The sequence below is a fragment of the Lynx canadensis genome, chromosome B3 (assembly GCF_007474595.2).
Source record: "Lynx canadensis isolate LIC74 chromosome B3, mLynCan4.pri.v2, whole genome shotgun sequence".
Taxonomy (NCBI): Eukaryota; Metazoa; Chordata; class Mammalia; order Carnivora; family Felidae; genus Lynx; species Lynx canadensis.
The window spans coordinates 145,394,836-145,531,133 of record NC_044308.2 but is presented as its reverse complement, the minus strand read 5'-3'; the positions used below and the strand labels follow the sequence as shown (position 1 = coordinate 145,531,133).

The window sequence follows — 136,298 nt, the reverse complement described above, 5'->3', positions numbered from 1 at the left end:
AGCCGTAGAGGAGAGGACGGATAAATAGGGCTTCATCAAAATGAAACACTCTTGGGTTTCAAAGGACGCCCTCAACACTGTGAAAAGACAAACCAGAGAATGGGATAAAACAGTTGCAAACCGTATGCTGAGGGGCTCAGACTAGAATATATAAAGAACTCTTGCGATTCAATAATGAAAAGACAAAGCGCGACTGAAAAATGGGCATCTGAGCCGACGTTTCCCCACTGAAGACGCACAGCTGGCGGCAAGCGCGTGACAGGCTCCTCGTCACATCCCTCACCCTCAGGAAATGCAAATCCTGACCACGACGGGACCGGGCTCACACGCATCAGGACGCCTGGGACAGACAGACAGTAAGTGTTGATGAGGAAGTAGACAGGCGGAACCCTACTTCGTCGCTGGAAGGAGCGTGAAATGGAGTAGCCACTTGGGGGAACAGTCCGGCGCCTCTAAGGCTGAACACGGAGATGCCATGTGACCTGGCGGTCCCAACCCTGGGCGTCTACGCAGGAGAGGTAAAAACGTAAGTGCAAACCAAAAGCTTGTCGATAAACGTTTATGGCAGCCCCGTGCGTAATCGCCCGACCCTGAAAACCACCCAAACATCCGTCAGCTGACGATGTGGTCTCGGGACACGGGGGAGCCCCAAAGAGGTGCCCAGTGAAGGAAAGTACAGACAGAAGGCAGCGTGTCCTACGGTTCTCTTCACGTGACGCGTCCACACGAGGCCGGTCCCCAGAGACAGGACGCAGAGCGGGGGGCCTCCGGGGGCCGGGGGAGGGGAAGTGGGGTGTGACTGCGGACGGACGCGGGATTTCTTTTCGGGGTGAAGAAGGTGACACGCTGGTTGTGGAGATGGCCGCACAGCTCTATGTCTACCAAAAACCCATCCGTTGTGCAGTTTATTTATTTATTCGCTGTATTTTTAAATTTTGTTTACATTTTAATTTATTTATTTTGAGAGAGAGGGAGAGAATCGCAAGCCGGCTCCAAACACAACTCGCGAACCGTGAGACCGTGAGCTGGGCCGAAATCAGGAGTCGGAGGCTTAACCGACGGAGCCCCCAGGCGCCCTCACACCGCTCCCTCCCAACCAAGTGTTTCGGTGTGTTTTTCACACAGGAGCCCCTGGGCGCTCTCCTACCGGACGCGCTCGCAGAGGGAAGTGGAAGGCATTGGGATTCCTTGTGGAGACGTCTGGAAGGCTGCGTCTCTCCTGTGCTGAGCGGACTCTTCTGCCTGGATGGCCGGAGGATAGTTGGGATGGTGTCTCGGGCGGGGGGGGAACGCAGGCCCCCGGCCCCTATTGCGGTCCCCTGTGGCACAGGAACTAGAGGCCGCCGTGCAGGCAGGCCCTGGCTGGGCTCTCTCAGTGGCCGCTGCGGTCCCCCCTGGTCGTGTGCACATCCTCCGTATGAAATCCTTCCTGTCTGAAACGCACGGAGCACAGCAGAGGGCTCACAGTGGACGCACCAGGAGTCCTTCCAAGAGAGGACCCCCAGCGCCGGCTCAGCGGTGGGGGCTGAGGATGCACGCACCCCCCGAGGGGTGCGGGGACGGGAGGAGGCAGTGCGGGTCCCGATGGCTTGAGCGAAGGTGGTGTTGGCCGCTTTGCTGATTATTGGGGTTGGGGCAGGGACTGGGGGGGGGGTGCGCAGGCTGGAGCGCGCGGTGGGAAGTGGTTGCTGGCGCCTAGGGATGGAACACGCGGGGTTTGCTCAGATGCAGGGCTGGGGAGGGGGGGGTGGGCGGCCGGAAGCCGCCAAACACCGAAGATGGAGTGAGCGACTCCTGTGAACCCGATCGGTTCTCCCGCCCGCCTGGGGCCTGGGTGCCGCGCTAGGAACGACCTCGTGCCAGGGGCAACTGGGGTGTGACAGGCCTGCCCGCAGCACGGTTACCAGACCCGTCACCTGCGTCTGTTGGCGAGAAAGCGCCGCGAGCAGAGGTCACGGCGGTGTGCGGCCAGCGACGGCGTGTAACCAAGCGCCGCCCACGGTGGCCTCAACCGTCGAGTGTGTGTTACTGCTCGCGAAGGCAGCGGCCACCTGAAGGGCCCCCGAGGGGGGCTGGCTGGGATGGTCCCACACACATCTGGGAGGGGCCGCCCGTCGGCCGAGGCGTTGGGCCCACTGGGCCCGGGTCTGGCCAGCCAGCAGGCGACCTCGGGTGAGTGGGCGGAACAGAGCAGAAATTCTTTCTGGTTCTTCCTGTTTACCAGCTTCGTTGAGGTATGTTTTCTCTGCTGCAAAATCCACTTGCCTGAAGTGTGCGGTTCAATCATCTTTCACGGATTTAGAGGTTTGCAGGGGTCACCCCAGTCTCATTTTTTTTTTATTTATTTTTGAGACAGAGAGAGACAGAGCATGAACGGGGGAGGGGCAGAGAGAGAGGGAGACACAGAATCTGAAACAGACTCCAGGCTCTGAGCCGTCAGCCCAGAGCCCGATGCGGGGCTCGAACTCACGGACCGCGAGACCGTGACCTGAGCCGAAGTCGGCCGCTTAACCGACTGAGCCACCCAGGCGCCCCATCCCAGTCTCATTTTAGAACGCCTCCATCTCCCCAGAAAAAGCAGGGCGGCCGGGGCAGGGCCCAGCCGAGTCCCGGAGGCCATGACCTCCCTCGACGGCAGACCCGCCTCCTCTGCACCACCTGCGGTCTTTTGTGTCTGGTCTCGTCTCCCGCGTGTCGGGACCTTGCTCTTTCTTGTCGCCAAGCTGCATTCCGTGGCCCGGACACGTCACGTCGCGTGTGTCCAGGCACCGTGGGTAGGTGTTTGGGTCGTTTCCAGCCGTGGAGTCAGGCTGCCGTGAACACTCACGCTCGAGGTTCTGTGCGGACACGTTTTCCTTTCTCTTGGCCGGATTCCCGGGAGCGGAATTTCTGGGCCATATGGTAAATTTGAGTTTAATATTTTAAGAAACAGCCAAACTGCACCATTTTACGTCCCTCTAGCAACGTGCAAGGAGCCCGGTTTCCCACGTCCTTGCCCACCCCTCGCCCTTCCCCCTTGCAGGCGCAGAAGTCCCTGAAGCACCAGTCAGAGCCTCGGCCGGTTGCACACGTGCACGCCAGCCTGGGCCGGGGCTGGGGTGGGAGCATTCGCCGGGCTTGAGTGAATCTGACCACCCTGAGCCCGGCCCCCTCCGGGCTCCTGGCCAGGCCACGCGGCCCCCACCCCTGCCCGCGTGGACCCGCCTTCCTTCCCCTGACAGGCGCGTGGTGTAGGACTCTGCGTGGCCCAAGGGGGGGTCTGGCCTCGCCCTCGGCCCCTGGTCTCTAGGTCCTTGGAATGTCCTGCCTGATGAGATGGCCTCTGTTTACCCGGGGGTCTGGGCCACACCAGCTCGTCCCACAGCGGGATCAGGGTGGGGGCCTTGGGTCAGGCGGTACCAGTTTGACCTCCAGAGGCTCGGTCGACCACGGAACGCCAGCAGGGACCCTGGACGCCAGCGCTGGGTGGGCGCCCCCGGCCGGCAGTCCTGTGTGCGGGCGCCCCCACCTCCCAGTCGGGAAAGTCGTGCTTCTCTGACTGCAGGGGAGAGGATGGCAGAGGCCTGGCATGCGGACCCGGGGAGCAGGGGTGGGGGGGGGTGACCGCCCTGCACCTCCTCCCCGGTCCGTTCGCAGGACGAACCACATTCCTGAGTGTATCGGCTCTCGTGAGTTCGGCCAGCGCCCGCGGTGAGGTCCAAACCCTAGCGTGGTCTCGGGGGCCCCCGAGGGGTGTCACCGGGGGTGTCAGAGTGCGCTGGCCCTCTGCCCTCACAGCGGCCCTGTGCTGACCTCTCCTGAGGCCCCCAGCCCCCCACGGTCACCTGGACTCAGAACTAAGACCCGGCGTGCCCGGGGGACACAAGTCCCCTGGAACGCCCAGGGTGGTCATCCAAGAAATGGGGGCACGGGCTGGTCAGGTCGCGGTCATTGACGGAGGTGGGCGGCGGCTGGGAGGACCCGAGGTCGCCGGTGGAGAGGAGGGCTGGGGGACCCCTCCTGCCCCCTGGCTGCCCCCTCAGGGCCTCAGTGCCTCCTCTGGGAAGGGCCGACTCGGAGACCAGCACTCGAGAAGGGCTAACAGGGCCTTGGTCCGAGCCTTCCCAGGGCAACTCGGGTCCTCGTGGCCCGCCCGCACGACGGCCGCGCTGGGGGTACAGTGACCGCTCCCTTCGCGCAGTAAGAAACCAAGGCGGAGAGAGAGGTCATGGAAGCGGCCGAGGGCCCACGGCCAGGGCAGCACTGACAGGCGTCCCCGGCCTCCCGCCTGCCTCACGGGAAGACGGCCCCCGGATGGCGCTTCCGTCCTCAGCATGGGTTTGGTCTCTGAATGCGGTGTGAGCCGGCCGCGGACAACGCGTGCACAGGCTGCCGGGAGCACACGGCGTTCTCAGGGACGCTGTGCCGGCTTGGAAGGACCCCCCCCTTCCCGCTTGGCACCTGTGACCTCTCTTTGACCCCTTCCTGAGGGGAAGAACCTCACGGGCCGGCTTTGGGCAGGAACTCAGCTCCAGCCCCAGGTGGACGCGGGGCCCGATGGCCCTGTCCCCACGGGCTCCAGGTGGCCGTTCACGCTGTCATCCCTCCTAGCCATGCATTTTGCTACTATTTTATTCAAAAATTTCAGCACTTCGGGGCGCCTGGGCGGCTCAGCTGGTTGAGCGTCCAACTTCGGCTCCGGGCATGATCGCGTGGTTTGCGAGTTCGAGCCCCGCATCGTGTCCTGTGCGGACAGCTCAGAGCCTGGAGCTGCTTCGGGTTCTGGGTCCCCCTCTCTCTGCCCCTCCCTGCTCGTGCTCTGTCTCTCTGTCTCTCAAAAACAAATAAACATTAAAAAAAAATGATGGGGCGCCTGGGTGGCGCAGTCGGTTAAGCGTCCGACTTCAGCCAGGTCACGATCTCGCGGTCCGTGAGTTCGAGCCCCGCGTCGGGCTCTGGGCTGATGGCTCAGAGCCTGGAGCCTGTTTCCGATTCTGTGTCTCCCTCTCTCTCTGCCCCTCCCCCGTTCATGCTCTGTCTCTCTCTGTCCCAAAAATAAATAAACGTTGAAAAAAAAAATTTAAAAAAAAAAAAAAAAAATGAAACATGACAGATTAACATATTATAAGACTAAATTTATATATTTAAGTGCTAATCAAAAGCATATACGTGGAATAGTTTTCTTTCCTAACTAAGAAAGGCAATTAAAATATTTGTGGGGGGGGTGGTGCCTGGGAGGCTGGGTCGGTTAAGCGTCTGACTCTTGGTTTCGGCTCAGGTCATGATCTCACGGTTCATGGGTTCGAGCCCCACATCGGACTCTGTGCTGACAGTGTGGAGCCTGCTTGGGATTCTCTCTCTCCCTCTCCCCCGGCCTCTCTGCCCTTCCTAAGCTCACGTGCTCGCTCGCTCTCAGAAATGAATCAACATTAAGAAAACTCATCACTGCTGCGTGCTGGGGCTATAAACAGAACCCCAGCCCTTCTCGCCTGAGTGCACCCAGCGTGGCCAGTCCCCCCGGAGCAGGATGACACGGGCTCAGGCTGTGCCCTCGCGGTGCCCCAGCTCTGCTGCCGCTGAACCGCTTCAGAGGGCGGCTGTGTCGCCCTGGGGGCACCAGGGCAAGAGTGGGCACGTTGGAGACGTGGGCCGGGCGGAGGCCGTGCCCCGGGGAAAGCTGGCCGCGGGGCGGAGAGGTCCCGGCCGCGTGAGTGGGCGGGGCTCCGACGAAGGACAAAGCTTGTGACCTTGTTTGCTCACCGCGGCCCGTGAACTGACCGGCTGTGTCTGTCCGGGAAGCTTTGCTGTGAGGCGTTTCTCACGTGCACATGCTCAGACCTGCCCACTCTCCCACCGTGTGTGTTGCAGACATTTCCGCAAGTTCAGGGTCAACTGCGGCTTCCTCCTCTGAACGGAAGTGTTAGGCGCGTGTGGTCAGACCCGTCGCTCCGCTGTGTGTTGCACGCTGTTTCCCGGCTGGTGCCTGTGGCTCTTGGCTGATCCGAAGTGGTCAGGTCTGTGGCCTCTCTCTGTGGCTCCGGGGGCCATTCACTTCATGATGGTTCCTCCCCCCCCTTCCCCCCCCGCCCCAGCCGGGACCAAACGAGGCCCTCGAGTGAAGTCGGCAGACGGTCCAGTGCGCGTCTGGTCCCTCTCCGGTGGACGGTGGGTGTGGTTGGTACCTGGCCCCCGTGGGCACCCAGGCACTCGACCTTCGCTGGAAAGGGAAGCAAGGTGGGGCGGCCCTCCCGCGGCTGCCACCGTTTCCCGCGCGAGCCCGAGCGGGGACGCTCTTCTGTGGCCGTGGGAACAGGCCCGAGTCTCACCCCGACAGTCCAGGTCGTGGGGCCTCCATCTAGCGGCCTTTGGTCCTGGCTCGGCGGGGTCCCGGAGCTGAACGTGGGGCTGCGTCTTCTGGTTCCCCAAATTCCCAAGTGCGGCAGGAACCGCAGCCTCCTTGAGGGGCCCCAATCACCCCGCGTGTGTAATAGGCCCCCCGGAACCCGTGGGTTAAAACAACAGCCGTTCACGTGTTCGTGTTCTGTGGGGCGACGCTTCTGGCTCCGGGAGCGGTTCTCCCCGAGTTGTGGCCAGGCTGCCCCTGCCTCTGCCATCCGTGTCCCCGAAGGCGTCTGAGGGGACTGGGGGCCCGCCGGGGTCCGGCCCGTTCCTGGCGGCCTCACACACGGGCCCGGCGGCTGACCGGCCTGGGGCTGGAGCACGGCCGTCCTTCCCCAGCCTCCAGACAGGACTTGCACTCCGGGGGCAGCTCCCCAGTAATGGGAGCAACAGTGGCAGTCCCCTCGGACAAGCTCTCCCGTCAAGCGAGCCGCGAGGCTGGTCTCTGTGGGAGCAGCAAGGCCTCGCCTGAGGGGGGCCTCGGGTGTCTGCGGTCACGTGAACTCCAGCACCGTGAACTCCAGCACGGGGCCAAGCCGGCCGTGGGTCCTGAAAGCCACTTCTGAGACTCAGCCGAGGTCCCTCCGAGCTTCCACGGTCTGCACACCCCATGCCAGGAGAGCTCTATCCCCGAGACTGACTCCTGGCCCCGACAGCACGGGTGGCGGAAGGGACTTCGGCCTTGGGTGGCCCCCCTGCTCACCGGGAGCGAAGTACCCAGAAACGTGTGTTTCGGCGGTGCGAGCGGCCCGGGCCTGCACTGCGGTCTAAGACGTAATGTGATGTGATCGGGGGTTTTGGACTCTGAGCTCAAGGACCGGTCAGAGAACAGGAGTCCAGAGGCACCGCAAGGGTCTCTGGTCTCTCGTGGCCGCTGCGCCGATGCACTCCCAAGGGAGACGAGCATCATCGGGGCTGGGGGCTGCCGGTTCCCACACGCGGGATTGACGTCCCTCCCCAGGCCCCTCTGTGAAGGCTGGGGCCCTGGCGGGACAGAGCAGGACCCCAGAACTGGGAGGGAAGAAGATTCGGATCGCCAGGACGGCAGGATAATCGTGCTGAGCGGGAACAGCGCCCCGGGTCCCTCGAAGGGCCTGGTCCCGCCGTGCTGGCCGCGTCCACCCCACCTGGGGGGGGCGGGCTGCTCTGCGGGCCGCCCTCTCCGCTCCCTAGTCTGCAATCCGAACCGATCCCGGCAGGCCCCGGGGGACAAGCACAAACCTAACTGGGGAAAAGACGGCTTACACATCAAAAGATTTGCAAGATCTGTCACCTAACGGTCGGGTGACCAGGGCCGAGGTTTCTGCAAGTCCCAGGCCAGTGAGCATGTGGACCCGACGGCTTCTTTCGAGATGCGTGCGGTTACAAGGGATTTAGAATTCCACGTTTTAGCTCAGAAGCTGGGGGTGCCCTCACCTTCTAGGGTGGTTGACGGACACCTGAGCCCACGGGCACCCGCTGGCTGAGGCCGGGGGACTGGCAGGGCCGGGCACGACTCAGAGGGAGGCAGGAATCCACAGTAAGGGAGGAAGGGGTCCCCGGTCTCCCGATGCTGGTCCCACGAGGACCCCCCGCGGCGTGCCTGCGGTCAGCGAGGCCCCGAGGGCCCTGGCGGGGAAGGCGCAGGGGGCTGGGGACAGCTCCGGGCGTCCTCTCCAGGTGGCGGGTGGAGGGGCGCGCTGACTGCAATGCCGGCGGATGGGGGGCAAACCTTTGGGGAGGGCCAGGCGGTAAAGACAAAAGCAAACATGAATGGCTCTGAAAACCAGAAGAGCTAACCCTTTGGGGGCAAAAATCACAGGCAAGTTAGAAGGCCTAGTCGAGAAAAGGAGAGGGGCGCCTGGGGGGCTCAGTCGGGTGAGCGTCCGACTCCGGCTCAGGCCGTGATCTCCAAGGTCTGTACGTTCGAGCCCCGCGTCGGGCTCTGTGCTGACAGCCCGGAGCCTGGAGCCTGCTTCCGGTTCTGTGTCTCCCTCTCTCTGACCCTCCCCCGTTCATGCTCTGTCTCTCCCTGTCTCAAAAACAAATAAACGTTTAAAAAAATTTAATAAAAAGAAAAGGAGAAAGTTCAAGTGCACAGAAAAGGGAGAAAGAGAAAAAGTGTCACAGGTGTAGAACTTGTTTTCCGTGATAAGGAACCATTTGATGAACAGCAAGCAAACATGTAAAGCCTGGTTGAAACAGCATTTTCTGAGAAAGTATTATCATTCATAATTATAATTATAACAGATCCCCGAGGAGGTTTAGGAATCCAAGTGCACCGGGGCGTCTGGGGGGCTCAGTCGGGTGAGCCTCCGACTCCGGCTCAGGCTGTGATCTCCACGGTCTGTACGTTCGAGCCCCGCGTCGATCTGCCCACTGCAGATCCTCTCCCTCCCTCTCTCTGCCCCTTGGCTGCTCGATCGTTCTCAAAAGTAAACAAACGTTGAAAAAAAATAAAGTTGTGGGCTGCAGAATCTGGTCACCTGAGACTCTGTTTCTATCAACTTTGTCCCCCTTGATCACGGGTCGCCTTCTCACACTTCTTCTCCATCTGGTCGTTGTTTACTGTGTTCCAGACACGGTGATTGTTATGTCGAAAGGTGTCTCGACGATGGGACCATCTTTTAAAAGACGTTGTTTTGCTCTGGACGGCAGTTAAAGTCCCGGAGGACTGTCTGGTCACGTCAGGCTTGGCTGGGTGCTTTGAAGGGTGGGGCTGTCCCGCGTTTGTTCTTGGTCGTATGTCGTGGCCTTTCCTGTGGAGTGTGTTCCTTATTCCTAAACCCTGGCCTTGCTGGGGTCTCACCTGATCTCCCCAGGTGCCCAGCGGGGACGCTTCCCTCTGGCTGGGCAAGCACACAGTGTCGCCCAGCCCTGTGTCCCCGGCTCGGCCCACACCCCTGCGCCGCCCCCCTCCCGCCTCTCAGCCCACGGCCCTGTGTCCCTGCTTCCCTGCACGGTACAGCCTGGAGAACGCCCGCCACGCGCAGGCGCTGCGTGTCGCGATTTACAAGATGACAGATCCGCGTTTGGCTGTGTCCGCATCCCTGACACCTGCTCCAGAAGCCCTAGAAGCCCCGCGAGGGGGACCGGGGAGGCGCCTCCTGTGATGGTAACGGGGTGGCTCTGGAAACCACTTTGGGTGGGGGCTGGTTGCCTGGCGGCGGTCGGCTTCCTCCCGCCCCGGCCTCTGGGGAGGGGACAGCGGCTGGATCTGTCACCCAGTGATCTAACCAGGCCAGCCCACGGAAGGAAAGCTCCGGGAAGCCTAAGGGGACGGGGTTCCGAGAGCTTCCAGGTGGGTGAACCCTGCCCGCCACGCGCCCCGGGTGCCGCGCGCACGGGGCGCCGCTGGGTCCCTACGCGTCTCGTCATCCGGCTGTTGCTCTGCGCGCTTCAACGCCTGTCGCAATAAACTGGTTTCCTGAGTTCTCTGAGCCACTCAGCAAGTTAACCGAACCCAAGGAAGGGCCACGAGAACCTCTGATTTACAGCCAGTGGGTCGGAAGCACGGGTGACAACCCGCACGTGGAACGGCCTCGGAAGCGAGGGCCAGGGGGCGACCCTTGGGGCCTCTCCAGGTGGTCTGAACTGAGCTGGGTGCGGGACATCCAGCTACTGGGGGGGGGGGGGGGCGTGTCGCGGGGTGTGGGGAAAAGCCCCCCCCCCCCGCCCCGCAAGGGACCTGGCATCAGGCTCCCACCACATGCCCTTACGGCGCGAAGCTGCCTCCTGTCCTCCGCCTGCTGCCCCTCCAGCAGCACTGCACTCTGATGTCGCTTCCTCAGCCCGTGAGGCTGCCGGCCTGTGGTTTGGTTCCAACCCTCTGTACCCCGGAAGGAACTCAAGACAAAAAAACAGGGAAGGGGTGCCCGGGTGGCCCAGCGTGTTAAGCGTCCAACTTCAGCTCAGGTCACGATCTCGCAATTCGTGGGGCTGAGCCCCGCGTCGTCGGGCTCTGTGCCGACGGCTCGGAGCCTGGAGCCTGCTTCGGATTCTGTGTCTCCCCCTCTCTCTCTGCCCCTCCCCCACTCATGCTCCCACTCTGTTTCTGTCAAAAATAAATCAACTTTTAAATAAATAAATAAATAAAATAATCTTTAAAAAATAAAATCTTTTTAAAACCTGCAAAGAAGGAAATACAGTATTAGTTTTTGCAGACGATACGATTAAATATCTGGAAAATCCAGGAGGATCGATTTAGATTTTTTTTTTTTTTAGTGTTTATTTATTTTTGAGAGACAGAGAGACAGAGCATGAGCATGGGAGAGGCAGAGAGAGAGGGAGACACAGAATCCAAAGCAGGCTCCGGGCCCCGAGCTGTCAGCCCAGAGCCCGACGTGGGGCTAGAACTCGGGACCAGCGATATCCTGACCCAGGCCGAAGTCGGACGCCCAGCCGACTGAGCCACCCAGGCGCCCCTCGACTTAGATTCTATCACCAACTCTATTTCGGTGCTGTGGCTGCGACAAAAGCAACGTAATTATTGGCCTGGTCTCTACAAAACCAGCTTGTTTGCAGGAAGGGTCCTGAGAGGGAAGGTCCCGGTGGCCAGAGTGCTACCTGGTGACAGTGCCCAGGAATAAGGTTAACAAGAAACTCCTAAGATCCAAAGTAAGAGGACGCATACCGCACTGAGGGACACACACGGGGATGTGGCACGGTCCGGGTCAGGAGACCGGGCGTCCTAAAGATAACAGTCTCCATGCCCGGGAATGTACCTCACGGATGTGACTTCACAGGTGTGGAATGAAGCACGTGTGCGATCCATTCGGTGGAGGCTTGTCTGCAATCGCAGAAGGCCGGACACGTCTCCGAAGGCCAGCGGGCCGGCTCAGCGAACCGTGGCGCACGTATAGCGGCTGACGTCGCCACCGCGAACAAGGCTGCCTTCTAGGGACTGATAGAGGGCCGTCTCCCAGACTGACGGACACGTGAAGGAAACCAGTGTGCTGAAGGTACGATATGCGATCATCTGTGAGGTGTGTGTGTGTGTTGGAAATTTATAAAAGGTTTGGCTTCAAGCAAAAGAAAACCGAACTTAGCGTGATGTCAACAAATAGCGGTTTATTTCCCCCCAAGAGGCCCAGAGGAAGTGGTCTCCCGGCAGCCCGGCGTTTCCCCTCGGCCTCGTTGCCTCGTTGTTACAAGACGGCTGCCTCTTCTCCCCAAGTCGTGGCCGTGCTCAAGGAGGGAAAGGAGAAGGGAAAGGCAGTTTCAGCCGCACCTGTCCCATGCGTGACGGAAAAGCAAATGTTTTCTCTGTCCTGTCCCGGGCCCAGGAGCAGCTCCTGGCTGCAGGGAAGCCTGGGCGGTACAGCCGCCAACCACGGCTGGGGACTGTGTGACAGACGAGGGCAGGGAGACAAGGCAGAGAAAGTGTTGCCGTGTTGGTCGTACCGAGGGTGTCTTCAGAAGACGGCATTAGAGGTTGTGGGGCTGGTCGGCTCCAGGAGGGGACAAGTTGTCTGGAGCAGGGCAGCGGGGGCCGACTCTAACCCGTGGATCCAACACCGGGCGCATTTACTACCTACGCAAGAAACCAAGAACAATATAATTTTCAAAACAAGAGACCAGTAACCAAACCATGGCTTTCAAACTGCCACATTCCAGGGGCGCCCGGGTGGCTCCGTCAGTGAAGTGTCCGACTTCGGCTCAGCCCATGATCTCACGGTTCGTGGGTTCAAGCCCCGCGTCGGGCTCTGTGCTGACAGCTCAGACCCTGGAGCCTGCTTTAGACTCTGCGTCTCCCTCTCTCTCTGCCCCTCCCCTGCTCATGCTCTGTCTCTGAACAATTAATAAACCTTAAAAAAATTTTTAAAAAAGCCACATTCAGAAACTTTTTTTTTAAAGTGCTCGGTAGTGATTGGGTTGAAGAGAAATTCATAAAGTAAATCCCCGAATGCATAGAATTTAAGAATAAAGGAGCTTCAATGTAAAATTTGTGGGACACGTTTAAATAGTATTAGAAACAACTGTATGGGGCACCTGGGTGGCGCAGTCGGTTAAGCGTCCGACTTCAGCCAGGTCACGATCTCGCGGTCCGGGAGTTCGAGCCCCACGTCGGGCTCTGGGCTGATGGCTCAGAGCCTGGAGCCTGTTTCCAATTCTGTGTCTCCCTCTCCCTCTGCCCCTCCCCCGTTCATGCTCTGTCTCTCTCTGTCCCCAAAATAAATAAACGTTGAAAAAAAAAATTAAAAAAAAAAGAAACAACTGTATAGCTTTGTTAGAAATAAAGAAGAAAGGAAACAATAAAGATACAGACTACGATGGAACAAAGACAAAAACAGAAAAGAGATAGTGAGAAAGTCAAAGCTGGCTTCAAGACTGATGGCAAATAACAAAAGAAACAACAAAACGTAGGACAAAAGGGAGAATTAACTATAGCTGTATGAGAGTTATTGCTTTTTATTTTTTTTAACATTTATTTATTCTTTGAGAGACAGAGACAGGGTGTGAGTGGATGAGTGCAGAGAGAGAGGGAGACACAGAACGTGAAGCAGGCTCCAGGCTCTGAGCTGTCCGCACAGAGCCCGACGTGGACACGATCCCATGAACCGTGAGACCATGACCTGTGCCAAAATCAGGAGTCAGTCCCCCAGGCACCCCTGTAAGAAACATTTTGTAAAAAGTACACACCAATAAATCTGAAAACCTGGAGTTATAGAAAATTTAAAATACTGAAATTGGGACCAGAAGAAATAGAAAGCCACAAGAGTCTAATAATCATTTGACAATCACAATAATAGCCAAACCTCCCCACCAGCACACACACGCCTCCCAAAGCCCCCACCCTGCGGGTACCACGGATGAAATCCACCAAATCCTTGGGGACAGATAACCCATATGACATACAAGTGTTCCAAAAAAGAGAAAGAGAGAAAAGTGGTCCAACCCATGTTATGAAGCTAGTACAGAGATAGTCTAGGAAGCACTCGATCAGTGAATTCTACACCAGTTTTAAAAATCCTAAAGTATTGGGGCACCCGGGTGGCTCAGTCGGTCAAGGGTCTGTCTTTGGCCCAAGTCGTGATCTTGCCATTTGTGACTTGGACCCTTGCATTGAACTCTCTGCTGTCAGTGCAGAGCCCACTTTGGATCCTCTGTCTCCTTCCCTTTGTCCCTCCCCTACTCGTGTGTGCTCTCTCTCTCTCAAAGTAAACATTTAAAAAATCTCAAAGAAACCCTTAAAGTACTAGCTAACTAAAATCCAACGGTGTGTTAAGGTCACACAAACTTTATATCAAGAATGTAGGCGTAGTTCAAATTAGAAGATTTAACACAGCAATTCACCAGGTTAAAGAAGGAAAGTCAGATCATTCTTACATTGATGCAGATTAAAGTATTTGACAAAGTTTAATGCATACTCATTATTTAAAAAACAACAACAAAAAACTTAGAAAATAAGAACCAGAGGGAATTTCCCTAATGTGCAAGTGCTGTCACAGCCAAACCTGGCAAATGTAACAGAAACACATTACACATAACATAAGAGCGTTTATTCTTACAATTTCTGTTCAGTGTTATTCTGGATGTCCAACGTGATAAGACAAGAAAAAGAAATCAGCAATCGAGGGACTAGATGGAGGGAGACCAAATTACAACGTCGTGTATTTTCAGATAACGTGATAACTCACACTGAAATGACAAAATAAGCAACAGATTAACTACTAGTACCATTCTGAGTTCAACAGGGCTGCTTTGATAAAAAACAGTAAGCAGGGTTCCCCTAAGTCACTGGACAAAAAGAAACAGGAAAAATGTTACTTAAAAAATATATGTATGGGGTACCTGGCTGGCTCGGTCAGTAGAGCACGAGACTCTTGATCTCGGGGTGATGAGTTCAAGCCCTGAGTTGGATGTGGAGATTACTTGAAATAAAATCTAAAAAAAACCCATATATATATATATATATATAATACATATATATATATATATATATATATATATATATATATATATATATGATATTCCGGAATTAATTGGGAACCCACGAGTCCTTTATGGAGGGAATCCCCCTAAAAGCCCCCAAAACTTGAACCATCCTTCCAGGCCTTAACAGGAGACTGGAATAAACGCCATCTGTCTGCCACGTGTGTGGGTGGGGCCGGGCTGTGAGGCCCGCGCTTGCCAGGTCTAGCACCCTCACTCTTGTGGGTCTGGACGCCTGCGGAGGCTCTGAGCAGTGGAGCAGGTCTCTGCTCTGCTAGCGTCATGGTCCCTCTGGGTCTGTCTTTGATCCCCGCTGGCCCACGGCCGGATTGAGTTGCCCTGGACCCCAGCACCAGCCTCCATGGGTGCTGGGACCTGGCCTTTCCTAAGGATGCCACTCCCATACTGGCCTCTCCAGGAACGAGAGGCCCTGGCCCCTCTACCCCACGTGGCCGGTCACGGGTCAGCGGGCTGTGTTGGCATTCTCTGCTCAGCCCTTCATGGCTTGAACTCCTGAGAGAGACATCCGGGTGGTGACCAGGCCTGCCTGGGTTCTTCTCAGCCTGTGAGGAATGCCAGGGCGTGCTGGAGCATGCCCACCCACGGCCTGGCTCAGCCGAGCTTCTGTGTGTGTGTGTGTGTGTGTGTGTGTGCGTGCGGTGGGTTTGGGGGACCTGGGGCTGACCCTGCAGAAGAACCGGAGTCAGCTCCTCCCTGAGCCTAAAGAGCGGGGGTGGGGTAGGGGCTTGAACTCCCAGGGGCATTTGGAGCAGGCAGGCCAGGGGGTGGTCCCTTCTGCTCAGCTACGTGGACCCTGGAGTTGCCGCATGACACCCAGCCAGTCACGAAAACTCTCTGGGGTGCTGCGCCCAGCCAAGGGCCCGGCCCTGGCCCAGGGTCCCGTTCTGTGGACTTTGGTGAAGACTCTCCCTCTGCCCTGGGCTCAGACATGGGACGTGCGGACGCGGCAGGCCCTGGGGCGGCCAGAGGGTTTCTCAGTGATTCGGAGGCAGCCTGGGCCCGGGGCAGGGAGAAGGTGTGGGGCTGTGGGGGGAGCATGCCAGGGATGTGTGAGCATGGAAGGAGGCAGAGGAGGGCGGCGGCCGGACGGGCTTTGCACAAGAGGCCACGCCTGAGCTCTGGCAGGGGAAGGGAAGGGTGGGCACCGGAGGGGGCGCTGCTGAGCAGGGGCTCCATGGGAACTCGAGTTTGATCTGGGGGCTCTGGGGAGCTACTGCCGGCTTTAAGGCAGACTGTCAGATGTCTCTTGGCGGGCGGCCAAAATAGAGGGGGCTTCGGGGAGCAGCAAGGGGAGGGGGCAGGTGAGGAGGGGGACTGGAGTGTAGGAGGTTGAGGTCAGAGGACGGAGTGAAGGGGGTGCTGAGTGATGGGGCCTGTGGGTAGGATCCTGAGAGCGTCCCGAGGCTGGCTGGTACTCCCATTGGGGGTCAGGAGTCCCCGGCACAAACTGGGGGCTCCACCAGGTCACCCAGGAGGGTGCCGGGTCCCAGAGACAGAAGAGGCTGGGGAGAGGCCAGCGGAAGCTGTGTGCCTCCAGGGGTCCCGTTAGTAGGGTGTCAGGCTGGCACAGCTTTGTCAGCCGCGGCGGAAGAGCACTGAGTCCTTACTCACCTCTAGAAATCTGTCTTGATGACTCAAGATTCAAACAGTGATGGACAGTGATTTTCACTGCAGAATTATCTGCAAGCCACCTTAATACCCAACAGTAGGAGATTTATTCAGTAAAAACTGGTCCAACCTGAAAGATGGATTATTCTACGACCCTGTACACCCCACCCTCTCCATGTCTGTTGGGCTGGTCTTCCTAAAACTCACACTTGACGATGTCAGTCCCCCCTGCTCAAACACCTCTGTGGCTCCCCACTTCCCTCAGGACCGCGTTGGAGCCCAGCCTCCTCCATGCTGACGTCCACAGTTACATTCTGCGCGGGGGGGGGGCACCTTTCCTGCTGATCTGTTTGCTCCTGGGAGCCCTGTCCTGTGCCTTTTAAGACCCACCGGACTCCCCCTGCCCTCAGAGCACTTCCTGCCCAGGTGAGCCGGGCCTAGGAGTGAGGGCCCGCCTGGGGCCGGGAGGACGCTGCCCGCGGCCCAGCCGGCCCTCCAGCCCACCCCCAGGCCCAGCCGTCCCTGGGGGGCCCCTCACTTTCCCCCAGGGCCCCGGGTCCGTCCCGCTCTCCCCAGCCCTCCGCGACCTCCGCGAGAGTCACGGCCCTCGAAAGCAGGAGGGGTGCGCTCCCAGCGGACCCGGGGCGCCGGCAGCTAGGTGTTAAATGAATTAATAGGGGCCCGGAGGCGGGGCTGAGCGGTGAAGGTCAGCCGGTCCGACACAGCGTCGCGAGCCCCCGGCCAGCTCTCACCTCCCGCCCCAGGCCCCGCCGCGCCCCGCGCCAACCTGCTTCCCTGACCACGCGGGGCGCCTCACCCCCGCCTCCGCGCTCGGGCCCTCCCCGCTCACCCCCCCTCCCCCCTCCCCGAGCCCGCCCCCGCAGGTCCCACCCCCCAGCGCGCCGGGGCCACCGCCCTGGGGGGGGTTGTGGCGGAGGGGGGGGTTGTGGCGGGGGGGGGGGGGCGTGCTCCGGGACGGCTTCACCCCTTCCCCGGGGCCGTCCGTCGGCCCGCCCCCGGCCCGCAGACCCCTCCCGCAGCTCCCTGCCCCGCCAGGAATGCAGGAATGCGCGCGGGGCCGGGGCGGGGCGGGGCGCGGGCCGGGGGCGGCCGCCGGGCCCGCAGCGACACGCTCGGGAAGCCGGGCACGGAGGCGCGTTCGGCCGCCCGCCCTGCCCCGGGCGCGTGGAAGGCTCCGGACACCCCGTGGGTCCTGCCACACTCCATTCTTCCACTTGGGCGGAGGCTTTGCCAAGAACGCGCGCCTGCACCCAGGGGACCGTGCCTTGCCCCCTCCTCCAGGAAGCACTCCCCGTTTGTAGACCTGAGGACCTGGCCCGGCTCCGCCCCTCTCCCACATCCCCAGGGGAAGGCACCCCGTTGGGAAAGGACACCCCAGGTCTCTGGCAGGGCCTGGGAGCGAGGCCTGACCAGGTGGGCAGTGGAACAGAGCCTGAGTCCCGCTGAGACACACGCAGGGCCCAGACGTGGGCGGGAAGGTTCCCCAAGGGCCAGGCTCCTTCGGCTCGGGGCGCCTGGGCGCCCCCCTTTCCGCAGGTGGTGCCCTGCTGGGGTCCCTTCTCCGGGCAGCAAGGGGTGGATGGAGCGGGTCTCAGACAGGCCTCTGGGGGAGGGGGGATGCCAGCTGGCGCCGACGTCCATCCGGCAGGTGAGCAGACCTAGGACGGAGCCTGGCCATCCTGCTGGGGCCTCTGCCCCTCAGGAGCCCCTGATGAGACCCGACCTGCTTGGGGCTTTGAGCCTCCGCTCTCTCACCCAGGCTCAGAGGGCGGCCCCTCGTTCCAGAGTCAGGGGTGCTCAGCGGCAGTGACGCGGGGTGCACGGAGTGAATGGGCCGTTGTCACAGGCTCAGGGAGGCTATTCCAGTCAGGAAGCAAGCACAGCAGAGGGGAGGCCTGTGGTCTCCTGCGGGGCTGGCTCCCCTGCCATCAGGGATGAGGCCCCGGACGTCCCGGGGCCCCTCCTGGTACTGGGTGGTCCAAAGCCCTGACCAACACGAGGCGCCCCAGGGGTCTCAAGAGGGGACGTGGAGGTGGGAGGTGATCAGAGGGCGGTCTGGCAGGTAGGGAAGAGTCAAGGCCAGGTCCCCCCCCACCCCGGGGTGGGGGCAGGCTGGGGGAGGGGCAGAGCGCTGTGGCACTGACAGGCTGCGGGTGGGGAACAGACCCGGGCCCACAGGTGAGGGGCCAGGACCGCCACCCAGCTGGGAAGAGGGGAGTCAGGAAAGTCCCGGGGCACCCGCCTGGCCCCCCCCCCCCCGGCTTCCCCTGTGGCCTGGCTGGCAAGGCCCGGCGCGCCCGGCTCCCTGGAGCTGGCAGGGATCAAAGGGCGGAAAGCCGTCCTCCGCCCTCGCCCACTGAGACAGGAATCCGCGGCCCCAGGGGACGGAATCCACAGCCACATGCCGGGTGCCCTGGTGGCCACGAGGCAAGGGCGGGGCAGGGCAGGAGCGCCAAGACTGGCACCACAGAGCGTGGGAACCAGGCCTCCGCCGGCTCCCAGGTAGGCGGCGCCCTCCGCCGCCCGGCTGTGGCCTTTGCCCCTCGCGCCCCCCCTCGAGGGCCTCAGCAGGACCGGCGAGGGGTCCGCCTTGCCGGGAGGTGGGGGTTCCTGGGGAGGGTGGGGACTCTCCGCTGCCGGGCAGCGGGAGGGGCGGGGGGCGGTCGCCGTCGCTACCTGGGGGAGACCCAGCCCTGACCCCCAGCGAGCCCTCTGGGCCCACAGGGGGAGGGGGCCATCCCCGGCAGGCGTCATCACGCGGAGCACAGGATGCTGGCACACTCACACGTGCACACACACGTCCACACACAGCCTGCGGCAACTTGCTCTCTGGCGGGAAGGCGGCCCTGCCTGTCTGGCTGCAGCCCCAGAGCTCCCTGGGGGGGTGGCGAGGGGTCAGCGCGCGTCTGGCCAGAGCTGAAGCGCCTGTGGACCCCACAGGGCAAGGCCACGGCCGCAGAGACACGCTGTGCCCGGTGGGGGTGGAGCCCTGACCCCCAAGGGCGCAGACCAGCCAGGCGTCACCCTCTGCCCGGGGGGTCGGGGGTCGGCCCTTCCCACCTCCCACCCCCACCTCACAGGTGAAGAAATAGGCCCAGAGAGGCCAGGCGACTTTCCCAGAGTCACACAGCAAGGTAGTGGCGACGCGGCAGATCCAAGGCGGGCTCGGTGAAACCTTGAAGACGCAGACCTTAGGCTCCCGAGAGCCAGGTGGGTCGCGCCCCTTCTCTGGCCTCAGTCTCCTCGCCTGGGAAGTAGGCTCGCAGTGACCACCTGGCAGAGCTCTCCAGGAGCCTCTCCTCTGCTCCCAGGCCCAGCCCAGCCCCCAGCTCAGGGGTCCTGATGCGCTCTAACGCTGCACCTGAAGCAAGCGCCCCCTGGTGGCCACTGGTGGTATGAAGCCACCCGTCCTCTGTCCTCGGTGATGATGGCACAGGTTGAGAAGGCACCTGAGGAGGGAGGGGAAGGAGTGGGCCTGGGGGAGAGGGGCTGTGGGGGGGCCACAGGGCACAGGGGCTCCTGGGCTGGAGCGGCGTCCCTGGGGGCTCGCGCATGCTACAGACGGAGGGCCTGGGGACAGTGCCACTCCCCCTGGGGCGTCCGCAGGGCAGGCTGCAAACACCAGGTCAGGAGCTTAGAGCAGATCCTGTGGGCAGCTGAAGGCCTCTGGGCCCGACGGACTCATCCCAGGGTGGTTGCAGGGGAAACAGGGCCCGGGGCAGGGTCCGAACTCGAGAGGAGGGCAGCCCCAGCTATGGGAGCTGGCGAGGCTCCCGGCAGATGACCCAAGGGCCCCAGGGGCGCTCAGATGTGGGGTGTGGTCAGTCTGAGGCCTCCAGGCCACCAGGCTGGGGGAGGTGGAGGCCAGCCCTCGGGGCCTTCAGGAGATCGGGACATTGACCCCTCTTCAGACCTTAGTACCAGGTGGCCTTGGGAGGCCTCCCCCTGCCCCTCCTCCCTCCAAGGCCCACCCTTTCCCGTCCTCCGTGGCACCTACCGAAGCACTGGCCTGGGAGGCCCACGGTCTGTGAGTGTGTGGATGGGACTTTGCTAAATGAATGAATGAATGAATGGGGAGCCTCGTGTGGGGCTCCCAGTCTACCCTTGCGCCCTGCTCGTCCCAGCCTGGGGTCCAGCCACCGGCCCTGCGCTGCCCCTCCTGGTCAGAGCCAGTGGGCCGTGACGGTCGAGCACTGAGGAATCTGGGGCAAGAAGGACGAGGCTAGGGTGGGTGGGAGGCAGGGTCATCGGCCCAGCACCCCCAGCGCAGGGGTAGGGAGGCAGAGGAGCCATGCGGGGTGGAGGTCACACGGGCACAGGGTGGGCGAGGCAAGTCCATGGGGCCTCTCTGGCTCTGGGCAGGGGGCTGAGCTCGGGTTCGGGCTGGGGGAGGGGGCAATTCCTGCCCAGTCTCTGGGCCCAGGGCAAAGGGACAAGTCTTGGCTCGTATCTTGCCTTGTGGCCCTTGCTCCTTAAGCTACGGTCACTGTGAGGGGTGGTGAGGCACCGGCCGGGGTGGGGGCAGGTGTCATGGCAGGGACAGGAGGAGGCTGAGAAGCAACTCTGGGGAGGGGCTCCCGACTTTCCAGCATCCCCTGGGGAAGGGGCTCTGGGCACCCTTCTGGTCTCGGCAGCGAGCGCTCCCCCCCTCCCGTACACCCCCACATCCCCAGCTCCCAAGCGTGGGACTTCCTCCCTGGACCCTCAATCCTGAGTGCCCCCACCTGTCCTGTGGCCAGTAAGCTTCCTGGGGACAATGCGGGGCTGGCCCTCCTTCCTGGGCCCTGTTGTCAGCTGGGACCCCTTGGGTGAACATCTGTGCTTGGGGCTCAAGCCTGCCTCCCCCTGGAACCGGCTGCCTCCTACTTCCCTGGACCCCGGATGAGAATGTGCTCCTGGTGAGGGTGTGTGTGTGGGGAGGCTGGGCAAGCCCGAGGGGCCAGCGCCTCCAGGGGCTGGCGCATGAGAAATGCTTATGCAACTCCCCACCTAAGGAGTGGGCTTGGCAGAAGTGCCCGTGTGCGTGTGCACGCGTACGTACACGCACACACACCCGAGGGCAGACACGTGCACGGAGGTGAGCACGCGTTCACACCAGGACCTTCACACTCACGAGAACGCGCGTGCATGACACACGCGCACCCCACGCACGCGTGTGAGCCTACCCAAGCCTGAACCCGGGGGGGTGGGGGAGGGTTGGGGGGGAGGGGAAGGCAGGCGCGCTCGGTGGCTTTGGACGCTGAGTGCTTCCTTTCTTTCCGTAACTGTAACAAGAACTCGCTTCCTGAGCGGGCACCAGGCACCTCTCCCCAGCTCCAGCGGGGCCCCCCCCCCCCCCGCCCCGCCAGGCTTTGGTGGAAGTAGCGCCCTTTGCACAATGGGGAAACAGAGGCACAGACTTTTCGGCCAGGTGTCTGGGCTGCAGGGCCCTGGGGGGAGGGGGGGGGCCGCCGGCTCCCCCCCCCCCCGGGACTTCCAGGCGCGTGTGTCAGCGCGCTCGGCTTCGCCCCCACGGCCCCAGACGGCGGTTTGGCGCGGAGTGCTGGATTCCGAGGGGGCGGCGTGGCCCCAGGGCTTAGGGCGGGGTTGGAGGCCCGCCCCTGCACCCCCAGAGCGGCCCCGGCAGGAGCGGGTCTCCGCCCGAGCCGGAGCGCTCGCCGTTTCCCGGGAGGGAGGCGCGGGTGTCCGCAGGGGTGCCACGAATTCTCACCACCTTCGGGGCAGGCCCTGCCCTGCGGGTCGCGGGAGGAGACCCTGGGGCTCGGTGGCGATCCCCGGGGTCGCAAACGCCCGCCCGCTTGGGCGAATCCCCGCGTGCGTTGGGGGGCGGCGTCTGGAACGTGAGAGCGAACCCAGTGGTGCCTCGATTTCCGCCTCTGGAAAACGGAACAGCGGCCGCTCTACCCGAGCTACTGTGCCAATAAGATACGTTGGCGGGCGCCGTGCGTGCCCCCAGGGGTGCCGCCTGGGAACCAGGGCGCGGCCAGCCCTCCCGGGCCAGTCCTCGAGCCCCCCCTCCCCCCGCCCGCCCTTCCCCGCCCCGGCAGAGCTCAGCCAGCGGCCACGACAGGCCCCGGCGCGCTCAGGCCGGCTTGGGTGGGGGGAGGGCGGGGGGTGGGCACCAGGAAGCCCCCGGCCAAGCCAGGAGTCTGGGCAGCTTCGGGCAGGAGGGCTGGGGCGGTTGGGGCAGGGGTGTGGGGTGTGGGGGCTGCAGCGAGGGGGAGCAGTCCGGGAGGGGTGAGCGGAGGGAGCGCGGAATCTCTGAATGCGCAGGGCGCGGGGAACTCCGGGACCCCTCCGCTCCCCTAGGGCAGATGCCCCCTCCTGACCACCCCCACTCCCGTACCTCTGGGCACGCTCCTTTCCTGCTGGGGAAACCGAGGCCCCGGGTGTGCAGTGCATCTGGCGGGAGCAGGGGCTGGAGGCGAGGGAGTCGGAGCAGCGCAGGGGTCCCGAGGAGCCCCCCGGAGCCGGTGGGGGGACGCGGGCGGCCCTGGCCGGAGAAGCAAGCCCTGAGCGCGGGCGCCGGGCCGGGGGTCGGGGTGAGCCCGCGCGCGGCCGGGAGCGACCCCGGAGCCTTGCCCGGAGGCGCAGTGCGGGCAGCCGCCAGCAAGCGGCGGGGCAGAGCCGGTTGTGGCTGCAGCTGGGCCCAGGAGGGGGCCGGGGAAGTCCCAGGCGGCTGTTCCTCCCGGTTCCTAGGAGAAAGGGGGTCCCTGCAGCCGGGAGGGCTGAGCCCGGCCGAGCTGGAGGAGGGGGGAGGTGAGCCCTGGGCTTAGCTGGGGAGTGGCTGAGCCAGGAGAGTGTCCTCTGGGACTAGGGGCTCCCGACCTGAGCCTGGGGGTCTTTCGATCGGGGCTGGGCCGCCGCGAGGGCACATCTCCCACCAGGGCCTGGCCACTCACAGATGGGGGTGCCACCGAGCGTGCCCAGACCGGCCGGCCCCAGGCCGGCTGCACGTTGTGTCTCCCTTCCCAGGCACTGTGGCTGGGCAGGAATGTGGGCCAGGCTCCCCATAGACTAAGCACTTAGCCAGGAGGTGGGGTGGAGGGATCTGGGGGTCAGAGGCGCTGCACAGGTCAGAGAGAGCACAGGAGGGGCACTGAGGGCCAGACCTCTGTGCCTCGGCCCGCTGACCCTGACCTCAGCACCCCTCCCTGGTCTATGGTTTGGGGAAATGTCAATCACAGGGGAGAAGGATCTGGTAGACTTTCTATCCCAAGGTAACCGTAAGCGGGGGATTCCCTGAATCACGAAAAAAAACTTTCCAGCTGACTTTCCAGCAGGTGGCAGGGCCTGAGTCATTAGTGGTTCGTCGTCCGTGGGCAGCCTGGGTGGGGGTGAGGGAGCCCGGCTGTCAGCAGTAACCCCCTCACGCCATATCAAAGCTCAGCCACAGAGCCAGCCCGGGGCACTGTGCCCAGGGGGGGCTTCTCCCCCCCTCCGCCCCGCCCCCGGATGTTGCCAGCCTTGTGCCGGGAGACCCCCCCCCCCCCGCCCAGACGCCTGCCCGACCAGGCCAGCTCCGTGGAGGGAGGAGGGGTGGGGTTGGACTCCCCTCTTCCAGCCACGGCACTGCCTGGGCTCCTGCCACCACTCAGAAGGAGTATGAGGTCATGACGGGAGTCAGGGGGCTTTCCAGCTTCAGGCTGCCAGCAGCGTCCCTCCTCTGGACGTGGGGGCAGAATTAGGGGTCAAAGGAGAGGGGAAAGGGGGCTCAGTCGGTTAAGCGTCTGACTTCAGCTCAGGTCATGATCTCGCGGTCCGTGGGTTCGAGCCCTGCGTCGGGCTCTGTGCTGACAGCTCGGAGCCTGGAGCCTGTTTCAGATTCTGTCTCCCTCTCTCTCTGCCCCTCCCCCGCTCATGCTCTGTTTCTCTCTCTCTCTCTCCGTCAAAAATAAATAAGCATAAAAAATTTTTAAAAAAAAGGGAGAAGGGAAAGGCCAGGGGGGTCCTAGATACTAGCCACTGCCGGCCCCTCTTCTCCTCTTCCGCTGGTGTTCTTGGGGGTAGTCAGGGCCAGGTGGGGTGCAGGGATGTGGGCCCTCACTGTCTCACGGCAAAGTGTGGCAGCTGTGGGGATGTGGGGAGCGAGGGACGGGGCAGGTCTGTGTCCCCAGGGAGCCCCAGGCTGCCCCTGGCCCCTCTGTGCCCTGCTTGCCAGCCCAGACTTTGGGCTCAAGTGATTGCTGTGGCCCCTGGAAGCCACACGGTGTGGCTGCCGCTCACGGTTTAACGAGCGTGATCAGGAAGCAGGTGACCCGTCACCCCAAGTCGAGCCACGAGGACCCAGGCCCTGGGCTCACAGGGCAAGGTGCCCACGGTAACATCCTCTCCGTCCTGAGAAATGTACAACTGCTTACATGTACAATGTACAATGTGTATGTACAATGTACATGGCGGGAAATGTACAATGGCGGGAAATGTACAATGGCGGGAAAAGTTGCCAGAGACCCCTGGGTGGGTTGGAATGATACTTACACGGAGCAGCTGAGGCAGGTGTATCCAAACCTGAATCTACACTTTCACAGAACACACACTCCCTTCAGTGGCCAGGACCCGCCCGCCCGCCCCTCTCCTGCCCACCTCACTCGCGCCCCGTGTCCGTCGACACCTCTGTCTTTTTCCTAAGCTCTTCCCTCCACTCACCCCACAGGGCTCGGCTTCGGTGTCCAAGAACCCTTTCCTGAGCCTGTGCAGTGAAGGGTCTGGGTGGTCCGCACCCTGCACGTCCCAAAGAAGGGTCTGGCCCGGCACCTAGAAAGCAACCTCTGAGCCTTTGGAATGTCGGAGACCCCTGTCCCTTTTCTGGTCTGGAATTTGTACCCAAGAAGAGGGAATGCAGGCCCTGGGGGGGGGAGGGGTGCGGGGAGGAGGTGGCCATGGGCAACAGCCATCTGTAGCAACCCCAAGGATCCAACCGCAGGACCTTTCTCTCGGTTTCCCATTCACCGGGGCACCAGAGGTTCTAAGACAGAAGGGAAAAGAGGCATCGACGCCATCTGGAGCTACGTAATGGGACAGGGGCCTGGGTTTCTAAGAGGAGGAGGCCAGTTCCCAGGGTGACAACAAGGAGAGCAGACAGTTGCTAATTAGATGCTTGCCCTGCCACGCGGATGGGTCACGTAAACTTTCTCTCTGATGACCACTCTTATTCTGGGAAGGGCTCCCAATTTAGATTCTTCTAGGTATTTAAGAGAGGGCCAGAAGTTCCTCCTGAGGCCACAGGGTGTTGATTGCCTTCGGCTCAAAACAGTTCTCATACCAAAATGGCGCAGGCTGGGGACGCTTGGCCTGAACGCCCTCAGATCCAACCATCCCTCCCTCCCTCCATCCAACCATCTCCCTTGTATTCCCCCCTCCATCTAACCATCTATCTGTCAACCACCCAGCCATCCCCTCGTCCTTCCACCTGGCCATCTCTATCCGTTCACTCCAGCTCTCCCTTCTCCTGTGACCCCCACTTCTTATCTTATCGTGGGGGACTGGCTTCAACCCAGAGCACCTTCCAGGCCCTGTGCCCTGGTGACTGGGAAACCAAAAGAAAGATCCTGCGGTTGGATCCTTGGGGCTGCTACAGATGGCTGTTGCCCATGGCCACCTCCTCCCCGCACCCCCCCCCCCAGGGCCTGCATTGCCTCTTCTGGGGTACAAATTCCACACCAGAAAAGAGAGGGTGGTTCCTGTACATACAAAATTAATTTGTTTTTCTTCTGTCTTTTTAATCTGTCTCAGGTCAATTTTATTTGTAGACCAGCTGGAAGAAGCTTTGAAGGGTAGAGGACACTTTTTCCTCCCCAACAGGTGGATGGAGGAAGTGTGGACGGAGGGATGTGTGAAGGAACAGGTGTAGAGCAAGGTGCGAACTACAGGGTGTTAAGAGTGAGCATAGGGGCTCTCAGTGTGTGATCCTTTTAACTGCTGAGTGTTTGAAAGTACAGTCCAGCGTTGGAGAAAGTTTTATAGATGTGCACTGTAACACATACACTCGGACTGCTGAATAGCTCACAAGCTAAAGAAGAGATTGTAATGAGAGATTTAAAAGACCCAGAACCGCATGGTAAGGAGACAGTGCGTCTGCGGAGGGGAGAGCGGTAGGGCGGCCCCTCCGGGGAGCCAGCACAAAGCCTACATTGGGGGGGGGGAGGAAGCCTCAGGATTTGCAAGCTGGGCCCCCACCTCGGGAAGCCAAGCAGACGGCCCGGGGGAGGCGGCGGCTGCAAAGGGGCTTGAGGCAATTCGGGGCATGACGGAGACGTTTTAATCTGTGGGGCCAGCACTTACCCAAACGCATGCATTTGTCAAAAGTTGGAACCACATCCTGGACAGGGTGAACCATACTGTGTGTAAGCTATCCCCAATTTTGTAAATGAAATAAAAAAAATGTTGCGGGGAAAAACAGAAGAAGCCCAAAGAGAGTTGAAAACCAGAGATAAAGGCGTGCCTGGGTGGCTCAGTCAGTTGAGCGTCCAACTCTTGATTTTGGCTCAGGTCGTGATCCCGGGGTTGCGGGGTGGGGCCCCCACGTCAGTCTCTGCACTAGTCAGGTTCTGCACTAAGCACGGAGTCTGCTTGGGATTCTCTCTCTCTCTTCCCTCTCCCCAGCTTGTGCAGTCTCTCTCAAAGTGTGTGTGTGTGTGTGTGTGTGTGTGTGTGTGAGAGAGAGAGAGAGAGAACCAGAGATAACAGTAAGATTGGAGGGGTGCCTGGGTGGCTCAGGCGGTTGAGTGTCCGACCTCGGCTCAGGTCACGATCTCGTGGTTCGTGGGTTCGAGTCCCGCATGGGGCTCTGTGCTGACAGCTTGGAGCGTGGAACCTGCTTCGGATTCTGTGTCTCCCTCTCTCTCTGCCCCTCCCCTGCCCTGTCTCTCTTAAAAATAAAAAATAAACATTAAAAACATTATTTAAAAAAAGTAAGACTGGAGGTCCGTGAAATAGCGAACAAAGCTGCAACAGAGGTCAATGAAGACAAAAGTTAGTTATTTGAAAAGTCAAACAACCAACGGAAGAGGCCAGCGACAGAAGCAACCAGAAGGGTCAGAAAAGGCACCAAGGAATGAGATGCAGTATTAAAAGATGATAAGCCACAGACGGGCAGGAAGTGTCTGCAAACGTAAATCAGGTAAAGGACACGTATGCAGAACGTGTGAAGAGCTCTCAGGGCTCAACAGCGAAGAAACGACCCAATTTAAAAATGGGCCGCAGACGTGAGCGCGGTGCCGAGGAAGGTGCGCGGCAGGAAGGAGGCCCGTGAGCACAGGAGCCGTTCCCCATCGCGGGTCATTAGGCAAATGCAAGTGAAAGCCACTGAGCGGTCCCAGGGCCGCCAGCTAGGACCTAGGACGCCCCCGCGCGCAGTGGCCGTCGTGAGGGCTGAAGATGTGCGGGGCTGTGGGTGGTGCAGCCGCCGTGGTCCCCGTGGGACGACTCCGGAACCCCGTGCCCAGCGCTCGCTCGAGAGAAATGAAAACTCACGATCACGCATCCTCTACAGCAGCTTCCTTTATAACCACGAAAGACGGGAAAAGCCACGGGCAAATGGATAACACACTGGTCCGTCCATGAGATAAATGCCATCCAGGCCCGAGAAGGAGGGGGCTCCTCACCTGCAAACCACGGACGGATCTTCACGCGTTTTCGGTGGGAAACATGCCGGATTCACAGGCTGTACATTTCTGTTCGTGATGTTCTGGAAAAGGCAGGAGCAGAGAGAGGGGGAAATAGACCAGCGGTTGCCAGGGATTGGGAGCGGGGCGCAAGCACAGACCCACAAGGGGCTGCAGGCCGAGGGGGGCTGGGGGTGCCCCTGTTCCGTGTGGTTCCCCTGTGGCGGGGACACAGCAGTGTGCCTCTCTTAAGACCCGTGGGACCGAATACCGGTGTGACTTCTACTGTTCGTAAATTAAAAATTTTTTAAATGCAAAAAAAAAAAAAAAAATCAATTCCAAAAAAGGGTGAACAGGAGAATACTGTAAACAGGCGTATGTCAGCGTTTCTGGAAACATAGATGAGACAGACAAATTATTAGAAAAATAGAAAGAAAAAGCTTGACTAGTCCTATGGTCAGCAGGTCCACGGAAGCGATGGTTCAAAGTCGTCCGTGTGGACGCTTGGGTCTGGCAAGTGCGGATGTGGAGGTGGCAGAGAGCGTCACAGCACAGCAGCCCCGAAGCCAGCGCGGGGCCAGCGGTCCTGCCCGCGCGTGACGGGTCACACTCTGCTCCCACAGGCAGAAGAGCCAAGGAGAGCCCCGCCCCCGCTGTGGCCGCAGCCTGGACGGAGGCCTGTTCCCCTGTCCCCACCCCACCCCCACCACACTGACCGCGCTCTGAGGTGCGGCCTGGGGCCGCGGACAACGTGCCATCACCTCCGCTGCCGGAAAACCTCGGGGCTGGACGGCGGGGGGACCCCGAGGCACCCAGGGTGGCGTGCAACCTCCAGCAAGAAAGGGACATTTTCGGTGGCGCTGGGGCGGCCTCTCGCGGGTTGAGGCCGGGATGTTAGTTTGCCGAGCGGGGGTCACACAGGTAAAGCAGGACGGGGGGGCTCTCCGTGCAGACACAAGCCGCGTGGGCGTCCCAGCGAACCGACCCGAGAGGCATCCAACCTGGCAGGAGGAAGGAAGACTGTTTGCCGATGACGGGGTCCCCCGTGTAGCAAACCCTCCAGGTGTCACGAGAAGCCTGTTCCAACAAGCGCAGCCGGCGAAGGAGCCCGACACAAAGGCGGCGCGGGGGTCCCGCTGCGTTTCCGGCGCTCGTGGCGAACTCCCGGAAGGGAAGTTGCGAAATCAATTTCCTCTTCGATAACATCGAAAAGAATGAAATACTTAGGAGTTAAGGTATCCAAGGAGACCACAGATTTGCACAGTGGAAAGAAATTACGGACGACGTGAGTATGTCCCAAGTTCACGGACTGGGAAATGCCCGTGGAGTCTCGAGGGACCCCCAGTGGCGGAGAAAATTGACAGGGGGCGGGGGGGGTGGGGGGGCAGGCCCGGGAGCAGACAGGTGAGGCTGGAGGCCAGCCTCCCAGCTCGCAGCCCCCAGCCCTGCTTCTGGGCTCAGGGGCTCCAGACGTCCCCCTCCCCCGGGGGCTGCTGAGGGCTTCGCAGGTGACCCCTCCCCCCCTCCCCCCGTCTGACCCCCCCCCCAGGAGCCGGTTCCTGCACACGTGATGGTGTGCAGGTGGGTGTGTGGTGTGTTTGTGTGTGCACACGTGTGCAGCCACGCATGCGTGTGAAGGTGAGCAAGGCCTGGTCTCCGGGTGGGTGCTGGCGGGGCTGGGGTGGAAGGCTTAACCGAGGCCTCGTCCCCCTCCCCGCTGGGCGGCAGGTGGGGGGCAGGAAGTGGACACGGCGCCTGCCTCTGGCCTGGATTTTCTATGAGGGGGAGAAGCGGCCCCTGCTGCCCCCGGGGAGCCCGTCAGAGCCTCACGCCTTCCCCCCGCCCCCCCAGCATAACCTCTGCCGTGGGCCAGCCGCACCCCTGCACCCCCGCCCTCTGGCCTGGCCCCACCTCACCACAGGCAGCTGACCTGTAGTGCCCTGAGGCCCCGGGTCTCCTCTGGGCAGCCCTCCGCGCCCCCCGGCCTAGCCGTCCCCTGGGCAATGCCCAACTCCTGCCTCCGCCTCCCCTCCTGCCCGTATCCAGTGGGTCCCGGCCCCTGCTCTTCTGTCTCCTGGTGCTGGGGCCGCAGGCCTGGACGCCGCCCTCTGGCTCTGCCCTCACCCTGACGAGGCAGGGCAGCGTGTGACGGAGCGCTCGGCCCCTCACAGAAAGGATCTACTCGCCACCACCCCCCCCCCCCCGGGAGACCCTGCAGGCCCAGGGGGCACTCACCCCTCCCAGCCTCACTGTCCCTGTCCCTCTGCCCCGACGCCCTTCCAGGCCCCAAGTCCTTCTGCAATGCTTCTGGTCGCACTCCCGCGGTGGCCACAGCGGCCTCTCTCTGGCGCCCGCTGACGCGAGGGGGCCCCCTCCGCGGGCTGTGGGCTCCCGGAGGACCCGCCTGGTCTCCAGAAGCTGCGCAGGGTGGTGCACAGGGCAGGGGCTCTGTAAGCACCCCGGCCTGGCATCCTGGGCCCCCTCCCCGCCATCCCACCCCCTCCAAGCTGGGCGTTACCAGACTGCTGAGACCTGAGGCTGGCTAGAGGCCCTGCAGAGGAAACCAAATTGCTTCCTGTGTGAGTCGTAGTGTCAGATGTCAGCAGTGTGTTTGCAGGGGCTGCTCTCTAGGAGGTGTCAGCCAGCTGCAGGGGCGGGGGGTGGGGGTGGCTAGCCGCAGCCCCCACCCCACCCCACCCCTGGCATTCCCCGTCCGAGGGCACTTCTGCTTTTCTCTGTATGGCAGAGGGTGCAGGCGGGAGGAAGGCTCCGGGTCCCAGATGCCACGGGCCGGGGGGGGGGGGGGGGAGGCAGGAAGGTGGGGGAGGGGGGTGGCTGGGGACAGGGTCTCATCCAGGCTCCCAGGCAGGCCGCCTTGGCTGGGGGGGGTGGGGGGGTGCGTGGTTCGGCGGGGGGCGGCGCTGAGGGCCAGGGGCCTCCTCTCTGCAGCAGGCGGTCTGCGTGCCCGGCCCGCTCTCCTCATGGGGACGGGGGCAGAGCGGTTCCCAGCCCTCCCCTGGTGCCCACAGGCCGGCAGGCTCTCTGGAAGCACCATCACTGCCACCGTTTGGGGCCAGGTAATTCTTTGTGGTGGGGGAGGGGTGTTCTGTGCATTAGGGGACGTGTAGCGTCACCCGTGGCCCCCCAGCCCCAGACGTTAGGAGCGTCCCGCCCCAGTTGTGAAACCAAGAATGTCCCCTTGGGTGAGACATCGTCCTGCCTGGGGACCACCGGGGAGGCCCTGGCCTGGACGTGCTGCAAGGGGGCGATGGTGGCCGGGGGTCTCCAGAGGCAGGAGGAATCCGGTGGGAAGGACCAGGTTTTTGTCTCCCGTCTGGGGCCGACCTCGGCAGTGTGGGGACTGGAGGAACGAGCCGGAAAAGAAGGCGGACGCTGACGCACGGTGCTCCGTGAGACTCACCACCTGGCCGCCTGGACAGCGCTTCCTGAAGTGGCCAGGGGAGGGACAGCAGGCGGGGGCCTCCTGGTGCGTTGGGGGGATTCTTAGGTCCTTTTGTGTCCCGGGGCGGCGCGGCGCCCTCCGGCACAGTCCTCCCTGAACGGCCTGGTTCTGCACCTTCACGCGCAGCTCGCGGGTGCGCCGGTCGCCTCTGTCCCGCCAAGCGGGTGGCCGTCCTGCAGCGAGGGCCCACGGTCCCCTGCCGTGCCCCGCCCCCGACAGCACCCAGGACGTGAAGACCTCCGCTTTCTTCTGACGCTTATTGTTCTGTTTGCCACTTGGTCCGCGACCCCCCGGAACAGGTTTTCTTGGGCGCAAGGGACCCTTTGTCGTGCCCCAAACGCCCCATAATCCGAGGGTGGGCGTCCTCCTCCGCCCACCCGGCAGCGGCTCTGACGTCAGGAGTCTGCACCCACGCGTAATCTTTTGAGACTGGTTCCCACTGACGGGGAGGACGCTCAGGGCACGGTGGGCTCGGGGGCACCAAAGTGGATGGGGTGCCGACCCGCGGCCCGTGGGGCTCGTGGACTGAAGAGACAGGCGGACAGACGGGGCCGACGGCTGGTCACAAGAGCAGGGTCCGGTGTGGCTGTGACCCCCTCTGCGGGGCTCCGGGATCCTCTGCGTCCCCAGCAGGTAGAGGCGACACTGTGTGCACCCCCAAAATATCACCCGAAGCGACACTTGATACTTCCTGCTGAATAGCTGGTGGCCCTCGGAGACTCCGGGCTGCCCAACGAGGCTATTCGGCATCACGACCTCCCCCCGGAAGGGCGGACCTCTGTCAGTGCGCACAGAGGCCAGGAGCCCACGCCCAGCCATCCTTCCGGAGGCTGGACCTCGGAGGGGTCGCGGGGGCCTCCCCTTGTCCATCACGCCCCGGGGGCCTCCCCCGGACACCCCTCTCCCCAGCTCGTCTGGTCCCTAGGCTCCTCCGTGCTTTTCCCAGCTCGACCCCTTCTGGTCCACTTTCATCCCAGGGCCTGCCGAGTGCACACCCCCCGACCTTGCCGGGTCGAAGAGAAGCTGGTGACCGCGTGTGCCCGAGGCAGCGTCTGTCCCCCTCTCTCTTAGGCATCGGCAGACACAGCAGAGATCACGCCTTCCAGTCTCCCCTGCAGCCAGGCGTGGCCACAGCACCGCATTCCCCAGGACGCAGGGCTGGAAGGACTGGGCGGGAAGTCTGGGACGCCTCCTTACAGGCCGGGGGCTCCACCATCCTCCAGTGTCCTCCTTCCTGATGCGTGAAATACAGCTGTGAAGGCCGGAGCTCAAGCAGCCACCTTTGACCACGAGATCAGGCACCAGCTTCCCAAGGCTGTGGACGCTTCCGTGTCAGCTCCGAGAGAGAAGACCCCTGTGTGTTGAGCGTGTTTACCCGTGGGGGTGGGGGCAGCCTGTCCTGGGCTGAAGGAGGGTTTATGGTTCACACTCAGCGTGAGGCCCGGTGGCAACGAGGGTTTCAAAATCACTGAGCTCTTGAGATGGCCCCTCTCGGAAGCCCCGTTGCTCCCCCGCCTCCTCCCTCTCAGGGCCACTCTCTTCAGAGCCGCGTCTGGGGGAACTCCTGTCCTTTTAGGAGGAAGCCCCCGCAGCCCCCTGCCTTCCCCTCCTCCATCACGACGGCCGAAGGCGGCAGAGCCACAGGAGGGTGGGGAGACTCGAGGAGTCAGGGAGGCTGGAAGGACCATTCGGAGCAGCAGAAACTGAGCATCCCAGCAAACAGGACCGACCAGGCGTCCGCGGACAGACCGACGCCCACGACAAGGGAGGGTTTGTGCCAGGCACGTGGCGTGGGCAACCGACGGAGAAAGTGCACCTCGAGGGCAGGTCTAGGGAGACAAACCGTACGATCAACCCCACAGAGGCAGCGTGGGCAACTGCTCAGATTTGGGGCAAGTTTGGCATCTTTCAGAACGATGACCGTGCCTCACGGAGACACTCTGGAGATCCGGAGACCCGTGAGCCTCGTCCCCCAGCCCCGGCAGCCGGCGGGCGACAGCAGCCCGGCGTTTTTCGACACGGGAATGGACACGCGGGGTGCGGTCCACCCGCACGCTGGGCGTCCCGACACCTGCTCCGGCACGGGTGAGCCCTGAGGACGCTACGCCGAGTGACACACACCCGTCACAGGGGGACAAAGCCTGTCTGAGCCACAAATAGAAGGTCCCCAGACTGGCCAGCTTCGCGGACACGGACAGCAGAGTGATGCCGGCCGGGGAAGGGCTGTTTGTGTTTCACGGGGACAGGGCTTCAGCCTGGGACCTTGGACGTGTCCTGGAGGCGGTGGTGGCAGTGGCCGGTGTGGACGTACTTAATGCCACTGAGGCATACGCGGAGAAGCGGTCGGAACTGTAGGTTTTGTGATACCTATGATTTCCCACATTCGAACAGACCGATGAGTCCTTGATGAGAGAGAGAGAGATTCTGAGTGCCCAGCCACCTCTGGAGAGCTTCGCCAGAGGAACATGCTGGGTGACGGTGCCTCCCACACACGCTGGCCAGCGGATACGCGTGGAAGCGTCACGGAAGTGCAAACTCGGCACTTAGCGAAGCAGGTGAAATGTTGCCTTGGCGGGACTCCGAGTGACGCTAAGGCTCCCAGGGTGAGTGAGGAGGGGAGGGGAGGCGGTGAGGAGGGGAGGGCAGGCGGTGAGCCTCTTGTGTTACCACACGCTCTCCAGAGGTGCGGCCGCCAGAAACGCCAAACTGCCCCAAACCAGGCGGGAGAACCCCCCTGCCTAGTTGGGGAAACAGGTGACAGAAGAACACGTTAAATGACACCAGAAGGACCCAAGCGAGCAGATCCAACCGGCCGGGTCACTTTAAACCGTCGACCCTATGGGCGGCGGGGGGTGGAGGGGCCCAGCAGACACGGGCGGGGGTGCTCCACCCTCGCGCGGACCCTGGCTCGAGGGACCCGCTGTCAGACCACGTGGGGCAACCGGGGAGCCACAGAGCGCGGGTGAGAGGCGGGGTGGCCGCGTGCGCTGGCGGGGGGGGGGGGGGCCGGAGGTGGACGCGCCAGTGTCCCGGGGGCTGAGTCGGGGGCCTGCGTTCCACTCAGACGCGTGGATGTTTCTAGACGAAGCCGGTCCGAGGTCCTCACATCTGTTGAATCCAGGTGGTGGTTCCTCGAGGGCTCGTCAGCCTGCCTCCTTTTCGTTATAAAGACTTTAGGACCCGGGAGGAGAATAGACACCCTTGAGTCCCTCGGCTGGGGGTGCAGACCGCCCTGGGCAGACACCCCGAGAGCCGGAGCAGGTGGGAGAGAGTCGTCCCGCCCACCTTCCCTACCTTCTGAGATTCAATCTGAGACAGTAGGACCTACTCGAAATGGTGAATGACTTCCGCTTCTGGTGAGACGGTGTGAACGAGGTGGCCCCGGTGCGATGCGTGCAGAGTCCTTCCGGGTTCCGTGGGGGACCTTCCCAGCAGGAGTCAGGAGCCAGTGACCCCCGGGGGCACTGTCAGGTGGCTACGGCCCCCTTCCCCCCACCTGGAAGGCAGTCGGCCCTCGGGAATAGGCCCCCGGCCCCTCGGCCAGGTGAGCTCACCCCTGCCTCTCGGCAGCCCCGTCCTCCGCTGAGACCTTCGTCCCACACACGCACGCCCTTCGCTGGGCCGGAGTCCGTGCCCCGGAAGAGGCCCTACCAGCGGTGGGGGTGGAGGGCTCAGCGGACCTAACTCGAACCGGCCGCCGTCCCTGACCCGGCCACCAGGGCACAGAGCCGATGGTGGTGCAGGTTGGAGCTGTGTCAGACCTGGACCCGTCAGCGGGGCCGCAGGGGAGCCCCAGAAGACACGGACCCCTCCGCGGAGGCCCGGCCCGGACCCCGCCATCCCCGGCACACCCGGCCCGGTGGGGGCCGTGGCCCTGCTGAGGCCCGACCTCCCAGGCCACCCCGAGCCGCGGCCCCACCCGCCGGGGGCCGAGACCCGGGAGGCGCGTGGTGCTCGTGGGCAGTGGCCAGGCCCCAGGCGGGTGTTCCCGGGAGGCCGAGGTGCGCCCTGCGCCCAGACCCGTGCGGACTCCAGGCCCAGCGTTCTAGATACTCGGCAGCCACTCACGCCGAATCGCTGTTCGGGCCGGGTCTGAGCGGACCCCTGCCCGGACCACGAGAGCCTGCAGGGTGGCAGGCTGAGCCCCGAGAGTCCCTTAGAGAAAGGGCGGCGTGGGGGGCACCCCCACAGGGGCCCTCCCGGCCCCGAACACGCCTGGGGGTGCGACTGCCTTAGATCCGCCCCCACGTACTGTCCCTGCTGCAGGGCTGGGCACGGCCACCCGAGAAGTGCGGGGGGCCCATCCCTGCACCCCCTGGACTGACAGAGTCGGGACCGGGTCAGGCCTTGGCAGTGGGCGTTTCCCGAGGAAAGCGGGGTGGGGGTTTGGATTGCGGGTGCCTCAGCCTGGGGTCCCGTAAGCCGGACGGGGGACCGGCAGCTGGGCCCGCCAGGGCGGGGCAGCGCCTTGGTGCAGGACGCTGCGTCCCAGGGAACCCGTGCGGCCCCTCACAGAGAATCCCGCCGGCGAAGTCCGCTGCGCCCAGCCAGGATGAGCTCTGGGGCCAGACGCAGAGCCGAGGACAGGGCGCGCAGGCCCCTTCCCTCCAGCGGGAGCCCCGCCCCGGGCAAGGGAAGTGAGGAGGGAGGTCACCCTGTGAACCACCGCCAGGGGAGGGCGCACCGGGGGCCAGGGCAGGAGCCGTGTGTCTGGGTCGGCCGCGCACCAGCGGTCGCTCCAGCTGCTCCCGCCCGTGGGCCGAGCCAGCTGGGAAGGTCCTGAGCGAATGCGGAGCGTGTGGCCTGTGTCTGAGGCTGTCACCGCCACGAGCCACAAGGAGAAGTAGGTCTGGGCTGCTTCCCTGCATCTGCCTCCAGGAGAGTTCAAGGCGCCAGGCGGATGACGGACGCCCCAGCCCCGCCGGCCATCCTGGGCCCGCCCGTTTGCAGTTAGGAGAGTTTGAGAGAGATCTCTGGACCCCTGCTGCTTCCTGAGAGTTCACAGCTGAGCATGAGGTCTGCCTCCCTGAGTAAGTCGTGGGCTCCATGTGCTGGGGAGCGGTCGGCGGGGGGGGCGCCCGGACAGGCGGGGGGCTGGGGTGATTTGTCGGCACAAAGGTGGGGGCTTGGTCGAGGGTCTTAACCCGGGGTCCTTCGCTCGGCCTCCTCCGAGTTCTCGCGGTGGTCGCTGTTCCAGGGGGCCGGCGAGTCGGAGCTCGGAGGCAGGTTCCTCTCCGGGGCGGGGAGTGGCACTTCCTGGCCGCTGTGGGACCGCGGCTGATTCTCAGGGTGTTTGGTGGGTGGTATACAAAGCGCCTGGCTCCCTGGCCTCCAGGGCTGCTGGGGCCACGTGGGCGTGAGGAGGACAGGCGGGACAGCGGGGTCTCTGCTGGGGCGACGGTCAGCCTGGCCGCAGGGCCCGGTCCCGGGGCCCCTCAGGACGCCGTCCGGTGTGGGGCCAAGGCCAGCGGGGTGTTCCGTATCTGCCGAGAGCCGGGACGGGGAGTGAGACCCCACAGTCTCCCAGGTACGTGTGTGCCCAGGAAGGTGACAGGATGGTTTCAGGGGACCTGCCAGGAGGCGGGGGGGGGGGGGGGGGAGGCAGCCACCTGGGGCGGAGGGGGACACGACCATACAGATGGATGGGCTGGGGGCGGGCATCAAGCTTGTTGCCAAAGACATGAAATGAATTAAGACAATTCTTTTTAAGGACACTCGAACCCCAAGGTCGGGAGACCTGTGCTGTACTCACTGAGCCAGCCGCGCGCCCTCGCAAATGAATTTTTAAGACTTGCACTTAAAATCTATGCGAGGAGGGGGTGCCTGGCCGGCTCAGTCGGCGGAGTACGTGACCCCTGATCTCGGGGTCGTGAGTTCGAGCCCCACGCTGGGCTGTAAAGCCTACTCAAAAAGAGTCTATCAAAAGGGGAAGAGTAGTGGCCTGGCCACCGGGCGTGGGAAACACACGTGGTCTGTGTGCCATGAGGGCCGGGGGCGCAGAAACTCCCAGCTGGGACACAGAAACGAAGTCAGGGCTGGGTGTGAGAATGTGGGGAACGTGGAAGAACCCGAAATGTCCAGCAGTGTTCGTGAAACGGCCCCAGAAACCACAGACGATCCCCGGGGCTTTCAGCAACGTGTCGGGACGGGGGCGACGGTCAGGGCGGGGTAAGGACGGTGTGTGTCCCGTGGCTGTGCCTTGGGGTCTGTTTGAAAGTCCTGTCTGTCGTCAGAGCCGAGGAATATATTTGAGAAGCTGGGGGGACGGGCTGCCGGTGCAGCACGTGGTGGGAGATGCGCTCGTTCAGCGGGTTGTGTTTGAACAGCGGCCGGTGAGGGCGCTCGCTGGGAGCGGAGCCGGGGGACCAGAAGGAGCCGCGAGGGGACTGGAGCCGGCTGTCACCGGAGCCCCGGTCGGGCTGGGGGGAGGTGGGGCCCGTGGGCCCCTGGGGATGTGGAGGCGCAGGGTCATGCCCGGGGCTGTGTGGCTGTCGTAGCTCCCCGAGAGAATAGACCGAGGACAGAGACCCCCCCCACCCCAGGCCACCAGGCCCGGGCTGGCATTCCAGGCATGGCGGGCTTGTCCCTTCCCTGCGTCCCTGGGCTGGGAGCAGCCAACTGGGTGAGGCCTGGCACCTGCAGCGGGCCGTCCCGCGGGATCTGTCACTCCGCCTGCCCCACAGCTGACACCCGCCTCTGTGGGTCCCCACGGCCGCCCGCACACGCGGCGGCTCTCGGAAAGAACTGGCCACCGTGCGTGACCACGAGCTGCTGTGGAGGGACACGGGGAGCCACCCCCCCACCTAACATCCAGCCCCGCGGGACGGCCAGGGTGCTCTGCGGCGGGTGGGGTGGGGACGCCGAGAGGGCACGGCCACTGCCACCCCGGCCGTGCTGGGTGCTGCGGCCAGTGTCCCCAACCCCCACGCAGGCCTGGGCTGCCCCGTGTCCCGGCCACCGGGGTGATGCAGGGACCCGCCGAGGTTGGGCGGGAGCAAGGCGCTGGCCGGCTCTGGGGCTTGCTCGCCTTCAGGGACGGGGGGAGCACAGGAAAGCAGCAGAAAGTAGTGGCAGTAAGGGTGGAGGGCGGGGGACGACGGAAAACGGGAGGCCCTGGGACGCCCGTGGGCTGAGATCCGGAGCCACGCATCCACGGGGCAGGGAGCAGGACAGGCTGTGGGGGAGAAGGCGGGCCGCACTGCCGGTGCCTGACGGTCAGGGAGGTGGCCCGGACCTGGACACGAGCACCGGGCCCCCACGGGCCGCGTGAGCACGCTGCCCCAGGACCCCCCTCGCCCCGCACCGGTCTGCTCTCCACGCGGCCCCCGCAGGCCTCAGCTCAGAGGAGCGCGCTGTTTTGCTCGGGCACCACTTCCTCCGGCGGTTGCAGAAGCGGCTGCGAGAGACCCACCCCTCCCCGCTCCTGTGTGCGCGGGGGAGACCGGGCAGTGCGGCCCCCGGGGACGGGCTCAGCCTCACAGCTTCCAGAATACTCGAGAGTTAGCGTGAGGGCGGCCGGGCCCGGAGCCCCTGCTGCAGGCAGCTCACCGTCGTCGTGACGGAGGAACTCGGGCCCCGGGCTGAGGCTGGTGGCACCCACGCTCCCGGGGCTGCAGGACGTCCTGACGGCTTCCGGGTGGCCTGGCGTCCCCGCAGCTCCTCCTTTGGGGGCCCCCCTTAGTCGGGCCCACCCCCTCACCCCTGGCCGGCCGGGGCTCCGTGCTGGGGGGTGGCGCCACGCGGGCCCTGCTGGGTCACAGCCGGGAGCGCCTTAGACCATCTCCTGCGGGGGCAGGGCCTTCTAGAACAGGCCACAGACCTGTCAGGGAACTCCCGGGGGCCGCCCCCCTTGTCGGGCCTTCCCAACTTGCAGGGGGCTGACCCGAGACCCGGGGGCGGGATGGGCAAGGCCCAGCGGCGGCCCTCCGGGCCCACGCCTGCCAGCGTGTCTGGGAACGTGGGCTCAGAAGGTCAACGTCACTTGGGAAACAACTTTCTAGACTCACCTTGTTGACTTCCAGGAGCTATTTTCTGTAGCTTCAGGCAAACCCTGGCTTCCTGTGACCTCTGACTGCTGGAAACACGCCAAGGGGGGCTGGGCGGGTAATCTGCTGCGCTCTTAGGGTGCACCTCCCCTGCCCAGGCAGCTTCGGGCGGGACTGGGGCCAGCACAGCAGCCCCTCTGGGCCCAGCCTCTGCCCCTGCAGGACAGAGAGGCCCATGGGCCTGCCTCACGGAGCACAGCAGGAGCCCACGGCCCCTTGGGGCTCCGGGTGTGCCCTGCACACTGTGGGAGCGTGGGTTTAGAGCGCTCGTCTTCTCCCAGACCCTCTCTGGCGGATAAGGGCGCCTCTGGTTAGGGAAGGAAGTATCGAGATAGGGTGCCGTGGACGCTGTCCCCCGCCTGCCAGGGCCCTGCTGTAGCTCAGGCCCCTACAGGCACGGTGGGCGCTCTCCTGGGGGTCCTGGTCCTTTCCGTGGGGGGGAGGTGCCGTGACATGCCTGCAAGTCACACGCACTTCGCATTTTGGGTCATTGTTTCGCCAGGGGAAATTCCTAGAAAGGATTTTACATGATCAAAAGTTAAGTGCGTCCCAGACTTTTGGAAGCATGCCTCACAATCGGGCCCAAAACATTCATGCCGGTTTACGCTCCCATCAACGCAGTAAAGACACCCGCTTCCTCACACTTTCGCCAACACTGAGAATTAGAGTCCTTTGTTTTTGTCAGCCTGATAGGCAAGAAAAGACTGCCCTTCTGACGCTGATGTTCGCATTTCTTTGATTATAAGTAGAGTCGAACACTTTTTGGGTTTTTAGGAGCTGTTTATTACGTCTTTTGCAAAGTATCTGCTCATGGGCTCCGAAACTTCTTATATTCATTCATTTTTAATTTTTTTTTTGATGTTTGTTTACTTTTGAGAGAGACAGAGACAGAAGGCGAGTGAGTTGGGGCAGAGAGAGAGGGAGGCACAGAATCCGAAGCAGGCTCCAGGCTCCGAGCTGTCAGCACAGAGCCTGATGCGGGGCTCGAACTCACGAGCTGTGAGATCATGACCTCAGCCGAAGTCGGACGCTCAACCGACTGAGCCACCCAGGTGCCCCAAAACTTCCCATATGTATTGATTTGTAGATGTTCTTTGTATATTGAGGATCTGCTGTTATATCTATATATATCCAAACATATCTATATATCATATATAGATATATCTATATATCATATATGTATCATATATATCATATATCTATATATATCCTATATATCATATATATATCATATATATCATATATAGTTACATCTATATATCAAAATAGAAGACTTGACACATAACAAATGCTCACTAAGGGTTGAGTCATCTGCTGAATGACTTAATTTCTGATCTAATCTGATTTTCCTAAAGCCATTCTGTCCTACTCTTTGTCCAGGTCACTTTGAACTCTTGGAGCAAACTGCTCAGTAGGATCGAGAAGACACATGACATGTACTAGAAACCGGAGTGCGTGTTAGAGCCTCTCTGAGATCGGAGCAACTCAAGTATGCCAGGTGAGCCCCCTTCGCGTCTCCGTCGACTTTAACCACTTAGGAGGGACTGCAAGAATTTTTCTAGAATGCACGTCACCTCAACATGGGGGTAATTACTTCAGAACTTAGCGTGAAAAATAGCTTTGTCTAAAAAAAGACCGTCTCCGAAACAATAAAGGCGTAGGGTCTCCATCAAGACACAGGGAAGCGTCTGTTTCTTTGCTCTCGAGGTGCTAGGAAACACCGGGAACAGGACCGCGAGGGACCGGGGTCTCCTATCATGCCCATCTCTGGCCAAGTGCCGAGCCCCAGAGCTGTCACCTGTCACCTGTCTCCCGCCCTTTTCCCAGGGGGTCGGGGCCCTCGTGTGCGCCTGCGGGGGAGGGGGGGCAATTGACAAGTGGGCCCGACAGCGCCCAGGCCCCCGTGCCTCGGACCCTCGCCGGTAAATGGGGATGGCTGTGCCTGTCCCGGGGAGGGGGCGGGGAAGCCACCTCACACCCATTAGGACCATTAGGACGGCGACCCTCACAAAACAAAACACCAAAGTGTTGGCGAGGACGCGGAGAGACCGGGTCCCCGTGCACCGTCGGTGGGAACGTTAAGCTGGCGCGGCCGCTACGGGAAACAGCCCAGCGGTTCCTCACAAAGTCGAAAACAGAACTGCCGTGTGATGAGCAATCCCACTACGGGTATTCACCCGAAAGAAGTGAAAGCCGGGTGTCGAAGTGACGTTTGCACGCCCGGGTTCTCGGCAGCATGCGTCCGAAAGGGGGGGGGAGTGGAAACGACCCGGGCCTCCATCGACGGAGGACTGCGTGAACGCACGCGGCCCAGCCTTAGCGCCGAAGGACGTTCGGACACTGGTGGTGGCAGGGACGGGCCTTGAGGACCTGAAGCCGAGTGAGGGAAGCCAGACGTAGAAACACAAATCCTGTGTGACCCCACTCCTGCGGGGGCCTGGGGGGGTCGACTCCCAGGGACTGAGCAGAACGGGGCGCGGGCGCTGCGGGAGCCGAGGGGACTTCGGGTTTAACTTCCTATTTAACGGGGACAGTGTGGCAGTGTTGCAAGCGTCCCCAGCGTCTCCTGAGGAACTGAAAGGCAGGGGCCAGGGGCAAAGGCTCTGGTAAGCGTGTGTCACCAGGAAGGACACAGACGTTCGTTTCTGTGACAGGTCCCAGAGGAGGCGGGGGAGGGAGGACGGGGTCCAGGGTGGCCCCGGGCGCAGGTCGGGCGGTCAGAGGGGGCCCAGGAGAGCAGGCTGGGCAGGAGAGGGAGGTGCCCGGGACGCGGCAGATTCCTTCCCCACGGCGGGTCCCCAGAGAGTGAGTGCGTCTGCAGTGTCCCTGCCGCTTACAGCTGGGGGCTCACGCCTGACGGCACGCTTCGTCCTTGTGACTCGTCCTCCCGCCACATCGCCTGCCCCTCAGGAGCACCGGTGAGGGAGGGCAGTGAGGACCCACCTCGGGCTCTGGCAGCTTGAGCCGGGGCTCAGGGCTGTTCTCACTGGCTTCTTGCTGTTGGACGGGGTGGTGGCTCAAAGGTGGCCGTCAGGTCACGCCTTCCTCCAGGGGCCTCTGTCACAAGCAGGTGCTGCAGGGGCCCCCGTGTCTGGGCGTCTTCCCAGTTGTAGGTGAAGGGACACTAGGGGCACTCCCTGGGGCTCCCACTTCCCATGCGGTGGCCCGCCGGCCAGCCTCAACGCGTTCCTGCTATGAAACACCTCAGAGCTGGGTCACACATCGGCCGAGCCCTGTGAAAGCTTGTCTGAACTCTCGAGGGGAAGGAAAACCCTGAGCAGGGGTGGGGAAGGTGGTCAGCGGCACCGGGCCGGGTGGGTGTCTGAGGCTGTGCACCGACGCGGTCCCTTCCGTCCCGGGGCATTGGGGTCCCCAGAACTCCAGAGCCCTGAGCGTCTCTGGCCCTCGGACTTCGTGTGATGCCACATGATGGTGACTGTCCCCTGTTACTGAATTTTAGTGAGAATCAGCACAGGGACATTCACAGGCCTAAGACGGCACAGAGACCGTTCTACGTTTACGCCCTGACTCACTGCTGTCCGTTTCCTAATGGGCAGGGACAGCAGGTGAGCCGTGGCTCTGGTGCGGGAGTGGGTGTGGGCTTGAAAGGGGTCACCTGCATACGGGACTCCAAAGGACAGCCCTGGGCAGTGAGGGCTGGAGTGAATCCGAGGATCCCTGCCCGTTGGCCGCCAGAGCTCGGATGGGGGTCCCAGGCGACTGGTGACGGGAGGCGATGCCCCTTCCACTCAGGCGATGCCCGCAGGTAATGCCCAGCAAACGTGGGCTCAGAACCACCGCCCACCTTCAAGGGAGCCGGGCTGTGGCGCGTGGGCAGGGGCCAGAGGGCTAGTGCCTCGGGGATAGAGCCCTCAGCCCTCGGTGCCAGCTGCTGGGACGGCCTCATGGGTGCGACAGGGGCACCTGGAGCACGTCGGGGGCACGCAGGGCACGGACTGAGCCAGAGGCCATCCGGACAGACTTGGAAAGGAGCCAGATGGAGTCTCCAGGAATGAAGGCTGTATCACTTGGACGAGTTAGACACCGATGAAGGGACTCCTACCCTGTAGCTGGACACCAGCAGGCTCCTTGGATGGCACGGGACAAGGGGGCCGAGGTGGAGGAGGCCCCACAGCGGGATGAGAGTCGTGTGTCCGACACAACCGAGCAGAGCCCCGAGGGCGAAACCCGGGGTCCCTGCACACCGGTGGGATCGACACATTCTCGGATTCCACAGGTCCGAAGGCGGGACAGCCAGACCGACGGGTGACTGCTCCCCGCTTCGGAGGCCAGAGGACGGAGCACAGGGCGTCCACGTGCCAAAGCCGCGGGGGGACCCCTGGGTGAAGAGGGGGTCTCAGGCGGGCCCGCGGGGGCTCCTACCGGCAAGGTCCTGTCCTTGGCAGAGGACGTCCTGAGGCAGGACGAGGGGTCTCAGGAGGGTGGCCCAGAGGAGGCAGGTGAGCCGGCAGGAGCCCGGCCGCCGCGTGGCTTGTCGCACAGGGCGGACGACAAGCCCAACGTGCGAAGCTAGAAACGCGCGAGCCCCCACACGACTGGAACCCTGGGGGGAGCGGTGCGTCGGCCAGTCGGGCCCCAGAGAGGTAGCGCTCGGGGCTCCCGGGCCACACGCTCAGGAGGGTGTAGGCTCTGACCAGCTCCGGACACACGGAGGCACACATTTCGTTTCCAGGGTAATCTCTGAAAACCTAAAAATAGACTTGATAATAACTTCCAAATGAGTAGAGGCGGGAAACAGAATTTAAGAAGTAAACAAATCCAGAAGATGTGTTTGCTCGCTTGGCGGGAAGGGAGAGTCTGTCCTAGCCGCTCTCCTTGGCTGGTGGAGGGCTGCCGTCTCCCTGTGTCCCCACACCGTCTTCCCCACCCGCGTCCCTGTGTGCGAATGTGCCCACGTAATAAGAACACGGTCCGAAGGGATTAGGGCCCACCCAAATGGCCTCATCTGAACCCGGCCGCCTCTGCAAAGACCGGCCCCAAATACAGTCATGTTCTAAGGTGCTGGCGTCAGGGGTCCCCCACGTCTTTTTTGGGGGGGGGCACACTTCAACCCATAACAAAAGACAAAAGGGGAATAAAAGCAAACAGAAAAATCAGACAAAGGAGCACAAAGTAAGGTGGAGAAAAGGAACAAAACCATATCAGTGATGTCAAGAGGATAAACGGAATGCAATCGGTAACTGAGAGGCAGCGAGCGTCAGATTTCTAACTCCAGTCGGAAGCGTCACATCCAAACGATAAGGATGCAGACAGTCTGGAAGTAGAAGGTGGGGAAAAAAATACCAATGACTACTCATCGAGAGAGAGCTGCTCTTTTTATATTAAGTACTAAACAAAGACTTAGTATTAAAAGCATTATTAGAAATTACACTGCCTTCCTGTGGTTGTGTTACAAATGACTACAAACATAGAGGCTTATAAATGCCCATCTTCATTGTTCGGGGGATGAGAGGTGAGAAATGGGCTAAAATCGGGGTGTCACAGCCGCGTTCCTCCTGGAGACTCAGGGAGAAGCCGTTTCCCTGCGTGTCCGGCTCCCAGAAGCTGCCCGCATCCCTGGGCTGGCAGCCCCTTCCTCCCTCTTCAGAAGGGCCAGTGGCCCCCACGTCCCCACATTCCGGGACCCTGTGACAGCACCGAGCCTGCCCCGGCGATCTACGGCAGCCTCCCTCTTTTCCTAGTGCCAGGCAGTTCACAAACCCAATTCCATTTGCAACTCCTTTTGCCACGGAACCAGAGTTGCACGTGAGCCAGTCAAGCTGCTAGACTCACAGGTTCTGGGATCAGGACGTGCACGTCGTTGGGGGGCGGGGCGTTATTCCACCTACCCCAGAGATAAAGAGACCATGACGTAATAGCACAGAGGTCGATTCATCAGGAAACCAGAACCGTTTTTAACTCACACGCACCAATTAACAACGGCTTAAAACACATAAAGCAGACCTTGAGAGAACTACAAGAGGTACACAAATCCCCCATCACGACAGGGGGGGTTAGTCACTTTTCTCCATAACTGACGGTTGAAGCAGGCAAGATAGTGCTGCGCACGAGCCGGGGTCAGGGGTGGGGGTCGAAGCATGAAAGCTGCTAGAGAAGGGCGGTGGGGGGGGGGGCACCCCGACTCTATTGAAAATGTGCACAGAAGAACGCCCACTCAACAATTAAAGAATACACTCTGGGGGTGCCTAGGCGGCTCAGTTGGTTAAGCGCCCGACTTTGCTCGGGTCACGATCTAGCGGTTCGTGAGTTCAAGTCCCGCGTCGGGCTGCGCTGACGGCTCGGAGCCTGGAGCTGCTTCGGATTCTGTGTCTCCCTCTCTCTCTGCCCCTGCCCTGCTCACATTCTGTCTCTCTCTGTCAAAAATAAACGCTAAAAAAAAAAAAAAAAAAAAAAGAATACACTCCGTTTTCCGGCACACAAGCAACCCTTTGAGAAATGACCTCCGTGAGTTACGAGGACTCGGCGTCGCACAGCCCACGGGCTGTGACGCCGCCAGGCTGGAGCCCAAAGATCTGACAGGCATTTGGAGAACCCTGAAACGCCTGGTGCCTCTGGTCTGGAGCGAGCACGAGTCGTACGTTCTCTTGGTTCCCAGGCGCTCCCGTCCTCACGCTTGTCTCTGTCCCACAGGGAACGACACCCTAGTAAGCGGCCCTGTCTCGGCGACCCCGTTTCCCGGCGCGGGCCCCTGTAACGTGTCCTTCGAGGACAGCAGAGTGGTCCTGGTGGTGGCGTACAGCGTCGTGTGCCTGCTGGGCTTCCCGGCCAACTGCCTGACGGCGTGGCTGACGCTGCTGCAGGCGCGGCAGGGCAACGTGCTGGCGGTCTATCTGTTCTGCCTGGCGCTGTGCGAGCTGCTCTACATCGGCACCCTGCCCCTCTGGGTCGTCTACATCCGGAACCAGCACCGCTGGACCCTGGGCCCGTGGGCCTGCAAGGTGACGGCCTACATCTTCTTCTGCAACCTGTACGTCAGCATCCTCTTCCTGTGCTGCGTCTCCTGCGACCGCTTCGCGGCGGTGGTGTATGCCCTGGAGACCCGAGGCCGCCGCCACCAGAGGACCGCCTTCCTCATCTCGGCGTCCGTCTTCCTCGTCGTCGGCCTCATCCACTACCCGGTGTTTGAGATGGAAGACGGGGACACCTGCTTCGAGACGCTGCCCACCAACACCAGGGTCGCCAGCTACTGCTACTCCCGCTTCGCCGTGGGGTTCGCCGTCCCTCTCTCCGTCATCGCGTTCACCAACCAGCGGATCTTCAGGAGCATCAAGCTGAGCACGGGCCTGAGCGCCGCCCAGAAGGCCAAGGCGAAGCGCCTGGCCATCGCGGTGGTGCTCATCTTCCTGGTCTGCTTCGCGCCCTACCACCTGGCGCTCCTCGTCAAGGCCGTCGCCTTTTCCTACTACAAGGGAGACCCGGGCTCCATGTGCGCCTTCGAAGCCAACCTGTACACGACCTCCGCGGTGTTCCTGTGCCTGTCCACGGCCAACGGCGTGGCCGACCCCATCATCTACGTGCTGGCCACGGGCCACTCGTGGCAAGAGGTGTCCAGGATCCACAGGGAATGGAGGAAGTGCTCCGCGAGGACAGATGTTGTCAAGCTCACGTGTTCCAAGGACTCAGAGGAGGCGCCCCTGCCCACGACGCTCACTAACGGCCACACGATCCCCAGGATCGTCGAGCCCCCGGAGCCACAGCCGCGTGCGTGGGGCTCACCGTGCGCCTTGGAGAGGCCGGGCGAAGAGTCCTGTTGAGCCCGCGTGGGAGCCCAGGAGCGGTGGTGCGGCCTCCCCGTCCGCCGAGCTTGCCAATGAGTGCCCGCGGCGCTGGCCGAGAAGCCCCCCTCTGGGAAACCTGCCAGGATCTCTCGTTCCTGGAGCCACGCTCTCCGTCGGCCCATCGGGGTCCCGGCCCTCCCCCCCAGGCTCCCCCCGCCCGGGCCGACACAGGAGGCGGCTCACCCAGGCGGTGCGTGGCTGGCAGGCCGGCCTCTTCGTCCACACGCATCCCGGCCGGCTCACCCGGCCACTACCAAACAGCAGGGCTGTGGTCAGGGGCCGCGCGCCTGCCCGGTGCGGCCCTGCACGGTGCCGGTCACGCGCAGTGATGACTTTATTTCCCGTGCTTTTCTGCAAGCAGTGCTTGGATGACCGGATAGTACGGCAGGGGCCAGCTCGCTGTGGGACAGCCAAGGCCGACGAGGGGGCAGGAGCCCAGGCCGGAGGGCCCTCGGCTGGGCCGGCTCTGTGCCACGCAGGTGTGAGGTCGCGGGCTGCCGGGGACTCCTCGGGGGAGCCGTGGGCTGGGGCACCAACTGCTCCGACTTCAGCAGGGCAGCCGACGGGCCTCCTGTAGGGTGGCCCAGGTCGAGGGTGCCGGTGGACACTCAGCTAAAGGGTCAGACGCTCAGCTAAAGAGGCCCGGAGAACGGCTGGGATTCATTCCTTCACGTCAAGGCTTCCCGGCCTCAATGCCAAGGGAGAGGCCGCCGAGGGCTTGCAACGGGGGGGCTCAGGAGTGAGCAGGTGACGGCCCCAGGCCTCCAGCCCCTCCACCAGGTGCGGATGGAGTGTGGGTGGAGCATGGAACCTGGTCTGCCATGGGGCCCGAAAGTGGGCTCCCTGAAGACGCACAGCGTCGGGTCACGTCCGGGCTCGTCTAGGCCAGGTCACGTTGCTGCCTCAGTTTCCCTATCTGTAACAAGGCCAACGACACCTACCGCACGCTGACCCACTACCTGTCCTTCGGACACTTCACACACACCTGCAGCTCACGCCTCAAACAGGAGCCCGGCGGGCTGTGCGCCCAGCGTGGGGGCCTGGGCACCCCGGGGCACCCCGGGTCCCCCCGAGCTGTGCCGGGCCGTCGTGTTACATTGTGCTCTCGTTTCTGTAAGGCAGCGGTCACTGTCCGTGGTGGTTCTTTGTAGTGAGAGCCATCGAAAAGATACACTTGGAAATAAAAATGCGAACATACACGCCAGTCTCAGGTGCCTTCCTAACGAAATAATGCCACCTTCCCCTTTTCAGGGACGTGTTTTCCTCTAGGGCTGTCTGGGGGCACCAAGCCCGTGGGAGGGGTATGAGCCCAGGCTCTGGGGTGACGGCTGTGGCTTCAGGGCACAGTCCGGAACGCTCAGCGCTGGGGACGGAGCCCGGTGTCCCTGGACGGGGCGCTGGGGACGGAGCCCGGAGCCCGCGGACAGGCCCACAAGGCGTCCATGCTGAGCCCGCGCCGTCCTGCCGGGGGCCATAACCACTCAGCGCAGACTGAGCAGCTTAGCACCAAACTTGTTCTCTCCGGCCGCCGTCGCGGGGGCTGGCCGTCCAAGATCAAGGTGTCTGCAGGGTGGGCTCCTTCTGGGGGCTCTGGGGGGGGATCCCCTCCAGACTCTTCTCTCAGCTGTGGGCGGTGCCCGCCATCCCCGGCCCGACTCCCGCGTCGGCCTCCGTGTCCGCGCCCTTCTCCTCTGGGACTCTCCGCCTCTCCTCCCTGTCCCAGGGCCACGTGCTGGGCTCCAGTGGCCGCGGGGCACGGGCGCAGGGGCGCTGGGCTCACAGCTGTCCCGGCCCAGCGTGCTCCGCTTCCTGTCCTTTGTCCTCGGGGAGCTCAGAGCCTGCACCCCCTCCCCGTGGGCACCAGGGTGACCAGGCTGCCCGAGGGCCCCCGGCCGGTGCTGCTTTGGCGGGGGGCGGGGGGGAGGCTTCCGGGTCTTTCCACGCCTCAGCATGAGAGGCAGCGTGGTCCCGGTGCCTCAGTACCACCCCAGGAGCACGTTCCGGACAGGAGAGAAGGAACAGACGGTTGGCTTTCGCCTGCACGTGGGTCTGAGCTCTGTGCTAGGGGCTCTGTGGGGGGTGTCTCCTCTTGTCACCATAGGTCGCTGACGGGCGGGGGGGGGGGGGGGGGGGGGGGAGGGTGGGGACTGACGCCTGGTGGGGCGGGGCCTCATGCACGAGGTAGAGCGGCTGGAGCCGGGGTGGGCCGGGGTCTAGGGCCGGGGGTGTGACCTGCAGGGTCCCCTTCCCTGGGGGTCTCAGAGGGTGTCTGCAGTGACAGCATGGGGACCCATGAGATTAGAAAATGAATATGGGGAGAGACGGTGACCACTGGGGACAAGGAGAAGCTCTGTGCTGAAGGCCCAACCAGCTCGGTGTCCACACTAAGACACTACTCAATCCACACCCCGCAGTGTTAGCGGAGGGGCTGCTGGGGGGGCCCAGGTGGGAGGGGCTGGGCTCTGGCCACGTGCCAGCTCCGGTGTGGGCGCAGGAGCACCCGGGGAGCAAGGCCGGCCCTGCCCTTGAGTGTGAGATCTTGGGGGCAAGAGGCAGAGGGCACCAGGCCCGAATCCCAGCCGGACAGGGACAGCTGGGGACGTGGTGGGCACGGGCTGGCCTGGTCCGTCCCGTCCGCTTGGCCGTGCTCCCCTCCTTGAAGATTAGTGATAGTGTCGTCCTCACTCGCTGACCGCAGTCCTCTCGTGTTTTCATCTGACATGTGCTGCTTCCAGAAACTTCTCTGGTGAGCAGTGGGGCTGTGCTGGTGAGCAGACCAGATGTCCAAACATGAGACCTTCACTCACCCCCCACCATGCCCCCTCATCTTCCCGACTCACCCTACCCCCCACTCCCCTCCACCCTCCACCTTCTCATCCCCCCACTTACTCCCCCACTCGCCCCCCCCAGTCCCTAACCCCCTCTCCCTCTCCCTCCCACCTCCCACTGCCTCACCCATTCACTCTGGGTCCCCCTCTCCCCTCTTCCATCTGTTCCCTCCACGAAATGCTCCCTTGGGCGCCGGAGGGAGGAGGGACGCCGGCAGTGAGGTCCACCCTCACAGTCCCGAGGCCAGCGCCCCAGGTGGGAGCCCTGAGACCCCTGCAGGGTGGCGCCCCCCCTCACCTGGAGCCCACCACCCTCGCTCGTAGGCTCTTTCCCTCAAGCGTGTCCCCAGATGGGGCCACCCGCTGTTTGCTCACTACGGCCTTCCCAGCTCCCTGGACACGGCCTGTGCCTTAGTCCCCTCTTGTTCCTCGAGGGACAACGGGGGCCAGATGGCCACGTGTGTGGGCAAGCTCCGTGCCAGCTGGGGAGCCCACACAGAACCCTCACATAGGACCAACCTACCGGGCACCCTCTGTTCCTGCCCTGACAAATACACCAGCACGTCAGGTGCAGGTGGGGCCCCTCCTCAGCCCACCCCACCCTCCGGGCACTGCTGGTGGCTGTGGTCCACAGGTGCACACCCCGGGTGGACCCCGCAGGAGAGGCCGGAAGGGCGCAGCCGGGAGTTCCGGGCCCCTCGGTCCTCAGTCGGTCTAGAAAGGGTGGCATGTCCCCGACCCCAAAGCCTCTTGCCCCTGGGAGGGGTGCGTGCAGGCTCTCCTGAGTGGTGCACAGGGAGTAGGCGGGGCTGGCCGTGGGACATGGGCTCCTGAGGACAGCTCGCTTTGGCCAGGTCACTCCACCCTGTGTCTTCACTGAGGAAATGCCTGCAGGGCCGCTGGGGACATTAACTGAGATCATGTATGTCCCTGGCTTAAGCTGGCCTGACACAGGGTGTGTGCTCTAAGGTTAGACACTGGTCTTGGGGTCCTGGGAGGTGCCAAGTTCGCGGCGGCCCCTGCAGGTGCCGCGTGCGGGCACCAGGGGGCAGCACGGCCCCGTTGGCCCCGCTCTTGTTCTAAGGGAGGAAGGCGCAGGAGGCCACGGACGGGGCCGCGGAGCCCAGCCGCCTGGGCGGAGGGGGGTTGGTGACCCCGAAAGCCTCCTGCGCGCAGAGCTGGGTCTAAGGAGAGAAACGACCAGTGGCCTTGAGCCCTGACGACGAACGACAGCCACGCCATCACTGACAGTGCCATCAGTCCCCAAGCCAGGGGCAGGGGTGGGGCTCAGGACTGGGGTCCGGGAGGGGCGCCCTCGCGGATCCGGGAGGGGGTGGAGGCCAGCGGGGCAGAGACTCGGCGGCGGCAAGTCCCCCCGGGAGGCACCGCCGCCCGCCCTGCGCCCCCTCCGCAAACTCCACCGGGACCCCGGAGGCACACGGTGACGAGTGTTGGTGCACACGCGCAGAAGTCACAGCCCTGGCACACGGCCGGCAGGACGGAGAGGGGGCGGCTGCTCCCGGAAACAGCCTGGCGGCCCCCCAAAGGGCTACTCAGGCGTCGCCCTGCCCTGCCGGGCAGAACCACGCCTGAGGCCTCCCGAGGCTGACGGCGCCGTCCACACGGGGACGCGCACCCGGAGGTCCACGGGGCACGCTCGCGATGGCCGGAGGGTGGAAACAGGCCAGCAAAATGCGGTCTATCCCCCGGTGGGACGTGGCTGAGCCCAGAAGAGTGAAATACTGACCCCGCGGACGAACCGGAGGGCAGCTCGGCCTTGGACCGACCCCGACGGCAGCTGGGCCACGGACGGACCTCAAGAACAGCACGGAGAGACAGAAGCAGACACGAAAGGCCACGTGGAGGAGGATTCCGCTTCTCTGAAATGTGCAGAATGGGAACATCTGTGAGCACGGAGCAGGTTCAGAGTTGGGAGGGGCGGTGGGGGGTACAGCTGAAGGGGACAGGCTTCTTCCTGGGGGGCTGGTTGCACATACCTGTGACTGTGACAAAACCACTGACTCGTACCCTCAGAGAGGTATGTTGTATGGTATGTGATTATGTCTCGATAAAGCAGTTTAAAAAAACAAAGACGCATCAGACTGTGGCCCCAAAGCCCCTGAAGGGACAGTCTGGGGCCACCATGGCTCAGAGGGGGGCGGGGGGAGGCTGAGATCCTCGGCTCCCGTGGCAGGGAGAAACCCAGATGCACCCCCCCCCCGCCCCAGTCCGGTGTGGTTTGAGGCAACCGGGCGGCAGAGGGGGCCTGGCAGCTCAGGACCTGCCTCCCAGCAGCCTCAGCCCCGAGCCGTCAGGTGGGAGGTCAGCAGGGCACCCGTTGTCCGTGCTGCTCAGGAGACAGTCCCCTCCCTGCATCATGCTCATTCCTGACCAGCCTGGGGGTGAGCAGCCCTGCCCTGCCTGTCCTTTTGCCCCTGGGTTTGGGCCCAGGGTGGGCTCTGATTTCTTAAATGTCAGCCTACATCCAAATCACTGAGGGGCCCTGTTAAACACAGAAGGGACCCAAGGGCACCTGGGTAGCTCAGTCGGTTGAGCATCTGACTTCGGCTCAGGTCATGATCCTGCAGTTCATGAGTTCGAGCCCCGTGTCGTGCTCTGTGCTGACAGCTCAGAGTCTGGACCCTGCTTCGGACTCTGTGTCCCCCTCCCTCTCTGTTCCACCCCACTTGCACTCTGTCTCTCTCTCAAAAATAAATAAAGATTAAGAAAAAAAAATTTTTTAAATACAGAAGGGACCCAGCCCCATGGCTCCTGAGTCAGAGCGTTTGCATCTGGGAGACCCTGGCTCATGTCCACACCTAGAGAGCCTTTGAGTCTCAGCCCGATGCCATCAGAACGGCGCATATCCAATTTCGACCAGTGAGAGGTGGGCCTGGAACTCAGTTTGCCTCCTGGAGGAAAGGCTCTTTCCCTGGACCCGCTTCAAGGCCAGGTGCAAGGTCTGGAGCTGCTGCAGCCACTCTATGACTGTGGGCAAAGACATGGAACCAGAAAGCCCGTACCAAGGGAAGGGCCTCCGTGTCCTGCACCTGCCATCCCACTCCTTGGCCGCGTCAGGGCCGGTGACGCCGTCCTGCAATACCCCCCTGCTCTGTGCCCGGGGCCTGCCCCCCTCAGAGGGCATGGCAGCCGCCCCACCCAAACCTCCTCTCCTTCTGCTCTCTCACACTGGCACCCGCCTCGGCTTCTCTGCGATTTCACAGGGATGCTATTTTCTTTCCTGTACTCTCACACCCACGTTTGCTCTTACAAATTGCCTGTGATACCTCCGTGCAGACAGCCGGGGTGTCACGGGCCCTGCTGACGCTCGTCCGCCCCCTCCCCCACCTCCAATCCTGTTCTCCTCCCTTGAGATCATCACGGGCTGTGCACCTCTGCAGACTCCTCCAGACTATTCCTAAACATTGACTTGCCTACATAGGCACCCGTGGAAACTACGTGGGATTGTTTTTGCTTGTATCCAATTCTCCATTTTGAAATAACTTCCAATCCGCAGGAAAGTGGTACACTTAGTACTAAGCAATTCTGGACATTCTCTCTCTTTACCCAGATTCCCCAACTGTCAACATTTTATGGCATTTTCCTTATGATTCACTCTCTCCTTCCACACGACTATTTATTTCTGCACCGTCTGAGAATAAGGAGTCTCTCCTGCCTAAGCGTAGTGCAGTCTGAAAAATCAGGAAATCACCACTGATCTAACGTCCCCCCCATCTTGACATGCTGCACGTGTCTCTGCAGAATGCCCCCTTCCTTAGCTGTGTCTGTGTCCTGTGCTTTCTGTATTTCTGTGGGGCCCCCTGGGAGGCGAGGCTGTGTCCTTCTCCTCACGTCCCGCCTGCCGGAGGCCCTGAGTGCCCAGCCAGCCAGCACCGCTCGCGTGAGGTCTCGCCACTTGGGTGAGACATCACCTGCCAAGACCCCTCCCTGTGAAGATAACTGCTGAGCACCTTGCACTCATTAGTAAGTAATTAATTAGTAAGTAGTTGCACTCATTAGCAAGCAACTAATTAGTAAGTAGTTACGAAGCAGTTCATAGGGACAGCGCTTGTGATTTCTTTGACGAGGCTGGGGTTCCCTTCCCTCTTGGGGGTGTGCCTTCTTACATCTGGACTGATGTCAGCACGGATTCTGGGCTGCTGTCCTACTCGAGGGCCTACCGTCCGCAACTTTCAGTGGGATCCTGCGTCCTTCGGACACGTCGTTTTGTTTAGGCACTTCCTTACCTTCTGGTACAAGATGCCGAGCTCACTCAGCTCAGCCTTTTCCCGGAGGGGCCCCAGCGGAGAGCGGTGCGAGTGAGAGCCGGGCCCAGGGACGCCTGCTGTCACCAGGCGGCACCGTTTCCAGAGCGGGAAGATCTGTGCGTGTGTCCACAAACCCGCGTGCAGACCCGTATGTTAAGCTGAGTGTCCTCTAGCTCGCTCCACCTTCCCGACACCCCAGCGCTGGGCTGAGCTGCATTGGCGCCCTTCTCCATTCGTTCGGGGATTTTCCTGTGCGGTCCCCAACAGCCAAAGGCTGGTCCCCACGGCGGGAAAGGGAAGGAGGAAAAAGGGAGCGGAGGGCGAAGACACGGCTGATTTGTGGGAGTGGGCTCTCCAGGGTGGTTGGAGGGTCCTGGCACGGGTCCGAGCCAGGCGGCGGCCGTGGGCAGACCGAGGGCTGCAGATTGGAGGCAGAGATGAGCAAAAGAGAGGCGTCGGGAGGACCCCAAGGTCTTTGGCGGAGTGGTGAGCAGCTGACTGAACCAGTAAAGGGAACATGACGCTTTGGGTGGGGGAGGCAGACTTCCATTTCAGATGTGTAGGGTGTAGACAGAAGTGGTTTGAGGACTGGGCCCTGGGACACGGCAACGTCTGGAGGGGGGAGAAGAGGAGGAACCTGAGATGGGGTTCTGCAGGGGGGGGGCCCAGGGAGGCCCAGAGGAAAAGCAGGCAGGTGGGCCAACAGGCCTCTAGGGGTCCCCGAGATGGGGCCACCCAGTGGCTGACACGGATGGTGACGGGGGCACGTGGGCATAGCTAGCAGTTACCCCTGTAAGGAGACCGAGGGCCCCTTCAACAAAATCAAGTCCCAGCCCTCCGAGGATGCCCACCTCCAGGGCTCACCCTTGGAGGTCATGCGTGGAGAGGCAAGCCTCAGAGGTGTGGGGGGTGGGGGGAGCGGGTGGGCAGAGGGGACCCCTGTGAGTTCAGGCACCGTGTGGCCTGTGTGCACCCCAAGGTTATGCTGGGGGGACGGGCTGCCAGGGGCATTTTCAGGGTGCCGGTCCATGACCCTCTGCCTGCCCCCGAGGCCTGGGCCCACACAGAGGGGAGGGTCCCCCTGCTCGGCCGGTGCCGGTGGCCTCAAGGGAGATGCCCGGCCCCCGCCGACCGTGTCCCGGGGCACCGAGGGGGTCTGGGCTGTTCGCCTGGTCGGGAACACAGAGGCTGGGGAGCTGGGGGTGGGGTCTGCACGGGCAGAGAACAGCACGGTCCCCGGCCAGAGACCCAGGCAGAGGGGTGGCGCTGGCCGGGGCTGGGCGTGCGGGGAGGAGACGAGGGGCCGAAGGCGGACGCGCTTCCTGTCCACCTGGGCTCCCTGGGCCCGGCTCACCCGCCCCCCCTTCCCGTGCCGCCCCAGAGAGTCGGGCGGATTTCTGTCCCTGCGGCACATCCAGCCCGTCTGTGATGAGGGCGGCTCTGAGCAGCACAAAACCAAACGACATAAAGGAAAGCATTTCTTAATGTCATCCTTTTTCTTCGTTCTCATTTTCGTAAACAACAGAGTACAACAAGGAAACTTCCAGGATTCTGCCCACCTGAGGACGCCTCGTAGGAAAGGTTCACAAGTGACACACTGATGCCGGCAGCAATGTTCCCGATGTCGGCATCGAGCTGACTCCTCAAAGTGTAAGTGTAAGCGTGGCCGCGTCCAGAGGGCTGGGCGATGGGGCCGGACTGGTGAGGGAAACCCCCTGGCCTACTTTAGCTGGCAGCGTTTGTGTCCCCTGCCCAGTCCCCACCCCCTCCAGCAGCAGACAAGAGATTCTGGGAAAGGGGGTGGGGGGTCAGGGTTGGGGTCCAGCGAGGGTCCACACCGGCAGGTGGGCCTGGAGCATCTCTGGGGCAGGGCCACACGGCTCACAGCCTCGGAGTCCCCTCTGTGCCCGGCCCGTCACCCCTCCCACCCCCACCCCCACACTGTGCCCGGGCCCGTCACGCCCCCACCCCACCTCTATCTACCTGCCAGACAGGAGCCGACGAGTGGACCCCCCCAGAGCGTGGTCCCAGGCGAGCCCAGGTGTCCCAGAGTGCGAGGGGACAGGCAGGGGCTGTGGCTCCTCTCTTTCTGCCTGGACGTGGCCGGGACACATGCAGGGCTGGCTCTGTAGAGGGGGCTCCGCCAGAGGCCGGAGAGCCACATGCACGGTTTTCTTCGGTACAGAAGAGACTGGATTCTTTGACCGGCTCAGACACACATGTGGTAAGGAGTCCCCAGGATTAGAGGCAGACATGAGGCTCGAAGCCGACCTGGGCCCGTGGCCAGTGCGTCGTCTGGGTTGGCCGCTGGGGCCCGCCTCTGTGGACCCTGCCCTAGCCGTCTTAATCGGCTTATTTATTGGAGCACGAGCAGAGAATGTCCCCAACGGGACCGTATCAAACAAACGTTAGCCACCTTCACTCAGACCAAGTATGGACAGTCTCGGGGTCCCAGAAATCTCCCCAGGGCCTCCCCCAAGCCCACTGTCCCCTTCCTCAGAATAGCTCCACTTGATCTGAACTTTCCATCTGTGGAATGGGCGTGCGCTCTGCAGTCTGGCTCCTTTCTCTCCATGTTCTGTGCTGAGATCCATCCATGCTGCCCTGGGCAGTGACGGCTTAGCTGGCGGTGTGGCCTGGTGGTGCGGGCCCCGCCCCTCATGCCCATTCTCCTGCTGGGGGCGCTTCGGTTGTTTTCCCTTTGGGGCTGTAATGGAGAGTCCCTTCTATGGGCATTCGGGTACAAGTGTTTTTGCGAGCGGGTGTCTGTCCCACGGTTCTCCGGAGCGGCCGTCCCAGCTCACAGTGTGGCCGCCCTTCTCCACGACCTCCTGGCTGTCCCTGGCCCTTTGCCTTTCCATACAGATTTTAGAATCAACTCGTCAGTGTCCACGAAACCAAGTGAGGGCTGGGATTCGGAGGCCACTGAACTGAAGGTAGGTTTGAGAGAACCGGTATCTTTACGGAGGTGAGTTTCCAGCGGGGGCCCCAGCACTTTCCCCAATTTGAACAGCCACTGACCTCCCAGCAGGGCTTTGCGCTTTCCAGGGGCGGTTCTTACGCATCTGTAGTTAGATTTAGCTGGTGCCGATGTTTTTGGTGCTTTGCAACGGTATCGTTAAAACATTAAAGACCCCACGCTCAGCACGGAGCCCAATACGGGTCTCGATCCCACCACCCTGGGATCATGACCTGAGCCGAAATCAAGAGTCCGACGCTCAACTGACTGAGCTGCCCAGGCGCCCCTAAAGAATGTTACAGTGGCCTGTCACTTGCATATATAAATATGATTATCTGATGGTCATGCTTAAATCTTTATCCATTTCATCCATTCACCTGGAGATTTGCTATGGACGGAATTGTGTCTCCCTCAAATTCCTCTGTCCAAGTCCTGGCCCCCAGTGTGACGGTCTTTGGAGGCAGGGCTTTTAGGAGGTAATTAAGGTTAAAAGAGCTGGGAAGGCAGGGCTGCTGGCTTCAGCACAGGAAAAGCTCTCCCTCTCTTCCTTCCTGTCCCCTTCCGGGCACTCCCGTCCCGTTGTGGACACCAGAAACCAAACCTGGATGGCCGAACGCTCCCCTTGGCCTTCCAAACTCCAGAACTGTGAGAACGCAAATCACGAGGGTCTGAGTCCCCAGTCTGGGGTCTCTGGTTTCGGCAGCGCTCCACGCTAAGATGAGGTTCTGTGGATTTTCTACATTCGAAAACCGATCTTCTGGGAATAATGACTCCAGTTCTTTGCAAATCCTTTTCCTCGCCTATTTGCCACCCCCAGCCCCCTCCCCGCACAATGTCCGGTATAAGTGTGGGAGCAGAAATCCGCCCCTAACTCCTGATCCCAGGAGGAAGCTTTCACTGTTTCACTAGTCACCGCGGCACTGCCTGTAGGTTCTTGTAAATGCACTTCACTTCGATGGAGTGAGCCCCCTTGTTGTGTAGCAGAAATATGGGCCTTGCCCAAGGAGGGGTCTGTTCTTTGCCCCGGGTCCTGGGAGGTGATCCCGAAACCCCTGGGCTGTCCTGCCTGCGGTGGCGAGTGTTGGAGCGGGGTGCAGGGACCACACCGCAGAGCAGAATACAGGGAGGGGGCCTCGGGTCACTTGGTGTGGGAGCCCCAGGCGTGGGGCCCTCCTGGTCCCTGCCCCATGAACTTCTTCCCCTGCGGGAGTTTAACGGGCACACTTTCAGTAATAGACCACGACTGTAAGCTTTCAACCGGTTCGGTGAGTCTTTGTACTGAATTATTGAACCGGGGGTGGTCCTGGCGGCCCCCAACTTGCAGCGCATGTCGGAAGTGAGGGTGGCATTGTGCACTGCTCCTAACCTTGCACTTGTATATTTAGTTTGCTACGTGTCTTATCACGGATGTGGGCTCATGTCATCAGGCGATTCTTCTCCACCTATGGAGATTTTCAGCTATTTTTCCTCCTGCGTTTTATTAACGTCGGGAATCGTTTTGGTTGGTTTGGAACGTTAACCTTCTGTCCGCCGGAATGACCCTAACGTGGCTGTGATGGTCGTCTTCTCACGGGGCTGGAGTTGCTGACATTTTGGTTGGAAGTTGACGAGGGCTCGGCCTGTGCTTCCTCCCTCTTGCCACCCCCACCCTTTCAAGCTTTAGCATCGGGGCGACGTCGGCCCTCTCGGTGGGAAGACTTCCTTCCTGATTCTCCAGAACGCTTCGTGTAAGATTGCGGCTACGTCTTCCATTGGGGTCCTCTTAATACATCCTAGTTCTCCTTGTCATTAGTGGGCGGTTTTTTTGTTTTCCCCTTGTCTTCCCCTCATTTTTTGGTTTTGTGTCTAGCTCTGCCTGTTTTCATTTAATGCTGAACATGCTGGGTGAAAAAGAGTGGTGGCCCTGGATACCCTTACTCCAGAGATGTTGGATTTTTGCCCATCTGATAGCACGAACGGCATCTAGGGTAGTCGAATGTGCTCGGCTCGTATTCTGAGGCCCAGCACCGGCCTCTTCACCAGTTAGGCACTGAACTGTGCCCACTTTCTATCGGTTCGTCCACCTTGCTTTCACGTGTGTTAAGGGGCGCGTGGCATATGGCTAGGAGCAAAATCTCCCCCTAGCTTTTCCACTGTTTGACAAACGGACATTTTAAATTTGCGCAGTCACACTGGTCACAGCCCATAATCCCCCCACCCCAGGGCTGCCGTACCCTAAGTGGCCTCCCTACATCTCCCCTCTCCCCCTCCCAGATGCGTTCTCCACAGCGATGCTCTCCCGGCCCCCCTCAGAACCTGCCCCTCTTCCGCACAACCCTCCAGTGATCTCCAGCTCTCCCCCTCCCTTCAACTCCCTTCCTCTCCAGCCCGGAATTCTCTCCCTCTTCCATGCCCCCTTTTTCCCGGAGGCCCGTGTGCCTAGGGTGCCCACCTCACCTTGGCTTTTCCTGACAGCATGAGGGGCACCACACTCACAGCCACCCCCCCCATCACGTGACACAGCAGACCCAGAAGGGCTTTTGCTGCCTGTAACTGCAGCCCTGGCCTGCACAAGAACAATGTTGGTTGAATTAACAGTCAGGATTTGCTCCTCTATTTACCTTTTCCCCTGAGAAAATTTTTTAAAAACCTCCCCTGCTTTGGACTTTCATGGTTTCACTTCTTACATGAAACCCGGGAAGTTCCTACAGTGACCTGGGCTGGGGTGGGGGGGGGAGCTGCTGCCCCTTGCTGCTCCCCCCTCCTCCCACAGCTCTGACTCCCCCCAGCTCCCCCTCCTTCCCCTCCCATCGCCCCCCTCCAGCCCACAGCTCTGACTCCCCCCTTCCCTCCCCACCCAGCCCACAGCTCTGACTCCCCCCAGCTCCCCCTCCTTCCCCTCCCATCGCCCCCCTCCAGCCCACAGCTCTGACTCCCCCCTTCCCTCCCCTCCCAGCCCACAGCTCTGACTCCCCCCAGCTTCCACATCCTCCCTCTCCCATCCCCCCTTCCAGCCCACAGCTCTGACTCCCCCCACCCTCTCCTCCCCTCCCCTTCCAGCCCACGGCTCTGACTCCTCCCACCCAACCCTCCCGTCCCCCCGCTCTCAGGCCCACTGCTGCGACTCCCCTCACCCTCCTCCCCTCCAGTCCCAGTCTTCTCCCGCCACGCCCCGCCCCGAAGGCCCTGCGCCGGCGCGCTGGGGCCGCGCGCGGAGACCTGGGAGCGGACGGGGGCGGGGCGGCCAGGACGCGGGCCCCCAACGGCCAACGCGGCCGCGCGGGAACTCGCGCGCCGGGCCCCGCCCGCGGTTTGAACAGGAGGCCCCGCCCCCGCACTCGGCCAATCGGCGGGCGGGGCGGCCGGCGCCATGGCGACCCTTTGTGGGCGCGGAGAGGCCCCGCCCGGCCCCGCCCCGCCGGCCCCGCCCCTCCCTCGGCGGCGGGCGCGGGCGCGGAAGGCGGCGGCCAGGTGAGCGTCTCGGCGCGGGCGGCGGGCTTTGTGCGGCGGCGGGCGGGCCTGGGCGCCCGGGGTGGGGGGCTGCGGGCCCCCGGGGGGAGGCCGGGGTCGCGGGGGCGGGGAGGGGGCGCGACGCGGGCCGCCGGCTCCCCCCGCCCGTCCGCCCGGAGGGCCGTCCGCCACCTGGGAATCCCCCCTCGTGCCGGCTGCCCTGCGCTACTGGCGTCCGAAAGTACTGCCTGCGCCCCCCCCCCCTCCCCGGCTCTCATCACGCTGCGGGCTCTTTAAGAGGGGAAGCGCGAAGCGGGGTCGGCGGGGCCGCTGGGGCGGTGCGGCCTCCGAGGGCAGCCCCCACTGCCTTCCTGCCTTGGACTTGGGAAGGGTCCGCGCGGGGAGCCCGGCCGACTTGAGTTTCCAGCCCTGATCAGAGTCCCCGCGCTCCCCTCCTCGCCCTCGTCCGTGCTCATCTTTCGCCCCTTCCCCGGTGGTGCGGGATGCCCGCGCTCCTGGGTTTCCTCCTAGCCCGCCTTCCTCACGGAGTGAGTGGGTGGCTGGCCGCGCAGTGCTGGTGCCTCATCCCAAGTCCTCTGGGCAGCACGGGTTCCGCTAGTAATCTGATGCCCTTCCAGGATGGCCCAGCCGGGGCACCACGCTCTGGAGCCCTGGAGGGTAGCGAGGGCCGCCGCAGCCCGGGAGGGTCCACTTTCACTTCTTTTCCTTTGTTTCTGGGTTTGACTTGCTTGAGAAAGGAACGTTGGGGATATTTCGCAATGGCTTCTGCCCCCCGTTCTGTAGCAGACCCAGCTTCTCTTAAAGCTGGCAGGGGAGTTTCAAGGAGCCGATGGCGCCTGCCCCCTGTGCTAGCCAGCTCTAGCTGCGTGGGCAGTGGAGGCGGGCATCGGGGAAGGGCGGGGTGGGATGTGGGAAGAGGAAGGTTCCCAGACCCCGGTTGGGAAACTCTTTTCAGTCGGCTCCTTGTGGCTGCCTGCGGTGGCACTCAGGTGTGTGGGGTGGTGCTGGGACTAGGAAAGGGATCAGAAACTCTTCCACTGGTCAAAGGCAAGCTTGAGTCCACCTCTCTGGAAGCCTGTTGTCTGCAAAATAGGATCGCCAGGAAAAGGTTACCAGGTTACCAGGTAACCACAGTTTGCCAGGAGATGCGCTGGTCCAAATCCAGGGTTTCCCAACTGTTTCCTCCTCTGGTGGCCTTTATGTCGCATGCACAGGACAGCAGGACCGAGCTAACTGTTGTTTTAAGACAAGAAAGAAATTGCCTGTTTACAAAATTAAGTTTGATGTCTTATAAACTTCCTGCATATAACTACTCTTTTATTTTCAAGTTTTGGCACGTTTTACAATTGAAGTTGAAGTTCAGAATAAAAAGTCAGTTATGACTTTTTTCTAGGTAGAATGGCAGGTTTTATCCTGGGAAGAGGGCTGGGAAGTTTTTTTTCAGCTTGCTAATGGGACATATTCCATGTAGAGGGAATCTGTGTATCATTCCAAGTCGCAAAAGTCCCCGAAATTCACTTGTTAGTAATTGCTGAAGGAAAGTCTCAGACGGTGATGATGAACCCACGGCTGGGCTCCCAAGCAGCGCTTCTCAAGACTTTGCCACGCTTGCTCTGTCGTCCCATTTTCCTCTGGTGAGGTGTTTCAGAGACAGCCTGATCGTGTGCCAGAAACTGAGAGTTCATGTTGGTCTGCCTGAAAACCCTGAGTGCCATGAGCTGAAGGTCGTGGTGAAGGGTCAGGTCTGAGCAGGTCTCAGCAGTCTGTCCCCTGCTGCCCCAGCTCTTCTGCTCGGAGTCTGGGGATCTGCATTTTCCACCGGCCTCGAGATTGCTGGCCACGCGTTGTGAGAGCAGCTGCAGGAGAGGCCACTGGCCAGGAAGGGTGAGGGGTCCACCAGGCCAGGCTCCCCTTTGTCTTGGGGAGGGGGCCCCGATTGGGCGGACACAGCACCCCTCCCTGGCTCCACCTGCCACATGGAACCACTCAGTCTGCTGTCTTCAATTTTTTCTGTTGGTCACCCCTTGTTCTGGAGGCTGCTGTGCCTTGACCACGGGGTTGACACTGCTGGCCTGCTTGTCCATGGCTCAGGAGGGTTTGAGCAAAACACCACTGACCCTGAGGAGTTGGTGGGGTGTGACTCAGCAAGACCTTCTGGCTATCTGGAGTGGACGGAGGTGTGTAATACGGAGGTTTGTTCTGGAAACATGCTTGTTATCCAAAGCACCTGCATCGCAAAGCGAATTTCCCCATAAGAAATACCGGAAACTCAGATGATTCGTTGTACAACCCAAATATATGCATATAAAAATGGTTACGGTGCTGTAATACAACATAATAAAATGCAGATTACAAAGCTAAATTAACCTGCCCTTTGAAAACCCTCCTGGCTGGTGTGAGGGGCACAAGAGAGGAGGGTTGCTGTGTAGGACGACTTTTATCACTGACGGAATCACTGCTCTCTGTTGGCTCCATGGAATCTTCCGTGCAACTTCAACAAAGAACGTGTCCGATGACCTAGAATGAAGCAAAGCATTCCTGAGCTCCCTCTTGGATGGAAAAGCAAAGGATGGTCCAGAGGTGCTTTGAAGTGACAAAAATACACAAGTGCCAGTTGTGGGCACCTTCCAACGTCCTGAAAAATCACTGATTTCTTCCAAACGCCGCGGCCTGAGACCGAGCGTCTGAGCATGGGAGATGATCACCCACAATCCCACAGCGAGTGAGCAAGAGAGAGAGAACTATTGGCTAGTTGTGATCATGTGACATCTTGCGGCACGTACTGCTCATATCGTAGGACGCCGCTCGTGTACCAAGTTAAAATTCATTCGAAATGTTTACTGGTCTTGCAGAACAAATTACTCGCGGTCCAAGGTTTTACCGTACTCTCTTGTTGGGAACTTAATGGTGAGTCAGGCTCTGCAGTTGGGACAGCCTGGGAAGTCTGGGGTCTCGTGTCCTGTGTTCAAAGGGTCAGGCGCCCCAGGCCATAGTCATGGGCTGCCCGAGAAGCTGGGCTTGGACCAGTCCAGCCGGGGGATCTGTGTGCTCACCTCCACTGCCTTCAGAACCATATTGTGTGCTGTGTCCCAGACACAAACGTAGGAGGGTGAGTCTCACCGGCCACCTTCTGGGCTCAGCCTGACGCATCGCCCTGACACAGGCTCTGGTGGCAGCCCGGTGGCTCTTGTGGTTGCGTGTGCTGCCCTCGAAGTCCTTCTCAAGTCGCAAGTCTGCCAGCATTTTCTTGTACGGAGTATAACAAAACCTAACAGTTGCTCAGGATTTGGCCCATTTGAAGCCGGTAATTCGATGACTCTGAGCACATGCTGGTCCTGGCACTTAGGGATACGCGGGAGGCAGTGTCTAAAATGGTTGGGATTCACAGTAACGTAGCCTGCCCCCGTCAACTCGCTTACGTGTGTTTCTTTATCAAGCCATCGCGTAATACGGTGAAATGAACAGTTATTACTTGTGCTGCTCAGTGAATCTGACGAATGCCATTCTCCTGTCTGGATAGGGTGCATTTCCATCGTCCTGGAGAGTTCTGGATGATCCCGTCTCCTCCACTGGCAGCCCCTCTGCTATTTGCACCTTAGGTTAGCTTTCCCTTTTCCAGAAGTTCATATGAATGGAGTCGTATGGTACCTGTTTCTTTGGTCTTGCTTTCTGATTGGGCGTAGCGTTTGAGGCCCATCCTTGCTGTTGCATAGACGAGTGTGGATTTTGTTGCTGGGGAGCGTTCTGTTGTCAGACACACCACAGTTTACCCATTCGACTTGCTTGTTTTGAATCTGAAAATAATGTTTACGTCTGGGGTGGTGACACAGGGTAATGGCAGAGGCACCGAGGAGGAGCTGGGATAATGGGCAAGGTGAAGGGGGGCTTCCAGCGATTGTGAAAGAACCATACAGAAAAACCTGGTGGAGGGTGAACTGACTCAGCCTTCCCAGAGAGTGGCTTGATAACGTCCATCATGAGCCTTACAACTGCCCCTACCTTTTTAAGCCCTCGTAGAAACTCCAGAATCAAGTGCTACAAATACCAACATCCAGGGTTAGAGCCTAGCATCACTGTGAGCAGTGTGAATGTCAGGGAACAAGGCTCTGTTCTTCACAGCGACGCACGGCCGTCGGAGGTGATGGTGAACCTTTACACGACATGGAAAATGTGACCAGCAGGAAAGGAGAACTCGCAACGAGCTCTCAGATGCACAGAGAAGAATGTGCTTAGGACAATGCTAAGAACCTGCGTGATAACTGGTTCAGAGGGGCGGAACCGGGGTGGTTTTTGTCTTCTACTTTCTTCTTCTTTTTTTTTTTTTTTAACGTTTGTTTATTTTTGAGAGAGCATGAGCAGGGGAGGGGCAGAGAGGGACACAGCATCCAAAGCAGGCTCCAGGCTCCGAGCTGTCAGCACACGGCCAGATGCGGGTCTTGACCCACAGACGGTGAGATCATGACCTGAGCCAAAGTCGGACACTTAACTGACTGAGCTGCCCAGGCCCCCTGTCTTGTACTTTCTGATACTCTTCTCAACTATCGACAGTGAGCTGCGGAGACAAATGGAGGCACCCGTGTGAGAAGAGCAAAAGCTGTTTACTGGACGCAGTTGCAGCCAGGGAGTGGGTCACTGCCTGGCTTGCAGCTACTCGGGTAGCTGCACTTGGCTACAGACGGCCGAGTGGCAGCACTGCCTCCTGGAACAGGGCTCCGGGGCCCCGGTGGGCCTGCAGGCTGGGGGAGCAAGGAGCCCTGGTGGTTTTATGGGGAGCACGTTTGGCGTTTCTAGGAAGTGGGGACAAGTATTAGGGAAGCCCTCAGTTATTGAAGTCCTTTCCTTGGGGCGACTGTGACAGAAGTCATTGGCTTCCTGGCCTGTCACTGGAGACAGAAGTCTGACTTCCTGGGCTGTGTTAGCCTTAAAAATAAGTCAGTTATTTTACCAGCATAAATGGGTGTATTTGGGTGTAACAGAATAGCAGTTCCAGGTGTGAAAAATAGTAGAAGGAAACGCCATTTCAAATGGCATCCGGAGGTGGGCAGGGGAGCTCTCACTCATTGCCACTGCAGACCCAACAGGAAGAGATGCACCTTGCACACCGGTACTACCTATTAGTGTCCCAGCAGGAGAAAAGGTTTCCTCCTTCCCCGGCAACCGCCCAGCCAATGAGAGATGGTTGCAGCCCAGCCAATGAGAGGCCGTCCCAGCTCAGCCAATGAGAGATGGTCACAGCTCAGCCAATGAGAGGCCTCTATACTTCGAATTCCCAGTTTATTCCAATAGACTTTGTTTACAATAGCCCCATTCCCTAGCCTCCCCCCCATTAAAAAAAATACCAATTGAAATTTTGTTATTCCCAAATATGCCCATTTTTGCTGGTGAAATAACTGGCAGGGTTTTTGTTTTGTTTTGTTTTGTTTGTTTGTTTTGTTTTGAGAAAGCATGTGCAAGCAAGAGAAGGGCAGAGAGAGAGGGACTATTAGGCTACATGCCCAGCACAGAGCCTGACTTGGGGGCTCAATCTCACGAGCGGAGCCAAGATCAAGAGGCAGAACTTTGGGACGCCTGGGTGGCTTAGTCGGTTGGGCATCTGACGTCGGGTCTGGTCATGATCTCAGGTTCGTGGGTTTGAACCTCGCATCAGGGTCTGTGCTGACAACTCAGAGCCTGCAGCCTGCTTCGGGTTCTGTGTCTCCCGCTCTCTTTGCCTCTCCCCCGCTCACACAGGCTCTCTCAAAAATAAGTAAACATTAAAAAAGAGAGAGAGACGCTTAACTAGTTGAGCCACCCAGGTGTCCTGGAAGTTTTATTGTTAAAGTTAACAGGACAAGCAAGCTTTTTCAAAGCCATAGGCAAATCCAACAAAGGAGAGTAAGGAGGTAGTTTGGAGGAAAGGAGGAGGAGGAGGAGAAAAGCCGGAGTTCAGGGTGGTGACTTTCTCATTGCCTGAGTGGCACGGGTGGGTGCTCAGGTCCTTGTGGGGAAGGCAGTGGGCTCATTTCCCTGCGGGGCCTATAACTGGTGATTCTTCCTGGGATCGGACAGTGAGTGGTCCTGGCTCCCCCTTCCAGCCTCTCCGTTTTAGTGAGTTTGTCTTTGTTTTCTTAGCTGGTTGCTACAGGGAAGGGTTGGGGTCCTGGATGGATCTAGCGACCGTCCTCAACGTACGGTCTTTCAGAGCAGGTATGAATAAGGGCTCTCTCTGGGCGGTTCCTGCTGTGATGTGTGTCTAGCTCGGTCTGCGGCCGCTGTTGACTGTCCTGGCGAGGCTGGCCCCGAGTCCAGCCTGGGTGTGAGAGGCCCCTGCTGGACCGACAGCTCACAAACTCGCGTCTCGGGCTTGCAGAGGACCCCTGAGGAGAGGGAGGTGGGCCCCCAGGGAGCCGGGTGCTCGATGTGGCGCCTTGAGCTCTGCGAGCCGTGGGTCTCTGCTCCCAGCTGCCCCCGTGGTGGTGCTCACCCTTGCCGTGCAGGGCCAGCAGGAGGGGCAGGCCAGAGTCCTTCTGGTGGTAACTCGGGCCACTTGAGTGAGTTTTGTTGGGCCCTGAATCAAGTCGGTTGTCATCCAGGTTTGGGATTTTAGAGTTGGTTGAAAAGAGAACTAAAAGTTAAACGTGGGGGGCGGGGGGCACCTGGCTGGCTCGCTTGGTTAAGCATCCGACTCTTGATTTCGGCTCAGGTCACCATCTCGCGGTTTGTGAGTTCGAGCCCCACTTCGCGCTCTGTGCTGACAGCACAGAGCCTGCTTGCGATTCTCTGTCTCCCCCCCCCCTCTGCCCCCTCCCCTGCTCCCACTCCTCTCTTTCGAGGAAAAAAAAAAGCCGAAGAGATACAGTGGTTTGCCACAGAGGAACCCTGGACACTTAGTTCTCCCCCCCCTCCCGCCCCCTCACAGGTTATCTTGTAGTTTGACCTAATCTTACATTCATTCTCAGTGTACTCATCCATTCTAAGTAAGTGACTTTTACAAAAGTGATGAGAGAAAAAACTTGTGTAAAAGTTGTATATGCCGCCACAACAAAAACCTTGACTCCTGTACCACCAGCAGTGAGTGAAACCACTTTCGTGTGTTTTGGTGGTAAGCGCTTTAATTCACTTGTTTACAAACCGCTGATTCAAGTAAGTGTGAGCCAGGTGCTGTGGTGGAAACGGTAGAGAGTTTCAGAGACTGTGGGTAAGTCTGACCTGTTTGCTGTTCTGGGAAAAGTGGTCGGGGGTGGGGGGGTAAGCTAGGGTTACTTAGTGTTTTAGGCTTTTTATTTGGGAGTAATTGTAGACACACAGGCCCTCGGGGAGAAATGATCTGGAGGGGCACCTTCTCGCTGTTTAAGGAGGGTGCCGGGCGTGGCCGTGCTGCAGGTACCTAAGGACGCTCACGGAGGGGGGAAGGGGTGGCCGCGGCAGCCCCCGCCCGAACCCCCACCTTTGACGACTGCAGACCGAGTCGGGGCGCGGGGTGTCTGGGGGGGACTCTGGAACGCGCTAATCGGGGCCCGCCTCGCTCTCCGCAGGGCAGGATGTTCGCACGAGGGTTGAAGAGGAAGAGCACCGAGGACGCGGAGGACGGCGACGGGGGCGTGGCGGGCGTTCCGGCCGCCCCCTCCTACACCCTGCAGCGGCAGTCGCTCTTGGACATGTCCCTCGTCAAGCTCCAGCTGTGCCACATGCTGGTCGAGCCCAACCTCTGCCGCTCGGTCCTCATAGCCAACACGGTCCGGCAGATCCAGGAAGAGATGACCCAGGACGGGACCTGGCGGGTGGTGGCGCCCCAGGCCGCAGGGCGGGCGCCCCTGGACCGCCTCGTCTCCACGGAGATCCTGTGCCGCTCGGGGCGGGAGCAGGAGGGCGTGGGAGACGGCCCCCTGCCAGACCCGGCCCCGGGACAGGCCCCGAGGCGCCCGCAGAGCAGCCCCTGGGGACTGGACGGCTCCCGGGAGGGCAGAGGGGGCTTTCAGAAGTCGCTGGATCACATATTTGAAACGCTGGAGAATAAAACCCCCGGGTCCGTGGAAGAGCTGTTTTCGGACGTGGACAGCTCCTACTACGACCTGGACGCGGTGCTGACCGGCATGGTGGGCGGCGCCCCCTCCGGCCCGGGGCTCCCCGCCTTCGCCCCCGCGGCCGCCGCGCCCCCCAGTTCCACCTGCAGGTCGGATCTGGGCGAGCTGGAGCACGCGGTGGAGATCCTGGTGGAGACCTGAGAGGGCAGCCGGCCCCGGGGGGACTCGTGGCGGAGGGGCCCCTGCGGCCTCCGGAGCGCGTGGCCTGGGCGTCTGCGGGCTCGGCCCCTGGTGTGTCTGCGACGGGGAGAACGTTCCGGAACAGCATCCCGTTGCCCTGTGCCCTCTGTCCTCCTCCAGCGGGCTGGGCGGTTTCCTTCCGGCTAGCCATCCGAGCCGGCCTGACGCCCGCCGGCGCCCCGGGTGCCGGCCCCTCTGTCCTCCGTCCCGCCACAGCTCTGTGCAGGGCCCGTCCCCGGCTCGGTGTCCAGCCTTGTGTAATTTTAGATAGGTGACGTTTTTTAAATTAAGTTTTATATGTTTGGGGCAATATTTTGTCTTAAGATCTATTTTTTAAACTTTTTATACTTTTTTTAGATTTTGTCAGCTATTCAAAGTATATTTTTCCTATAAACGTTTTCTGCTGCTACGTTAGGAACCTATAACCTGAACAGTTGCAGTTGGTGTATTTCACCGTTTAAGGTTTAAATAAGGACTTTGTTTCGGGTGGAACTTCGGGCAGCTCCGTGTAGCGCACGTGTGTCATGAATTTCCACTTCACGTCGGTGCGAACCTTCTCCGCGTCCTCGCCGGGCGGAGCAGTGCCTCTTAGTCTCCAGTGTCCTTACCGGCTCCTCTGCGCCGGCTGTGTCTTCGTTAGAATCACATGCGGATTCTGGGGGGTTTATTTATGCCTATTTATATGTAAGTGTTGGAGAAGGGCCCATCCTGTCCACCGGAGATCTCGGGGCGGGGTCTGAGGTGGTGCCTTCAGAGGATCCGACCCTCGCGGCCCCTCCCGTGCCCCTGCGGTGTTCCCAGCGCGACTGGGCTTTCCCTGTGCCCCGCCGCTGTCGAGAGTCCCCCGACGGTGTGAACATTAAACAAGGGGAACCTCGCTCAAAGGGAGTCAGGAGGCCAGAAGGGGGCTTTCGCGCCGCACCTGCGGACGTCGGGAATTGCCGGTCACAGACCCTACAGAAGACCCCTGAACGGGAAGGAGTCAGTGCCAGCCCCCACGGGAAAAGATGCACGTTTGCTCTCCCACCAGAAGCTGACGGCCCGCGACCACTCAGCCAGAGAGAAGCCCTCGTCACCCTGGACCCCGCTTCTCTCCAGTGGACTTTGGTTCAGAGCAGCCCTCCCGGCTCCCTCCTTTCTCCGTAAGTGACGTTCCTCCCGTTGGTTGCTTGGGCTCACCTGTGGTTCTCCCAGGTCACAGTTCTGTTATTCCTGAATAAACCTAGTTTGCTGGTAAAATAACCGACGTTTATTTTAAGGTCAACACTAGCCACACTGGTGTGCACGGAGTCTGCCGCGTGCCAGGTGACACTAGTGCTGGGACAGAACCGTAAGGTTAATAAGTCAGGTCAAGTCCAGAACTAAGGAAGTCTGGACTCCTGCCATGTATGGCTTCTCAGTCCCGAGGGCAGTTGATGGTGGGGTTGGTGGGGCGGTGCCACTTAAGTGGGCTCTGGTGTACCGTGTCTGCACCCCTGAACCTGCCCTGGCCGCGGGGAGTGGCCAGACCTTCTGTATTGTTTTCACTAGTTTACAAGTAAGACTGCGCTCACCCCGTCCCACCCCTGCCCAGTTGCTGTTTCTCATGCTTTTTCCTCCTTACCCAGCCCTTAGCCAAAAAGGTTTGTTTTCTCTCATGCGTAGGACCATTCTTTAATATCAGTCGTGTATACACCACTTTATTAAAAAACTATCCAACAAACAAAATGGAAGTGTGTTTATTATCTGCTTCGTTATGCCACGGCATAATCCTTGAGTGGATCTTTTTCGGCTGGATTACCTATTTCGCTTGTGTTAATATGTGTTAAATACGAGGTGGAGCATTTTCACCTTGCTGAGCAGACAGGCTTCTGGTTCGGCACCCCTCCTCTCTCCCAGTTCCCCCGGGCAGGAGCAAGGGCAGCGCCCTTGGAGGAGCCAGTGGTGGGATGCGACATCCCACGGGTTGCTGTTTCCTTCCGATTTTGAAAGTACTTTTGCCTCGTGGAAAACAGAGTGTATGTGTTTTATAACCAATAAACCTGAAGCAATGTGGAAATTAGTAAGGGAACTTCGTTTAGAATGGAGTCAGGAGGCCAGCAGGGGGAGTTCTCACGGCCACCATTCCTTGCCCACTGCAGACCCAATGGGAAGAAAGGCGCCTTGCTCATGGATACTGTGTTACTCTCCCAGCAGGAGGAAGGAAGATTTCCTCCTCCCCTGGCAACAGCCCAGCCAATGAGAGACCGTCCCAGCTGAGCCCAGGAGAGATGGTCATAGCCCAGCAAACGAGAGACTGTCCCAGCTCAGCCAATGAGAAACCTCAGTAACTTCCCACTTTATACTTCCCAGTTTACTCCAATGGATTTTTTGCTTGCAACAGTCTGTCCCACCCGCCACTCCTCTATAAAATAGCATCCTCCCCTCCGTGGGGTTTGCTTTTGGCTCTGGGGGAGAGCTTGCTTGTGTTGTACTGAAATTCTGTTCTTCCCAGGTAAATCCATCTTTTGCTGATAAAATAACTGGCAGTTTTATTTTTAAGGTTAACTAGTATTTTGTGTCCTTATAGCATTTTTTTTTAACGTTTATTTTTGAGCGAGAGAGACAGTGAGCAGGGGAGGGGCAAGAGAGAGAGGGAGACAAACAATCCGAAGCAGGCTACGGGCTCTGAGCTGTCAGCACAGAGCCCGACGTGGGGCTTGAACCCACAAACTGAGATCGTGACCTGAGCCGAAGTCAGACGTTCAACCTACTGAGCCACCCAGGCGCCCCTGTATCATTTCTTTATTTTTCGGTCTTGGTAGTAGTTGCAGTGTCTGTCTTCCCGCTTTCGAAAGTGTAGCATTTTCTGAAAATGTGGACCATGGTGCGCTCCAGGGGAGGAGCCAAGCAGGGCCTTCGGGGGCCCCCACCTCACTGACAGCTAACCCTGAACTCCCAGCTCTTCCCGGCGCCCTTTTCCCCTTTGCTCTTCTGATGGTCTCCCAGCTGCCGCTCTCGTTCCAGAGGCTCCCTCCTGGTGCTTGGTGGCCTGGCGGTCCTGGGCAGGGCCAAGTGGGGGGGTGCTGGCTCTCGGTCATCCCAGTCATGCTGGTGGACACCCCGACTCCCCTAGAAGCACCTGAGCTTCTCCGCTGAGGAGCAGAGGCAGGTGGCTGGTTGCTGAGGACGGACCTAACGTAAATGCAGGACTCAGGCCCTGTAAGCGCCAGTGCGGACATGGTCACGTGTTTTATAACCGTTGCAGAAGGAAGGTGTGGGGACCGCAGCACGCTCAGGCTGCTGTGTTCACCCCACCTGTCCATGCAGCTCTGCGCTCTGGGTCAGGGAGGTGGTCATCAGCACCAAGACACCGGATGCTGGACAGCCCATCCTCCCAGGGAGAGCAGGAAAACAAGGAGAGGAGCCTGGGTCCACAGTGGCCCCCAGCAGCTGCCGGGCACCCTGAGTCAGTGGCCTGTGGCCTGACACGCCCTCATGCAGGGGGTGCCTCTTGACCCTGTGTCCCAGGATTCACCTACCCCAAGGTCAGGGGTGGGGCAATATCAGGGGCCTGGCCTAGTTCTGTAGCCGGAGCCTGTGTGCCCAAAGCCCAGGCCTCATGGTGAGGACGGAGACGTGGGTGAGCTCCCTGCCCCATGGCCATGCTGCGGGGGCCGCCCAGTGGGTACGGGGGTCACCCTGGTGAGCGTGCACACATGTTCATGCACGTGTGTGTGTGCACGTGTGTGTGCCTGTTGGGCGAGGCACCCAGGGGGTGATTCCCTGGGGGTGGCTTGGGGTTTGCTTTTCTGTCCTGGACTGTTGTTCGTGTCCCCCAGGTTCATATGTTGAAGCCTAACCCCCGGTGTGATGGCGTCAGGAGGGGCCTCTGGGAGGTGCTTTCCCGCTGCCCCCCGCCCCCTGCCCTGGAGGCGCACGGTGAAGGGGTGAAGTTGGCTGGCCGTGAACCAGGGCAGCCCCGCGGGTCTCCAGCCTCCGGCCCTGTGGAAGGAACTGTTCTAGCGCCCGAGCCGCTGAGACGCAGCTGAGACACGGTGTCACCCCTGGCGCCTGCCCGTCCCGTAGGACACCTCCCGCCCGTCTGGTCCCCGCATCGGGGAAGCCGCCTGCATCCTGCGCTCGGGGCCCAGAGCCCGGGCCTTGGCCCCCTGTCTTTCTTCGTGCGGACAGCACGCGCTGGGGGGCCCGACGACGGGAGGGGCCTGAGGGGGGCCACGGGAGTCTCAGAGGAAGCGGAGGAAGGCCTTCCTGGAGGACAGGACGCACCCTCGAGTCGGGGGGCCGGCGGCCTCTGTGCCTGTTGCCAGTGGCGACCGGTTGCCACCTTCGTTCTCTGCTTTTTCCTCAAAGACTCTTAGAGCAGATGTGAGATGTTGAGACATCTTGCCGGTGAGTACATCCTAGACCTCAGAACTGCAACCCCGTGTGGCGGTCAGGAGACAGACACTAATTCCTTCACACCGGCCCCCGCAACGCGGAGCTCCGTCACCGGGGTGCCGCGTGCACCTGAACTGCGGGGACCGATTGGTGGCGGTTCGCACGGGAAGGGACCGGCGCCGCTCTGCCCGGCTCGGGTCCGGCAGTGGAGCATGGGGTCGGAGAGGGTCTGTCCTGCTGGCTGGCGGTGGGGGGGCTGGGGGGGGGGTTGCCGGTCACCTCCTGTGTGTCCGTGTCGAGCACGGGCCTTGGCTCCAGTCGTCGCCGCTCCCCGTTTGGGTGGCTTCTGCTGTCATGTCCGTTCTTCGAGCCTACAGCTCTCTCTCCGGCACCTTGACGTGACAGCCCGGCCGGTGGCTCTTACGCTGGCCTCGTTCCCTGATGTGCACGCGCACGATGGCCGTCCCCTCCAAGCTGTCCCTCCCGCCGCCCCGTTTGGGTGCCGCACCTCCGTCCTCATTCAGTGTAACCTGAGGAGCCCGCCCGCGTCCTCCCTGCGGGAAAGTTCTTGGCCATTAAATCCTCGAATCTCTCTCCCCTTTGGCTCCGGCTCCGGGTCCGCCCCGCAGACCCCGGACACTCGGTTCTGTCTTCCTCCCCACTCTGGTCTGCGTCCTGCCCGGATGTTTCCCGGTGACCCGTCTTCGCTGGGCCCTCCTGCAGAAGGACTCACCCTCGAGGTCACGGCCTTCACTTCTGGCATCTCCATTCTTCCGTTTGATCGTTTCCACGTCTTCCGCGTGTGGCCCGCTTTTCCGCTGGATCCCCACCTCTTCTTACTTTCTGGTCTTTGGCTTTGCCCGCCTGGGCCCTCTCCACTTCTGCTCCCGTTGACTGGGGATCAGGGTTTTGTTGCGTTTGGATCGTCTTGCGAGGTTTTCCCGAGTGCCGGGCGTTTGGATGAGGGGAGCAGAGACTGGAATGTCCCACAGTTAGCCCGACAGGTTCCCGGCGGGGCGTGTCCTCCTCACTTGCCGTTCGGCTGGGTCTGGGCCCCGTGGCTGCTCGGTGAGTGTCGCCCGGGCCTCGAGGTGGCAACAGGGCAGCACTGCTGAGGCGCTGGCCGTCAGCCTGTTTCCGAGCCGGGCCGCCATGACCTCAGATCACCGGACGCTCCCTCTGCCCCCGTCCCAGGTCCATCCACCCCGCTGCTCTTCCTGGCCCTGGCGGACCACCCTCGCCCAGGGCAAGGGCCCGGCCCCGCCACTCCTCCCAGAGGGGGCTCTCGGTTTCCGGCCCCCACTTCTGAGAGGCTGGCTTCTACTTGGGGGTTTTCTGCAGGCTGTTCCCCCCTTACACCCACTCTTACCATTGCGAGCCCTCCGCGAGGGCCGAGAGCCGCAGACCTACTGGGTGCTGGCCCTCGAGACCCCAGACTCCGCCGGCAGGCTGGGCAGCCACCCCAGGGTCCTGCCCCGCCCCTGGGGGCACCGAATTTAATTAACGTAGGCTCCTGTGTGTCCTCACCTCTGTGATTATTTTGAACCCTGACTGTGTAGGCATGTTCTGGTCAGGGTGACAGTGGCAGCTTCTTGGGATGGGTGTCCCTGAGTCAGGGGACCGGTCCGCACTGACCCTCCCGGTTCACTAGGCCCCCAGCTTGAGCAGACTGGCCAGACATCAGGACAGGGAACCAGAGCCAAACTTGCTGTCCACTTGCACGCGGACCGAGGGACAGGGACAGCCCTCCCTCTGGCTCGGGGAGCCGGACGCTGGGCTGGCTGGGGCTCAGGGGCGGTCACTTTTCTGAGGTCTGTGAGGCGCTGGCTTACCGGCAGTGGGGTGGGGGGCAGCCATGGGGGGTTCAGTGCCCGCGTCTGAGAGGGACTCTGGGTGGCAGGAGGCAGGACACAGAATGGCCTATTTTAGCTTCAGGTCTGACTTTAACCAGAGGCTGGAGATGACGGCAGGGCCCCAGGAGGCCCCAAGGTGGTTCTGCCCTTTGGTGAAAGCAGTGTGAGAACACTTGTGCCTTTTTCTGGCTGAAAATAAAAAATCAGGGCAGATTCCCGGACATATGGCACTAAAAAGAAACAAAACAAAACTGTTGCCCCTTAACATGAACCTCAAAACCACATGCAGCCTGGCGGAGGGTGGCCGAGGACCCACTGTGCTGGTCCTCCCCGTGACAGGTGACATCTGCCGGTCAGTGTGTCCCCACTGCTGACCAGTGACCATGTCCCCAGTGCTGAGCAGTGTGTCCCCACTGCTCACTCTTTGGGTCTGACACCTGGGTTGACGGAGCTGGCATCTGAGGCCAGCCCCCTGTTGTGGTCTCCCGGCCACAAGTGTGGCCTTGGAGGGACAGAAAGGTCTTCTCTGCCAGCCTGGGGTCCCCAGGCCTCTGCAGAGGGACGGGGCCGGGGCTTCCGGGCAGGCACAGGCTGAGATGACAGGACTCTGGCAACAGACCCACACAGCAGATGAATCAGCGAGAACATGGGCTTATCTGGGCCATTTTATTTAATAAAATTTTACAAAACTCAGTGCCTCCGCCAGAACCAGAGAACGCTCGCTTGCTCGGGGTTGGAGAGGAGGGCCGACGCAGAGAGAGGCCACTGGATGGCAGTGGTCCAGGTGAGCACTCACGGGGCTCTGGGGAGACCACGGCTTGGCTTTCCTGCCGCGTGGGCCCTGCCCAAGGTGCACCCGAAACACACTCAGGGCTTCCTGGGCGCGGGATGGCTGTCTCCTGGTGACACCACCCACCGAGAGCCAGGCCACCCCAGTGCGACCCCCGCAGTGCTACGCCGGCAGCCAGACCTGGGTCCCTCACCAGGCAGAGGACCCCCAGTGCCACCCGGGTTCATGTGAGGCTGGGGCGGAGCTCCTGGGAGGCACGGGGCGCCTCCTTCCTGTTGGGGACAGCTCTGCAGAAGAACATACTCCTAAAGCGGTCAGACCCCAGCGTGCACCACTAGGCGCGGGAGTGGTTTGCACAGGGATCCCAGGAATCCGACTTGGGGTTTGAGAAACTCCCCCACAAAATAGTTCTGGTTTCCAGTAGCAAACTGAGCCAGTAAGAAAATGTAAACTTTCTCATAAAAATACCAAGGACTCCCGTCTTAGCAAACGTTACTATTAAACAAGGTCATTTTTAGGTTACGTGGACTGAAAATCTTCTTTTTCCGTGGAACTGGGATGTACTGGCCGCTGCTGCGTAAGGGGGTCTTCAGAAAGAGGCTCCACGCAGTCAGGCTCCCCTGTCTGCCGCCGGAGGGCCCCGAGAGCTGGCGTGGGAGGAGGGGCACGGTCAGGGTGTGGAAGGGCCAGCGGACCCGCTGTCCCGGGGGCCGGCCTGCTGCGCCCCGCCCCGCGGGGCTTTCTCTCCTGTCCTCACGCCGTCAACGTGAACGCGCACAGGATGCCGCGACGGCTCCCTGGCTTCCCGCAGAGCAAATGGGGCACCACGCCGGGAGGACGGCCAGGCTGCGTGCCGGGGCCAGGGCCACATGGGGCCTCCTCGACCCGAGTGATTCTACGACCCCAGCCCGTGGCCCCCCCAAGCAGCCGTGGGCCCGTTTCCTAGGAGGGGTCACAAGGCCCTTGTGCTGTGTGTCGGGCCCTTCCCGCCCGTTTCCCGCAGCGTCTGTGAACCTCCCCCTGCACCTGCTGCGGACGTGTGGGCTACTGTGAGTGGTGCCGCTGCGGAAGCTTCTATGTCTTGCTGCTCTAAGATGGTCCCTGCCTCCTGCCCTGTGGCATTTTCCAAAGAGCAGGTCGACCAGCGTGCTTGGGCGTTGCTGCAGATGGCCCGTGCGACCAGGCGACAGGGCCCTCTCCCACGCTCCATCCTGCCCTCCCAGCGTCCGCGCAGCAGCCCGACCCTCCCCAGCACGCACTGTCCCCCGTGTGCCGCTGCCCGCCTGGGGCCAGGGGCCTGCCGAGCTGACCCCACCGGTGCCCCAGTTCCTGGTACCGGGAGGAGAGCGGAGGCGCCCTCACTCCCAGGAAAGGCTTAGCCCCGCCCCCGCCGCCCGCTTGGCCCCGCCCCCGCCGCCCGCTTGGCCGCGCCCCCTCCCCCTCCCCCCAACCCGCTGCCCCGTGGAGCCTGGCCGTCCTGTGGTTTCCCTGCGGCCACCCGCCGCCCTCCAGTTCCCCTGGGAGACCTGCCCCCACCGGCCGCACCTGCCCAGACTGTGGGAACGCGCCTTTCTCACGAGTCTGCGGCACTTGGGTGGGAAGCGCCAACACACACCCACGCGGCCAGCACGGCCCACGGCCTGTCCAGGGGCCGGCTCACCTGGGTGTGGACCAGGGCCCTGCAGGGCTGCGCACAGACGGTGCGCACACCTAGTTCTTCAGGCTCTTGGAGGTCGGGACGTTCCAGAACGTGACCCAGGTCTCCAGAAAGGTCCTAGTGAGACAAACCAGTGTCAGCCGGCGAGAAGGAAGCTAAAAGGCCACTTTGCTCTTTCTCTTTGGCAACTCAGAGCCCTCTGGCACAGTGCCCTGGAATACTGCCACATGGTGACTTGGTCCCCATCCTGCTGGCACCCGGCCCAGGGCCACCCTGTCCCCCCAGGACTGCAGGGCCCCTCCACCTCCTCAAGTCAAGTCTTTCGCCACCTCCAGGGTGAGCCCCCGGCCCTGGAGCTGTCCCACCTCGGAGCCTCCGGTTCAGGAGGCCGCCCCCTTCCCCGGCTTCCTGGCCGCTTTCCTCGCACGAACACAGCGCCAGGGCGGCCTCGGGGCCCCTCGCTTCCCTCCTGGCCGGCCCCACGAGGCCCCTCGGCCAGGACAGCCTCGGGTCCCAAGGCCCTGTCTTCGCTGAGGCCTGCGAGCCCCTTTTAGGTTTCCCGCGTTTGAACATTTTCATAACACATAAAAACGGAAAAGCGTCTCTGCCCAGTCCGTTGCCAAAAGATTGGTCTTGCTGCGATTTGCTTCTCGGCTCACTCGCAGCCAGCCCTCCCGCTGCAGCCCAGGCCTCGCCAGCCTCTCCCCTGCCACCCCTCCGCTCCGGCTTTGCCGGCTCCCAGCTCAGGTGCGAGGGCCCCACCTGGTGGCTAACCTCACACCTCTGCCTGCTGCGCTCAGGCCGCAGCTCCAGCCCCCTCCTCCACCCTCCCCTCCTCAAGGGGAGCCCCCCCCCCCAACCCGCCTGCCGCCCCCCCACCATGCTGTGTGTGTCATCGCCTTCTGCCACAGCCCCTCCTCACCGCGCGGCGAGGGCTGGGCCGCGCGGGGACATCCGTCAGCCTGGCGCAGGGCAGGTACCTAATGCCCAAGAACTGACCCATCTCGCCCCTTCCCTGCCTGCGTTCCACGCTCCCCCCACCGTGCTGGAAACCAGTGAGTCTTCTCTCCCACCTGCTGTTTCCTGGCAACAAGGTCCCCTACCCCCCGGCCGTGGCCTCAGGATGGCCTGCCAGGTCCCTGCAGAGCCCGGCTGCACCCCCGGAGTCACAGCTACACCCGCATCACCTTCCGGGCAGCATCCATTCCGAGAACAAGCAACAAGTTTTCCTGGCACCGGGACTCGCTCCAGAGCCATCGGGAAGTGGATGTGCTATCTGTGTTCTGAAGAGCTCCCCAGAGCCTCCTGGCCTCAGAACTGGAAAAGAAATGCATTAATTAAATTAATTGAAAGGTAACGAGAAAGGCTTCAGAGGAAAAGCAAAGACGGGCAGTGGACCTTTGAAAATCCTGAGAGCAGAGCGTCCCCTGCAGAAACACCAGGCCGTGTCACCGGGCATTTATTCAGCCAACACCTGCTACCCCGGGGACACCCGGCACGCCTTCCCTCCTCTCCTGCTTTATTTCTCCCCTGAGAGCACACCCCTGGCGCTGCCTGACTTCTCGTCACGACTCAGTGTCTCCTCCAAGCGGTGGAAGCTCCTAGAGCCCGGTGCTCCTCTGGTTTTGTTCCTCAGCAGCTGGGGGACCGCGAGCAGCACTGGGTGCCACAGAGACACTCGAAAACCGGGGGCAGAGCGACGCTCAGAGGACGAACCCCTGGGTGTCTCGCACGCACCGTCCACGGTCACGAGCCATCCCCCCACCACGTGCCGTCCACGATTTCTAGCCCCCCTTCAACCACATGCCGTCCCCCGTTGCTGGCCCAGCTCCCACGAGGCAAGGGGAGGTGTGCCCACGGAGAACCACAGCAGGGGCAGTTACACCAAGTGCCCACATCATTCCCAAGTAGTCCTCTTGCTCGCACACCCCAAGGTACCCCCCGCCTTCCATCCCACAACCGGGCCCAGCCCCGCCAGACCTGGCCCCCGGGACCACCCACCCTCTGGGTGTCTGAGGCTCATGCTGCCACCTGAGGCCCCTCTACCTGCCTGCTGGCCCGGACCACACCTCGGCGAAGCACCACGTCCGCAGGGCGTACGGCCCTCTGGGCCATGGTGGTCACAGCCCTCTGGGCTTCGGGCCTCTGTCCCCAGGCCTCTGCGGGGCTTCCTGGGGGGGGGGGGCAGCCACCGGCTTGGACCCCAGGAGTGGCCTGTCTGCAGAGCTCCCTCTCTGACAAAGAGGCATGGAGGGGCCAGGGGAGCCAGCTCCCGCCAACCTTCACCTCCTGCCGTGGCCTTGGCCCAGTGGACCTCAAACTTTCCCGCCAGGACACACCACCCACTGAGCGGCCCTCGTCCCTCTGTCAGTCCCGGTGGAAGCGCGCCTTAGGCAACGGCCGTCTGCAAACAACCGCATGGTGACTCCTTTAGGAAGCCGGTCCCCAGGGTGGCCAGCCTTCCGCTCCACACCAGATGCACACAGGCTGTCAGGAACGTCCCTCCAGGGTGCTGGGCTGTTTTCTTGGGGGCCCAGGACCGTTCGGTCAGGTCACCCAGGAGGCTCCTGTGCTCACGGCCCAGGCCCCCGTCCTTTCCGCACCCCCAGCATGTGCAGGGAGGCACCAGGAGCTGGCACTCGCCGGCCCGCCTTGCCCCCGGTGAGCTGATGGGGATGGAGGGGGCCACACGTGGGTCTGAGAGAAGGGACCGTGGCCAGAGCATCAACCCACATGCCCCTCTGTCCGTGAGGGCCCCATGGCCCCAAGGTTGTGGGGACTCCAGGAGAGACGGGCTCCCGATAAAGGTCCACTTTATCAACCAGAAGCATAAACTCAGAGTTGCCATGAGAAATGTTAGCTGCAATTTAAGTTCATTACCACAGTATGTGTCCAGGTCCACAGCCAGGTTTTCCCTCACTGCTCGTTTCTAAGATGCGGTCTAAGGGGGAGACACCTTCAGTTGCCTGCTGGACTGGTACTTCCTGAAAAGCAAACCTGAAAACATCCTCATAGCTGAGAATGAGCTGAAAAGAAGAGAGAAACACATGGACGTTAGAAGAGATACATTACAGGGTGCCCGGGTGGCTCAGTCGGTTAAGTATCTGACTTTAGCTCAGGTCATGATCTCACGGATCGTGAGTTCGAGTCCCACATCGGGCTCCACACTGATGGTGCAGAGTCTGCTTGGAATTCTCTCTCTCTGCCCCTTCCGTGTTCTCTCTCTAAAAAATAAATTAACAACAACAAAAAAAAGACTAGAAAAAATACATTACATCACCTTATACCAAATACATAATTTTGGCGTAAATGAAACGTGTAATGATTGTACCATTACTGTTACCAAAACAGGACACGCTTGTTCCCATGGGGTGCGGGACAGCGAGATTAGGGCACAACACTCAAGCTTCGTCAGACACGTGAGAAAGAGGCACTCATAAAAATGTGTTTCCCGCATGTTAACTGGCTGGGAAATCTACCCGCACGACAGTAATGTGGCATTTCCTGGGAGATGATCTGAGGTTGGAAAGGTCAGGGCGTGAAGCCCTGAAATGAGGGCTGTCTGAAGTCCAGCAGGAAGTGACAGGTGTGCACGCTGGGAGGCTGGGGGCGAGGGCGGGGGTGCAAGCCGACAGGGCCGGGAACCCAGAGAGCTGTTGGAGATATGCGTGCGCACGGTGTATATATTGAGGTCAGTGGGGTGGTTTTCTGCATTCACCTAGCGTCTCCTGCAAAGTTCACACTATCCTCAGATTGTTCCCTGACCTATTAATCACGCTGGAACACAAGTCCTGTTTCCAACACAAGTGGTGAGCAGAGCGGGCCCCATGCACAAAGGGGCCCGTCAGAGGCTGGGGAGAGCCCAGCTGCTCAGGAAACACACAGCTCGTCCCTAGAACCAGTGGAACCTTTCTTCTGGTCCCTTCTTCATCTTACTCCCTCTGTTCTCGTGGAATCCAGGGTTAGCCCTTGGGAAGAGACCGTAGAGGAAGAGAAGACGGGGGCAGAAGAGGAAAACAAGAAAAAGCCGCATGAGATGCAGTCACAGAAAAGGCAGACCTGGTGGTCAGGTCGGGAAGGGCAGAGCAGGGCGCCCAGGGGATGAGGCCTGGGCTCTCCGGGCCATCCCCAGCACCCGATCGTCACACAGACTGCAAATGACCCTTGGTGATGCTGTCTGAACAGGCAGACTGACAGCTGAGACAAAAACCTCTCTCCCAAGTGCCCGACCTGAGGCCAGGAAAGCACAGCCGGGTTGAGGGCAGCCGGATGCTGGAGGCCTAAGGAGGGGACGGTGGGCACACGGATCGTAGAGGCCTCAGGAGGGGGGAGGCAAGACGAGGCCGAGGTGCCCGACCCCGGACGGGTGGGCACAGAAAGCGGCCCAGTTCCCGAGTCCCCCCAGGCGCGGTCCCCTTCTGCAGCCTCGTTCCTTCCCTGTGTCAGGAGGCCAGCCAGCCAAGGACGAAGGCCAAGAGACAAACAGGCCTCCTGCCTGGCCAGCCCACCGAAGCTGGAGGCCGGCGGCGTGTAGAGCGCTCGCTGTGCCACACGGCGGCGGCGGCGGACACGGGGACTGGCAGAAATACCTCGGAGGCGGAGGTGCCGGGGGTCCCGGCCGCCCCAGGCCCGCCCCGCTGAGGCTGGCCAGAACCCCGCTCCTTTGGAGTGGAGGCCGCGCTCTGCAGCCCGCGTCCCGCGTGTCTGTCCGGGAGTTCAAAGGGTTGGGAGAAGTGTGGAGACTTGGCTGAAGATTCCTGAAAGCCTTCGAACTCCCCCCAGGCGCTGCTGTGCTCCCCAGGGTCCGGAGTGCTGACCGTGCAGGCGGAAACGCCGTCGCCGCCCCCGGAGGTCCTGGGGGCGCTCCTCACGCACTGCGCCCCCGCTCCTCTCCGCCTCCCGGGCGCCGGGCTGGCCCCGCTGTCTCTAGAGGCCCAGTAGAGGGACACCTCGCCCGCTCCCTCGTTGCCCGCGCGCGGAGACCCGCAGACAGGGGGCGCGTGACCGGGCCCTGCCCCCCGCCGCCGCTGGCCCTGCATTTCGGCGCCGCCGGGCCCGCATAGACGCCGCGGGGAGACACCCACACCGCCGTGCCGGGGCTGCCCAGCGCTGCACCGGGCGGGGGCCGGGGGCCGCCGGGGCCTCCTCGGCAGCGCGGGAGGCCTGCTGTGTGGCCAGGGTCGCTGTGGGACCGACACAAGCCGCCCGGGGGCAGGGGCCGGAGCCGCGGCCCGGCTTCCTCCTGCACGCGCCCGGGCGGCCGGTCCAGCGCAGCGGCGTGTCCCGGAGCACAGGAGTCCCCGAGAGCGGGGGCGGCGCGGGGCCCTGGGTCCCCGCGAGGGTCCGGCCTGCAGCCCACCTCGGCCGCTCCGCCGCCTCTGCCTGCGCGCGCGGCGGCCGTCCGTAGTCCCCACGCCCGCCCGTTGCCTGGCAACGGAACGCGCCAGCCAACGCGCCAGCCCCCGCGCCGGGCGCCCGCCGCCGTGACGTCACCGCCCCGCCCGGCCGCCGCTGCGCCTGCGCCGTGTCCGCCCGGCCCCTGGCCTCCCACGAGGAGGGTCCTCGGTTCAGTTGGAGCGGCCCGGCGTCCCTGGTGCCCCCGATTCCGGACCCGCGGGGGTGCCGTCTCCACCGCCCGGCCGACCCCCGAATCCCAGAGCCTAGCTCCTCCAGCGTGAGGGCGCGTGGGGATCCGCCGCCTGCGGGCCGAAGGAGCGACGCCAACACCGGGCACAGCAGGCCCAGTGTGGGGCCTGGACAGCCTGCCCCTCCTGCTGCCTCCCGCCCCGGGGCAGGAGCACCGAGGGGCCAGCTTGGCCCTCCCGCCAGCCCCTCCCAGGCAGGCCAGGCCGGTCCCCATCTGACCCCACCCCAGGCTCATGACACCCACCTTGGTGAGTCAGCTCGACTCCAGCCTCCCCAGCGCCATCATCAGATGCCTGAGCCTCACCGCGCTCCCCAGTCTCCCCCGCCCCCCCTCACGTTTCTCCACCCTGTGACCTCCTTGGGCCCTGTCCTGTTTGCATGAGTCGCCCGCTCTCCCTGGTCCTTCCCAGCCTAGCTATTGAAGTTTTAATTCTGAAAATTACCAGATGAGATCATACCTGACCTCTGGGCTGCAGCCTCCTGTCCCCTCCCTTCCCCTGAGCCAGCATTGCAGTGTGCATGCGATGCGGTCAGACTGCCCAGCTCTGGACAGACACCTACCTGATGACGCTGCGGGAACGTGACCAGATGCCAGCTCTTCTGCCTCGGCGTCACCCCGGGGACAGTGTTGATCCCAGGCACTCCTGCTGTGTACCCACTGCGTGGACCCCCCTCGTCCATTGTCCTTGCCGTGCTCGTAGTCCAGGCAACTGGAAAGGGGTAGGAGAAGTGGTGCCGTCGTGTACAGGTGGGGAAACTGAGGCCCAGGCCCAAAGGCCTGAGTGAGAAGTGTTGCTGGGGCTGGGACCAGCTCTTCGAAGCTCAGCAGTTTCCCGCACCCTGTGTGGACCTCAGTGAAGACTGAGGAAGACACAGTGAGCTTCAGGGTGCAGGCGGGCTGGTCTGCATTCCCCGGCGTGGTAGCTGAACAACGCCTCCCGCAGGTGTGCGCGTCCTGATGCCCAGAGCCTGTGAATCTGGGGCCTTACGAGGCACAAGGGACTTTACAGACACGATTACATTCAGGCTTTTGAGATGGGGAGATAGTCCTGGATCGTGCTGTTGAGGCCGACGTCCTTACAAGTAGGAAGCAGGAGGGTCGGAGTCCGAGAAAATGGAGAGACAGAGGCAGAGGCCAGAATGACGCAGGGCTATAAACCCAGGGATGCGGGCAGCCTCTCGAAGCTGAATGGGACAAGGAAGTTGGACCTCCCCTGAACCCCCCCAGGAGGACCGCAGTCCCACCGAGGCCTGGGACCGTTAGGGAATAAATGCAGGTTGGTTTAAGCCACTGTGTGGTTATTTTTTCCAGCAGTCAGGGGAGACTAATATATCCGGTGACCCCTGGCTACTAAAAAGGTGCTGCCTTGGGGGAGCCGAGACTCAGGAGGTGGCAGAGGGGACTCGCCATTGGGTGCTCGGCGGTGGGGGAGGGGGGTGCAACCCAGGTGCTGACAGGTGGCCCCTGGCTACTCAGGCCAGCGTCCAGGCAGGCCGGGCATGAGACGTGGGGGCACAGGCTGAGGGCCAGGCCTCCAGCTGGGTGGGTGGGGCAGGCTTCTGTTCAAGTTTCAAAGGCTCACCTGCTGGGGAGACTGGTCAGAGGGAGCGTACTGCCTTTAAAGTAGGCGTGCAGGAGACACAAGCAGGACTCCCTGGAGGGTAGCGGAGGGGTTGGGTGCAGTGTGGTCAGGAGGAAGAGCCTGCGTGGCCCCCCCACCTCCTCTCGGACACCTCCGTCCGCCCCTGATCTCCAGCCCCGCCGAACAGGAGTGGTGGACAGCTTCTCCACCACCAAGCTGAGCCTCAGGAGGAAGGGGCCAGCCTCCACCTGGCCCGGAGCCCCACGGTATCGTGTGCCTCGCAGCACTGCCTGGTGAAGATGGGGAGGCGTCCCTTGCCCCCGGAGGCACCTGGGTGTCCTGCTTCTCTGGGGCTCTTGGACCTCAAGGAGGCCACCTGCCCCCAGGCCTGGAGTAGGCACTCAGCTTGTAGGAGACTGAGGCAGTTAGAGGCCAGGGGTCAGCAGACCCGAAGCTCCCCTGCTCCCACCTGTATCAGGACCGGATGGGGGGTGGGCAGATGGTGGCCGACAGGGTCCTAGATGTCCCACCACCCAGTCGTGCCTCTAGGGCTGGGCCGGGCCAGGGCAGGGACAACGGCAGAGCTATTTTTGTTTATGGCACTGCGGCAGCCGCAAGGAGACATCAATCATTGATGTTCCGGGCCTCCCTGCCCACCAGAGAGGCTCGGAGAACAGCCAGCCAGGAGGAGCGAACTCTGCTGAGGGGCTAAGCCTGTGGAGCCGGCAGCCACGACTCCTCATCCCGGCCCCACCGGTGCCCTGCATCCTAGGCTCTGGTTCCCAGGTACCCAGCCTCGGGAGGCTGCGGGCAAGCCTGAGAACCCTGACTGGCAGGCCAGGGCCAGGGCCGAGGCGTGGCCCCCAGTGTCCCCGGTGCGGTGGTCCCAGGGAGGAGGTGGAGCCCGTGTGGCCAGCAGGGGAGAGCGTGGGGCGCTGCAGACCCACCACGTCCCCCGCCACCCCGACCCTCAGATGCCACGTGGGGGCCGCCTCTGGGCCGGGGGTGGCTATGAGTTGAGCCCGAGACGCCGCGCCGGTGGGAGGACAGCAATTTCCGAGCTGTGTCCAACTGCCGTGGCCTTCCCCAGCAGGGCGTCGATCCCCAGCGGGGCCATCAGGACGGGGCGGTAGCTGGGCGTGACGACAGCAGCTCCTGGCAGCTCAGGGCTCTGCGGCAGGCTCACAGCCGGGCTTTGGCTGGGGGGCAGGGACAGGCGGGGAATGGGGGGAGCGGCAAGGCTGGGCTTCCCAGGCTCTGCCTGGGCAGCGTCCTCCCCTGTCTCCCCTGTGATCCTGGGGCCAGGCTGGGGCTTCTGAGGCGTCGGCAGGTGGGAGGAGGGACTGGGCCCGGGGAAGTGGGGCCCGGTCGGGCTGGCCCTGGGTGGGTGAGGGCCAGTGTGTGGGCCGTCTCCCTGTCTGCAGGGGCAGCTCGCCATCACTGGTGCACACAGCTGAGGGGCCAGGCCCTCCTAGAGGTGAAGTGGGGCCCACAGGGGGCCCAGGGGAGTGTGCGGGGTGAGCATAACAGGTGAAGTCAGCTCTCCGCTGAGAGCAGGCAGGAGAGGGGAGGGGGAAGCCTCTGAAGCAGGGGTGTCCTGTCCACCCCCACCCTGAATCTGGGGCCCGGAGCCAATGCCGAGCCAACTCCCTTGCTGCAGAGTGAGCAAGGCCCGAGGGTGACAGTGTAAGCCACCCAGCCCCCACCAAGGCCAAGGGCAGAAGTGGCCCCGGTCTCCCCCAAGCCCTGGCCGGTCAGGGGTCCCAAGGACCACCCGCCTGCAGAGGGGCTAGCTGGGGGCCAAGTGGGACCCTCCTCCTGGCCTCTGCTTAGGCAGGGCAGCCTCCTGGCCTCCCCACCCAGGGCCCCGTCATCCCGTCCCCCACACAGCTGGTAAGAGCCACCATAGCCCCACCTGCATCGTGCTGGATAATCAGGACGTGTCACATGGAACGAGACCGCCTCATTTGGACAGGGACCCAGGGTCCACACGACTTTACCAAGGTCACTCACCCAATGGAGCAGGGGAACACAGAGCTGGGTCTGTACCCCAAGGTCCCTGATTATTCAAGACCGCTCCCTTGTTCCCAGGCCCCCACAGCCAGACTCACATACGCAGACAGGCAGGCAGGCTGAGATCCCAACAGATCTGGACAGATGCTGGACACGCTAGGGACACAAACAGCACTCCCTCCCTGCACCCATGAGCGCCAGGGCAGGGCGGGACCTCAGGAAGAGAGGAGAGCACAGGGTCCCTGGCTCCAGGGCAATGCTGCCCAGCCCAGGACAAAACACCGGGGCAAGAAAGGGGAGACCCACAGCCCGTGGTCTGCACCTGGAGGACAGGGCTGTGCCCCACTGTGGCGTGGGCTCAATGGACGGGAGGCTGCCAGAGCCTCTTCCCAGAAGCGATGCGCGTGCCTGTGTGACCCGCTGCTGGAAGGCTGCCCGGCTGCGGCCTGGCTAGCGGGAACTGGCGTGCATGAGTCATCCTGCCGGGCAGGCTCACCTGGGCCCCACGGGCTGGGTGAGTCCAGGAGTAGAGTGCACGTGCGCGTGTCTGTGTCCTGTTGTGCACATCTGGGCACATGGGCCCGAACGGGTACGTGGGTGTATGTGTGGGCGTGGGCGTGGGCCCGTCTCCGTGCACAGGGACATACCAAGTAGATCCGTGACTGTGTGTTAGTGTGAGCGCGTGTGTCAGCTCGACACGTGTGTGTGCGTGTGTGTGTGCACGTCCACCTGTCTGTCCCGGCACCACCAGCACCATTCCTAGGAAGCCCGCAGGAATGGTCCTCCTTGGTGGCGGCTATGCTTCTCTGGGTCTGTGCTGGCCCAGGCCCCCCAGCCCCAGCCCCAGCAGGACCCACACCTCTGAGGCGCCCTTCCCCGGGTCTACGTCAGGCCGGACTGCAGCTCCCTCCCCGCTTGGTGGGAACAGAATTCTCCTGGGCCTCTCCACTCCCCGCTCATTCGCCGAGGAGAGCCTCCTCCTGCACAACGCCAAGCTGGGGCCCAGGCCAGCCCGCAGCCGACCCCACTCCAGTCTTCAGCAGGCCCCCTGCCGGCTTCTGGAACATCCTGGGTCCTTGTCTCCTTCCTCATGTTGCTGCTCTGGCCCAGCCCCCACTGTCTTGCAGAGCTTCTGACTTGCAGCAGCGTCCCCAGGGACAAACCCCCCCCCCCTCCGCCCCTCGTCCCAGCCCCTGGTGGTCTTTTCAAAGCTCTCTGACCAGTCTTGCTGCCCCCTGCCCCACGGCACCTGATTCTCAGCCCCGTGAGCTAGCCTGGGCTCTCTTACCCTGCCCTGCGCACACACACTACTCCGGGCTCCGGACTGAACTTCCCGCACTCCTGACGTCCTAGCTTAGACTGACCCCTTGGGAGCCTGCCAGGAACCCCTCCCCATGCACCCCCAACACCGTGCTAGCCGGCAGAGCACACCTCTAGACTGGGAGCCCCCAGGGCAGGGCCAGTGAGGCCACATCACACGCCCCTCGTCTCCTGGGACTCCCGCGGCCTCTATGGCCCCCAGGGCGCCCCGCCCCCCAGCTGAAATGTCCTTCTCTGGGCTGGGAGGTAAGACTGCGGGGCGCGGGTCCAGTCCGGGAGCCTAGGCGCGGCGTGTGGAGCCCCCTCCCTGGCAGGGGCCCAGAGTCCACTGTCTGGACCCAGAAAGGCCAGCTGAGGGCGCGGGGCCGGCCCGCCGCAGGGGTCGGGACTGGCGGCTGGACGCGGGAGGGGCGGCGGCGGGGTCCCGGGGGGCGTGGCCGGGTCGGGAGGGGGCGCGGCCCTGCGGGCTGCAGCCAATGGGCCGGATGGGGCGGGGGCGGGGCAGGGTCCGGGCGGCCGCGGGGTCCCAGGGGGCGGGGCCTGGCGGGCTGCAGCCAATGGGCTGAATGAGGCGCGGGCGGGGCGGGGCGGGGCGGGGTCCGGGCGGCAGCGGGGTCCCGGGGCGCCGGCTCGGTCCGCAGTCAGAGGCTCGCGGCCCGCGGCAGCGCCAGCCAGCGGAGGCAGAGCGCGGCGCCCGCCGGCTACCCGGCCGCCCGCGCGCCGGAGCCGAGACCAGCGACTGGACGCGACGGGCCGCCGCCGGCCCGCACCGCCCGGCCGCCGCGATGTGCGACTGTTTCCACATGGTGCTGCCCACCTGGCCCGGAGCCCCCGGCAGCGGTGCGCCTCCTCTCCGCCTGCAGCCCGCTCCCCTCGGGAGGGTGGGCTCCGCGCGGGGCCGCGCGCCGGGCGGGTCGGGGTGGGGCGCCTCGGGGACCGGCCCGGGCTCTCGCGCGCGGTCCTGCGCCTCGGGCTGCTTCCCTCCTGCTGCCTCTCTCCTGCCTCTCTCCGTCCCTGCCGCTCACTCCGTCTCTCCGGGTCGCTCGCTGACTCATCCCTGCCACTCACTCTGTCGCTCCCCGCCTCGGTCACTCACTATCCCTGTCTGTCTTTTCCGTTCTGCCACCGTCCCCCTGCTCTAACCCTCTGGGACGTCGTCTTGTCCCTAGAGGCGGCCGCCTGGGGAGGGCCGCACGCGTGAGTGGGGGCCGTGGGTGACCAGGCGTGGGGAGCTGGCAGGCTTGCCCTCTGACCTGCTCTGGGAGGAGCAGCCTGGCTGGACCCCGAGTCAGGGCTGTCGGCCTTGGTCCAGAGTCCCGTGCAGTGTGTGGCCTCTGTGTGGCTTGGTCACCGGCTAGGTGGTGGCAACGAGGGGGCTGGACCCGAGGTCCGAGGCTTGGTGAGGGGCCCGAGTGCGGTCAGAGATCAGGCCACAGAGTAGCCCAGTGCTGGGCAAGGGAAGGCAGGTGTTGCCCATGGGGCAGTTCCCACTCCCCACGCCTCTGGCCACGGAATGGGAACCAGGAGCTCTTTGTTACCTGTCTGTCCCCGCACTAGGTCTGGTTCCAGAGGTTGCCTGTCTCAGCATCTTGCAGGGCAGGGTGGGGTGAGGCAGGGGCCGTTCCTGCAGCTCTGGGTCAGTGGTGCGGCAGCCACACCCAGGACATCTGGCCAGTTGCCATCTAGGGGGTGCTGGGGCCATGCTGCAATGGTGCAGCCCGGTCCCCACCGCTCAGGGTCACAGAGGTCGATGATGACAGTGGTGTGCTGAGACAGAGGGGCTCTGGGGGCCCCTTGGCCTAGGCACACCCCTCCAGCTGCAGCAGGAGCCCCCATGGGCCCTTCTGGTGAACACGGCTGACCTCCTGTTTGGGCCCCCCTTGTCTGGGGGACAATGATGGCCCCCGGCCCCCTGGTCCTGACTGTGGCCCCAGCCCACATCCTGGGGGATCTGCTGCATCACAGGGAAGGAGGGGCCATCGCCCTGCCTCCAGCATTCCACACTGGCCTCTGCCACCCCCCGACCCCCGCCGCCCCCCCGCTCACAGGCTACCCAGAGGCTCCCAAGATGCAGGGTCTAAGGCCGTCTCATCCGCCCTCCTGCCTTGAAAAGGCCTGTTCGGGCACCCCTCCCCAGCCGAGACCTCCATTCTCTGCTTTGACCTGGTGGTTCCCTGGCCACCCCTCACATCCTGCCTACAAACCCCTCTGCTCTTAGGGAATGAGGTCAGTGGTTCTCGTGGGGCATTAGTAGGAGACCTACTGGGTCGGAGCCCCTGGGGGTTCTGTCTGCTGTGCAGATGGCCAGGCCCTCCCCCACCCTTCACAGAAGCTAGGGAACGAGCATCCCTGATAAGGCCCCCTGGGGGCTGGTCCACGTCTTTCCAGCTGCAATTCCTTCCCAGCTGGCCAGAGGTGGACAGGTCTTGCTCTGCTCTCGTCTTTCTGCCCAGTCCAAACCTGCCTTCTCTGGCCAGTCACGCTAGGTCCTCTGAAGACCCCTCCCAGAGCCTGAGTGCACGTCTAACCCTCAGCCTGGGGAAGGAAGCCAACCACGTCCAGCCTGCAACCGGAGGCTGCCCCCTCGTGGCTGTGCCAGGAACACGCCGCTCAGGGATCCGCCCAGGCTCGGGCGCCTCGGCCAGTCCGAGGCAGCTGGCCCCCAGCTCCTTCCAGGCCCCTTCCCCTATTCCCGTGTGGGGAGGGGGCTCCACCTGGCTGCACTGCCCCCACACAGGGCATCAACCGCTTCGCCCTGTGATGGGCATCAGCTGTCACATCCCTTCCTATCCCGGGGACGGCCAGTTTCTTCCCAAGGTAGAGCTGGGTCCCGGGCAACTTAGACTGACAAGGAGTGCCCTACTCCTGGCCTGGGCCCGCCCCCCCACCATGCCCACCCTGAGAAGCCCCCACCAGCTCCAGGGAGGCCTTGCTTATAGTGACACACCATGAGGGGGATGGTCTGGGTGGTCTCTTCTTGGTGGGGGGCCGTGGTAATGCAGGGGTCCTTCCCAAGAGTGTTGCAATGTGGGGCGTCCCTGTGGTGGCCTCTGCACGGCCCTGGGCTTGGGGCTCCCAGGAGCCGCGGGCAGTGCCTTGTATCTGTGAACGGGAGTGACCACAGCTGTCCGCAGCAGAGGCTGGGCAGAGGGCTGTGTGGCCAGGGAGGCCGAGTGCCAGCGCCGGTGGCTAGCGTGTCTATGCTGTCCGCACTCATGGCTTTGCCCTCGGTTGTCCGCACCGGCACAGGGCTGCGCTCCCATTTTGCAGACAGGGACGCTGAGTCTGGGAGCGACGAGGCCGAGCCCCACACCCCCCCCCCCCACCGGAGCCTCTCTGCCTCTACGGGGGCCAGAGAGGCCACACCACACTCTCAGTGCAGTGATGTCTGGCAGGTGCTGGCTCTGCCCTACCCCCCAGGCAGTGCTCTCCAGTGCCCCCCTCCAGCCTAAAGTGTCCCTGGCAGGGGCGGGCACCAAGGAGGAGGCAGCAGAGGTCGTCCTAGGCTGGGGTACCGACCCTCCCTGAGCTTTAACGGGCGGATTTTCTAAGCCACCACTGGTGGTGGCAGATGTGTTCCCGACGGCACCCTAGCTCTTCTCCCTGCGGAAAACTGAGGCCACACAGCCTGCTCCTGCCCCAAGGTCTCAGGGAAGTGGGTGGGGGAGGGCCCAGCTGTGCTAGGAGGGTCCCATGCCCCAAGGCCCCCTGCCTCCCCTGCGTCCCCACTCCACTGGGGCTCGCTGTGGTCGGGCAGTGAGCCCGTGGCAGGAACGCTCTCATGGCCTTCCCTCCCTCTGGCTGGGCTCTTCCATCCCTGGCTGGGCTAGGAGCTGCCTCTTCCAGGTAGCCCCCTGGCTTGCCGGGCCCACCCCCCACTCCCCTGCAGATTCCAACCCTCTCTGTATCCTTTCTCCCTTGACTGCCCTTTGCTGAAGGCTTCTGGGTTTCAGGTTCAGCCTGGGGCGGGCCGCCTGGGGGTGGGGAGCGGAGGTGTCTGGGAGAGGAAAGCAAGCAGGCAGGAGGGCCGTCCCCGTGGGACGAGATGGGGCCAGGCAGGAGGGGGGACACCCCTGCCCTGGGGTGGCATCGGGCCCCGTCCCCAGATAGCTTTCTGGAGGGACGCGGCACCCACATCACCGCCAGGGGACTGATGGACCTGTGGGCAGAGAGCCACGGGTAGAGACTCGCTGGCGGGCTCCCGGGCCCTGCTGGGTCTGGGGTGGGAATCCTGATGGGGGTCTGCGAGCTGCACCGCCGCCCGCCACCCTCCCCCTGTCCCCCCCCACCCCCGCCCCCAGCCTGGACACATCGCCGGGTGTGGGTGTCAGAAAGGAGCAGCTGGGGATGGGACTTCGTGGGGTCCCCGTCTGGGCCTCACCTCCCTGTCAGCACCCCCTGCTGCTTGAGGGGCCTCCCGAGCCAGAAGGCTAGTGGGCAGGAGACCCCATTTGGCCAAGTCATGCCCCCTGTGTTTGGGGCTCAAGCCCCCTGCCGGCTGCCGCTCTGAGTGGCGTCAGCCTTGGGCGACCTGCGCCAGGCTCTGGTGCTCTGCCCCCTCCTGCGTCCTACGTCCCACGTCCTGTTGACGCCCTCGTTCCCCGGAGCGGCGTGGGCCCCTCCCGGGTGGGGAAGAGGGTGGCCTCCCCCCCGGGCTACCTCCCTGGCAGGCCTTACTCCTGGGTGGCACCAGCACCTCGGGGGTCTTCTGTGACACGCCCCGCTAGGAACGCCGTGCCTGGGCCTGGCCTCCTCCCCCGTCGCCCTGCCCGGCCCTGGACAGCAGCTGCAGCTGAGCTCCCACGGTGGCTCCGAGTGGGAGCCCAGGGTGCAGGTGGCTTTAACCACCTGTGCAGTGGGCATCAGCACACGTGTGCTGGGCAGCCTGGCCCTCAGGACCCGTGCTGCCGCAGCTCATCAGACCCCCTTCAGCTGCCCTAGCACCTGCCCGGCCACGGGGGGGGGCCGGCGGCGGGGGACCGGCAGGCGGGCAGGGCCTTGCACCGTGGCCCTTACCGGCCGGAGAGCCGGGTGGGTCCCCCGTGGGACTGGACACTATCCGGGGGACGAGGAATGAAAGGTCTTGCCCCTGCAAGGCCACGGTGGTCTGGACCCAGAGCCCTGTATGTCCAGTTCTCCCATCTGGCTGGCACCTGCGTGGAACCACGGGCAGGGGAGCCGCCCGCACACAGCGCTGGCCACGGGCCACACGTGGGAGAGAGGCCAGGGTCCGAGCTGGGAAAGCACTCCGGGCAGAGTAAGCAGCACGTGCACCCCTGGGCGCCTGGGGGGGGGTGTCGGGGAGGGGAGGGCAGGGCTGCAGCCTGCGGGCTGCCGGGGAACCAGGGCTATGGCAGGGCCCAGGGCCTGCGGCCGGCGGATCGGGAGGCTGGGGACGTGGCTCTGTGGGTTTGGGGCACCCGGGCTCAGGAGAGGAGGGGCGGGGTGACCCTGCTTCTCCTCCGGGGAGGCTCATCCCTGCCCTGGGGGAGGTGACATCTGCTGGGTGTCAGGCAGGAAACAAAGAGCTCCCAGGTGAGGACCGTCTGGGCCACCAGCTTTCCTGTCTCACTGGACATAGAGTCATCTGTGACCGTTAAAGTTTCAGGGACAGGGGAGGCTGGGAGAGGCCTGGGTGCCATCGTTCCTTCCCGGACTGGTGGCCCACCCCTGGGCTCAAGAGTGCCCGACGCCCCGGGCCCAGGCTGGCCAGAGTCTCCTTCCTCCCTGGGATCCCCCTTCCCGGCACCACACCCCAGGCCACCCCTGGCTTCTCCTGTGCTGCTGTGGGGCCTGCTGCCCTCGGCCGTCCCCAGAGCCCCCAACCTTGCTGATCCTGGCCTGTGGTGTCAGGCAGGGGTGTGTGCTCGGCCGCCCCACTGCCTCCTCCCCAGGGCCGGGCCTGACCCCACACTGCCCTGGAACCCCGTGTGGGTCCCTCAGCTGTGCAGGCCTGCTCCGACCTGCTCGTGGGGTGCAGATGCCAGCAGCCAGCCGGGCCCCACCCCGCGGGGCCGTGGGGCGCGGGGCGGGGCGGCTCTGGGACCCAGCAAGAGATCTGCCGATGGCACGGCGGGTGCGGTCCTGCCCGGGCCTGCCGGGGCTCCTGCAGCCCGGTCGGGCCTGGGGTCCGCGTCTTCCCACCCGCCCCTCGGTGCCCAGCGTGGGAGCTGAGTCCTGGGGCCGGCAGGGTGAGGTGACCAGATGTGGCAGACCAGGCAGCCGGAGCTTTGGGGAGCAGATGACTGGGGTCTTCAGCCACCACTTCTAGCCAAGTGACTGGGGAGGGGGTGACAGATGCAGGTTCCTGGGCCCCAAGGCACCCACCTGGAGAGGTGGCAGCAGGGCTGGAAGGGTGGCCGGGGTCAGGCTGCCCCAGGGGGACTGGGCGGGTGAGCAGTGCCCCCCCCCCCCACAAGGTCACTCGCTCACCCGGGGCCCTGGGTGGGCTGGGTCCTTCCCTGCTCTGGCCTTGCCGGTGTCTGCTGTGGAAGGAGCTGGCTGTGCCCTGGGCCGGGGCCTCGGCCCAGATGGGGCAGGACTTTGTTGGAAGGGCCTATGTACGCCTTGGGCTGTGCCTCCCCTGCCCTGCACCCCCTAGCCTGGCCAGCTTCCTGCAGGGAAACTGAGGCGCGGGGCCCGAGAAAAGCTTGCCCGGAGCGTCCTATCTGACATCTGCATCTGCGTACCTGTCTACACAGCAGGACTGGACTGGACTGCACGGGCGGGTGGTAGTGACTCAGACATCCCTGGGCGGGCGGGCGTTTCCTCTCCCAGTCAGCTGCTTGGGCTGGGGCGGGGGCGGGGGGGGGGCTCTGGGGGAGGGGCGGGCTCCCCCGCTCCTTGAAGCCCAGGGGGAGGGACCTGGCCCAGCTCCGGGCCTGTGAGGGGGCCGCCCATCCCTCTGGTGGGGCTCCAGGCAGGCCTGAGGAGGAGGAGGCCAGGGCCTGGCAGCGGAGGAGGGCTGTGGAGGGGAGGGACCCGGGAGGGCAGCTGCAGGGAGCACCAGCTGGGACCTTCACTCCTGGGCAAGCTGGGAGGACTTCTGAGCTGGGTAAGCCACAGCGGCCGTGCTCTGTACCTGCCCCTGCCCCCTCTCCCCTGCCCAAGTCCAGCCCTTGGGCCCCTGCCCTCTTCACTGCCCAGTCGGTCGGCCTGAGGGGGCTGGGTGGGGGGCTCGGGCTGGGGAGCACGGCTGTTATGCCCCTGGCCCTCTGCCCTGCCTCAGCCCCAGCCCTCCTTAGGACAGGCATGTCAGTTCACGGCAGCCAAGACTGTGGCCGAGCATAGCCACTGCCATCCCAGGACAGGCAGGTCCCCAGGCTGGACCGTGAGGCCGGGGAGGGCTCCTCAGGCAAGGCCAGCTCCCCTGCAGGTGCCGCGTGGGCAGTGGGGGCCTGCAGGGGTGGGCGGGATGTCTGGGGGGTCCTGGCCTGTCAGCTCAGAGACAGAAATAGGCTCGGGCCCACCAGTCCCATCTGGGACGGTCGGGACTGTGGGGGCCTTTCCTTTTGGCTGCCGGGCCCTTTGGAGCTGGTGGGCTGGTGTGCCCCTCCCCCCCACGCCTCAGTTTCTCCAGGTGCAGAAGGAGAGACGCTGGGCCCACCATTGCCCGCCTAGTCCCACAGCTCGGGGGCGTCCTCAGACTGGGTGGGACGTGCCCCTTCCCAAGAGATCTGCCCTGCTCCCCGTCTCCTTCCTGCACTAGCCCTTATTATGCACCTACTGTGTGCCGGGCTCTGAGCGCTTGGGGCCAGAGATGAGGCGGGGTGGCCACACTGGGCCCGTGAGTCGGCAGAGGAAGCAAACGTGAGAAGTGCCCGGGCCGGGGAGAGAGCCGGTCTGGGGTGCGGCTCCAAAGGTCTGGGGCCCAGGCCTCTGCAGGCGGGACTGAGGGCGTCCTGGGGCTCGGCAGACGGGGCTGGGCATCTGGGGGCGGGACAGGGTGGTGTGGAAGTGTCCAGCTTGCAGCTGTAGCAGCAGCGGAGCCGGTGGGCCAGGACCCTCGCCCCCAGGCCAGGGCAACCAGGCAAGAGCCGTGGGGGCAGAGGCGGGAGCCGAGCTGGCCTCCCCAAGCAGCACGGTTACCCTGAGCAAGTCGGGAAGGGGGGCAGGCCCTGGCTGCCTGTGGGTGTTGCTTCGGGAAGTCTGAAGGTCTCATGACCAGTCAGCCGAGCCCAGCACTTTCCTCGTGAAGTTCCAGGATGGGGTGAGGCCCCAGCGTGCCGTGTGCCCGTGTCGGCCCTGGGCTCCAAGCCCGAGGGCAGTGTCCCCTGAGGGGAGAGCTGACTCAGGCGCCCCCACGGCTCCCTGCGTGGCTGGGGGGCCTTGCCCGGGACTGCGTACCCGTGCTCGAGGGAGGGTTCCCGAGCCAGGCACACACGTCAACACCCGCGGTCTCCTAGGCGCATGCACGCACGCACCCACCCGTGATGGCTTCTCGGGCCACGGTCCAGGTCCCCGTTTGCAGCTCTCCTCCCTGCCTGTCCCAGATCCCCAGTCCCACCGCTGCCCTGGCGGCACGCAAACACCCCCACCATCCCTGGCCCGCCTGGAGGGCAGCCAGTCTCCGTGCAGACTTGGGTTTTGTTTAAGCAAAGTTGCCCCACCCATGGCTGGCCCTACTCTGGACCCTCCGAGCACCCCCACGGCCAGGGGCTGACAGGGGAGCCCTACGGGCAAGGTGAGCGCGGGGGAGTCATCCTGGGCAGACACCCCACTGTCTGCATCCCCCTGCACCTGCTCCCCCTGTCAGCTCACCTCACCTTGGCTCTGCCCTCTCCCCAGACCCACTTCCTTGAGCCCCGCCCTAGAATATTCCAACATTCTCGGGAGTGAAACTTTTCTGCTGACCCAGGTGCGTACTCCCCTCACCCCTCACCCCAAGTCCTGAGCCCCTCCTCCCCGACCCTGGGTACAAGCACCGGCCCCAGTTGGATGTTACAGTCACATCTGAGGCCATGGAAGGGCCAGGGTTTGGGGCTGGATGGACGCGGCAGGGCCCCGAGCCAGGAGGAGGCCGGGGGAGGGCCTTTGGGGGGACACCAGGTGCCAGCAGCCAGAACCGCTGGGCTGGCTCAGCCTGTCGCCCCTGCAAAGTGGGGGTGACTGTGTTTTTAGTAGCCATTGTTCCAGACGGCCGTCGGGGTGGACTGTCCACAGAGCCTGTCTGTGGGGCCGCAGGGGGCAGGGGGCGGGGCAGGCAGAGGACAGGACACCTTCCCCTGCAGTCACCGCTGAGGGGGGCCCACGGGCACGGGGGCCGGTGGGACGAGGCTCTGGGGGGCACTGGGGCCTCCTCCCTCCCCGGGGTGCGGGCCCAAGGCCGGCAGTCTGCTGGCATCAGACAGGCGGGATTTCCTCCTTCCTGTTTGTGCGTCCCTGGGCCCGAGCGGGCCAGCCAGCGGCTGTGCCTAGGGGGGTGCGGGAGGGCCTAGAGCCCGAGCCCGGCACCTCCTGGCACCTCCGTGGGGTGCGGCCTGGGGCCGAGCGAGCCACCTGTTAGAGCCCGCTCGTCACCCTGCAGGGGTGTGGAGCCCGAGGGGCGGTGGTGAGGCTGGTTCCCAGCGAGGGGTGTGCCCCGGCCTCCGTGCTGTCAACACCTTTCCTCACCCGGGCCCTGGACGCCCACGGGACACTCCTGGAGTAGATTCGGGGGTGCAGCTTCTCGGGGCCGGGGATCCCTGCTGCGCCGCGGGAGGCTCCCACCGCCGCGCGCCCCCATCCCACCCACCCCACCCCCGGCACAGGGCGCCCAGCTGGCAGGTGGGGGTGGCCCTTCCCAGGCCTGTGGGACTCCGCCCCGCTGCCTCTCCAGGGACACGCCCGGGGAGAGGGCGGTCGCCGGCTCCTGTTTTGTTGTGTGACTCAGGGAAAGGCTCCTGTTTTGTTGTGTGACTCAGGGAAACGGCTGGGCTGCGGAGGCTCTGGGCGAGGACGGGCGGCCGCGGGTTTCTGGGCGGGCCGGTGACACCTGGCGGAGCTCCCCCTGAGCGGCCTCCCACCCCCCCACACCTCACCTGATGGCCCGGGCCGCACCCCCGACCGGACCCTTCCTCTCCCCACGCGCTGCTGGCTGGGGTGGGTGGGCACCTGTGCGTCCCCTCGGCCCCAGCCGTGTCACCAGAGCTGGTGTGAGATCAGTGCGTTTCCTCTCGGGATGTTTAGCACGACTGGGGGGGCGCCGGGCTCAGCTGTGTGTGTGGGAAGGTTCTGAGCTGATCGCTAACTCATCACAGAACCGTCTGGTCCGCTCTGCAGTGTCCGCAGGGGGCTTGTCTGCAGATAACCCAGTACGTCTGAATGTGCACATTCACGGGCATAAAGTTGATGATTTCCTCATTTCAACTTTATGTAGAATTTTAGAGATTCTCTCTTTTTAAAAAAAAAATTGTTAATGGTTATTTTTGAGAGAGAGTGGGGAAGGGGGCACGTGGGGAAGGGGCAGAGAGAGGAGGGGACGCAAGATCGGAAGCGGGTTCTGAGCTGTCAGCACGGAGCCGGACGTGGGGCCCGAACCCACGAACCTGGGCCGAAGTTGGACACTCGACCAACTGAGCCGCCCAGGTGCCCCTTAAAGATTCTTTATCGGGGAAGAGTACAAATCCTAAGCGTGTGGCTTGATGCATTTTCCCCAAGTGGCCACACGCGTGTCCCCAGTGCCCCTGTGGAGAAGCAGCTGTCCGGGCGCCAGAGGCCATGCCCCCCAGGCTCTGCCCTCCCCAGAAAGCTTGTCACGTGAGTGGGCTTGTGCCTGACGGTGAACGGCATAGACTAGACTTCCGTCTGCACTCCTTCATCCGTCACGTCGTCGCCAGAGAGCATTCCATCGGACAAATAGCCACGGTTTCTCCTCGCTCCACTGCCGGTGGACATTTGAGACTTTCTGGTTTCTGGTACTACCATGGTGCCAGGATGGGCATTTCTGTACCTGTCCTTTGGGGAGTGCATTTTTGGGGGCATGCCCTTGGGTACGGAGCTGCTGGGCCGTAGAGCAGGGTGGTCAGACTTCAGTAGCTACTGCTGGCGGTTTTCCAAAGTGACTGTGCCGGGGCACCCAACGCCCACATCAGGGTGGCGTTCCCGTCGCCCACGTGCGGGACAGCTCTCTGGGAGGTCCCCCTCGCCCGTTCCCGCCGTTCCCACCGTTCCACTGTGGCAGTGGAACGGTATCTCGGAGCTCCCACTGGCCGCTGTCCTGAGGGCCCAGCACGCCGTGCGCCTTTCCGTAAGTTAATTCACGGCTCGGCGTCGTCTGTTGTGAGAACTTGCCTTTCCAAGTTCTTCTCACCCCTTCTTCCACTGGGTTGTCTGTCTTTGCCTTTTGTGTTGCACGAATTCTTTGTACATTTTGGGTAGGAGGCTGTGGTTTGGTAAGCGTGTTGCAAATCTCTGCCCAACCCGTGGCCTGACTGCTCACTCCCTCAGTGGTGTCTTTTGACGAACAGAAGCTCTTCACTTTCGCGTAGACCACTTGGCCATTTCCTTCAGGGAGCGCGCTTTCTGTATGCTGGTTAAGAGTCGCTTTCCTACCGCAAAGTCATTTCTGTTTATCTCCTGGAAGCTTCACTGTTAGGCCTTCCACTTTGGAACGACAATCCCCGTGACGTTAATACTTCCCGTGGCTGACGTAAGGGTTGACGTTTTTCTGCACGGATCGCCAACAGACCCAGCACGAGGGACTGAAAACACCTATCCGTTTCCCACAGCTTTGTGTCTAGGAGTCTGGTTGTGGGATCTTTGTTCTGTTCTGTTGGTTTTAATTTTAATTGGTTTAATTTGTTCATTCATTTTAAATGTTTATTTACTTATTTTGAGAGAGAGCGCGCAGGGGGGAGGGGCAGAGAGAGAGAGGGGGACACAGAATCCGAAGCGGCTCCAGGCTCCGAGCTGTCAGCACCGAGCCCGACGCGGGGCTCGAACCCACGAACCGCGAGATCATGCCCTGAGCCGAAGTCGGACGCCCCGCGGACTGAGCCGCCCGGGCGCGCCTGCCTTGATTTTTGAAGGGTGGTTTGCTGGACGCGGGATTCTTGCTTCACAAGGTTTTCCCCTGAGCAGCTTGGGTGCCTCGGGCCGCGTCCTCCCGGCTCCCAGGGCGTTGGGCGTGAACTGTGCGGCCGAGCCCGTCACAGGCGGGTCTCGCTTCTCTGGCCACTTTCACACCCTTCTCCTCCTCTTCAACCCCGCGGCCCGGATGCGTTCGGGGCCGGGCCTCTCTGTGTCTGGCACGCTGCGACCGCCGCGTACCGTTGGAAACCACATTTGCTCCGCCTCTTTCTCTCTCTCCTTTCCTTCGACTGCTTGTGTGCCACTGGGCTGAACGTGGCCCCGCGACCTCACGTGCGCTTTCGTTCTCTTGAACCTTTTTTCCTCTGTTCTCCAAATTGGACAATTTCTTCTTCTTCTTCAAGTTCTTAGTTTACTCACCCTCTCGGGAAACTTCTCCGCGATTTTCAGGAATCACCAATGGTCCCTGCAGACTCTTTCCTCCTCCTCGTTGCTGGCGCCCACATGGCGTTTGCAGACCTCCTGACGTCCTTAGCTCTGTTCTTGCGTCCCTTTCCCCGTTTTCCTTCGTGTACAGGCCGTGTCTTACGAGTCCACGTTTGGGTTCGCTGTTCCTGCACGATCCAAGGGATCATAAACCGCGCCACCATCAAAATGGGCTCTGAATCCAATACGAAGATGACTCTGGTGTGGTCTTGTCCATTTGGCCCCTTTTTCCCGAATTTCTGTCTTAGGTACGGTCGCCTTTCCGGGGTGAGAAGCATCAGTGACCAGCTGCTTGCGCTGAAGTCGTCGGGCGGTCATGAACTTCCTGGTGCGGGTCATTGCTGTGTGGTTCACGATTGCGGCCGAGCCTCCCGCAGCCAGGGGGCTGAAAAGACCGGAGTGGCCAATTTCTCTTCGCTTTCGAGTTTTTCGATTCTTTCTTCTGGCATCTCAGTTCTGATATTGAGTCCCAGTAGTACATTTTTCAACTCCAGAATCTCTGTGTAGCTTTGTTGTCACTTGTACGTCTTTGCGACGACGTCTCTTCACTAAGCCATCGTACTTTCCATCTCTCGTGGCTGCTTGGAAGTCTGTGCTCAATCCGACACCTGTGGACATTCAGAGAACTTCCAGCACTTGCTTGTCCCTCCGTATGGATCATACTTTGCTGTTTCTTTGCGTGTCGCGTAACCCTCGGCTGACTGCTGGACACCATGGGTTCCGTGCCGCGGCAGCCCTGCACCCCGGCCTCCCTCGGGGCCGGGCGCGTTCTTTCCTGCGTGTTTGCTTACTGACGTTCTTGGACCGAATCCGTGAAGTGTGCCTTGTCTGAGCTCCCCTCGTGCAGGCTCTCTGCCATCCGGCCTGCGCGTGCCCTCGGGCCCGGCGTCCGGGACGGGGCCGCGTGTGCACGAACACGGTGCGTAGACTCTCCGGGGCCCCTCCCCCGGGTCCGCCATCTGGTCTCCGCACCCCCGGGGCCGCACTGACTCGGCCTCTCTCTCCGCAGTGTCTGGCCGGCAGCTGCAGTCTGAGGACCCAGACGCAGAAACGGAAGAGGACCCCTCTGTAAGCAAGGCCCGGAGGATGCATGCCCTCCCGACACAGCCCCCGTCCTTTGGCGGGCCTGGGCAGAGCCCCCCTGATTGTCCTCTCCTGCCAGGTGACCGAAGGGCCGGTGGACGAGATCGTCCGGCCGAGGCCACAGGGGTCCTCGCCGGTCTACGAATGCACTGCTGAGGGTGCCGGCTTTGGACTCCCGGTAAGCCTGCCGGACGGAGACCCACAGGCTGAGGGAAAGTGCGGGTGTGGGGCCACAGGGGGCCGCGTCTCCTTCGTCGCCCCGTGTGGGCAACTGGCACCATTTGTGCAGCCACACGGCCCTGCCCTGCCCTGCCCTGCCCTGCCGCCCCTTGGGCCACGGTTCCAGCCGTTCCCACATCCTGACCTTCTGTCCCTCGGGACCCCTCCCTTCAGGTGGCCGGGACGCAGTTGAGAGGGCGCGTGCGTGCGTGTGTGCGTGCGGGGGAAGAGAGCCCGCACTCTGGACGTGCACACGTGCCGTCTCGCGGAGGAGGCCCGGGGGGAGGCCGGGGAGGGGGCCCGGGGGGCCGGGGGAGGCCCGGGGGGGCGCCTTCTTGCTAAATCCTTGTTTTCTTGTATTTCCTCCTCCCCCTCCACACAAAACCCCAGTTGCCGTGGGGTTTGCCCTGGGTGCGGGCGCTGGGGCCTGGGGGCTGGGCCCGGTCGGGAAGCACCAGGGCCAAGGGCCGCCTCCCCGCCGCCCCACGCGCTCGGCTCCCTGGCACGCGGCACCGCTCCGGGCCCCCCGCGTGCTCGGGGCTGGGGCAGGTGGGTGACCCCTGGCATCTGTGCCTGCAGGGGGAGGACACAAGGAGAAGGCGGGCTTCCTCGGGCTCGGGGGGTCGGAGGTCCTGGTGGAAGCGAGACTCGGGAGACGCTCGAACGTTTTCCAGGATGAGTCGTCGGCAGGTGGGTGTGGCCGCGCCCGAGGGTCGGGGTGGGGGGGGGCCCCGCTCTGGGGGGGGTGGGAGTGGCGGGTCGGAGCAAGGAGAGGGACTTGCCTGTCGCTTTTGTCAGGCCTGGTCTGCGGGCAGGGGCTCCAGAGGCTGGTCCGGGCTTCCCCTGAAACCTACGGGGGGGGGGGGGGGGGTGGGTGGCAGGGACCCCGGGCCGGTAGAGCCAGGCGCGTGGGCCTCGGTGTCCCCGGCTGTGTAATGGGTGCAGCTGCTTCACAAGCCGGGGGCGAGGCTGGGTTCCGGGGGCTCCCTGTGAGGAGGGCGCGCTGCCTCCCGAGGCGGCCTGCTCTGCCGTCGGTGGGTCAGCACCTCTGAAGCCGTCTGGGACCGGAAGCGTCCGCTGGGTCTGAGGTCAGGCTGGCCGCACCGTGTGCCGTGCGCCCCGGGGGCTCCTCAGAGAGTATCAGCCACGCTGCACGTCGTCGCTGCCGGAGTGTGTGAAGAAGGAACGAGACTTGGCCGCCCAGCCGGAAGGCCAGCCTCCTCGGCCCCGTTGGGCCTACGGGGCTGCCCCCGAGTCCTGGCGGGTGGGGGTGGGGGTGTGAGGGGGCCGCTCCCACCGGAGGTGGCTTGCAGCTGGCTTCCTCTGGAGCTCGGACACACAGCCTGGGCTCTGGCTGGGGGCTCCTCCTCTTCCCCCCCCCCCCCCCGTCACCTGGATGAGGGGCGGGGCTCTGGGGTCCCCGTGTGCAGGGCAGGGGGCTCCCAGCACCGATGGCCACAGCGGCACAGGCCGATGGTCGCCACGGCCCCTGTGTGCTTCTGACCCAGTCCGTGCAGGAGGCGACAGAGGTGACGCTGAGGACAGACGTGGAGGCCGGAGCCAGCGGCTACAGCGTCACAGGGGGCGGGGACCGAGGGATTTTCGTCAAGCAAGTGCTGAAGGACTCCTCCGCCGCCAAGCTCTTCAGCCTAAGAGAAGGTGCCCTGGCCGCCCCACCCCTGCGGTCCCCACGGGTCCCACCAGGACGGGAGGGCCCCGGGGCTCAGGACGCCCCCGAGGACCCCGCCAGGCCCTTTCGGGCTGAGCCGGGCTTGCTCTCTGTGCGGCCGGGTGGCCTCCTTCCCACGCAGGGCTCCGTGCAGGGTGGGCCGGGCTCCCCGTCAGGGGCCCCTCTCACACACCCCTGTATCTCTGGAAGGAAGGGCGAGAGCGGGGAAACTGAGGCCAAGGGCCCACTCCGTGTGTGTCTAGGTGATCAGCTGCTCAGTGCAACCATATTCTTTGACAACATTAAATATGAAGACGCTCTCAAAATTCTTCAGTACTCAGAGCCTTACAAGGTTCAATTCCAAGTCAGACGGAAACGTCCTGCCGCGGGGGATGAGGAAGGGGTCTCCGGTGGCGCTCAGCCCGGCCACAAGGACAGCGAGACGCAGGTGAGGCTGGGCCCCGCCGACCGCCCTGCTCCCGGGGCCGAGGCTGAGTGGGGGGCGCCCTCCCCTCCCGCATCTGTCCTGTGAGCCCAGGGCCCTAGAATTCCCATGCTACTGCTGCCACGCTCCCTGTCCTTGTATTTCAGGACAAAGATGTCGCCGATGGGTGCACAGAGACCCCCACGAAGACTGTGGAAGGAAGCGGAGACAAGGAGAGGCTGATCTCCAAGCCCAGGGAGGGCAGGGGCAGGCCGTCCCAAAACGAGAGGCTCTCCTGGCCCAAATTCCAGTCAATAAAGACCAAGCCCAGGTCAGGGCCGCGGAGGTCACACAGCTCCTCAGAGGCCTGTGAGCGAGGACACCCACCCGACATGTCCCCCACGAGCACAGACACAGAGGCCCAGCTCCCAACAGAGGAGCAGGAGCAGAAGGCGGGACCGGACGGCCAGCGGAGGAGAAGGTTCCTGAACCTGCGATTCAGAGTGGGCTCAGGGAAGGGTCCAACACCGGGGGCGAGGCCGAGCACAGAGGTCCAGTCCGGGGTCCTAGAGGAGGCAGCATCCTGGGATGACAGCCAAGAGGGCGCCAAGGCCGGCACAGACAGGACGGTGGAGGGACCAGAGGGGACATCAGCTCTCACTGCCCAGCAACCCGTGGAGCCAGGCCGCCCCAGCGAGGGAGCCTTGGGGGACGGGGCCAGCGAGGCACCCAGGCGCCGAAGAAAGACAAGGGAAGCGAAGGACCAGGTCGACTCTGTGTCAGACGGGAAACCCGGGATGGACTCAGGCCCAACGCCAGGTGGAGACGGCCACAGAGAAGCACTCCAGGGCCCAGAAACTGGGACTGCCACATCGGGTCTGCAAGGCAAAGTGGACACACAGGCCCGCCAGCCGGAGTTCCAAATCCAAACACCCGATGTCAAAACGCCCAGCTTTGAATTCTGCAAAGAAACAGTGCCAGACAGAGGAGCGGGCACAGCAGCACGACTGCAGGGACCCAGACACGGAGGTCCCACAGCTGAGGCCACGGGCGTGAAACAGCAGCCTGACCACAGACCGGGGCCACAGGTGGCCGGAAAGCCTGCAGGGCCCCTGACAGAACGGGAGGAAGGAGGAGCAGAGGGAGCTGAGGCAGGGCACGGAGAGGCACACGCCGAAGACGGGGACACACACGCACAGGGCAGACAGGAGAGGAAAACTAGGTTCAAATTCAAAACACCCTCATTCGGATGGTCTCCAGGAAAGGACATAAAATCGGGTCAGGAACAGGACAGAGAAATGGAGAGCACACTCACCACTCTGACCGCACAGACAGGTGCCAGAGTCAAACAGTCAGAACGCGAAAAAACAAAATTAGACACACCTGAGCTAGACTCAGGAGCCACAGAGGGAGAAAGAGAGGGTGTTCACACAACTCAAGCCGATTTTACCCTGGGAGAAAGGGAGGTGGCCGCCAGAGACAGCAAGTTCAAAATGCCCAGGTTCAAGATGCCATCTTTCGGTGCCTCCGTGCCAAGCAAGTCCTTGGAGGCCGCGGTGGACGTTTCCGTGCCCAAGATCCAGGCGGAAGTGTCCCTGCCTTCCATGGAAGCTGAGGTCAAGACCAGTGATGTGACCGTTGAGCTGCCATCTGCTGACCTAGAACTCAAGACTTCCACGGTGGGCCAGAAGCTCCCTGATGTTCAGGTGCCCGAGGGAGAGCTCCAGGAGCCCTCAGCAGGAGCCGGGATCAAAGGGCACCTGCCCAAGGTGCACATGCCCAGCATCAAGATGCCCAAAGTGGACATCAAAGCCCCCCAGGTGGACATCAAGGGGCCCAAAGTGGATATCAAAGGACCCAAAGGGGAGGTGAGCGCCCCTGACGTGGATGTGACCCTGCCCAGTGTGGAGATGGATGTCCAGGCACCCACGGCCAAGTTGGAGGCTGACGTTACCCTGGGAGACAAGGAGGTGACCGCTAGAGACAGCAAGTTCAAAATGCCCAAGTTCAAGATGCTATCCTTTGGTGCCTCGGCGCCAAGCAAGTCCTTGGAGGCCGCGGCGGACGTGTCCCTGCCCAAGATCCAGGCGGAAGCGTCCCTGCCCTCCATGGAAGCTGAGGTCAAGACCAGTGATGTGACCGTTGAGCTGCCATCTGCCGACCTAGAGGTCAAGACTGCCATGGTGGGCATGAAGCTTCCAGAAGGCCAAATCCCTGAAGGGGAGCTCCAGGAACCTTCGGCAGGAGCCGGAGTCAAAGGGCACCTGCCCAAGGTGCACATGCCCAGCATGAAGATGCCCAAAGTGGACTTTAAGGCACCCCAAGTGGACATCAAGGGGCCCAAGTTCGACACGAAGTTCCCCCAGGTGGACATCAAAGGGCCCAAGGTGGACCTGAAGGGCCCCAAAGGGGAGGTGAGTGCGCCCGACGTGGATGTGACCCTGCCCAGCGCAGACGTGGACGTCCAGGCACCCACGGCCAAGTTGGAGGGTGACGTTACCCTGGGAGACAAGGAGGTGGCCGCTAGAGACAGCAAGTTCAAAATGCCCAAGTTCAAGATGCCTTCCTTCGGTGCCTCGGCGCCAAGCAAGTCCTTGGAGGCCGCGGTGGACGTTTCCGTGCCCAAGATCCAGGCGGAAGTGTCCCTGCCTTCCATGGAAGCTGAGGTCAAGACCAGTGATGTGACCGTTGAGCTGCCATCTGCTGACCTAGAACTCAAGACTTCCACGGTGGGCCAGAAGCTCCCTGATGTTCAGGTGCCCGAGGGAGAGCTCCAGGAGCCCTCAGCAGGAGCCGGGTTCAAAGGGCACCTGCCCAAGGTGCACATGCCCAGGCTCAAGATGCCCAAGGTGGACATCAAAGCCCCCCAGGTGGACATCAAGGGGCCCAAAGTGGATATCAAAGGACCCAAAGGGGAGGTGAGCGCCCCTGACGTGGAAGTGACCCTGCCCAGTGTGGAGATGGATGTCCAGGCACCCACGGCCAAGTTGGAGGCTGACGTTACCCTGGGAGACAAGGAGGTGACCGCTAGAGACAGCAAGTTCAAAATGCCCAAGTTCAAGATGCCATCCTTTGGTGCCTCGGCGCCAAGCAAGTCCTTGGAGGCCGCGGCGGACGTGTCCCTGCCCAAGATCCAGGCGGAAGCGTCCCTGCCCTCCATGGAAGCTGAGGTCAAGACCAGTGATGTGACCGTTGAGCTGCCATCAGCCGACCTAGAGGTCAAGACTGCCATGGTGGGCATGAAGCTTCCAGAAGGCCAAATCCCTGAAGGGGAGCTCCAGGAACCTTCAGCAGGAGCCGGAGACAAAGGGCACCTGCCCAAGGTGCACATGCCCAGCATGAAGATGCCCAAAGTGGACTTTAAGGCACCCCAAGTGGACATCAAGGGGCCCAAGTTCGACACGAAGTTCCCCCAGGTGGACATCAAAGGGCCCAAGGTGGACCTGAAGGGCCCCAAAGGGGAGGTGAGTGCGCCCGACGTGGATGTGACCCTGCCCAGCGCAGACGTGGACGTCCAGGCACCCACGGCCAAGTTGGAGGGTGACGTTACCCTGGGAGACAAGGAGGTGGCCGCTAGAGACAGCAAGTTCAAAATGCCCAAGTTCAAGATGCCATCTTTCGGTGCCTCGGTGCCAAGCAAGTCCTTGGAGGCCGCGGTGGACGTGTCCCTGCCCAAGATCCAGGCGGAAGCGTCCCTGCCCTCCATGGAAGCTGAGGTCAAGACCAGTGATGTGACCGTTGAGCTGCCATCTGCCGTCCTGGAGGTCAAGACTGCTATGGTGGGCATGAAGCTTCCAGAAGGCCAAATCCCTGAAGGGGAGCTCCAGGAACCCTCGGCAGGAGCCGGAGTCAAAGGGCACCTGCCCAAGGTGCACATGCCCAGCATGAAGATGCCCAAAGTGGACTTTAAGGCCCCCCAGGTGGACATCAAGGCGCCCAAGTTGGACATCAAAGGACCCAAGGTGGACCTGAAGGGCCCCAAAGGGGAGGTGAGCGCCCCTGACGTGGAAGTGACCCTGCCCAGTGTGCAGATGGACGTCCAGGGACCCACTGCCAAGCTGGAGGGTGACGTTACCCTGGGAGACAAGGAGGTGGCCGCTAGAGACAGCAAGTTCAAAATGCCCAAGTTCAAGATGCCTTCCTTCGGTGCCTCAGCGCCAAGCAAGTCCTTGGAGGCCGCGGTGGACGTTTCCGTGCCCAAGATCCAGGCGGAAGTGTCCCTGCCTTCCATGGAAGCTGAGGTCAAGACCAGTGATGTGACCGTTGAGCTGCCATCTGCTGACCTAGAACTCAAGACTTCCACGGTGGGCCAGAAGCTCCCTGATGTTCAGGTGCCCGAGGGAGAGCTCCAGGAGCCCTCAGCAGGAGCCGGGTTCAAAGGGCACCTGCCCAAGGTGCACATGCCCAGCCTCAAGATGCCCAAAGTGGACATCAATGCCCCCCAGGTGGACATCAAGGGGCCCAAAGTGGATATCAAAGGACCCAAAGGGGAGGTGAGCGCCCCTGACGTGGATGTGACCCTGCCCAGTGTGGAGATGGATGTCCAGGCACCCACGGCCAAGTTGGAGGCTGACGTTACCCTGGGAGACAAGGAGGTGACCGCTAGAGACAGCAAGTTCAAAATGCCCAAGTTCAAGATGCCATCCTTTGGTGCCTCGGCGCCAAGCAAGTCCTTGGAGGCCGCGGCGGACGTGTCCCTGCCCAAGATCCAGGCGGAAGCGTCCCTGCCCTCCATGGAAGCGGAGGTCAAGACCAGTGATGTGACCGTTGAGCTGCCATCTGCCGACCTAGAGGTCAAGACTGCCATGGTGGGCATGAAGCTTCCAGAAGGCCAAATCCCTGAAGGGGAGCTCCAGGAACCCTCGGCAGGAGCCGGAGTCAAAGGGCACCTGCCCAAGGTGCACATGCCCAGCATGAAGATGCCCAAAGTGGACTTTAAGGCCCCCCAGGTGGACATCAAAGGACCCAAGGTGGACCTGAAGGGCCCCAAAGGGGAGGTGAGCGCCCCTGACGTGGAAGTGACCCTGCCCAGTGTACAGATGGACGTCCAGGGACCCACTGCCAAGCTGGACGGTGACGTTACCCTGGGAGACAAGGAGGTGGCCGCTAGAGACAGCAAGTTCAAAATGCCCAAGTTCAAGATGCCTTCCTTCGGTGCCTCAGCGCCAAGCAAGTCCTTGGAGGCCGCGGTGGACGTTTCCGTGCCCAAGATCCAGGCGGAAGTGTCTCTGCCTTCCATGGAAGCTGAGGTCAAGACCAGTGATGTGACCGTTGAGCTGCCATCTGCTGACCTAGAACTCAAGACTTCCACGGTGGGCCAGAAGCTCCCTGATGTTCAGGTGCCCGAGGGAGAGCTCCAGGAGCCCTCAGCAGGAGCCGGGTTCAAAGGGCACCTGCCCAAGGTGCACATGCCCAGCCTCAAGATGCCCAAAGTGGACATCAAAGCCCCCCAGGTGGACATCAAGGGGCCCAAAGTGGATATCAAAGGACCCAAAGGGGAGGTGAGCGCCCCTGACGTGGATGTGACCCTGCCCAGTGTGGAGATGGATGTCCAGGCACCCACGGCCAAGTTGGAGGCTGACGTTACCCTGGGAGACAAGGAGGTGACCGCTAGAGACAGCAAGTTCAAAATGCCCAAGTTCAAGATGCCATCCTTTGGTGCCTCGGCGCCAAGCAAGTCCTTGGAGGCCGCGGCGGACGTGTCCCTGCCCAAGATCCAGGCGGAAGCGTCCCTGCCCTCCATGGAAGCGGAGGTCAAGACCAGTGATGTGACCGTTGAGCTGCCATCTGCCGACCTAGAGGTCAAGACTGCCATGGTGGGCATGAAGCTTCCAGAAGGCCAAATCCCTGAAGGGGAGCTCCAGGAACCCTCGGCAGGAGCCGGAGTCAAAGGGCACCTGCCCAAGGTGCACATGCCCAGCATGAAGATGCCCAAAGTGGACTTTAAGGCCCCCCAGGTGGACATCAAAGGACCCAAGGTGGACCTGAAGGGCCCCAAAGGGGAGGTGAGCGCCCCTGACGTGGAAGTGACCCTGCCCAGTGTACAGATGGACGTCCAGGGACCCACTGCCAAGCTGGAGGGTGACGTTACCCTGGGAGACAAGGAGGTGGCCGCTAGAGACAGCAAGTTCAAAATGCCCAAGTTCAAGATGCCTTCCTTCGGTGCCTCAGCGCCAAGCAAGTCCTTGGAGGCCGCGGTGGACGTTTCCGTGCCCAAGATCCAGGCGGAAGTGTCCCTGCCTTCCATGGAAGCTGAGGTCAAGACCAGTGATGTGACCGTTGAGCTGCCATCTGCTGACCTAGAACTCAAGACTTCCACGGTGGGCCAGAAGCTCCCTGATGTTCAGGTGCCCGAGGGAGAGCTCCAGGAGCCCTCAGCAGGAGCCGGGTTCAAAGGGCACCTGCCCAAGGTGCACATGCCCAGCCTCAAGATGCCCAAAGTGGACATCAAAGCCCCCCAGGTGGACATCAAGGGGCCCAAAGTGGATATCAAAGGACCCAAAGGGGAGGTGAGCGCCCCTGACGTGGATGTGACCCTGCCCAGTGTGGAGATGGATGTCCAGGCACCCACGGCCAAGTTGGAGGCTGACGTTACCCTGGGAGACAAGGAGGTGACCGCTAGAGACAGCAAGTTCAAAATGCCCAAGTTCAAGATGCCATCCTTTGGTGCCTCGGCGCCAAGCAAGTCCTTGGAGGCCGCGGCGGACGTGTCCCTGCCCAAGATCCAGGCGGAAGCGTCCCTGCCCTCCATGGAAGCGGAGGTCAAGACCAGTGATGTGACCGTTGAGCTGCCATCTGCCGACCTAGAGGTCAAGACTGCCATGGTGGGCATGAAGCTTCCAGAAGGCCAAATCCCTGAAGGGGAGCTCCAGGAACCCTCGGCAGGAGCCGGAGTCAAAGGGCACCTGCCCAAGGTGCACATGCCCAGCATGAAGATGCCCAAAGTGGACTTTAAGGCCCCCCAGGTGGACATCAAAGGACCCAAGGTGGACCTGAAGGGCCCCAAAGGGGAGGTGAGCGCCCCTGACGTGGAAGTGACCCTGCCCAGTGTACAGATGGACGTCCAGGGACCCACTGCCAAGCTGGAGGGTGACGTTACCCTGGGAGACAAGGAGGTGGCCGCTAGAGACAGCAAGTTCAAAATGCCCAAGTTCAAGATGCCTTCCTTCGGTGCCTCAGCGCCAAGCAAGTCCTTGGAGGCCGCGGTGGACGTTTCCGTGCCCAAGATCCAGGCGGAAGTGTCCCTGCCTTCCATGGAAGCTGAGGTCAAGACCAGTGATGTGACCGTTGAGCTGCCATCTGCTGACCTAGAACTCAAGACTTCCACGGTGGGCCAGAAGCTCCCTGATGTTCAGGTGCCCGAGGGAGAGCTCCAGGAGCCCTCAGCAGGAGCCGGGTTCAAAGGGCACCTGCCCAAGGTGCACATGCCCAGCCTCAAGATGCCCAAAGTGGACATCAAAGCCCCCCAGGTGGACATCAAGGGGCCCAAAGTGGATATCAAAGGACCCAAAGGGGAGGTGAGCGCCCCTGACGTGGATGTGACCCTGCCCAGTGTGGAGATGGATGTCCAGGCACCCACGGCCAAGTTGGAGGCTGACGTTACCCTGGGAGACAAGGAGGTGACCGCTAGAGACAGCAAGTTCAAAATGCCCAAGTTCAAGATGCCATCCTTTGGTGCCTCGGCGCCAAGCAAGTCCTTGGAGGCCGCGGCGGACGTGTCCCTGCCCAAGATCCAGGCGGAAGCGTCCCTGCCCTCCATGGAAGCGGAGGTCAAGACCAGTGATGTGACCGTTGAGCTGCCATCTGCCGACCTAGAGGTCAAGACTGCCATGGTGGGCATGAAGCTTCCAGAAGGCCAAATCCCTGAAGGGGAGCTCCAGGAACCCTCGGCAGGAGCCGGAGTCAAAGGGCACCTGCCCAAGGTGCACATGCCCAGCATGAAGATGCCCAAAGTGGACTTTAAGGCCCCCCAGGTGGACATCAAGGCGCCCAAGTTGGACATCAAAGGACCCAAGGTGGACCTGAAGGGCCCCAAAGGGGAGGTGAGCGCCCCTGACGTGGAAGTGACCCTGCCCAGTGTGCAGATGGACGTCCAGGGACCCACTGCCAAGCTGGACGGTGACGTTACCCTGGGAGACAAGGAGGTGGCCGCTAGAGACAGCAAGTTCAAAATGCCCAAGTTCAAGATGCCTTCCTTCGGTGCCTCAGCGCCAAGCAAGTCCTTGGAGGCCGCGGTGGACGTTTCCGTGCCCAAGATCCAGGCGGAAGTGTCCCTGCCTTCCATGGAAGCTGAGGTCAAGACCAGTGATGTGACCGTTGAGCTGCCATCTGCTGACCTAGAACTCAAGACTTCCACGGTGGGCCAGAAGCTCCCTGATGTTCAGGTGCCCGAGGGAGAGCTCCAGGAGCCCTCAGCAGGAGCCGGGTTCAAAGGGCACCTGCCCAAGGTGCACATGCCCAGCCTCAAGATGCCCAAAGTGGACATCAAAGCCCCCCAGGTGGACATCAAGGGGCCCAAAGTGGATATCAAAGGACCCAAAGGGGAGGTGAGCGCCCCTGACGTGGATGTGACCCTGCCCAGTGTGGAGATGGATGTCCAGGCACCCACGGCCAAGTTGGAGGCTGACGTTACCCTGGGAGACAAGGAGGTGACCGCTAGAGACAGCAAGTTCAAAATGCCCAAGTTCAAGATGCCATCCTTTGGTGCCTCGGCGCCAAGCAAGTCCTTGGAGGCCGCGGCGGACGTGTCCCTGCCCAAGATCCAGGCGGAAGCGTCCCTGCCCTCCATGGAAGCGGAGGTCAAGACCAGTGATGTGACCGTTGAGCTGCCATCTGCCGACCTAGAGGTCAAGACTGCCATGGTGGGCATGAAGCTTCCAGAAGGCCAAATCCCTGAAGGGGAGCTCCAGGAACCCTCGGCAGGAGCCGGAGTCAAAGGGCACCTGCCCAAGGTGCACATGCCCAGCATGAAGATGCCCAAAGTGGACTTTAAGGCCCCCCAGGTGGACATCAAAGGACCCAAGGTGGACCTGAAGGGCCCCAAAGGGGAGGTGAGCGCCCCTGACGTGGAAGTGACCCTGCCCAGTGTACAGATGGACGTCCAGGGACCCACTGCCAAGCTGGAGGGTGACGTTACCCTGGGAGACAAGGAGGTGGCCGCTAGAGACAGCAAGTTCAAAATGCCCAAGTTCAAGATGCCTTCCTTCGGTGCCTCAGCGCCAAGCAAGTCCTTGGAGGCCGCGGTGGACGTTTCCGTGCCCAAGATCCAGGCGGAAGTGTCCCTGCCTTCCATGGAAGCTGAGGTCAAGACCAGTGATGTGACCGTTGAGCTGCCATCTGCTGACCTAGAACTCAAGACTTCCACGGTGGGCCAGAAGCTCCCTGATGTTCAGGTGCCCGAGGGAGAGCTCCAGGAGCCCTCAGCAGGAGCCGGGTTCAAAGGGCACCTGCCCAAGGTGCACATGCCCAGCCTCAAGATGCCCAAAGTGGACATCAAAGCCCCCCAGGTGGACATCAAGGGGCCCAAAGTGGATATCAAAGGACCCAAAGGGGAGGTGAGCGCCCCTGACGTGGATGTGACCCTGCCCAGTGTGGAGATGGATGTCCAGGCACCCACGGCCAAGTTGGAGGCTGACGTTACCCTGGGAGACAAGGAGGTGACCGCTAGAGACAGCAAGTTCAAAATGCCCAAGTTCAAGATGCCATCCTTTGGTGCCTCGGCGCCAAGCAAGTCCTTGGAGGCCGCGGCGGACGTGTCCCTGCCCAAGATCCAGGCGGAAGCGTCCCTGCCCTCCATGGAAGCGGAGGTCAAGACCAGTGATGTGACCGTTGAGCTGCCATCTGCCGACCTAGAGGTCAAGACTGCCATGGTGGGCATGAAGCTTCCAGAAGGCCAAATCCCTGAAGGGGAGCTCCAGGAACCCTCGGCAGGAGCCGGAGTCAAAGGGCACCTGCCCAAGGTGCACATGCCCAGCATGAAGATGCCCAAAGTGGACTTTAAGGCCCCCCAGGTGGACATCAAGGCGCCCAAGTTGGACATCAAAGGACCCAAGGTGGACCTGAAGGGCCCCAAAGGGGAGGTGAGCGCCCCTGACGTGGAAGTGACCCTGCCCAGTGTGCAGATGGACGTCCAGGGACCCACTGCCAAGCTGGACGGTGACGTTACCCTGGGAGACAAGGAGGTGGCCGCTAGAGACAGCAAGTTCAAAATGCCCAAGTTCAAGATGCCTTCCTTCGGTGCCTCAGCGCCAAGCAAGTCCTTGGAGGCCGCGGTGGACGTTTCCGTGCCCAAGATCCAGGCGGAAGTGTCCCTGCCTTCCATGGAAGCTGAGGTCAAGACCAGTGATGTGACCGTTGAGCTGCCATCTGCTGACCTAGAACTCAAGACTTCCACGGTGGGCCAGAAGCTCCCTGATGTTCAGGTGCCCGAGGGAGAGCTCCAGGAGCCCTCAGCAGGAGCCGGGTTCAAAGGGCACCTGCCCAAGGTGCACATGCCCAGCCTCAAGATGCCCAAAGTGGACATCAAAGCCCCCCAGGTGGACATCAAGGGGCCCAAAGTGGATATCAAAGGACCCAAAGGGGAGGTGAGCGCCCCTGACGTGGATGTGACCCTGCCCAGTGTGGAGATGGATGTCCAGGCACCCACGGCCAAGTTGGAGGCTGACGTTACCCTGGGAGACAAGGAGGTGACCGCTAGAGACAGCAAGTTCAAAATGCCCAAGTTCAAGATGCCATCCTTTGGTGCCTCGGCGCCAAGCAAGTCCTTGGAGGCCGCGGCGGACGTGTCCCTGCCCAAGATCCAGGCGGAAGCGTCCCTGCCCTCCATGGAAGCGGAGGTCAAGACCAGTGATGTGACCGTTGAGCTGCCATCTGCCGACCTAGAGGTCAAGACTGCCATGGTGGGCATGAAGCTTCCAGAAGGCCAAATCCCTGAAGGGGAGCTCCAGGAACCCTCGGCAGGAGCCGGAGTCAAAGGGCACCTGCCCAAGGTGCACATGCCCAGCATGAAGATGCCCAAAGTGGACTTTAAGGCCCCCCAGGTGGACATCAAAGGACCCAAGGTGGACCTGAAGGGCCCCAAAGGGGAGGTGAGCGCCCCTGACGTGGAAGTGACCCTGCCCAGTGTACAGATGGACGTCCAGGGACCCACTGCCAAGCTGGAGGGTGACGTTACCCTGGGAGACAAGGAGGTGGCCGCTAGAGACAGCAAGTTCAAAATGCCCAAGTTCAAGATGCCTTCCTTCGGTGCCTCAGCGCCAAGCAAGTCCTTGGAGGCCGCGGTGGACGTTTCCGTGCCCAAGATCCAGGCGGAAGTGTCCCTGCCTTCCATGGAAGCTGAGGTCAAGACCAGTGATGTGACCGTTGAGCTGCCATCTGCTGACCTAGAACTCAAGACTTCCACGGTGGGCCAGAAGCTCCCTGATGTTCAGGTGCCCGAGGGAGAGCTCCAGGAGCCCTCAGCAGGAGCCGGGTTCAAAGGGCACCTGCCCAAGGTGCACATGCCCAGCCTCAAGATGCCCAAAGTGGACATCAAAGCCCCCCAGGTGGACATCAAGGGGCCCAAAGTGGATATCAAAGGACCCAAAGGGGAGGTGAGCGCCCCTGACGTGGATGTGACCCTGCCCAGTGTGGAGATGGATGTCCAGGCACCCACGGCCAAGTTGGAGGCTGACGTTACCCTGGGAGACAAGGAGGTGACCGCTAGAGACAGCAAGTTCAAAATGCCCAAGTTCAAGATGCCATCCTTTGGTGCCTCGGCGCCAAGCAAGTCCTTGGAGGCCGCGGCGGACGTGTCCCTGCCCAAGATCCAGGCGGAAGCGTCCCTGCCCTCCATGGAAGCGGAGGTCAAGACCAGTGATGTGACCGTTGAGCTGCCATCTGCCGACCTAGAGGTCAAGACTGCCATGGTGGGCATGAAGCTTCCAGAAGGCCAAATCCCTGAAGGGGAGCTCCAGGAACCCTCGGCAGGAGCCGGAGTCAAAGGGCACCTGCCCAAGGTGCACATGCCCAGCATGAAGATGCCCAAAGTGGACTTTAAGGCCCCCCAGGTGGACATCAAGGCGCCCAAGTTGGACATCAAAGGACCCAAGGTGGACCTGAAGGGCCCCAAAGGGGAGGTGAGCGCCCCTGACGTGGAAGTGACCCTGCCCAGTGTGCAGATGGACGTCCAGGGACCCACTGCCAAGCTGGAGGGTGACGTTACCCTGGGAGACAAGGAGGTGGCCGCTAGAGACAGCAAGTTCAAAATGCCCAAGTTCAAGATGCCTTCCTTCGGTGCCTCAGCGCCAAGCAAGTCCTTGGAGGCCGCGGTGGACGTTTCCGTGCCCAAGATCCAGGCGGAAGTGTCCCTGCCTTCCATGGAAGCTGAGGTCAAGACCAGTGATGTGACCGTTGAGCTGCCATCTGCTGACCTAGAACTCAAGACTTCCACGGTGGGCCAGAAGCTCCCTGATGTTCAGGTGCCCGAGGGAGAGCTCCAGGAGCCCTCAGCAGGAGCCGGGTTCAAAGGGCACCTGCCCAAGGTGCACATGCCCAGCCTCAAGATGCCCAAAGTGGACATCAAAGCCCCCCAGGTGGACATCAAGGGGCCCAAAGTGGATATCAAAGGACCCAAAGGGGAGGTGAGCGCCCCTGACGTGGATGTGACCCTGCCCAGTGTGGAGATGGATGTCCAGGCACCCACGGCCAAGTTGGAGGCTGACGTTACCCTGGGAGACAAGGAGGTGACCGCTAGAGACAGCAAGTTCAAAATGCCCAAGTTCAAGATGCCATCCTTTGGTGCCTCGGCGCCAAGCAAGTCCTTGGAGGCCGCGGCGGACGTGTCCCTGCCCAAGATCCAGGCGGAAGCGTCCCTGCCCTCCATGGAAGCGGAGGTCAAGACCAGTGATGTGACCGTTGAGCTGCCATCTGCCGACCTAGAGGTCAAGACTGCCATGGTGGGCATGAAGCTTCCAGAAGGCCAAATCCCTGAAGGGGAGCTCCAGGAACCCTCGGCAGGAGCCGGAGTCAAAGGGCACCTGCCCAAGGTGCACATGCCCAGCATGAAGATGCCCAAAGTGGACTTTAAGGCCCCCCAGGTGGACATCAAGGCGCCCAAGTTGGACATCAAAGGACCCAAGGTGGACCTGAAGGGCCCCAAAGGGGAGGTGAGCGCCCCTGACGTGGAAGTGACCCTGCCCAGTGTGCAGATGGACGTCCAGGGACCCACTGCCAAGCTGGAGGGTGACGTTACCCTGGGAGACAAGGAGGTGGCCGCTAGAGACAGCAAGTTCAAAATGCCCAAGTTCAAGATGCCTTCCTTCGGTGCCTCAGCGCCAAGCAAGTCCTTGGAGGCCGCGGTGGACGTTTCCGTGCCCAAGATCCAGGCGGAAGTGTCCCTGCCTTCCATGGAAGCTGAGGTCAAGACCAGTGATGTGACCGTTGAGCTGCCATCTGCTGACCTAGAACTCAAGACTTCCACGGTGGGCCAGAAGCTCCCTGATGTTCAGGTGCCCGAGGGAGAGCTCCAGGAGCCCTCAGCAGGAGCCGGGTTCAAAGGGCACCTGCCCAAGGTGCACATGCCCAGCCTCAAGATGCCCAAAGTGGACATCAAAGCCCCCCAGGTGGACATCAAGGGGCCCAAAGTGGATATCAAAGGACCCAAAGGGGAGGTGAGCGCCCCTGACGTGGATGTGACCCTGCCCAGTGTGGAGATGGATGTCCAGGCACCCACGGCCAAGTTGGAGGCTGACGTTACCCTGGGAGACAAGGAGGTGACCGCTAGAGACAGCAAGTTCAAAATGCCCAAGTTCAAGATGCCATCCTTTGGTGCCTCGGCGCCAAGCAAGTCCTTGGAGGCCGCGGCGGACGTGTCCCTGCCCAAGATCCAGGCGGAAGCGTCCCTGCCCTCCATGGAAGCGGAGGTCAAGACCAGTGATGTGACCGTTGAGCTGCCATCTGCCGACCTAGAGGTCAAGACTGCCATGGTGGGCATGAAGCTTCCAGAAGGCCAAATCCCTGAAGGGGAGCTCCAGGAACCCTCGGCAGGAGCCGGAGTCAAAGGGCACCTGCCCAAGGTGCACATGCCCAGCATGAAGATGCCCAAAGTGGACTTTAAGGCCCCCCAGGTGGACATCAAGGCGCCCAAGTTGGACATCAAAGGACCCAAGGTGGACCTGAAGGGCCCCAAAGGGGAGGTGAGCGCCCCTGATGTGGAAGTGACCCTGCCCAGTGTGCAGTTGGACGTCCAGGGACCCACTGCCAAGCTGGAGGGTGACGTTACCCTGGGAGACAAGGAGGTGGCCGCTAGAGACAGCAAGTTCAAAATGCCCAAGTTCAAGATGCCATCTTTCGGTGCCTCGGCGCCAAGCAAGTCCTTGGAGGCCGCGGTGGACGTGTCCCTGCCCAAGATCCAGGCGGAAGTGTCCCTGCCTTCCATGGAAGCTGAGGTCAAGTCCAGTGATGTGACCGTTGAGCTGCCATCTGCTGACCTAGAACTCAAGACTGCCATCGTAGCCGACAAGCTCCCGGAGATCGAAATGCCCGAGGGTGAGCCCCAGGAACCCTCGGCAGGAGCCGGACTCAAAGGGCACGTGCCCAAGGTGCACATGCCCAGCGTGAAGATTCCCAAAGTGGACTTTACGGCGCCCCAGGTGGACATCAAGGGCCCCAAGTTGGACGTGAAGACCGTCGGAGGGGAGGTGAGTGCGCCCGACGTGGATGTGACCCTGCCCAGCGTGGACGTGGACGCCCGGTCTCCCAGGACTAAGTCAGATGTGGATATGTCCTCTCGGAACCTGGAACTGTTTTCTAAAGGAAGCAAGTTGAAGGTTCCTAAAATCAACATTTCTTCTTCTGGTCACCCCAGTAGTAAGTCTTCTCTGGTCTCTCCACCTGTCGAGGGAATTGCCAAAGATGTTGACCTCAGTCCTTCTTCTGGCCCCATGCATCCCGTCGTACGTGCTCGTGATGAGGATGCCGTCACAGTCAAAGGTGACGTAGGTCTCTCAGTTGGGAAAGATGGAGGTCGAAGCAAAAGCAAAAAATCCCATTTTAAACTCCCCAAAGTCTTTTCTCCACCTGGGAAAACCCCTAAAGTGTTCTTAGCTTTTGGCGGAGAAGTTGCCGTGCGTTCGCCTCCGAGCGAGTCTGCGCATGGCGGGTCCCCGGGGCTGTCCAGTACTTCTGAAACTTCCCTGCCGGAGTCCCGGCCCGGCTGGCTCAGTGGTCCCCGTGGGGATTCCTCTGGCCTCATTCCGGGTGAGGACGTCACACTTACAAAGTACCAGGTGACCATCCCCCGTGACCCCGCCTCCCCCGAGCTGCCCTGTGTAGGCCTGTCTGGGTCCCAGGCAGAGTCTCAGTTGCCCAGCGTGGCCGGTGCCGAGGACTCCCCATCCAGCGAGAATATTCTGCTGTCCCAGCCTGACGGCCACAGTGGCCCAGTGCACACCGTATTTCCTGAATCTTATGGCCGCGTGACTTTTCCTAAATTTCATCGACCAAAGTTCCAACTGTCATCCCCCCAATCAGCAGCTGGCATGGCGGAGCCCGGAGCTGCAGAGGGTGTCCCCGCCCTGTCCCCTCCCCTCCCTGAGTGGGGACCGCACTCCTCGGCCAGGGAAGCCACGGGGTTCCCCTTGCCAGGCAGTCAGTTGCCGTCTGCAGGTGTCTCTGTGTCCACGGTGGCAGAGGGACATGTGGGCACCGCGGGGACATCAGCAGTGGCTGGAGGGGAAGCCCCAGCCGGAGACGCGGAGCCTGAGGGCAGGGGCGGTCCTGTGAGAGCACCAAGAGTCAAGCTTCCCTCTTTCCGCTGGTCCCCCAAAAAGGGGGCGGAGTCCAAAGCAGCCCCTGGAGCCGCCCCGCCACCGGGGGTTTCCCTGCCACCAGCAGCAGCAGGTGAGGATGTGAGTCTTGGGCAGGAGGGAGAGAAGGGGGTGGTCAGAGCACCCGCCCTCGCCCTACTGAAGGTCTCACCTCCCACAATGACGGCTTCCACAGGAGGGGCCGGCGGAAGTGGCGGGGGCGGGGGTGCAGGTGCAGCAGCTGGGCCCCCAGAAGGAGCGGACGCGACCCTCCACCCCACACAGGCCCACGCTCCCGGCGCCGGCTTCGTCGAAGATGCGCTCAGACCCGCCGAGGCCCCGCCGGAGGCGAGCCTGTCCACCCGTGGCCCGTCCCTTGGAGACAGCAGCAGAGAGCACGGTCTCGGGGACAGCTGGCAAAGCCAGCTTCGTGGGGAGGTGATGGCCCCCTCAACAGAGGTCCCCCTGCAGCCGCCCCGGACAACCCCAGATGCCGCCTCCCCCACGGAGGGGAGCCCAGCGCGGGAGGCGCCAGCGGGAGTCACCCCAGCCGGCCCCAGGGAGAGCTGGTTTAGAATGCCCGCGCTGCGTCTGCCCAGCTTCAGGCGCCCCTCCAAGGAGAGGCCTGGGTCTGCAGGGCTGGGGGCTCAGGGGCCCGCGCCTGCCACCAGTGCGCCAGGGGAGGGACAGGCACCGGCCACAGTCTGGAGTCAGGGTGTCCCTGTTCCTGAGTCCGAGGAGGAGACGACTAGTGCCCGCGCCCCTGGAGGCCGGTGCCGACGTGGGAGCCACTGGCATCGAGGCTTCTCACACAGACGTTCCGCAGAGGAATCTAGACCTTCAGGCCCCTGCTGCCGGCGCGTCCACTCCCGAGGTCAGGGTCCGGCCAGGCGCGGGCTCCCTGCCCCTCCGGGTGTGCGGGACACTCGCAGAGCCCCACGGGCCTCCAGGAGAAGCAGGCCAGCGCCCCCTTGCTGGGACAGCAGCAGCGCAGGGCCCGGCCGGGGGCCCTGAGGAGCCGCCTCCCCAGCCCGAAGGCCCCGTCAGACTGAGGGCCTCCAGTACCGACGTGCCGTCCCAGGTTTCCGTGGTCAACGTGGGTCAAGTCTGGGAGGACTCTGTGCTCACTGTCCAGTTCCCCAAGTTAAAGGTTCCGAGGTTCAGCTTCCCAGCCCCCAGCGCGGAGGCTGACGTTTTCGTGCCCCGTGTCAGAGAGCTGCCGTCCCCGCAGAGCCATCCTGACACTGCCCTGCTCGGGCAAAGCCCCGGTGCCAGGGACGCCGGCGTCCTGAAGGCGCCCGAGGCCGTCTCCTCAGAAGCTGCCCCCATCTGTAAGGTCAGAGTGCACATTCAGAGCGCGGAGGCCGAGAGCAGGCAGGTCGCCGTACAAAGCACGGTGACAGCCATGTACACGGAGCTCTCGGAGCCCCAGGCTCTTCCTGCCCGGATCGTGCGGGAGTCAGAGGTCCCTGCGTCAGAGGCCCAAACGCCTTCCTACGGGTTCTCCTTACTAAAGGGGAGGGTCCCTGAGCCCACCGCTCGGTCGCAGGCACACGCGGTGACTGCGGACCCTGGGCCAAGAGGGCGCCTTCACGAGCCAGCCCCGGGAGCAGGACCTGTTTCTGGAGACCCGCAGCCTGACACCGGAGAGCCCTTTGAAATTCTCTCTCCCGATGGAGACGTGCCGGGAATGCCAGCCTGCCCTTCTGACCTCCACTCTGGCCATGGGCCTGCAGACAGCTGTTCTGACGAGGAGCCCGCGGAAATTCTCGAGTTCCCGCCAGAAGAGGGCCAGGAGGTGGCGGCTGCCCTGGCAGAGGAGGACGGGGCCCCAGAGTGAAAGCAGAAGGTAAAAGGTCCTCCGGCCTGTTCCGGTTTTGGCTCCCCAGCATCGGGTTTTCTTCCTCTGTCGCCGAGGCCAGCACTGACCCCCAGGCCGACGCCCCGAGGCCCGCTCCGGTCCAGACGCAGCCCGAGGCGCGGCCGCCGCCACCCGCAGGAGAGAGCGGGCTGGTTTCGACTGCCCAGGTTGGGCTTCTCCTCGTCTCCCACCAAGAAAAGCAAGAGCGCGGAGGCGGAGGCGGGTCCGGCCGAGCAGCACCTCCAGGAAGAGGCAGGCACCTTCTTTGACGCCCGAGGAAAGCTTCTCCCCCGAGGAGCAGGAAGAGGGGGGGGTCGGCGGAGGCCGCGGGCCTCCGGGGCGATGGTGGCCTCCGCGGCGAGAACCGAGCTGATCCTGCTGGAAGGGGACGGAGCCGCCAGCCGGGCCCCAGAGCCCAGGCCCGGCAGCGAATGAGGGCCGGGCAGGGGAGAACCCTTCCCCGGAGGACGGGCGCCCAAACGAAATCCCGAGGCAGAGGCCCCGCAAGCGCACGGGGCTCCAGTCCCGCGGCCCACGGGACTGAGGCGGCAGGGCGGCGGTGCCCGGAAGGACGTGGCCCTCCGGGGCGGGAGCCCTGTGGGGACCCCCGGGGTAGCGGGGCCGCGGAGGGTGTAGAAGTAGTTTCGCTGTCCTGTGGCCCCTGTCTGGTCCCGCCCCGTCTCAGGTGGAGTCTGGCGCCTTCCAGGGAAGCCCCCCCCCCCCCCCCCCCGCCTCTTGCCTGTCGCGAGCTCACTCCCGGCTCACCAGGCGAGCTTGGGGACGACACGCGACACACGCACGCGGGGCAGAGGGAGGTGGCTGCGGGCAGGTGAGCCAGCCGAGGGGGCACCCGTCCGTGCCTGCGCGGCCCCGCGCGGTCCCCGAGCCCCTTCGCGCACACGCCGCCACCAGGCCTCCCGCGGAAGCTCCCTGGCTGTCCCCAGATGGGCAATAAAGGACAGGATGCACCCACAGCACTGGCTGCGAGGTCTTGTGTTCCGCTCGCGCTCCCCGCGCACGCCCAGAACCAGTCTGGGCCGAGTTGCCGTGGGAGAGAGTTCGGGGGGATCTTAGAGCAGACCTTCGCTTACCCGCGTGTCCGTCAGATCCTTCTCGATGTCAGCGGCTGTGAGAGACCGAAAGGAAGGAGGCGCAGGCCGGGAGCTCAGCGTGGCCACGCTGCCACTGCTCGGCGGGAAGGACAGGGACAGAGCAGGGCGGTTGGCTGTGACAGGCCGTCTGGGAGGCCTTCCTTCACCTCCTTCCCAGCAGCCACGGGGAACACGAGGGGGGGGGCAGCAGAGTGAGGCTCCAGGGTCCCCCACCCCCGTGTCAGCGCTCCACCCCCCCTCCGCTGCCCGCGGCGCTCGTCCTGGGCCCAGGGCACCCGCCCGCTCTCCCCTCCCTCCTTGCCCCTGCTGGCTCCCGGGGACCCGCCACCTCGCCCCATGAGGGAAGGGCTGCTCTCGGGCTGAGGGGAGGGTGCAGCAGCGAAGAGCTTGGGCTGGGAGCCCCCCACGCGGTGCTGCCCTGGCAGGGAGGAGCGGGGCTGGAGCGCTGCCCCTCGCCCCCGCGCACACGGGCCTTTCCCCGTGGCGGGCTGGGCGAGCCACCCAAGTCAGGGGACGTGAAATTATGGCAAGTGGGCACGAGGCCTCTGGGCAGTTCATGAATGAGGACGGAGAAGGAGGTGGGTGGGTGTCTTTGTCCCCAAAAGTCCAGTGAGGCCATCCCACCGTCCAGGCGCCGGCAGCCTCACTCTCCCATCCGTCTGCAGACACCGGTGAGATGCGGCCCTCCTGGGGACCCCGCCGTGGGGGTTCTGCCTGACTCCACGGGGTTTCGCCTCCCCTGAAGATGGGGTCAGAGACCCGAGGCCAAGGGCCCAGGAACCGGAGGCGGGAGGGGCCCCAGAGTCTCCCGACGGGGCCTCGATGCTGCGTGGACCACACCCGGCGGGCCGCGTCGCCGTGCTCCCACAGACCGGCCGCCGAAGACAATGTGCATTTAAGACCTCCCGGTCCCTCCCTGTGGGTCGGGGGTCCGAGCACAGCTCAGCTGGGTCCTCTGCTCAGGGCCCGCAGGCTGCGAGCCGGGGCTGGGCTCTCGTGGCTGGCACCGTTCAGTGGGGCAGCTCCGTGTGCCCGGGGCACCGTCAGCGCCCTGCCGCCCCGGCCTCGCGGTTTGCTTCTTCACGCCCGCAAGGAATAGACTCCCAGCAAGACGCCGGCACAAGCTTGCGTCGCACGGTCACCGCCGCACATTCTATTGGCTACAGGCGAAGGCAGGGGTTCCGCACCCCCAAGCGGAGGGGATCACACGGGAGTGGGGTTCCAGGAGGTGGGGGCATGGGGGCCATTTTAGAGTGTGTCCACCCTCCCCCCCAGAAGCAGCCACGTCAAGGCCCCCCGGGGCGTCTCTTGAGGCTCTTCAAGCGGGTCTCCCGTGGGGTCTGCTTTGGAGCAGGCCTTCAAGCCTGCCACTGAGGTGTGGCCACCACTTCCGCTGGCTATGGCCACCGGGCCACTGGACCGTCATCCCAGCGTGGCCTGGGGCACAGAGCCTGGGGACAGGCCACGCGCTCTGAGACACACAGGAAGCAGAGGGCAAACCCACACCGGCAGCCGTGGAGAGCAGAGCGGGTCTCGGATGGTGTCTGCTCCCGAGGGGAGCTGCCGTGCGGCACGTGAGCCCGGGGTGGGAGGCTGGGCAGCCGCTGGGGCTTGGCTGGGTCAAGTGCGGCCCACACGCAGACCAGCTCCCAGAGGCCCTGGACGCCTTGCAGGGCCACGTGGCCCCCAGGCACCCCTCCGGACCCGTGCAGGGTGGGCGGGGAGGCGGGCTGGGTTGGGGGACCCTCTTCACCGACGAGGACGCGGATGCGTAAGGTGCCCCACCCCAAGCCCGTCTGGCTCTCTCCGGGGCAGAGGGGACCGGGCGAGGCAGGGAGGAGGAGCCCCAAGATGTGGGGAGAGGAGGATCTGCTATGCACTCCCTTAGGTCCCTCGGCGTGCAGTGTCCCTTGGACCACTGAGCCAGCCCCAAGCGCCAGCCTAGGGCAGCCACAGGGTCTCCACGGGCCGGGTGGGCTCCAAAGCCTTGGCCAGAAGCCAGGAGGTGACGGAGGCCAGGGTGCCCGGAGACAGGCCTCTGGCCCGGCAGGAGGCTGGGAGCCGAGGGAGGTGTCCGACGGGATTCAGACCCTGCCTCTGCAGTGTCGGCCTCCGCCTCTGCAGGGCAGCTCCCAGGACAGGGGGCTCCAGCCCGCGTGTATCCAGGTCCCCCACCCTGCCCCCGCCCCCTGCTCAAAACCAGGTTCTCTGGACGCTGCCCGGAGTCCTGGACCCCCTACGCACCAGGACCAACCCCACGGGCCCAGGCGCCCACCTCGCCTCTCCGAGACCCGCCCTCGCAGTCCCGGCACCTGCCTCTGCCCCGTCCCCTGGTTCCTGTGGGCAGGGACGGACAGCAGCGAGAGTCCAGCGGCTCCCATGGCACACGGGCAGACAGCAGCTTCACCCGGCAGCCGTGTGGACCCTCACAGGGTGGGGGGTGCTGAACTCCGACCTGGGGCCAGTGGGAGGGGGTGCAGCCCATGTGGGACTCACACAGAGAGGCAGGGAGGTGCAGGGGGCCTCTGAAGCAACCCCCTTGTGGGTGGGGACTGTGGCTCTCAGATCAGGGGGGAGCATCCCGGAGGGCCCTCTGCAGGAGGTGAGGGTTAAGAGGGGATGGTTCAGAGAGCTGAGGGCTGGCGAACAGTTTGCACCTGCCAGGAGTTGGGAAGTCCTGGCCCTGAGCGGGGCTTGTGAGGGTGGGGACAGGCCACCGGGAGCCACGGGGCCGGGGAACCAGGTATGGCTGGCCCTCAACCCTGCCAAGCGCAGTTCCTGACCTGGGCTTGTCCGTCCAGGCCCACGGCGTAGGGGGAATCCCAGTCCCGTTCGAACAGGTGCCGTAACTGCTCCTGCACGGTGGGCACCCCCGGCCCGGCGCGGGAGGCCCTCTGGCTGACCACCAGGCCTGCCCCTGAGGTGCTGCTGAAGTAATCTTCTGACAAGTTGGAGGTGCCTGCGGGGGTGGGGTGGGGAAGAGTCCCTGACGACCGGGCTCGCTCGCACAGGGACTCTGCCAGCCTGGCCCAGGCGTGTGGCTCAGCCACAGCTTCGGGGACAGGGGTGCCCCGCCGCTGGCGTCCCCTCAGGTGCGGCTGGGGGCGGGGCAAGGGCCCCTCGTGTGTGAGGCTCCACCCCACAGCCTCCTGGGGCGGCTCGGACTCAGGGCTCTGACACCCTGTACTCAGGACTCACCACCTGACCGTGGGGCCGGGTCCGCAGCGGGGCTGGCGCCCGGTCCTCGGAGCCCCGCCGGGCACCCTAGCCCTCGGCCCTGAGGGGCCCCCGCTGGACAGAAGGGCAGTGTCGCCTTCGGCACCCCGGCCCGGCGACGCTCGAGGGCCACGGCCCCCTTCTGTGGGTTTATGTGGCCCCCGCGTCCCATACAGTTGGCACCCGGAAGGCTCGAGGGCCCGGGGACGCCCGGGCCGGGGCCCACCGCCCACTGCCCTCGCTGCTCACCTATGTAGGCCGCCTTCTCTGTGACCATGAACTTGCTGTGGTCACCCCTGCTGAACGGATGTTGGAGTGGTTCCTCACAGGCACGATGAAGACTTTCTTTGGGGAACGGAGAGGGGGCGGGGTCAGGAAGGGCTGGGGGCCGCCCCGCCCCCCGCGTCCCGTCCCTGGCGCAGGGAGTGGGTGCTCACCACGTCCACGGAGACGCCGGCCCGCCATCGGGGTCCTGAGAGCCTGCAGGGACCGCAGGCCGGGGAACATCCTGGGTCTGTGTGCAAGCCAGCAGCTGACCAGCAGACGCACGCGCACAGCCCCTGTTGAAGGCCGCTGTCCGCAGCGCGGTGTCCAGCACCGGCCAGTACCTGGGGGAGGCAGGGTCGGGGGTCTCGGGCCGCGGGGTCCCTGCCTGCCAGCCGCGGGCGGGCAGGGCCCCCGCGGGACGGGGAACGGCAGCGAGGGGCCTACCACCCTGCAAGCGGCCGCGGGCTCCCACCCGGACCCACCTGGCGGGGCGGCTGAAGCGCGTGGTGGGGAAGTACTCCATCACCGAGGCGTAGATGAACTCCTGGGCGCCCCCCATCACCGCCAGCAGCGCCTCCAGGTCCCCGGTGCGGCCGTGCGGGCAGAGCGGAGGAGGCGATGCCTGTTCGGGGAAGGGGTCCCTGAGGGCACGGCCGGCTGGCCCGAGCCGCGCGCTTTCTGGACCTGTGACCCTAGCGTGCGCCCCACCCCCCGCCCCCGCCCCAGCGTTTGGGAACCTGGAGGAAACCGAGAGGTGCTGCCTGGAGAGGGGGGAGACTCGGGGCGGCCCCCAGTACTTGGCGGGGAGAGACTGGAAGCCGGCAGGCCTCCCCCCCACCCCCCCGCGCACACCCCTCCACCCCCGCCCACCTGGGGCCAGGTCGGCCCGACTTCCTGGAACAGGGCCCACGCCACCCCACCAACCGTGCAAGGCCTTCCGGGGCCACCATGCTGGGTCTCCTCCTCCCCCACCCTCCCCGGTCACAAGCCGAGGCCCCCTCGAGCCCACCCAGTAGTGTGCTTGGAGCACCCCCCCCCCCAGGACCCAGGGCGCCCTGCCACTTCCCAGGCTGCCTGTCTCCCATGGGACGGTGATGACTGGCATCCTCCCCTGCAGCTGGGTCCCTCCCCTCCCCGGCCCCCCACACCGGTGCCCCGAGGGACCTGCCCCAGACCTCCTGGGGTCTGCCGGCTCCTCAGCCCCTCTCAACCGAGAAAGTAGGCATAGTGGTGGGCAACCCCTCAAAGCGGTCCCGGAGGGGCTGGAAGCGGTTGATGTGGGACGAGAGGTTCCGAGGCCAGGCTCTGGGGAGGACGGCATTCGGCGCCCCCAGCACCCAGTAGGTCTGGAAGGTCTTCTCCAGGTCCATGGCCAGGCGGCTGCAAGTTGTAGATGATGACGCCGAGCTCCTTCACCTGACAGGGAAAGGGCAGAGGCTGAGGGAGGCGGCCCCGGGGTGCGCGGGGTGCGCGCTGTGGCCCCCCCCCCCCCCCACAGGCAGAGCGCAGCCAACCCCCCCACTGGCAGCGGGTCCAGGCAGCGTCACCCGCAGGGCCACGACGGACAGCGTGCTCGGGGGAGGCGATGAGGTGGGGTGCCCAGGGCTCCCGGCTCTTCTCGCGCACTGGGTTCTAGTAATCAGAGCGACACACGCGTCTCGCAAAAAAAACGGGAATGCGGTAAAATCGTTCTTCGTGTCACGGTCCGGCACAGACGCAGCTGTCCTCGCCGCCCCCGTCCTTGCACTGGGTTTCGACGTGGTCCGCAGGTGTCCGTGTAAGTGACTGGCACGGCCTTCCCCGGGGCGCCGTGGTGTCGCCAGTGTGAGTCAGCGGCCGCGAGGCCCCTGCCTTACTGACCCGGCTCTGGCGACTCCCCGCGGGGCCCCGCTTGATGATGAGGCTGCAGGGGACGTGAGGCCCGAGCCCCCGGGAGTGTGGGCGGCGGACGAGCTCCGGGTGGTCTCCCCGCGCTGGGCTCGGACCCACCTGTGTCAGGGAGCGCCAGTCCATGTTGGCACTGCCCAAGTAGACGTGCCGTGCGTCCACGACCCAGAACTTGGAATGCAAGACCGCCGGTGAGCTTCCGCAGGGGCACGTACCGCACCTGGGCACCTGGCCGAGAGTTCGGGGCACTGTGGCGAGGCTGGCTCTCAGCCCTGCACGTCGGTCCTCAGCCGATGCCATCAGCGCCCCCACTTTACAGGTGGGGAGGTGGAGGCGTCGACCGGCCCGGGATCCCCCCGGGCAGCCCAAGTCCGGAGCCCAGGTTTGCACGGATTGCGCCCACGGCCGCTTGCTCCCTGGCGGAGCTGCCCGCCCGAGCCCCACCCCACCCCGCGCCCCGCCCCGTGGAAAATGACCCCCCGGCCCTGGCCGCCTGCCCTCCTGGCGACCGAGGGGAGCAGGGGCGGCCTTTCCCGGCCTCTCCCCTTGTCCCGGGGCGCAGAGGCCCAGGCCGGGCGGCCGCCTACCTTGGGCTGCCAGCACCCGCAGGTCAGTGGACTTCCTGGCCAGCGACGGGCTGCTGGTGGCCACGGCCAGGGAGACGTTCCTGGCCAGCCGTTGCTGCAGCTTGCTCAGGAGGGCCTCTCCCTGCGGGGCCAGGCCGGCCGTGAGGGTGACCCCCGCCGAGCCGGAGGGACCCAGACCTTTCCCCGGGAGCCCGCCCTGCACTCCCACGGCTCAGGGCCAGAGACACGTGCCCGGAGGCGGCGGGCCGGGCCCCGGTCGTACCGGCCGGGAAGACGAGTCGTTGACCCCGATGTCAGGCCCCGTGAGGGACCAGTAGAAGGAGGCCACGTGGATGCTGCTCTCCCGGGCGGCGTCCAGCAGCTGCGACCAGGCCTGGGCGAGGGGCTGGGCAGACGGGCTGCCGGCCGCGGAGGGCAGGTCCTGCGGGATGCTTTCCACAAGGACAAGCCTGCAGGAGGGCACAGGGGCCAGCGTCCCCTCCGTCTACCTCCGTCCCCGCCGGCCGGCCGCGCCGGAGGGGCCGCTGCCAACGTGGGGCCCCTCCCAGGCCGAGGGTGCGAGCGGGGAGGGGTGCAACCAGACTGGGCGGGGCACGCCTGAGCCGCTGGAGGGCTGTGGGCCTGAGCAGAGAGCTCTGGGTCTGGGCCGCCTACCGGTGCGGAGGCCCATGGAGGAGGCCCAGGATGGCCCTGGGAAAGGGCTGGACCGGATGGTTGTGAGCGTGCGGGCGGGGCTGCGCAGGAGCGCGGGCAGGTGGGAGGCAGGGGCGCAACCCCGGGGCAGGGGCGGGGGCGGGGGGGGGCGGGGTGGGGGAGCGAGAGAGCCCCACTCACCGGCAGGAGTCCTGCTTGCTGCTGCCGGGCCCCCCCCTGCCAGGGGCTCCTGGGCCGGGCTGGAGCCGTGGCCCGGGCCTGGTGGGCCCTTCCTCGGGGTGCAGCTGGCCCCAGGTGGGGACAGGTGCCCTTGCCACAGGAGGTAGACCAGGGTCATGGCACCGAGCCACAGCACAGCCAGCGCTCCCGCAACCTGAAGGGGAGGAAGGCGTCACTGTGGGGTCCCCAATGGCCTGGGCTGACGTGGCCCCTCCGGGGCCCCCCGATGAGGACCAGGCCTGCGGCGGGGGTGGGGCCCAAACAGGCAAGGGGTTGGCGAGGATGGCACTGAGCAGGGCCCGAGCCCACCGTGCCGGGGGTCGGGGGGGCTGGGGCGCGCTCTGTGGCCCCATGCTGTCCCCAGGCCGCCCGGAGACAGGGAGGCGCGCAGGTGCAGAGCCCCCCTGCTGGTCGGCCGGGGCTCGGCCGGGCTTCAGGGCCCACTCCCATGGGCCACCAGTTCCACCAGCACCGGCCTCCGTCCCCGTGGGCTGTGGAGTCACCGGGAGCTCCAGCCCCGCCTGGGACGGCCCCGCGGTGCCCGGGCAGCTGGGGCCCACCACAGAGGCCTCCCCCCCTCCTGCCCAAGGCGGCGCCCCGCTGCCATCCCCCTGGGCGGCCCTGGCCTTCGGGTGGTGGTCTCTGTGCAGAGGCTGACGAGCAGGCGCGTGTGCGTGTGCGCGTGTGCGTGTGCGTGCGTGTGTCCGTCTGCGCCTGGGACCCGGCCCTCGGGCTGTTTTCCCCTCTCAGTTTCCCTCTCAGGGGTGTCGGTGTCTGAATCTCGGTTCCTTCTTTCGGCCACGTGTGTGCCGAGTCCCGGAGTCACTTCTGCTTTCAGCCGGGCCCCCCTTACAGACCTTTAAGTGGCCCGCACGGGCTCTGTGGGTGGGGCCTGGCTCGGCCTCCGAGCCTGGGGTTCGCTCTAAGGGCCGCCCCCCACGGGGTACCCTGGCTGCCTCAGTGTGGGGAGCGGTCGGCCCGCACGAGGCGTGTCTGCCCATGAGCCGGAAAGTGAGGGGGCGGCGGGGACCCCCAGAAGCCAGAAACAGGGCCTCAGGCAGGAGCCACAGAGGTCCGACACCACGGCCTGCCAGAGTCCCCGGAGGGGAGCTCGGGGCGTCGAGGTGCCCCCTCCTCCTGGCCGAGCTGAGGCTCAGGGGCTGCCCTACCGCCCCCCCCCCCCCGCCCGAACCTGGGGGATCCGGGTCCGCGACCAGGCCTTCACTCTCAGGAGAGGCAGTCGGCGTGAAGTCTGGGCTGGGGACGGGGCACAACCCTCCCCGGATGCGCCACACGGAAGAGGGCCTGTCCCCCAGGTGTCCCAGGCAGAGGGCAGCTCAGAGCCTAGGGCCCCCATCCGGGACTTGGAGCTGTCGCAGGCACCGCCCCACCCCCCGCCCCGGCCACTGATGCCCAGAGCACATCATTCTCCTCTGGGCCACTGGGAACACACTGGGAGGCCGGCCACGCAGGGCAGCCCTGGGCCACTGCAGCGCTGGCGACCTCACGTCCAGGGCTGGGCAGAGGGTGACCCGCTAGCACAGTGGGGGCGGGGAGACCCTGCGGGGCAGCTCCAAGCACCCCCGGCCCGCGGCAGGCAGCCCTGGGACCCTGCAGGTGTCAAGAGGTCATGGCTGGAGGCGTGGACTTCCTGCCCTGCAGGGCGCAGAGCGTGGGACGAGGCTGCCTGGCCCAGGCAGGGGAGAGGGCCTGCCGCCCGCTGGCCGGGACGCCCCGAGGCCCTGCTTCTCCCGGCTGCACAGGCCGGAGGGGGAAGGGGGGGGCCTGGAGACCCCCGGGCCCAGGGCTGCTGGCAGCCTGCTTCCAGGGCCCTCCGCCCGGCTCTCCCGCCCGGCCGTGGCGCGGCTGGCACTTACCCCTGGGGCTCCTGCCTTGGCGTTCATCCTGCTCCAGCGGCAGACTGCGGGCCCCCAGCTCTGTGAGGGCGGGCGGGTTCCGGCGGCCTCCACCCCGGCCCACCTGCCTCCTCTCTGTAGCTGCTGCTTCCCCTTCTGGCCACTTCCTCTTTGTCCTGAGTACCTCCCTCTGCACCCCCCCCCCCCCCGCAGACATCTGGAGCTGGGTGAGCCAGCCGGGGGTGGGGGGGGGGGGGGTGAGGGCCTGCAAACTTTCACCTTCAGAGAAAATCTGCCCCTCCCGGGGGAGGCGCTCTCTAGTCACAGGCTTGGGTATCGGTCAGGCTTGCTGCCGGCCACAGAGACCCAAGGAGGCCCGATTGTCCCCTTCTCTCTCCCACTAACCAGGTTTAGGGGCTGGTGGCGGGGAGACGGGGTGGGCTCCACGGCCACTGGGAGCCAGGTCCCCTCTAGCTCTCAGCTCCCACTCCCTAGCGGTGACCACAGCCTCGTGGCTCCACAAAGGCTGCTGGAGTTCAGCCATCACCTCCGCGTCCTAGGGGCATGAGGGACATCCCAGAAGTCCCACAGGGCACTTCCACTTATGTATCAGACTGAAACGAATAGATTCCGCACAGGATCGCCACATGAGTGACGCCCCTCACAAGAGCAGCGACTCCTTGATGTTAAAGGGTCATAGTTCTGGTTTCTTTTTAGTCTGTTCAAGCGGCCGTAACACGACAGTGAGGACGGGTGGGGGGGGGGCTGGTAAACAGCACACACCTGCTCCTCACAGCTCTGGGGGCTGGGAGCGCAAGGTCGAGGCGCCAGCAGGTAGGGTGTCCTTGCGAGGGTGTCTGGCTTGCCTGCTGTGTCCTCCAGGGGGGAGGGGCGGGGGCTCTCTGCAGGCTCCGTCCCGAGGGCACCGATAGCCTCTCAGGGGCTCCGCCCTCCTGCCCTCCCGGCCTCCTGCCAGCCCACTCCCGATGCCATCCCAAACCATCCTCCCGCGCCCCTCCCCCTCCCTTTTCTCCCCCCTGCGAGCCGGAGGGGGCAGGGATGGCTGCTGGGGCTGCAGCCGCGGGTCCCCGCTCGGGACGCGAAATCTGTGCTAGGAAAACGCTCGGCCCTGCTCCCAGCAAGCAGCCCAGGGCTGACACTCTGGGCCACACGTCCAGCTCCTCAGTGGCTTGACCCAAGCAGACCTCGGTTGCCCCTCCCTCTGCGGCGGCTTCGAGGACCCTTCTGGGAGGAGGCTTTCCGGCTCGGCCGTGACATCACAAGGCTCTTTCTTTCTTCTCTCGTTTCTTAGTTTTGTCATGTCCCCTCCCCCGTCTTATTGAGAATATAACTGACACATGACGTTGTATTAGCTTCCGGGGTGAACACGATTGATATTTCCAGACGCTGCCAAGTGACCAGCGGGTCGGGTCACCCCCACCGCACGCGGTCAGTGCTTTGCTGTGACGAGAGCTGACACCCACTCTCTTAGCGGCCGTGCTCGCCGTGCTGCCCGCCACATCCCAGGACCCATCTGCCTGGCGACTGTAAGCGTGGCCCATGGCCCCCCACGGGGGCTGCTCCCCCCACCCCCACCCCCCAGCAACCGGGGCTGTTCTCTGTTTTTGTGAGCCCGGTGTTCTCAGACTCCCCCCAAGGGATCGACCCTCCGGTGTTTGTCTTTCCCTGACTCCCCTCGGGTCACGGGATGCCCGCAAGGCCCAGCCAAGGTCACCGGTGGTGGGATTTCCTTCTTTTTCATGGCTGAGTCGTATTCTGTTGCCTCTGTGAATGCACACCACATCTTTTTTTTAAGGTTTATTTATTTATTTTGAGAGAGAGAGAGAGGGAGAGAACCAGCAGGGAAGGGGGCAGAGAAAGAGAGAGAATCCCAGGCAGGCTCCGTGCTGTCAGCACAGAGCCTGACGCCGGGCTCGATCTCATGAACCTCGGGATCATGACCTGAGCCGAAACCAAGAGCCGGGCACTCGGCCGACAGAGCCCCTCAGGCGCCCCCCACACCACGTCTCCTTTATGCATTTGTCTGCCGGTGGACGCGCAGGGTGTTGCCGCGGTGTGCTGTCGTGAAGAGCGCTGCAGGGGACGTGGGGGCGCGCGGCTCCCCCAGGACGGAGGCTCCCCGTCCACCGCCAGGTTTTCTCCCCCAGCCGTGTGTGTCCTTGTATCTCTTCTCCCTCACATGGAAAATGCTGGTTCCCACCAGCGTCACTATGATTATTTATTAGCTTTGGCTTGTCACATCTTTACCACGATGTCCAAGGAGCAATCCTAACGTCACCGCTCAGTGCGGCCGGGCTGGTGGGCAAGTCCCGCCCCTTCGCCGGGACTGCCTCGCGCTCCGCACGCACCTACTGACATCACCCAGGTTTCCATTAACAACCTGTTAATGGAGCGGGTCAGGGAGTTTCTCGGGTGTAATTTCCCTCCGTCTCCCGGGAGGGCCCCATACGAACCACGATCGCGCGCGGTCGGACTGGCTGCGGCGGTAACGGACTTCAGCTCGTCCATCCGTGCTCACGACCGTCACTCGTCACACTCCTTTCTCGTCCCGCGTCGCCTGGTTTTCGTATTTAAATATATCAGAGTCCTGGAATGGATTAGGTACGCACCCCCCTTCTCCCCGTCTCCCTACATTTCGAAGTTTGTAAAACAGGCTAAAATACCCTTTTCATTTGCGGGGAGCCTGGGAACCTGTCGTGATTTTCACATCTTTGTGGGAAGGTGGTCAACCATTAATTCAGTTTCTTTAGTGGTTACAGGACCGTTCAGGCTTTCTGTTTCTCTGAGAGTCACATTTGGCAAATGATCTTTTTCTAGGAACGTGTCTCTTTGTTCGCTCTTACCAGTCGTATGGACAAAGGGTATGGGTAACACCACCCTCCTCACCGCATCCGCCCCCCACGCCCACGGTGACGCCCCCTTTTCCTTCACACACTGGCCTTTATGCCTCCTGTCTTTTCTCCCCCTTGGGAGATCTTGTCAGAGTTCTGGCTATTTCGTTAATATTTTTTCAAGAAATCCACTTTCATATTTTTTGCTTCTATTATGATTTCACCTTTTATTGTACCCATCCTTCTGCCTGCTGTCATATAGTACATATTTCTGTGGTTATTTTCTGCCTTAAGCTGGAGGCTTGACTCCTTAATCCCCAGCTCTCTTTGCTGCTACAACTGTTTAAGGGGTCTGTTTTCTTTTCTTTTTTTTTTTATGTTTATTTATTATTGAGAGACAGAGAGAGACAGAGCGTGAGCAGGGGAGGGGCCGAGAGACAGGGAGACGCAGAATCCGAAGCAGGCTCCGGGCTCCGAGCCGTCGGCACAGAGCCCGATGTGGGGCTCGAACACACGACCCGTGAGATCACGACCTGAGCCGAAGTCGGCCGCCCAACCGACTGAGCCACCCAGGCGCCCCTAAGGGATCCGTTTTCTGCAGAATTCTGCTTTCGCTGCGTCCCACCATCCCCTATGTGGCACCACCAATATTTACCTCTGAGTGTTTTATTTTTCTGTCACTCATGAATGATCTGGAAATCTGGTTTTAGGGGCACCTGGCTGGGTCCAGTCCGCACGGTGTGCGACTCTTGATCCCTGGGTTGTGAGTTCAAGCCCCACACTGGGTGTAGAGATTATTTAAAAATAAAATCTTAGGGGCTCCTGGGTGGCTCAGTCGGTTAAGTGTCCGACTTCAGCTCAGGTCATGATCTCACTGTCCGTGAGTTTGAGCCCCGCGTCGGGCTCTGTGCTGACAGCTCAGAGCCTGGAGCCTGTTTCAGATTCTGTGTCTCCCTCTCTCTCTGACCCTCCCCTGTTCATGCTCTGTCTCTCTCTGTCTCAAAATAAATAAACGTTAAAAAAAATTTTTTTTAATAAATCTTAAAAAAAAAAAAAAAGGAAATTTGGTTTCAGATTCCCAAGTGTCATGTGAAGCTCCTTCTGTCGCTGATTCGCAGCCTCCTAGCGCTGGGGCCAGAAAACAAGGCCCGGGCGGCACTGGTCCTTAACCTCGTGCGCACGTGTGTGCTGTGGGTGTCCCTGCTGAGAACGCGGCCTCCGCTGGGAGGGCCTGGGGTCTACATCCGTCTTTGTGGGGCTCGTGGACGCACTGTTCAAATATTACGCATCATTTCTTAACAGTCTGTGGCGCGGGGCCACGGAGATTCCCACGTGGACTGTTGCTTCCCGCGGCGAAGGCTGTACTTCAGGTGACTACGTCCCCGACTGGGCCACCTGTCACCCACCGCGCTGCTCGCACTTTCCCGAATAACGGATTCCGTCTGAAAATCTATGTTGTCCGATTTTAACTTAGCTATGCCAGCTCTGTCCTGATTAATATTGGCCTGGCTTTTAAAATATCCTTCTACCTTAGGCTGGTGCACGTTCTTGTATTTCAGATCTGCGTCCTACGAGTAACAGAGCGGGGGCGCCTGGGGGGCTCAGTCGATTGAGCGTCCGACTTCGCTCAGGTCACGATCTCACGGTTCCTGGTTCGGGCCCCGCGTCGGGCTCGGTGCTGACGGCTCGGAGCCCGGAGCCTGCTTCAGATTCTGCGTCTCCCGCTCCCTCTCTGCCCCTCCCCCGCCCGTGCTCTGTCTCTCAAAGACAGAACAAACATGGCAAAGCCCTCCTTGTCTGTGGTCTTCTGGAATGGTCCGAGGGTGCCGCTAGGGCAGGCTTCTCTCCTCACCCCGTCCGCAGACACCGGCTGTGCGGAAGGAACGCGTTTACCGGTTTGCTGGGCGCCGGGCGGCTGCCACGGCAGCACCGACTCGCCTCTGTTCCGGAGGCCCGGAGACCCGCGTCGGGGGCGGGGCAGGGCCGGCTCCCGGGAGGGAGACGCGGTTCCGTTTTGCTTGCCCCCCCCCCCCCCACGGCGCGTCGGCTCCCCTCCCCTCCGCGTCGCTTCGAAGGCCGTCCCTGCGTCTTTGGCCTCCCGTCCTGCGGCCCGGCGCGGCCCGGTTAGGTTGCTTCGCATCCGTCCGCCGTGGGGCTCGGGCCTCCTGAACCGGAGGATGCGTGCCGTGGTCACTTCTGGAAGGTTCTCAGCCGTCGCCCACATGTCTGCGCCCTCGCGTTGTGGCGCTCGCGTTCCGTGAGCGCCGAGCCTCCTGCCCGCGCCGCGCGTC

At 62.8% G+C, this 136,298-nt stretch overlaps 5 protein-coding genes and 1 long non-coding RNA gene across 15 annotated transcripts; 3 read left to right on the top strand and 3 right to left on the bottom strand.

Annotated features, from left to right (window-relative positions):
- Positions 1–11,419: 11,419 nt before the first annotated feature.
- LOC115517290 lies at positions 11,420–14,058 on the bottom strand. The gene is made up of 3 exons (XR_003969767.1): positions 13,869–14,058; positions 11,761–11,890; positions 11,420–11,587 (listed from the first exon to the last, which is right to left on the bottom strand). It is a non-coding gene; the product is annotated as an uncharacterized LOC115517290 (long non-coding RNA).
- Positions 14,059–40,461: 26,403 nt separating this feature from the next.
- Positions 40,462–70,307, top strand: CDCA4 (cell division cycle associated 4). 10 transcript variants are annotated; one of them, XM_030320133.1, is made up of 5 exons: positions 40,462–40,551; positions 55,474–55,598; positions 56,134–56,172; positions 56,814–56,884; positions 67,872–70,307. In XM_030320133.1, the coding sequence occupies exon 5, from the start codon at positions 67,878–67,880 to the stop codon at positions 68,559–68,561; it is 684 nt and encodes a 227-aa protein (XP_030175993.1). In that variant the 5' UTR covers positions 40,462–40,551; positions 55,474–55,598; positions 56,134–56,172; positions 56,814–56,884; positions 67,872–67,877; the 3' UTR covers positions 68,562–70,307. The 10 variants fall into 10 exon arrangements, with proteins under 10 accessions (XP_030175993.1, XP_030175991.1, XP_030175989.1 ...); XM_030320131.1 differs by having other exon boundaries at positions 55,943–56,172; XM_030320129.1 differs by having other exon boundaries at positions 55,939–56,172.
- Positions 40,463–47,132, top strand: GPR132 (G protein-coupled receptor 132). The gene is made up of 2 exons (XM_030320127.1): positions 40,463–40,551; positions 45,705–47,132. Exons 1-2 carry the CDS (start codon positions 40,545–40,547, stop codon positions 46,826–46,828), a joined length of 1,131 nt encoding a protein of 376 aa, XP_030175987.1. The 5' UTR covers positions 40,463–40,544; the 3' UTR covers positions 46,829–47,132.
- Positions 70,308–75,447: 5,140 nt separating the features above from the next.
- Positions 75,448–82,298, bottom strand: CLBA1 (clathrin binding box of aftiphilin containing 1). Its single transcript, XM_030320126.1, has 5 exons — positions 81,849–82,298; positions 80,140–80,285; positions 78,447–78,576; positions 77,263–77,376; positions 75,448–76,249 (listed from the first exon to the last, which is right to left on the bottom strand). Exons 1-5 carry the CDS (start codon positions 82,296–82,298, stop codon positions 76,085–76,087), a joined length of 1,005 nt encoding a protein of 334 aa, XP_030175986.1. The 3' UTR covers positions 75,448–76,084.
- Positions 82,299–94,799: 12,501 nt separating this feature from the next.
- Positions 94,800–122,106, top strand: AHNAK2 (AHNAK nucleoprotein 2). The gene is given in 16 exon segments (XM_030320248.1): positions 94,800–94,875; positions 101,326–101,384; positions 101,479–101,577; positions 102,198–102,308; positions 103,127–103,277; positions 103,551–103,735; positions 103,879–106,035; positions 106,078–107,085; positions 107,128–107,251; positions 107,644–107,651; positions 107,770–120,438; positions 120,527–121,313; positions 121,316–121,484; positions 121,486–121,633; positions 121,635–121,686; positions 121,689–122,106. Coding segments are annotated over 13 exon segments (17,577 nt in total). The 5' UTR covers positions 94,800–94,875; positions 101,326–101,384; positions 101,479–101,577; positions 102,198–102,293; the 3' UTR covers positions 121,793–122,106.
- Positions 122,107–123,589: 1,483 nt separating this feature from the next.
- PLD4 (phospholipase D family member 4) lies at positions 123,590–131,298 on the bottom strand. The gene is given in 18 exon segments (XM_030320124.1): positions 123,590–125,428; positions 125,935–125,994; positions 125,997–126,030; positions 126,123–126,149; positions 126,151–126,240; positions 126,242–126,293; positions 126,435–126,574; positions 127,164–127,337; positions 127,339–127,368; positions 127,942–128,023; positions 128,025–128,067; positions 128,427–128,547; positions 128,689–128,875; positions 129,261–129,286; positions 129,289–129,334; positions 129,336–129,381; positions 129,384–129,453; positions 131,177–131,298. Coding segments are annotated over 18 exon segments (1,458 nt in total). The 5' UTR covers positions 131,204–131,298; the 3' UTR covers positions 123,590–125,225.
- Between the last annotated feature and the right edge of the window lie 5,000 nt (positions 131,299–136,298).

Bases quoted from the DNA above. Each gene is read 5' to 3' on its own strand.
- CDCA4 (XM_030320128.1), top strand. From the start codon at position 56,609: ATGCCCATTCTCCTGCTGGGGGCGCTTCGGTTGTTTTCCCTTTGGGGC. The intron at 56,885-67,871 runs GTAGGTTTGAGA...CGCTCTCCGCAG, and splicing joins CGGAGGCCACTGAACTGAAG to GGCAGGATGTTCGCACGAGG.
- CLBA1 (XM_030320126.1), bottom strand. From the start codon at position 82,298: ATGCAGGGCCAGCGGCGGCGGGGGGCAGGGCCCGGTCACGCGCCCCCT. The intron at 80,286-81,848 runs GTATTTCTGCCA...TCTTCTTTTCAG, and splicing joins CCGGCACCTCCGCCTCCGAG to CTCATTCTCAGCTATGAGGA. The intron at 78,577-80,139 runs GTAATGAACTTA...TTTCTTTTCCAG, and splicing joins GGACCTGGACACATACTGTG to TTCTGAGGCCAGGAGGCTCT.